The 120,378-nt window shown below is 44.2% G+C and overlaps 4 protein-coding genes across 7 annotated transcripts; 1 reads left to right on the forward strand and 3 right to left on the reverse strand.

Annotated features, from left to right (window-relative positions):
• Window positions 1-12,132: 12,132 nt before the first annotated feature.
• On the reverse strand, window positions 12,133-37,838 carry HPSE (heparanase). Its single transcript, XM_019483942.2, has 12 exons — window positions 37,552-37,838; window positions 34,146-34,291; window positions 29,805-29,930; window positions 29,199-29,372; window positions 27,896-28,067; window positions 26,877-26,924; window positions 20,349-20,442; window positions 19,642-19,748; window positions 18,331-18,445; window positions 15,658-15,776; window positions 14,616-14,762; window positions 12,133-14,489 (listed from the first exon to the last, which is right to left on the reverse strand). The coding sequence occupies exons 1-12, from the start codon at window positions 37,731-37,733 to the stop codon at window positions 14,330-14,332; spliced, it is 1,590 nt and encodes a 529-aa protein (XP_019339487.1). The 5' UTR covers window positions 37,734-37,838; the 3' UTR covers window positions 12,133-14,329.
• Window positions 37,839-45,493: 7,655 nt separating this feature from the next.
• On the reverse strand, window positions 45,494-80,970 carry HELQ (helicase, POLQ like). 2 transcript variants are annotated; one of them, XM_006273562.4, is made up of 18 exons: window positions 80,615-80,969; window positions 77,849-78,596; window positions 71,795-71,973; window positions 70,021-70,221; window positions 67,115-67,187; window positions 65,423-65,520; window positions 63,454-63,552; window positions 62,332-62,477; window positions 60,179-60,418; window positions 58,885-59,026; window positions 58,419-58,523; window positions 57,510-57,732; window positions 55,689-55,846; window positions 54,636-54,734; window positions 53,963-54,136; window positions 53,199-53,312; window positions 50,360-50,494; window positions 45,494-48,154 (listed from the first exon to the last, which is right to left on the reverse strand). In XM_006273562.4, exons 1-18 carry the CDS (start codon window positions 80,717-80,719, stop codon window positions 48,032-48,034), a joined length of 3,162 nt encoding a protein of 1,053 aa, XP_006273624.2. In that variant the 5' UTR covers window positions 80,720-80,969; the 3' UTR covers window positions 45,494-48,031. The 2 variants fall into 2 exon arrangements, with proteins under 2 accessions (XP_006273624.2, XP_014451839.1); XM_014596353.3 differs by lacking the exon at window positions 63,454-63,552 and having other exon boundaries at window positions 80,615-80,970.
• A 26-nt stretch (window positions 80,971-80,996) lies between these two features.
• MRPS18C (mitochondrial ribosomal protein S18C) lies at window positions 80,997-87,819 on the forward strand. The gene is made up of 6 exons (XM_006273560.4): window positions 80,997-81,161; window positions 81,369-81,430; window positions 84,818-84,901; window positions 87,175-87,232; window positions 87,547-87,606; window positions 87,695-87,819. The coding sequence occupies exons 1-6, from the start codon at window positions 81,092-81,094 to the stop codon at window positions 87,769-87,771; spliced, it is 411 nt and encodes a 136-aa protein (XP_006273622.1). The 5' UTR covers window positions 80,997-81,091; the 3' UTR covers window positions 87,772-87,819.
• Window positions 87,793-112,033, reverse strand: ABRAXAS1 (abraxas 1, BRCA1 A complex subunit). Of its 3 annotated transcripts, none has more exons than XM_006273561.4 (9): window positions 111,894-112,033; window positions 100,862-100,952; window positions 98,923-98,959; window positions 98,320-98,386; window positions 97,594-97,787; window positions 96,605-96,724; window positions 92,938-93,022; window positions 89,643-89,754; window positions 87,793-89,031 (listed from the first exon to the last, which is right to left on the reverse strand). In XM_006273561.4, exons 1-9 carry the CDS (start codon window positions 111,978-111,980, stop codon window positions 88,601-88,603), a joined length of 1,224 nt encoding a protein of 407 aa, XP_006273623.1. In that variant the 5' UTR covers window positions 111,981-112,033; the 3' UTR covers window positions 87,793-88,600. The 3 variants fall into 3 exon arrangements, with proteins under 3 accessions (XP_006273623.1, XP_019339489.1, XP_019339490.1); XM_019483944.2 differs by having other exon boundaries at window positions 100,862-100,948; window positions 111,894-112,029; XM_019483945.2 differs by lacking the exon at window positions 100,862-100,952 and having other exon boundaries at window positions 111,894-112,029.
• Between the last annotated feature and the right edge of the window lie 8,345 nt (window positions 112,034-120,378).

Below are 120,378 nucleotides of genomic sequence, written 5' to 3' on the forward strand. Positions count from 1 at the left end.
CTGGGGGAGGACAAGATATAATGAGCGCTGATTGAAGATTGCTTCAGGCTAGACATGAAGAAAAACTTCTTTGCAAGCTGAGTGTTGAGGGTTTGGCACAGGCTCCCCCCAGAGGTGGTACAGTCATCTACCTCGGCAATCTTCATAAAAGCGTTTCAAAACCATCTTGCTGGGGTCCTCTGATCCCAGCAGTCTTTCCTGCCCAAGTTCAGGGGGTTTGGACCCGATGATCTGTGAGTTTCTTCTAGCTCCTAACAACTATGAAACTATGAAAAACACCACATGGCCCCCCTGGCACCACTTCCTGTAACAACTGTGCTTCTACATTCATGTTCAAAAGATTCAGGGTCCATTTTGGTAGCTGAGGGTTGGACACCCCTCCTTCCTGTGCCCTTCTAGACAAAAGGTATTTTACAGGTGTATGGGTCATTCTAAGAACAGTAGGTACTAGCCTGGTTAGGTATTCCTGATGCTGCAATGCCCACACCAATGCCAGTACCTCCTTTTTGCAAGGGCTAAAGGTCTTTTCAATCTCATTTAGTTATCTGGAGGCATATGCTAGTGACTTACTCACTGTTCCTAAGTCTTGGCTCAGGACAGCACCAACTCCTTGCAGTCATGACCAGTTCCAGGACAAGCAGCTGGTCAGGTTGTGGATAAGCCAGAGCTGGGGCTTGAAGCAGTGCATCTTTTGGTTACTTGACTGCTTGATATAGTTCTGGTCCCCATTTCCAAGGGACTCCTTTCTTGAGGAATTTATAGAGTGGAGCTGCCCTCTCAGTATACCCCTCTATAAACTCTCTGGAAAATCTAATCAAACCGAGAGAAGATCTTAAGGCCGTAATATTACAAGGGACAGGGAGTTTACAAATAAACTCTACCCTTTGCCTAGCAGGTGTCCTTTCTGATTGGTCCAACTCTACCTCTAGGTATCTCTTTGAGCCTTGCACCAACTGAGCCATGTGAGGGTTTATTTTAAACCTAGTCTGTTCAATAATTTTTAATACTCTGTTCTGTCTAAACACATCTTTTCTGTGGGCCCCTGTCACCAGAATGTCATTCACATATGACATCACTGGTCATTGGTTTTTGGTCATTGGGATCCAAACAATCTGACATCTTTACAATGTGACTGTGACAAATTGTTGGGGCTCAAGGAAACCCTGTGACACCCTGGTGAAGACATACTGTCACTCATGAAAAGTAAAAGCAAACTTATACCAGGAATCAGGGTGTAGTTGTAGGGTTAAAACTTACTTTAGCAAAATGTTTAGTGTGAGTGATGACATTTTGTGCTTTAATATAATTATTGCACACTGAAAACTGATGTAACTGATTTTATTATTTATTTGTAAACCGTGTCAGTGAGCAGGTTGTAAAAGGATGTAGTTTGACATTTCAGACATGTCAGTGAGCAGGTAGTAAAAGGATGTGGTTTGGCACTTCAAACTTTAGTGAGCAGTCAAGGCAGCAGGATGCAGGTGAAACACAATGATTGGATGCTGGTATAGTATAGTTGGTGACTGCAAAGATTGTTTTCCCAGGCCAATAAACCACAAGTGAAATTTCCTGTGGTACCAAAGATAAGTTGTAAAATATGTTTGGTTCACTCTCAAAAGCACAGTAACACCTCTTTGATAAAACATAAAATGTCTAAGCAACTATAACAAATCAGAAGTGCTGAAATTTGCCGAACAGTGCTTAAAACACTTTTTTTTTACTGAACTTCTGATGTAATCTTTTTATGTAATCTTTTTTTTGGTATATCTAGCTTTTGCAAACTATATCTAACTGAACACTTAAGGCAACTTGCTGGTGCTGGGAGGGGTGTGGTATGTGTGTATTGAGAGATGCTTGCAGAGCACAGTGTGTGGGATGTGGAAGATTCCTAGAATGCCTCCCTGGTGTGTGGGCCGGGAGCGATCCGGGCCCTTTTTCGCGCCGCAGGCTGTGGCCAGCAGCCCGGGCACGCTGGGTCGGAGAAAGCAGGCGACACGCTAGAATTAGGCACGGACGCGTAATGGTTGATTCAAGATTGTTTACTTACACCGTAGATGGTTGCGGTGTAGGCTGGAAAGTTTCCCAGGTAAAGCTCCGCTTAAATCCCCAGTTTGAGGACTTAGACTGTACTCGGATCACTCCCACGGAGTTGTCGAGGCTCCGTGGATCCTTTTTTGTGCGCAGGGAAGAGGGATACGTCGAGGATTGTGCTCGGTGACGGGGAGAGGCTGGAGGCTGATCAGACCCCTGTTGCCTTCTTTGAATACGCTGGGTTCAATAGGCTCCGCAGCGCTTAGAGAACTTCATGAGACGTGAAGTCTCCTCCTCCTGATGTCCGTGGAGTCCTCCAACTTGGGCGGAAACCACTCAAGCCTCTTATATGGCTAGCAAGCCAATCGCTAGCCGCCACGTGGGAATATTTTAACACAAGCCAATAATGGGGCTCGAATTCTAATACAAATGGCGGGAGCTCTTTGCACCGTGCATCTCCGTGCTGCAAAGAAGAAATGCACCCTGCAAAGAAAGCTCCAAAATGGCGGGAAAATAATTCAGTGGTGCCGAAGCACACACAAAACAAAAATCACACCCTTGGGTTGTGACACCTGGCACCAGCAGGATAATGTCTCTCTGACACCTGCAAGATAGCAAGAAGTTCAGAAAAAGGTCTCATTGTAATGCTAAAAGTATACCCTCTGGGCAGAGCAAAGTATGTTAATGAAACATACATGTATGCAAATGAAATACATAGCTAAAACATAGGTATAGAGACATGCTCAGTAGAGAACATCTTATGTCAGTGGTTTGTAACCAATCACTGAACGATACACTTGCGAACATATGTATAAAAGGTACCCAAAGGTAGTAACCAGGGTGCTTGTTTTGCGAACGATCACCAAGCACCCCTCTCTGCGCAGACTTGAAACAATAAAGATTAAGTTGGATCCTCCACCCCTGTGTGTTTATTGGCAAAAGCGCACCAGGCATGAACTCATACTGTCCCTTGGAGACAACACTTCCAGCAGACTCTGAAAATATTGACACTGAAGTCCTCCACAACTTGCAATTACATCTCTGCAGTATGTTATTATACTGTAGGTGAAGCAAGCTTGTAGTTTGTTAATAAATCAAGCCAATTACCAAAATGGTTCCTTGGTCTTAATCACCACTTTACTTACCAATCCCAAAGTTATTCCCAGCATTCCTCATATAGTGGTATGACAAGGAATGGATTATACAGATCAAGGACTGAAAACCACTTTGCCCCTCCTGTAATAGCTGCCATGTGTTCTGGATATTTGGCCACTACAGAAGCAGTTATCAATGTAACTTTATTCAGAGCCTGATAATCAACAGTTAATCTCCAAGTTTTACCATGGGCCTCTCTCACAGGCCAGATTGGGCTGTTATTAGTACTAGACACTTCATCTTATACCCCTTGTTCTTTCAAAGCATGGATAGTCTCTGCTATGCTTGCCCCTGCTTCCTGAGGAAATTTGTACTGTCACTGTGGAGGCAGGTTGGGCCCTTCAATTAAAATCTCAGCATTAGTTTTTTTCACATGCCAGCTTATTTTGTGCCCAAACTGCTGGGCTCTACTGAGCTATTTCTGCAGCTTGCAGGGGCCATGGAGGAAAGGTTAACTTTTCCTTTGCCTTTATGGCAGCATACCTGTGTCTTGCTGCTGTAATAACAGTCACTGCATTGGTACATGTTATTCCATCCATATAAGCCCATAACTGCATCAATAATTCTCTATTTGCTAGATCAACAACAGCATTCAGCTCTTTCAAAGCATCTATTCCCAAGATGCCTACACCTCATAATGGAGTAAGCACAAAAGACAAACAACAAACTGAGAGAGCTGTGAGTTCCTTCACCCAGAATCTCATCTGCTTGCTAAAAGTTACTTTGCTTTCTTTTCCATTAAACCCTTCCAAGATCTTGACCTTGTCTCCTGCAAGTTTTTGAAAATCCACCTTTTCACTTCTATTTAGACAGAATGAAGCACCAGTATCAATTAACATTTGTTGTTGCCTCTGTGTCCCCTCTTTTTCTGGTTCTCTCCATACTGGGAAGAGCCAGCTACCCCCCAGTCATAAATTATCAGTGCTATTCTAGTCAGGGAGTGGAGTAGGGACACTGTGCCCTCCTAGCACTGTTCCTGCACAGCTGGTACTTTGAGGGTGACAGGTTTACTCTGCTCATCTTCATCTACATGCCTTGCCAGCTGCTGCAACAAATCTGCTGTGGGGACACCATCTAGCTCCTTGCTTTGCTTATATTTAATTAGCTGCTTCCACGCTTATATCCTGACCGGGTCATGTGGACCCCTTTTCCTTTTTTCTTGATCTTTCCTTTCTATTTTCTGATTTGACTGGGCTCCTTAATTCACAAATGTCACTACAGACACTTTTCCTTTTTGCACCTCTCTCAATGCCTGCTGCTCAGTGTCAAAGCCTTCTCTAGCTCCCTGCATTACTTCAGCAAAGGTTTTTTTTGTGTGCTCCTGACTCCAAGGCTAGTTTGATTCCTGCAGAAAACCCTTGAATCAGTGATTGCAATAACCTCTCTCTCTCTTCCATTCAACATTTTCCTCCTCATTTGGATCATTCTTGTCACGCTCAACCTCTAACTCTGCCAACAAATACAAATCTTTCCATTCTGCATATGCCTCAGGTCTTTCCCCTGGCTGTTGCCTTTCCTGATGATATAACACAATCAGGGGTTTCCCTGGAACAAATAAATCTAATACTGCCTTCTGGGGTTTTTCAACACTATCCAGCCCCCCTTCACATTAGGGGGCAATCCCGAAAAATCCTTCAACCTGAAAAATCCTTCAGGTTCATATGTCCCTGACACCAATCCATTAAATCACCTACTGAAAACATGCTGCCATACTTATGAGCAGGGATACAGGTTTTCTATTTCCCATGGAAAAAATGGGGAAAACATGTATTTCCCCTTTTATCAGAGGAAAAACTCCCTCCACGAGTGTGTGCAGCAGCAGGGAGCCACCCCCCTGCCTGAGCCCACAGTGGGCAGCCCACCCCCACCCCCCCATGGGCTCCACTCCAGCCATGCCACCTGCGGGGGTGTGAGAGCCAGGCTCTGCACTCCACTTCACTGCAGCAGCTGCTGCCTCCCATGGGCAGCAGCCAGGGCTCGGGTGCTGCTGCAGAGGGGACAGGGCACCACAGATCCAGGTCCCTGGCCCTGTAGCTCTGCAGCTGGGGGCTCCCTCCGGCAGGGCTGGGGGTGGAATATGGGGGTGAGTGAGGGGCACTAGCAGGTGTCCCAGCTGCCTGTGGAGGGTTTGGGATTGATTGAGAGTGTGGTCGGGGGCGGGGGGGTAGAAAGGTAAGAAAGGTTTATTGACTTAACAAAAACATGACTACGCGTAGTATACTAAGAAAGACAATGACAGACAATAATAATTCACATCGGTAACTTATCGGCAGTCCCCTCTGATGCCTGATGTACAACAAGTTTGTCTTTCCACAAAGCTCAGTGAAGTCAGGCATCCCTAATCAGTGCTGTCCGAGCAGTACCAGGAAGGACTCTGGTATTTAGTCTTTGGGTTCCTCGAGATCCACAGGCCTACTGATCCAGATCAACAGCTAATTAATCCATTTCACAGAGCTGTATCTTCTTTCTGAATGATTTCTGTGTGTGCCAGCCAATTTATAATTTCTGAGCTGTGCTGATAAGTTGCAGCCTTTTAGATTCTTTTTACTTCAACAGCACATAGACTGACCAATAGCAGTACAAGCCTTGCATTCTTCCGATAAGGTTCATTTGAACTACGCTACAGGGCCTTACTACTTCAAGGCTTTGCTAAGTTTACTAGGCCTTATATAAAGTAAGGCCTTACTACATCTTAAACTTTAATTAGGCTCTTAGCAACAACATATAGCTTAAAATTTGAACAAATGACAGAAAAACACTTGGTCTAATCTTCATAGAGCCTTCAGTAAGCACCTTATCACACAAACATAATTTTCAGCTGTCACAGCAGGGCTGGGGGGCTGTAGCTTGGGAGTGAGGGGGCTGGACCTGCATTCTGTGAGCTAAGGGGGCAGGGGAAGCTCTGATTTTCCATGATAAAAAACCTTAAGTCAGATACCAAAACTTATAGGTATTTAGAATTATTTTATAATAGTGATTGAGGCACTGGTAGGCTTCCAATTTGCTTTAGAATTGTAAATATATCAATAAAACATTGTGCTCAGTTGATACCTATACATACACACACACACACCTATATCTATATAGTGCTGTTTCATTTTAATCATGGGTTTTTAATCAGAGAATTTGTGACTATCAGAGAAAACCAGGATTCCTGCTTACGAGGATTGATTGTTGTTAACCATGTTATGGCTGTGTCTCTTTTCAGGGGGTCCCTGAGCTTTTTCTGTGGCTCTAAGATACTCAGGGGTAAATGGAGCTAAGACCTCTGTAATGGTTGCTTTCTTTTCTTTACCCTCCCCCACCCGAAGAGCCATATGGGCCATGATAGATGTTACACTTTACAACCCAATAATATGTTACAACCTGTAACATGATACACATACATGGGGTTATAACTCATTTAGGGGCCTAATCATAGCATGATAGTTAAAGCTTAATGGATGTCATTTAGTTGAGCCAGATGTAGTTGAACCAGGTTCTGCTACTGGTTTTGTAATGTCTATCATGTTAGGGTCTATATGCACTGAGAGTTGCATAGTTTGTCTACCTGGTGTAGCTCCAGAGCCTGTAATTTCCTATCTTTCCACTGCAGCTGCCTTGCTGTGGATTGGGTGGGAGTGAGGTTATAGATAAGACAGATTCTGCTGGTTTTGCTAGAAATGCAAAGTAGTCAATTATCATCTGCGTATTTGCCAATTTGAAAATTCATGTAGCCATTTGAGCTAGTAGGTTTCAGAAGTGTGATCCTGGACAGTTCTAAAGCCTCTGTGCCCTGGTCTGGAGTGAACTATGCTATGTTGTGTGTAAACGCTTGCAGGACAGAGCAATGAGAGGACTGAGCCTTCAAATCTTGCTCACTTGTCACTCTTAAGATGTCCGTGTCTCAGGAAGTCAGAAGCACACATACAGACTCACTTTCCATTCACATGCTTCCAAATACACAGATGCACAATAAGTACATACATTTGCTCTTTTTAAATATTTAAGATGGAGGTTCATCACTTTCTGTGTTGAGTTCTCCTTCTTTGTCATGATCATTATTACTACCTTCCCCAGGGCCCCCTTGGATCACTGCCACAACTCCCTTGGAAGCTATTAACTTTTGTTTCAAAGTCTGCATTTACTTTTTACAAGCCAGATGATCTGCCAGCTTTCTAGCTTTTGACTCTTGAATTATTGCTTGGATAGTTGTTTCCGCCTCATGGGTTTATCACTTCCAACTTCTGATTCCTTTGCTTTCTCCTCAAGGATATTAAAAGTTTTTTTCAGCAGTAGTTTTTCAGAGGTCTCAGTAATTTGGTGTGCATCTTTCAGGGAGATGCCCTGGAGGGCAACCATTTAAGCCTTTAAGCTCAGTCTTTTTCCTTTAGCTGTTTCTCCTGATTGTCTCTCCCCGTTTCTTCCTGCGATTAAACCGTTTTGTTAACCTTTTCACTACCAGAAGTGATCCCTGTAAAGCAGATAGGCAGGGAGGTGTAGAAATCTTTCTTGTTGTCCAGCAATTAAGTTAAAAACAAAACAAAAACAAAAAACCCCACAACAACAACAAAAAAAAACAAATGCTAAAATTTGACATCTTCCATGTCTATACCTCCCTGCCTGTCTGCCATCTGACACCCCCAGGGAAGGAATCCTTTCTTATCTGCACATCAAAGAGCAACTCACAAAGATACTCTCATGGACCCAAAGGAGCAGACTTTCATCTTCAGCTTCCTCTGTGCAAAAATGAAGTTTATTTTTTTACCTATGGGGACTTTTTACCATCTTTAATTTTCCCTGAGCCTGTGGAAGGGTGTGTGTGCCTGAAAGCTTGAAAGAAAAACTCTCTGCGATTTCTTCATTGGTCTAATAAAAGGTATAATCTCTGAACCAAGAGTTCTGAGTTTTGCATTTCTTGTCTGGCTTAAACTTTTTATCAGCCGCAACCCAGGAAGACCACTGCTTAGGAAAGTCTTTGTGACAGGGGGCTGTCCTGAGGCAGACCTCTGTGTCAGCCTGCTCACCTGTCTTGGGTAGTCTGCCCACCTATCTCACCTGCCATGCCTTGTTAGTAAATAATTAAGTTGTTCATTAGACAGGAGGCTGCCCTTCATGCGCTCAGCTATACTGGGCACTGCATATACGCTCTGTCCTCTCCTATACGTGTCCCCTGACTTGCAGGTGTTACTACCATCGTCAACTCTGTGTCCCTGGCGTTGAGCCCTCTGGCTCCTGTCTCTCTGCAACACTAAGGCACTGTGTTCTCTAGTGACTGGCTTTCTGTGCCTCTCTCTTAGATGCCTGGCTCTGTGCTCCTCTCCTGGGTGCCTGGTTCTGCACCCCCTTAGCTGCACCCCTCTGGCACTCTGGGCTCCCTGTGCCCCTCTAGCACTCCAGGGTCTATGGAATCATATGCCCTCTCTCTCCAGGCACTAATGAGGCCTTCAAACCTCCCCTTCTAGCCCCATCATGATCCTCCAGGGTAAAAATGAACACAAACACAAGTCCCTAGGCAATAACTTAGATGCTAACAATAACAGGGCTATGCCCCTTTAAGGAAACAAACATCCACTCAGAGTAACATGCCCCTGGCTAGGTACCTGGGAGATCCTCTGTAGACATGTAGCACCTAGATAGCAGAGCAGGCAGTACTGGGAGAGCTAGGCAGGCAGCACTAGGTGTCAGGTAGCTTTAGCAGGCGGGACCTCCTCCCCCATCAGTTGTCAGAGACAGAGTCTGTTAGCTACAGCCTGGGCTTATATATCCCAGAACCCTGCCTCCTGCTGGTCAGGTGACATCAGCAGGTGTGGCCAATTACTTGCAGTTGGGGAGCTCTGTTTAACCTACCAAGCTCGCTGGCCAGGCATCTTCAGCCTTAAGGAGAAGACACATCTTAGTGCCCTGCTACAGTCTTCCAGAGCATTTCCGTCATTTTCAAATGTTCCCTTATCCCAGAAGCAGGGTCTGGAAATCTCCTGTACCCACAGCTCAAATTCTTCCATGTTGTAGGACCCACAGTTCCCAATCAAGGAATTGAGAACAGAAGCCTAGTTCCCTAGTCCCTAGAACTACCTCAAAATTCCCCAGACAAGTGGTGACCCTGACCTAAGGAAGCATCAAGTAATCAATATGTTCCACAACAAGGGTCATTTCACCACGCCCGGACCAGGGATGCTAAACTCTGTTAACAAACATTACAAGGGGTGGATGGATAAAAACTTAAACAGGCCCTTGAGTCATTCTAACCAATGTGAGAAGTTTGTTGATTAATTAACTAATCAAGACTAATAGCTGGGAAAAAGCAGAGTTTTGTGGGGTGGGTCTTGACTGCCATTAAGCAAAGCTGGCCAGGCTCGGGGTCCTCAGGGCAGGGGGTCCTCCAAACATTCCCACAGGCAAACAGTCCAGCAGGTATCATGCAGAAGTTCCCAAATTTCCCCCCAACCTATACCTACTATTTATAAATGGCTGATAAACACAGTCTTAGTATTCTAATAAAGTATCTCTGATTGGTTTTATTTAAATTTCTTTGTTTCAGAACTGGATTAAAGCAGAACTCTTGTGGACCAGAAAAGTGACAATTGGTTAAAAGTTTATATCCCTGAGAAAGCAAAAAAGGACCAAAAGGAAGACTTCCTTATTTCCTTTTTCTTTTCATTTACACACATTTATCTCTGTACTTTAGTCTATGGTCTTATAAGGTTGCTTTGTTCTTACAACTTATAGCTGATACAGGGAAGAAAGTTTTACTAAAAGTTTCAGAAAAGAATGGCTAACAGGATCTGGGCAGGAACATGGAGGGAAGTTTGAAGAATGTAGTTCTCCTGGCAGTCCAGTAACAACAGAAAATAACATAGAAGCTGAAATTAAAAAAAAAGGGAATGGGACCCTCTGGGCTGCATTTCGGTGCCTTTGGCAGGGGCTCACAGCCTGAGAGGTGTGCTCTAGCACCTCCCCACCTCCTCCTGCCCCCGCCCCCCCCCCCCCTCCCAGCTTTTGGTCTGGACCTCTGGAGGTATCTGGCTGCCTTTCTGGTTTCAAAAGTGCAGGGCAGTTCACTTCATTATCAGTTCAATCTACACAGTTTAGAGAAACCTGTGAAGATTGGATTGATTCAGCCTTGGACTTTTTGACTATCTGTACTTAGCCCTGGTAAGGTAGCCACTTGACAATCACTACTGCTTTTCCTCTGAAGAGATGGACATTATATTCTGAACAAGTATATTTGTTTTAGCTTGGACAAAGGCTCAGGTCAGCTTAAAATAAGAGGAAAAAATTACCTGTAAAAGTAGGTAGAGTATTAAAATAAGATACAAAACTAAAACTCATTAAACGTTCTCCCAACTTAACTTGGCTTTCTAAACATCTTGCCAAATAAGGTCTTATAGCACTTCCAGAAGATGTCTAGGCTTGGGGTCTGGTTTGCCTCACTGGGACTACCAAGAACAACTTCTACCAGTGCAGACTCTGGACCACTAGAGTTATGTGCTCTTGGTGCCCCACCTCTGTCAGAGGACAGACTAATATATTCTGGATGGTCAAGGGCAGCCCCACATAGAGAGCATGTTTCATAAACATTCTTCCCTTATTTCCATGCACAAATGGGCTGGGCCCAAGGACTGGCTGTGCAGGTGTTTCATGTGCTGACTTAGGTAATAAAAGGAAACATCTTACTTAACTTAAGGTCAGCACAGTAGAATGTCGGGTAGGAGAGGGCCAAGGCCTTATTGCATGTACTCCTGACACTAGTCATGGAGAATAAGGAGGGTCACTGTTATTTTATGACACAGCTTCCCTCCCTTTCCAGCATACCAGACTTCACAAAAATTGAATACCATTAACTTTAATCCATGAAAGCTAGCCTAATAGGAAAAACTAGACAAACAGAAAAATTTACCAAGAGAGGTGCAATCAAACAATTTGTGGAATCCACAGTTACTGAAATTTGATATAGTGCAACTCCAGGTTTAGCAAATTGGAATAAATTCTTCAATCACAAGCTTAATTACAACTTAATATTATGTAAAAGAGATGTTACAGCAGGAGTTTCAATATTTTATTGAGCTCCATCTGCATCAGCATCTATAGATCTAGAAATAGATCTATAGACACAGATATAACAGACTATTTTTCTTCAGATTGATCTGAGGATAAGTCCCATTACTGTATGATTCATCATGCAGAAGCATTAGTGTATCTAATAAAAAATGCACCTTATAGTTTTGACTATTCAAAAGTATTAAAAGCTTGTTGAAGGTTACAGTTAATAAGAGGAAGAGATTACTGCATATGTGACTAAAGCCTGCTTGGGTTGCAGTTTAAATTCATGGTAAAACTCTTATCAATTCTAGTGTAAATAGACCTTTCTGGTTTTATATACATAAACTAATGCTGTGCATAATAACTTCTTGCTCTGAGTTATGCAGCCTTCCAAAAGTAGACCTGAAAACATTTTTTTCATTGGTCTGTGAGATCAACATTTATAAATGTTTACCAATAAAAACTGAATCCCATCAAGCCTACTTATAACACATAGTAACACTTTCGTATTTTCAAGTTGAAAAGCATTATCCAGGTTCTACATATCACTAGTTGTTGGTCCATAATGGTAGTTACATGAGGAAATAAACCCAAACTGTCACAATGGCTCATTTTTTGAAGATATGGGAAATGTCTTTAAATTATTAATTCCTTTTAATGCCTTCCCACAATCTTTGCTTGTATACTATTATATCCATTGTGATTTAAATGGTAAGTTTAGTGTTGGTAAAGTAGTGTCTTGTCGTGTTCCACAAAAAAATTTAATCATAAAAGGTTGCATCATTCAAGGTTTTATCTACCAGGCACTCATAGGAAATCACAGAAAGACTGCTTGATATAGCCTAAATGGAAAGGAAGAAATGCAACTGTCAGGTTCCTCTCATGACTGACCATATGCTAAAAACAAGTCACTTAAAAATGGAATTACCAAACTGTAATATACTTTATTAAAAATGTGCAAATATAAAAAAGTCATGTACAAATATTAAAATCAGTGTTGACCGTCTTGGCTTTTTAAAAAACAGTTTAAAAAGACAATCAGGCTAAAACCAAATTGAATCACTTAGTTTCAACACTTTAGTTTTTTAAAATTAAGAAATTTACTGATCTAATTTAGTTGTCATCAGTCACTTTAGGCTGTCTACTTACTTTAGCAATTAAACTTGAATAATGAAAAGAGATTTGTCTTTTAATTTATAGCCCATTTTACTTCCTCATGTGTGTGTATTAGCACAATTCTGCAATTTTGTGGTTGAAAACATTGCTATGAAAAAAATTAAACACGAATCATCTGTTTTCCCTGAAAATTTTAAATGATACTTTATAAATAAATATCTTTAAATTGTATGTTTTAAAGTTCTAAAAAACAATACCCAGATTTGGTGCCTTATCTACTCAATAGTGTCCTTTCAAATTCTAAAAAACAAAATAGAGCTATGTGGTACTTTTCCCCAATGAACTTCAAAATAAGCACAAATAAGTGGTTGTCATATAGGTACAAATACATGTTTATCAGAGACAGCAGTTGTGCCTTCAAGTACTTCACAGATTTGAGATTATTTGCATTTATTTATGAAGGAATAAGTAGTTCTTGTGGATAGGAATTGTGCAGAGGTGAAAGTTGTGTGTATAAAGAAGTATGTAATAGATTGAAACAAGAAAAAAAATGGCTGTGAAAGTTTGCCAAGAAAAGAAGGGTTCAGCTGCAATTCACTTCTGCTGGCCCAAAGAATCTGTATTGATTTCCTGAATTTTGTAACTATGAAGCTGGCTCATGGGTCTGTTTGGGAGAAATCACCTTTCTTCTATGGCCATGGAATGTTAAGTAGTTATTCTGAGCCTGGTCCCTCACCAAAGTTTTTCCGCTGGTTTTGGGTTTTGGACCAGACTGTCTATTCCTCTTCAGGGACAAAATACAGTTACTCTGCCAAACCAATCACAACTCAGTGACATCAGGGACCTTCATATAGGAGGCCCTTTTTTCTGATGGAGTTACAGAAAAGATTATAGGGGGGGGGGGGGAGGGTTTAGCCTGAAAAATGAGTACAGGCTAAAATGGATACAGCTTTTCATTCTTGCTGTATCCATAACCTTAATGAACACTCAGTCAGGCACTAGCAGTCATTAGGATACTAGAAAAGACTGTACTATGTTGAGGGATTCTTTTCTCTCTCTATGAGATGAAGTGTCTTTAAAACTGATGCTGAGTATTGAGTATGTTGAAGAGATGACAAGTTTATCTATTCAAGAGCTTTGATTATGTTCTGAATATGCAGGACTAGAGCCCCAGCTGACGTAGTTTGCCATAACTCATTGGAAATCAGTGGGCAACAGTCATTTGTGCCCAATTTCAGATGATCTGAGTTATGCCAGGAATCAAATAAGGGGAAAGAAGTATGCCTCTTTCCCTGTCCCTTTAGCTATGCTTTTAGTGGACCTAATTTCCTTCTTTCTCATTTTCTGCATTCTCCCCAACTCTGTTTCCATCCCCCTCTTCATATAAAACTTTTCCTTATTTTGCCATGGAGCATGTTTTCTCCTCCCTTTGCTCCCTACATGACTATCAACTAATCAGAGATCACAATGATCAGAGCTCATAATTCACAGTCCCCACAATTACCTCCTGCTTTGTCACATTCCGTAGGCATCGAAGAAACCACGCAATAAAGACATTGGGGTATAATCAGAAACACACTAACCCCATCTTTTGTAAGGGAAAAAACGGTGCTGCTATAAAAATTGTGCTTACATATTTATAAGAACTAGAAGATGAGGGACCTTTTAAGTCTCTGGCTGGCAGATCTGCAGGTGCAAGGTAACTCTTGTGGCAAAGGCATACAGAATGAAGGAGTGGTTGTTGCTAAATGTACCTCTTGGAGACAAAGAGAAGGAAAAAAATCAACCTCTTCCCCCTGGAAAAAAAGTTCTTGAGGCACAACGTAAACATCTTCCATGCACACACCATACACAGTTTGAATTTATGCCTTCTCCTCCCTCAGGTTGTGCTGTTGCCACCAACGGATTTGCATTAAGATTGCTAGAATCTTGCCAGCCCCTTACTATCAAACCTTAATTCTAGCCACACTGCTTTGTAAACTCCCTGGGAGTGTGTGCGTAACATTTAAATGCAAGCGGTAGCTTTGGCATTCTTTATAACATAAAACCCATATGAAAAAGCTGGAAGGCCGAGCATGCTTCCTGGACTGAGGGGTTTCTCGTTAAGTGTTGGCAGCGTTTTATCGTCCACCATCCTTAAGACATGACCATTCAACTGAATAGATCTGTAAAGAGAGAGGTTGTTGGATTATTTATGCTTTGTATTTAGAGACTCATAGAGACCTGGTTACAGGCCACCTACTTGTGAGTTGGGGTACTTCTTACAACAACAGAAAATGTCGTCTTCTTACCTGGAAAATATGTTATCTTTCCCATGAGGTAGTAAAAGGTATTCATCTATGTGTTTATTAGATAAGTAATAAGGTAGCTGCAAGCGCTTTGTGACATTGTAGAGGTTTAAAACAAACAGTGTAACATCTCCTTCTTTGTACTTGGGGCTGAAAGGTAAGAGAAAGGGCATATTTATGACCAGCTCTTAAAGTGAAGTTACAGAATTGTGAAGAAAGTTCCTCCCTAACTGGGCAGATTCTGTCCCCTCAGCACCATAGCAGATGTGCTTCCACAGCCTGAAGTGGTGACAAATGATTCCTTGTGGCTATCTGAACTTTCCCCACAGCACACTGCTGAGCTGCACCCTGCTAGGACTCATAGTTTCTTGGAATAGAGGTCCTTGCAGGGAGGGAGCAACTGAATCAGCAGCTCTGTCTGCAGAGCCAGCTCCATTGCTAGACTGCTGAGGAAATGTGATGGATGGCAGGGAGATAAAAGGGACAACACTGTAGAAGGATCTGATGGTGGGTGGCATCATTACCATTTTTAACACCTAGAGGCTTCCCCTGCCACTAGAGCCCCACTGTGCAAGGCGCTGTACTAATGCATGTCTTCTTTCTCATACCGAGGAAGATTCTACAGACAAGACAGGCCAGGGCTGGAAGGAAAGATATGTTCCCATTCTAAAAATTGGGGACTGAGGAACAGAGAGATTTGGTAGTTTCCTAAGGCCATTCAGGTAGATTATTACAGGGCAAAAAACAAACCCAGGTCACCCATTGTTTTTCACCACAAGCCAATCCCTCCTTTCTCATGTAATTCTGGATAGCAATTCACATGACCTGCTCATTTTAACATTTCTTCAGAAAGTTTTGAATGTTTTAAAAATTTCCCTCCCAAATATCCATGTTACGTTGTGTGGATGCAGAACATTTGCAGCCTATTGCAAAGCCTATTGTGGGCTATCGCCATGTTTTCATGGTTTCCCATGGGCTTGTACTGCAGCGGGGCCTTTGCTTTCCAAGTAAGCCTTTGTCCTGGGTGTTGTGTTTAAATGCTTACTGGTGGTTGTTTGTGCAATGAAGGTACACCCGAAGCTTCTTCTGGTCTGCCCCCTTCAGGCCAACATGCAGGACCTTGGTGCCAACCAGCTTCTTGTATAGCAGGGAAAGCCAGTAATCCTATATTGCACAAAAAAAAAAAATCAATCTGGCAAATTAGCTCTCAAGATCAGAGTAAAATCATACCCTGAGGTGCTCTTGTGAAGTGATACCATTTTCTTTAACATTCAAAATCTGACCCTGACAATCAGCCAGGACCCTGAGGTCTGTGCCCAATTTGCATGAAAGAAGTACAAACAAGCATGGATGATCATATCCATTTCCCCCTTTATCACCTTATAATTTGTTATATTCAGGTAGACAGGATTCACTGTCAAATACTGAATGTTGAGCCTTGCTGGGTGTGAAGTCTCAGGTTGAAAATGCAGTTTAGTCCCAAAGCACACTGCAGAGTTGCTGTATGTTGGCTACAGTGACTGTACAGTGAGTGCGCCATCCCCATCAAATTACTGGAATGTGAACACTCTAAAATGCAAATACTGCCATGCCTTTAAAACAAGTGCAGCTGTAGATTCATAGATTCATAGATGTTAGGGTCGGACCCACTGATGCAATGGTAGATAAAGACGAACGTAATGATGGAGGCTGTGTTTGCTTAAAAGTGAATCCAAGTAAAAAAGCTAGAAGGCTGAGTGCACTCCCTGGCCTAAAGGGTTTCTCAGTAAGCACCAACAACTTTCACTGCCCCTAAAACATGAATTCCACTTTTGTGATACTCTCATGTTTGCCTTTCATCACCTGGTAAGAGATTAAAATTGGATCTTTCACGTACAATTTGTCCAGATTCACAAAAAAAAACAGGAAAGAGAAGCAAATTCTAACCCTGAACTGTAAAATGAATGCATTCATATAGTGTGTTTAGAGTCACTGTGCTTGTGAGAAGGGGATACAAAGCTGTTCAAGAGGGAGATAGAGGATTTGAATCTGAAAAATGCTGGGTACTTTCTACAAGGCACTAAGCACCTTGAGCTTCCACTGAAATCGATATGGGTTGAGCTGTCCTCAGCATTGGAAAGAAACAACGATGTTTGGCTCCACTTGTGCCTGGCAATACTTAAGCCTTTAAAACAGCTTTAACCATTTAAATTCTTCACTGCTAAGGTGGCCTTTCAATAAATATCGGAGATTCTATCCTGAAGGTGCACAGTTTTGCAAGCACAGAACAACCTTACAGAAGTCACGGCAATTACACTAAGGCAAAAAACAGGCAAGATCATAACTGAGTCTTTATATTGTTGAACTGTTCTTTTTTCACTCAGTTTTTTATTGATGAGTTCAACTTTCTGTCTGCCACAAGAGAGCACTGTAATGCTAGCAACAGGAAAAACCTGGTCTTTGGTTCAACTTACTAGATATGGCTTGGAAAACAATGCAGAGCTGCTAAGTTCCATTTTTTTGCAGTGTCATTTCTTTGATCATAACCACACACATGAGGACCACATCAAGGCTAAAAAGCTTCTAGCTGTCCTAGAAACTCTCTTTATTTTCATATTTCTGCTGGACCTTGGAAACTGTCTGATTTTCAGAGCAAAGGACATGGACAAGACTTCACCGCTGTGCTGGGCAACTCATCAGCAAGCCCAGAGAGATGGGTTTGCTTATGGTTGTATACATTTCCCACTGCTTCAATAGCCCACTTGCCAGTTCCAATTCTGCAGCTCTTGAAATTGTAAGAAGCACTCTGGCTACACTCCAAAATCCAATGGTTTGGTCTCACGTGGGGTTCAGCAGCCTTGAGAGCACTTGTGAAGACTTATTTTTTGTTAATGTTTTTGTACCCAGGAACAAGCAGTGGCTTTTAATTTTGATGACTTTTATTTCAGATTAAGGAAAGCATGATGGGCTGTAACTCTTCCTCCACCTGCAGCCTTGCCACTCTGATGAGAACACAGAGAACAGAACTGTAGCTAGAGACACTATTTGCTGTATCAGCCCTGTTTCCTGGAATCTGTAATAGCCACAACTTGGGTGAGGACCACATGTGGAGAAAAGGGAAGAAAAAGGCAGGGAAGGGAAGTGTTATTCCCTCATCTAAGTGTAGCTGCTTATTTAGACAAAGCCAACAGAAGCTATAATGGAGAAAACCTTTCATCAAAACAAAACACTGTTCCCAAATAACACTTGTTCTCTTTGTGATATAGGAAAGAAAAAAGTACATTGGTTTTAGCTGTGATAAAATTCTTACTTTGTACTTAAATAATATTATGTTGTTAACTCATAGTTAAAAGAGCTAAACAATGATGTCCATCACAACTTTTGAAAAAAAAATCACTCACTCAAAAAATACCCAAACTAAAAACACTAAACAAAATCCTCATGAGTCTGGAAAGTTTGGACCCTGATCAGATTTCTCTCAGGCTTATCTCTACTGCTTAGGCCCAAAGACTCTCTCAACATTTTTTGCTAGAGGTTGCTTTGTTATAGCGCATTCAACCCATACGCAGAACTTAATTGATTTTAGACAGAAGGATACATATCTGTGAGTACCTTTCGGAATTTGCAGCTCTTGCCAGGGTTGTTATAATAGCTGACCTCTGCCTGTACATCAGCTTTAGCCAGCATGTAAATATACATATATGAAATTGTTGTCAAACTAATGTTATTGTATACGCACAGGCAAGGGTTCAAAATTCTGATCCACCAGGTGATAGGTTCCTGCTCCAAAGAATACCTGTCTCATCACCACATCAATTCCCAATTTGGCTGACAGTCCTAATTTGTCCAACCACCTGCAGGAGAAGAGAAAGACAGATAAGATAAACATTAATGCAAACAGTCCTAAACTATGTAGAAAAATACGTGTTTTCAGACTAAATTATATAGATTACATTCTTTTTGACCTCTGCATACAGCAGAAATAAGAAAAATGAGATAATGCTGACTCCCACAGAACACTGTGCAACAAAATAAAAAATCAGGAACAGGAGAAGCATCCCTGGAGAAGCATTTTGAATTGGATTCTGACTAGCTACCTGGTTTAACTGTGCTGTTTCCTTGAACTCCCAAGCTATTTTCCTCTTCTTCATTAACAAAGGCAACTGGTGGAGCTAAGGAGTTACTATATGATCTTAAGTTCAGCACAGGCAGATTGAGGTGGACTACCAGATGCTCAGGTTATATTTCATTCTAGCATTTGACTTTCATTTGACAATTAAATTCCCTAGTTGTTTTGGTTGCCAAGATAACCTTCAACAATATGAACCAAACAATAGTGTGGTGTCTTTCTAAGTTTGCAGACAGATAAATTAAAGGTCTGAGTATTCCAGTCATTTCAGTGAAGTTTTAACTCTGAAATCTGTTAGGGACAATTTAAATACCAACATGGTTAGGTGTTTTGAGATTAGTCTGGGTCAAAGAAAGAAAAAAGAATCTTATCGTATGGGTCTTTTCAAACTTGTCAACTTCATCTTATGTTGGCATCATGAGTGGATGGAGCACAAGTTATGACTGAAGTTTGGGATTTTACCAGAATTACTTCTACAATTTAATTGGATACTGGCAGCCATAGTTTTTGTGGGTCATGCTTCCAGTCCTAAACCCAATCAGCTACTCTAAAGAAAGGTACAAAGGCTGTGCCATCCTCTATGGACTGCACTTACTTAGCCCTTCTTTTATACCTATTCAGAAGCCTGAGAAACCTATTTTCCTAGCCAGAAGTTACAGAATACTGCATATGTGGCTATCCTTTATGCTTAAATCTCACAGATGCATTTTGGAGTAACATCCTCAGGTCATGGGAAATAGATGGTTTGAGAGCAATGAACTTAGATCTGTAAATGCATAAATGTTACTGGGCTTCAGAGAAACCAACACCCACTCCTGCTTAGTCAGGAAGAATGTTGCTGATATGCCTTTAAAGGTAGAGCTGTAACCAGGTCTCCCAGAACTACCTTGGAAAAGAGTAAATGCACGCTGTTCTACTTACATAAAGCCAGCAACATATGTATTAGACAGTCTGGGTGCTCCACCTCCATAGGCTGAACTTGTTTCTCCTAACCAGACTTTTTTGCCAGGAACAGTTCCATCAACAATCTAGAGAATGTCATATTGTTAGAATAAAGAAAAGTAAATAAGTAAACCCATGGGTCTCCCTAAATCAATCAGATCAAATCAGGTCTCTGGGTAAGTTGTATGAATTTCAAAGGTTTTTCCTAGCAAGCTCAGGTTGAATGAAGCACAGCTCCAGGAAAGATCTGGTGACCAGATGCAGAAAATGGCACATAAAAATGAAAGCCAGATTCTGTCATGCTTACTCACGCTATGTGGTATCTTACTCTGCATGCCATCCTACTGAAGTCAGCAGGAATACATAGTAAATGAGATACTACTTCATGTAAAAATGACAGAATCCACCCAGAAATTCCATCTGTGAGGCTGTGACAACATGGGCAAATCCATCTGTTTTCATTTCTGTAGTGTATACTCTCTCCAGCCTTATGGTTAAATGACGATTCTCCTTCCATCAAAATATTTTCCACAGCATCAGATGTTGTTAGCATTGTTAATATTTGTTACATTATTTACAATGAGAACAATCTCTTAGATTGCTTTAATTAACTGCTAGTTTATCCTATTCTAATCTACACTCAGTATTGTATCTAAGTGTGAGGACACTGTAACAAAACACTGTACCTGAAAAACATTGTTTATTGCTGTAATAAAGGTATCCAGCACTTCAGGGCTCAAGAAATCCTTTCTGGTAGCAGTTCGGCCATTTACGTAGTAACTGAAAAGTTAAGACACCCCCAAGAGAGCAAAAGTAAATGAAGCAGCCAAGAAAATAAAATGTGATCTAAAAAGCTTTGTTACATAATGCATTTATTCACATGACTTCAGGCTTTTCTTGCAACCTCAAATTTAATATTCCCTGCCTCCTTTCCCTCATCTGCTTTTCAAGTAGTCATAAGCTCACATTGTGCAAACCACAACCTTTAATGGTTGCAGTTGGAATTTGCATCCATGAGAGCACATTGGTCACTGGCCACGAGTGACTGAAAAATACTACACTTGTAAACAATGAAGCTTTAAAAAAAAGAACCAGGATCCCAAATTATCAAGTTTACTAAAAAAAAAGGGTGTCTAAGTCTTTTATGATGATAAACAGAAAAAAACCCTCCAAATTGTTGGTGCTATTAGGCTTTGGCAGCAGAGGTTCTAACTTCCATCTTTTTGCTGGAGGACTTCTCTGATCTTGGGGTCACTGGGATGGTTACACACCCAAAAGAGGGATACCTGGGCAATGGCTTTCCCTGCCATCAGCTGAAGGGAGGTTCAAGTTAGATGTATCCAACCGTGGGTTGGGAGATCAAGATCTTAGGGAAGTGCTGCTCAACTGCTGGCCTACAAAGCCATGTCTTCTGGCCCCTAGGGCTTCCCATAAGTCTTGAAATGTGCTGGTGGGGGAGTACCTAATCACTAGTTGCTCTCAGAACCCTGGCAATTAATGCTGACACTGCTCCCCTGCTACCATATTTCCACACCTGGAGGGACCCTCAAGCTCCAGATGACATGACCTTGTGTACCAGGTTGCATTGTGGCCAGATCCAGCACGCAGGATCCAGCCTGCAGACTGACCCTGTGCCACTCGGACCTCAGGACTGGAGAAGTTGAGTACCACTGTCTTAGGGTGATGACGCATTATGAAGTTACTATTCCATTCCTCAAAACATTTCTGAAGTCCCTTAACCACAAGCAAAAGTCAAAGCCAGACATTCCCACTGTGAAAAAGCAGCAGATAAGAAAGTGTTTGCCTGCAAGTGGAGGAGATGAAATGGAAAGAGCTTTGAGGTCTTTGTATCTCAAAGGACACTTATGTTGCAAAGGACACAACTTATGCTGTCAAGTTCACCTTTGCAAATACATTTACAAATGTATACATCTGCTTCCCACTTCACTTAACTGCTGAATCCTGAGTTCACTGTGGCTGTGTTTGACCTAAAAGAGCTGATGAGATCAGAAGTGAGCGCAGACCATCACAGGCACTTGGACCTTTCCCGTAAAATAGAAACAGAAACTCAAATACAGGACTCAGCAGTTAAGTGAAAAAAATGATGATTAATTTTAAATTACAAAACCAACACCACCTTTCCTAAAAATGGTTTCTGCCACTCACACTGGACCTGATTGCTCTAAAATATTCCAGCAATGCTCTCAGCTGCAGGGGTGTTTTGTATCAAAATCCCTTTTTGATGATGCAGTTGCTGAATTTGACATCATGACAGATTTACTGTATGTCGTGAGGTATTATTTATTGTAGAGTTTTTATTAGTCTCGATTTGCATTATTTCTCTGGATTTTATAAATCCTAACAACATAGTTATTTCTTTTAAATTAAATTAAAATTAGTAATATGGCATATTAAATAATATTAGTACAAGATTATATCATGTTATGTATAACATGATCCTGGTAATGACCTCAACAATAGACATTGACCCAGAAGAGCACCTCTGTAGATTCCACTGAAGTCAAGCGGGTTCAAGTATATACTGAAAGTTAAACATGTTTAAGAGCTTTCCTGAATTAGGCATTATATATCCAAACATCAACATTTCAAAACAATGTCACTACTCTTTAAATCAGGGGCAGGCAAAATATGGTTCGCAGACCAGATTCAGCCCTCCAGGCACTTTCACCCAGCCCGCATCACCCACCAATGAATTGTACCCCACCCAGCTCTTCCACCCATGAGGGTGGGAGCAAGAAGCCCACGTATACACATACCCTGTTACACCCCAATCCCACCACTGCAGGCAGAAGGGCCTGGCCTGGCCAGCAGGCAGCTTCCAGGCAGGGCTGCTGCTGTTGCTGCAGAGGACCTGGTTGGCTTCCCTAGCATCCCACTTGCTCCAGGCAGCAGGTAAGGAAGCGGTGGGGGTGGGGGTGGAGGTGGAGCTGCAGTTGGGCAGGAGTGTGGAGCATGGGGCTGGCTGCAGTGTAGAGTCTGCATCTAGAGGGTAGTGGCAGCCTGGAGTTGGGTGGAGAGTGTGTGGTTGTGAGGGAAGGAGGGAGGCAGGGAAGGTGGGGGGGTGTGGGGTTCCCCCTAAATTCCCCATGCTGTGCAGCCCCCACAGGCAGCAGCAGCAACAGCAGCAGGCAGGGGCATGTGGGGCACTGATGCGCGGCTCCAGCCAGCACTGCACATTGAGGTGAGAAACGCAGCCCCCGCTGGGCCATCTCTATCGCCAGTGCTCCCTGCCACGCGCACACAGTCCCTGCACTGACATGGGGCATGGAGGCAGGGAAGGCAGCTGGCTCCAGTGCATGGGGCTTCCCTCCCATGCTGCACAAGTGCGGGGGCTGTGCATGTGCAGTGGGGAGTGACGGCTTTAGAGATGGCCTGGCGGGGGCTGCACTTCTTGCCATGATGCAGCATGTGCAGTGCTGGCCAGCATGTGCAGTGCTGGCCAGAGCTGTGCGCTGCTGGGCACCAGCACCCTGAGTGCCAACACCTTCTGCTGTGTCATAGGGAGAGTGTGGGGAGGGGGACCTCACCCCCACCATACCCCACAAGTGCTACACACCCAAATCTTGTCTCCATACCCCACCATGTATACACCCCCCTGAACATACCCTATGCTCCCCCACACACAAAGCCTCACTTATTCACAACCCTCCCCACCATACACACACACAGAGCCACACCACCCACAATATACAAGACTAAGATTTTATTTTTGAGTTATTATGTAATCACCTCTATATACACTATGCAAACACAAATGACAATAGTATTTTTTGTAAAAAAATTAAAATATGTTATAGTCGGTGTTTGACTTCTAGTGTATGATTTGCTTTTTTCCCCTTGGTTCTAAGATGGCAATCCCCCCCGTCCCAAAAGGGAGCATGGGGGGTGGGCAAGGGGAGGGTAAAGGTCAGGGGAGGTTAAAGGTCCAGTGGTAAAGGTCAGGGGGTAGAGATGGGACTTCCAGTCCCAAGATGGCAATCAAGGGGCAGGGCAACTGTCAAGGGGTGGGGCTACCCATGCAGCCCTTGAAAGCTCACCAAACCTTGTTAAGTGGCCCACCACCCCAAATAATTGCCCACCTCTGGTCTACAGTCTCATTAATGATTGCAAGATTCTCTCTCAGGGTATGGTAGACAAATAAATTAAACTGATTAAGAAGATCCAGGGTTGGGAGGGGGGTGGGAATTACCATGCATTCGCTGCTCCATGTTAACTGTTTCCTGTGTCTGCTCTAGCTCATGCTAAGTGGAAACTGATTTGTGGTAACTAAGGAGTTGTTTCATTCAGGGGTTCACTACCTCAATTTAGCTTTCACTTACTGCAAGATAGAGCAGGCATGCTAGATGTTGACTGTGGGGCTTGCGGAATGACACTGAAACAGACCAGAGCAAGCATCATTGAGGCTCGCAGTGATGCTCAGGGCTGGCTTTTTTAAACCAAGACTAAACCCCTTCCAAGTCATGCTATCTATGTCCTATGTTCAGAGACAAGAGAGTGTGGGGAGGGGGTAGACTTGCAAAATTACATTGTTGCAACAAGAAGTATTGCTTGAACCATTTTGAAACAGAGCCTCTAGACCAAGGGTGGGCTAAATATGACCCCTGGACCAGATCTAGCCCTCCTACTGAATGGATTTGGCCTGGCTGGCCCCATGCACCCTCCATGGGGTTGAGCCCTGCCCACTCCTGCCTGGGGCAGCCTGTGCTGAGCTCCAGCCTGCTGGCCAGGGCAAAGCGCAGTTTCCTGGCAGGGCTGCTGTCAGTGCAGCTGTAGCCACACTGGTACTGCTCGGCTTTCCCCTCCTCCAGTGGCTTCTCCTCCTGACCCTGCTGAACTGCTCCAGGCAGCAGGTAGCGTGGGGAAGGGTGGTGTCCATGAGGATGTGTGCTGGGCACCACATGCCTAGCTGGGCAGGGGGGAAGCTGCAGTCAGGTAACTCCTGTCCCAGCATGCAGGGCTCCAGCTTCTGGCCACCTTCCACCCACTCTTCCCACCTGGTGCAATGAGCAGCCACCTATGGATGGCTGAGTGGGTGGAAGGTGCCAGGGAGCTGGAGCCCCATGCACTGGGGCAAGAGCTGCCCGGCTGCAGCTTCCCCCTTGTCTGGCTGGGTGTGAGGTACCTGGCATGTGTCCCAACAGCTGCCACCCTTCCCCATGCTACCTACTGCCTGGGACAGAAGGGGCAGCAGGAAGAGAAGCCACTGGAGGCAGAGGAAGCCAAGCAGTGTCTGGGCAGCTGCAGACACACCAGAAGCAGCCTCACTAGGAAGCTGTGTGCGCTGGCTGGGGCCAGGGCCAGGGCCATGGGAAGAAGCAGGCAAGAGTGCAGTGCAGGCTGCCCTGGGTGGGAGTGGGCGGAGCTCAACCCCAAGCAGAGCACTGTGGGGTCAGTCACGGGCTGGATGGAGGGTGGGTGTGGACTGTACCTGCACCATATCACCCAGGTGAGCTGTGCTGCATGTACCTTCTGCCCTGCTCCCTTCCTCCCCCCGTCCCTGGCCATCTCCCAGGACCTAGCACTCGGGTAGACCCCTCACATGTATAGCGCTCAGGTAGACACCACACACTGCCCCCATGCCCCTCAACCTCCACTCACACACCATATACCCCACCACCCCGCCCCCAACACAATATACTAAAGTAAGACTTTATTTTGAGCTATTGTGCAATCACCTCTATACACAATAGTCTAAAAAACATAAATCAGGACAAAAATAATTTTTAAAATCAAATTAAAATGTTATAGTAGATGTTCGATTTTTAGTATATGATTTGTTTTTAGCTATAACTAGTCAATTGCCTGTCAAGAATGATGTGGGCCGGGGGGAGGGGGGGGGGCTGGGTTGGAGTGCCACCACCTAATGTCCCATGCTGCTGCTGTTCTGCCTCTTGCAGGGACTGGGGTGGGGGAGCTGAGGCCAGCAGGACCCTCTGTCTGGTTCTCAGCGTGGCTTTGGAATCATGGCGGTGCTCCCTCATGCTTGGAGCACTCTGACTGGCTGTTTCCATCAGAGTGCGACCAAAGCATTACAGACAGACAGACAGATTTAGGCGTTTATAATATTAGAATTTGTTAAAATGATATTTTCTGAAAGATTTTGTGTATGCAGCCCTTGACAGCTCACCAAAACTCGTTAAGTGGACCTCCAGTCAAAATAATTGTCCACCCCTGCTCTACACTTATTAAGTTATTAAGGTCTGACCCTGCAAAATGTGTTTGCTGCCCTGATAATTCCCAAGCTCAGTGGTGCTGCAGGACTGGGCCTTGTGCATTTTGTTTTGTTGTTCCTTTTATTAAAATTAAAATACTGTTAACTCATTGTGAGTGCATCAGCTGAAGGGAAGATGTCAGAAGTGGGGCTCTGACATAGGAATTCTGGTTCTAAAAGCACTATTTGCTACTGCTTGAGCTGGGAGACCTACTTTATAAGCAGGCTTGTTAGCCTCTGCATGTGACCTCCCCACCAGAGGGAGACAATATGCCACATTGACTGCATGCACTTTGAACAACATCTGTCTACATGTAGAGGTGGTTGGAAAATTTTCAGACACTATCTTCAGAAAATGACAGCTTACTGAGCCCATAACATTTCATTCAAAACCTGCTGGGTTCAATAAAATCTTGCCAAATGTAAGGCAGAGTTCTGAGTGAACTTGTTTGGAGTCCTGCTTCAGTGTCTAGATCCCAGGAGTTCAGCACAGCTCGTCTAACCGGCAAAGTCAATCATCAACCCACAAGAACAATTGCATTGAGCAGCACAGGATCTATGGAACATCTTTTTCAGCTGAAAGATGGAATGACCCATTCCACACTGAAGGTGGACTGGAAGGGGGATGCTATGACCCTGCCACTGCTGCTACGTGTTTCCTCAGTGGCATGGGGAGAGCACCTGCAGCCAAAGCCGCCATACTGAATGCTGCCAAAGGTCCATGTCCATGGGCCAGATCTAAAGATTCCAGCAGCCAAATCTGGTCCATGGGCTGTAGATTGCGCATCCGTGATCTAGTTCATAGGAAATGTTGCAAAAACTAAATGTCTTGTGAACTGCAAACCCTGTCTTTGGGACAACTCTACATAGACTGATTTTGTTTTACTCTGCCTTTGCCCCTATTATATTTTAAAATTACCGTTAAAAAAAAAAAAAAGCTATGTCAATTATAAAAGCAACTGGACACATATTTTGTACTTACTGATGCCAAGTGACAGAATCAATTACTTTCCCTCCTGATTTCAGAAAGCTGAAAGTAAAGAACAGAGTTTCATTTCTTTGTTAAACATACTGAATATTGATAGAGAAAAGCAGATAATACTGTGAATGAAGGGCTGACAGTGACAACAGACATGCCTTTAATGCAGTCAAACAGTAGCATCTAGACTCTAGGGCTTAAAGCCAGGAACATCTAGATTCTAATTCTAGTTCTGATAACGACTTGCTAAGTGATCTTGGACAAGTCACTTACCCTTCCTGGGCCTTAGCTTAGCTCATCTATAAAATGGTATTCATATCACTTACCTACCTCAGTGAATTGTTGAAAGGTTTACCTAATGTTTGTGTGGTTCTTTGATATCCTGAGGTACACGCCACAAGTTAAAACTTTTATTTAAGCTGACTCTGTTAGAAGTAGATTTGACCTTTTTTGAGTGAGAAAGATATTAAAACCCCCTACAGAACTCACTGTCTGGTACACTGGAATGCTACTAACCTACGCTAAATAATTTTTTTTCTGGATGATTTAGACTCTCTCATTTCAATTCAATAAACATTCTTTGTGCCTTATCCCCTAATCTTCTTCCTTACTTCAAGTCGATGCCTATATCTTAATGTATGTAGTATACTCCTACTTATGCCACTGTTACTTTTGGTACTATATCACCAACTGCAAGGTGTGCAGGTTAGTGAAACTCCACTACATTGTAGGAATGGATCCTCAGCTGGTTTAGATATTACTTGCAGCAGTGGGACTGGGCTAAATGACATCAGGTTAAGAGCTGGCTCTTCGTCTCTTGCATGCAGTTTGGGTTTCACTTACACACTGTGAGGGCAGAACTGATTCTTTTCCAAAACTAAGAACAAATTAATTCTCAACGGCATCTCATTCTTTCAGTGTCATCTTTAACACCTTCAGCATTCTCAGACCCAACTCCTACAGCCTTTGTTCAGTTTTCTGCCCTATCTTATCAAGCTTATGCCTGTTTTCTGCTTTCTTACCTCCTCAACAACTTCTGAGTTTTCTTCCATGGCTGACCAACATCAGGGCCATACAGTTTTGAATTCCTGTAGAAACTATAATTACTCAGAAGGTGGCGTAGATGAACAAAGTCTTGTCCTAGTTGGAAGCCATCAATATATATGCCAGACTTTTTCCTGAAGCTGTTTGGCTCTGGAAGAAATGCATACACACAGACTCTTCTTAGTAGGCTTCCAAAACAAACGTGTAATGATTCTGTCAAAATTTGCACAGCAGTAATAACCGACCAATTTACAGGGTGTTAAATGCAAAAAGCAGATACTAGATAAGCTACAAAGCAACATGAAATCACAGGATAAAAAGGACTGTTGCAACTTCAGAAGGCCACACCCCACCATCAAAGGCTTATCTCAGCTAATACCTTCTCCAGTGCTCTGCCCAAATTATTTTAAATTTATAAGAAAAATCTTCTGCACTTCTCTAGCACACTTCATCCCAAAGTGCTGTACAAAAAATGAACTGATGTTGTACAAATTAAGCAGTGAGTCTCCCACCACTTCTTTTCACCAATAAAACACCACCTTATTTTTACTTATGCTGTACAGAACCAGTTCTTGAATAGGTTATGGTGCCCTGAAAATTAATGTCAACTGCCACATGACAGTGGTTATCCCAGCCCAATCTAGCTAGCACCCTCCTTGTTCTCTTTCACTTCCTGGCTTGCTATCTCCCTCCATCTTCTTGGCTCCAGAGAACCTTCACCATCCTCTCCCATTAATTCTTTCCTCAGAGACCACTGCTATCCTCCACTACTTCCCACTGTCTTGCCACCTGAACTAAGCCTCTCCTTCTACTCTTTCCTAACATAGTCTACCTCTAGCTCCCCCGTTCCCAAACCTGTGTTCTTTCTTATTACCCACTATCAGGGATGCTCCCCCTCCCTCTCTGACAATGACCATCCTTCTGACCTCAGCAATATTTGCTTCCCTTCTTTCTCCTCCCTAACAGAGAGCAGTTATCAGCATCCAACAATCTCTAGGCCCTAAATGCCATTACATGATATCTGGAAAGCCCCAAATTGTGATCCATCCTGTCTCTACTTGTAAAACAATCTGAAACACATTGGAATTATGGTTTTACAGCTCAGTTGGCAAAGTAAGTAAGTTGGCAAAGAGTAAGACACAGGCATAATAAATCTGTCACTCTTGGACAGGGTTTGCACATCAAAGAGTTTTCTGAAATGTTGTGCCACTCAAGTAGAAGATATACTTATGGCTCTGATTTCCTTAACACATGTACACATACCTCAGACCTGTCACTTACCATTCCCAAGTTCCCAGGACATATTGTACTTCTGGGAAGCACAGTAATCCAAGAGTAACTGAGCATTCGAACTATCCCATTGAGAGTTGCTTTTCCGCAGCAAGACATTAAGTCCAAAGACCAGCTGAAATTCTGAACAATTGGCAAAGTTGTAGAGAATGTCCAGTGTACTTCCTGTAAGAAAGGAAGGGAATAAATAAAACCATTTTTTTCGACCGCCTGAAGTACTAATTAACCTAGAACAGAGTGCAGCCTAATGCCTGCAATTATTATTTTCTTTATTGCTGTAGATGCACATGGCGCATGAATCACATAGTCCTGCCCTGTGAACACAGAAGGCCTTTTCCTGGAAAATGCCAAACACCCTCTCAAATTCTGTTGTAATTGGCAATCATGTTAAATATGAAATAGAAAAACATGGACTAAGAGTAACATGTTCAGAAATGCTTGAGAGGCATGGGTGTTCCAATGATTTTCAGTGACAGTAAGGATCTTAAATGCTTTTTGAAAATGAGACTTAAGTACTTCTGAAAATTTTGCTGGGAAACGCAAAATCAGTTTCCAATCTTCTAGTGCAAATTGCAGCTCAAGAGACAAACATCTTACTTGTAATGGTGGTGGTGTTGTGTTTTTTCCAATACTGTTCCTCAAGGATTAACTTCTCCTGGATGGGCCACTGAATTAGCAGTTGTTCTTCCAAAACAAAAGGAGTGGATCTTACTTCACAAATATCTGCAGTACAAAAAAAACAACCATGAGTGAGCCAAGTAATAAACTTTTCATAGTGTTTTTTTAGGCTATAGTAAATGGAAGATCAGAGTCCACATAAAGACAGACATCTAGTTTGTACAGAGATGCTCATACAGGCATTTATGTAGACTGATTGCTCCTACCATATTAACCATTTGAGAAATGGATGGGAAGCATCAACCCAATCCTGCTTAAATGAAGCAAGGCCAGATGAGATGTCTGCTTCATAATCCAACAATAGTCAGTCTTTAGTGGTGGATGTAGCCCTAGAGTGGTAGCTCTTTCAGTAGGCATAGCTGAGCAGCTCTGCACCTGGGGCAGCCGTGTGACACTCAGGGCAGCACCGGCTGCCATAGTACTGATTGCAAAAGTGTGATCAGTAGGGCTTTGCGAGACTTCAGACAGAGTTTTGGATCCAGAGAAGCTTCGGATGCTTCGGGGTCTGAAGCAGCACATCCGGGTCGAAGCACTGGCCTCGTTCAGCTTCCCGAAGCGGTTCGGAGCTGCCTTGGAGATCCGGCCATAGGGTATAATGGGGAAACAATAAAATATCTATGACGTTGGGTTTTTTTGTTGGATTTGGATGAAATTTTCAGGAGTGGTAGACTCTGCAGAGAGCATGAAGTCTGCTAAGTTTCAAGAAGATCGGTGCAGGGGTTTGGAGGGGAACTGCACCCCAAATTTGTGAAAGCAAAACTCATGTCATGTCTAGGTGTTACAACACAGTGGGGTGAAAACTGCAGGAATGGTGGCTCTTACTGAGGCCACAAAGTCTACCAAGTTTCGAGAAGATCGGTGCAGGGTTTTTTTTGGTGGCAACTGTACCCCAAATGATTGAAAGCAAAACTCCAGTCACATCTATGTGTTACAACACAGGGGGGTCAAAACTGCAGGGGTGGTAGCTCTTACTGAGGTCACAAAGCCTGCCAAGTTTCAAGAAGATCAGTGCAGGGGTTTGGGGGGAACTGCCCGTCAAGCTGCGGACAAGCAAAACTGGTGCTATGGGACTGACTGTGTCTGCCTTGGGGTGGGGAGGGGAAACACTGCTGCAGGCCTGGCTGCTAAGCTGCTGTGTTACCAGTTACCAATCAGTCAATCATGATTTACTCAGGGACTGGGGACTCAAAACACAGGACCTAGCTACTACATAACGACTTAAAGAACATCAATTAGCACCTACAAAACCAGGCTAAGAAGGGGAAAGAATCAAGACAGACAATCAACTGCCCCAAGACAGACAGTCTTGGCACAGTTTTGTCCATCAGCAGCTAGGGCTGCAGGGCCCCAGAACCCCCCTGCACTGATCTCCTCCACAGCTGGCAGGCATCGTGGCCTCAGCAGGGGCCACCACCCCTGCAGCTGTCACCCTGCTGCGCCTTAACACATGCAGTGTCACCCATGGCACAAGTTTTGCTTGCCCGCAGCTTGGGGTCTAGTTCCTCCCAAACCCCTCCACCGACCTCCTTGAAACTTGGCAGGTTTTGTGGTCTCAGTAAGAGCTACCAGCCCTGCAGTTTTGACCCCTCTGTGTTGTAATACACAGCCGTGACATGTTTGGCTTTCAAGAATTTGAGGTACAGTTTCCCCCAAACTCCTGCACAGATCTCCTTGAAACTTGGCAGATTTTATGCTCTCAGCAGAGGTTATCATCCCAGCAAGTTTCATGCAAATCGGACAAAAAACAACAAAGTTATAGATATTTTATGATTCCCCATTATCCCTATGGCCGGATCTCCGAGGCAGCTCCAAAGCTTCGGAGCTACTTTGGCTGGATCGAGGCGGAAACCTGGTCTGGAGCTCCAGATCGGAACGTGGCCATCCGAGGCAGCCGGATTGGATCACTGCCGACTTGCACAGGCCTAGTGATCAGCCACCTCTGTGACTGTAGCTATTCCCCTCCTGCAAGGCAGCACCTAGGGCTGCTGCTCTGGTCACCCCACTTAGGTACACTACAGGCTTTTTTTGTGTTTTTATTGATTGCAAGCATTTTACTAGATCGAGCAATATTCCCTGCTACAGACTAAATTAAAAAAAGTACTTAAGCATGTGCAAAGTCTGTCTGTGGCAAGACCAAAATGCCTGCCTTGGGATACAGTGGGTTCAGAGGCTGTGATGTGGATGACTACACAGTCCGGTGGGTGGTGAATTGGCTAGAGGGCCGCACCCAGAGAGTCGTGGTGGATGGGTCGGTCTCGACCTGGATGTGGGCAGTGGGGTTCCGCAGGGCTCAGTCCTTGGACCGATACTCTCTAATGTCTTCATCAGTGACTTGGATGAGGGATTGAAATGTACTCTGTCCAAGTTTGCAGATGACACAAAACTATGGGGAGATGTGGACATGCCAGAGGGCAGGGAACAGCTGCAGGCAGACCTGGATAGGTTGGACAAGTGGGCAGAAAACAACAGAATGCAGTTCAACAAGGAGAAATGCAAAGTGCTGCACCTAGGGAGGAAAAATGTCCAGCATACCTACAGCCTAGGGAATGACCTGCTGGGTGGCACAGGGGTGGAAAGGGATCTTGGAGTCCTAGTGGGCTCCAGGATGAACATGAGTTGGCAGTGTGACAAAGCCATCAAAAAAGCCAATGGCACTTTATCGTGCATCAGCAGATGCATGACGAATAGGTCCAAGGAGGTGATACTTCCCTTCTATCGGGCGCTGGTCAGACCGCAGTTGGAGTACTGCGTGCAATTCTGGGCGCCACACTTCAAGAAGGCTGCGGATAACCTGGAGAGGGTCCAGAGAAGGGCCACTCGTATGGTTAAGGGCCTGCAGACCAAGCCCTACGAGGAGAGACTAGAGAAACTGGAACTTTTCAGCCTCCGCAAGAGAAGGTTGAGAGGCGACCTTGTAGCTGCCTATAAGTTCATCACGGGGGCACAGAAGGGAATTGGTGAGTATTTATTCACCAAGGCGCCCCCACAGGTTACAAGAAACAACGGCTACAAGCTAGCAGACAGCAGATTTAGATTGGACATTAGGAAGAACTTCTTCACAGTTCGAGTGGCCAAGGTCTGGAACAGGCTCCCAAGGGAGGTGGTGCTCTCCCCTACCCTGGGGGTTTTCAAGAGGAGGTTAGATGAGTATCTAGCTGGGTTCATCTAGACCCAGCACTCTTTCCTGCTTATGCAGGGGGTCGGACTCGATGATCTATTGAGGTCCCTTCCGACCCTAACATCTATGAATCTATGAATAACAGGCAGCATAATTTGGTAAACTTTTGTTAATGTTTAAGTTTTAGGAGGCCTTGTTCTAAAGACCTTATAAACCGTAGCCCCTAGATGTATTGCACCACACAAATAAATAGAAAAATCCTCAATACAGAAGACCTGTCATTATCTGTTGTCATTGCATGGCATAGATAAAAGCAACATTTCCTGCTCCATGCAACAGGAACTGCTGACTGTCTAACATGATCCCACATGAAAAGGCCCTGGCAACAGTTCGGGAAATCCTCACTATTGCCTTCACATAGCATTAAATTTTTACTTATTTATTTATTTATTTTTACACATCTAAGATCATAAACCACACACCAATGCTGCCATACTAAAAACAAGAGAGGAAGGATGTTCGCTCCAAGAAAACATATGGGATTGAAAGGAACATTTGACTTCACATTTAACACTTACCAGTACCCTTGGGCATTACCATTTGTCAAGGCTCTCCATTGTAAAACCCACCTTAAAGAGATATGCATCTTCTCAAAGAAATATATTAGAGGCCAAAGCTTGGCACAGAAACAAGCCACCAATATCTTAGCTCTCAGACCTGCCATATTTAAATGTAAAGAATGGGACCCCAAATTGTGCAGCATTAGCCTCCTAACCTAGTCAGTGTTCAGGCAGAATAATCTCTTTTCTCTCATCTGACTGTTTCTTTTTAATTCTGTGCACCACTGTCCCAGTTATAGGAATTGGTTCCTTCAGCCTTCTGGTGTAATTATGGCAGGCCCCACTTGCATGTGCTTTTCTCTCCAGCAAAAGGAATTGAGTCCTGGAGGACTTGAGGCAGATTCACCAACATCAGTCCAGCTACTGATATTTAAGCCTGGACTGGAATCATGAATCGCTGGTGAATTCTGAATGCTGCTGCCATGTTTTTGCTGTATTTGCAGTGTGCTTCAGAACGCAGCCTTTAACTAAGCCAAAGATTGGTTGTTGGTTAAACATGCCTCTCCACACCTTCCATTTTACCTTGATTTCCCTGCAGTTCCCAAAGCTCTCTCTCTTCTAAAGTGGAATCCTTTGTTGGGTCAAAGATCAGGAAGTCTGTGTTGGTGCCACCAAATCTCAAGAAGCCTGGAGACAATCCTTTGGCTAAGGTGCGCAGCTTGTGATTGCTGTGGGAGGGAACATGGAGAAACTGAACAAACATCCTCATCGCAATCCAGCAAACCAGGCTTATTTGTAGAGATGGAGTCTGAACCAAATCCTTGGATTTAAATACCAGAGACATTCAGATCCAGACCCACACTTCGCAGCACATGGCCTCAAGGGCACAACATGTTCCCATTCCCTTTTATATCCTAAGTCATGTTACTACAGAGGTGGGAAAAATACAGCCTGCAGACCAGATTTGGCTTTTTAAGGGATTTTGTCCAGCCCGCAACAGGTCCCTCTGCCCCACCTGACCCAGGTCCAGGGAGCAGCCTGGGTCATGGTGTGTGCAGCCAGTACCACTGTCCCCAGGGATGCAGCAGGGCTGGGGTGGCATGGCAGCTGGACTTGCTTCCTTGCAGCCTCTGAAGCAGCAGCTCCTTCCAGCTGCTGCTGCCAGTTCCTGCTGCTCAGCTGCCCAGGCACCCCATCCCATTTGCCCCACACCTACTGTTGGAGGTGCTGGATGGAGCGGGTGGGTGGGGTCTCCATGGAGACCGACCCAGGACATATGTGGGCAGGGCATGTGGCTGGGTGGATGGAATGGGGCCAGGGATGGGCAAGGAGCAGTATCCAGGAGCAGGATGGGTGGGTGCGGCTGGGGCCAGGATCAGGGAATCGTGACAGCATGGGGTAGGGGCCTAGAGCAGAGCCGCCATGTGCTGCCCGCATGTCCCTGCGATGGGTGTTAGTTCCATGGACGGGGGCATGCTGGGAGCAGATTGCAGCTCTGTCCCAGGCCCTGGCCCCACACTGTCACCACAGTGATCCTGATCCCAGCCCCAGCCCTGCCTGCCAGTCCCACTCCCTGACACTGCTCTCCACCCACCCATGGTCCCATCCCATCTGTGTGCTCTGTCCGTGTGGTCCCAGACCAATCTCCATGGAGACCCTGGGATCGCCAGGTGGTGACAGTGTGGGGCTGGGCCCTGGGGTAGAGCCACTTAGGGAGTTTTGGTGAGCTGTTGTGGTGGGAGCAGGTGCTGACTCAACCCACAACAGCTCACCTCAAACTCCCTAAGTGGCCCTCTGGCCCAAATAATTGCCCACCCGGTGTTCCTCTTTGTCTTCTTCTACGCCCATCCATTCGCACACTGCCTGGGTTGGCTACAGCATCCCCATATCCATACTCTATTACCATGTCATGTAACAAGCTGCCCCTACATCACTGGACTGGCATATGCAGGAAGTCGGTAATTTTGCAGGTGAGGCAGTGTCCCAAGGAAAACCCTCACTATCAAGGAAAAGTAGCCATAGATGTGGGGGATTGGACTAGATGACCCTCAGTGTCCCTTCTACCCCAAAAATTCTGTGGATACAATTTGGACAGTTCTTTGCAAATGTAAGGTATTTATTGTATATTGTGCTCTGGTTTTCCCCTCCCTTCTTCACCCAAAATGCTAACAATCGGAGGCAATGACAGACCCCATATTTCAGGCTTGAATGCTGGTACCAGCATATAATGTGTTTTCTCTTTGTATTTTCTTAGACCAAACAAAGGCCTTAGTTCTACAAGAAAGTTGCACTGCTTTAATTTAAAACTGATATTAAAAATGGATCCTGCATTGACTTCTGCTAAACCCACATCAGCCCCTTTTAAACGGTTGAAGACAGTCCACACAGGGGTTCACACCTGTTTAACTCTGCAGCTTTCAAAGAGCATTAAACTAAGCTATGGAATCTTCTGCGTTCAGACAGGCCTTCCCCTGGAGTAACAAGCAGGACTTGTGTTCCCAGAGCGCAGCCGGCACTACACAGGAGGAACAGAGATACTTCCCTAGCATCTAGCCACCAACTGCACTGGTACTATTTATCTCCATTATGAGACAACACATAGGAGATTACCAGCCACTAACAACTTCCTTCTGGTGGCAGAAAAAACTGACAGAGCTGGAATCAGGAGCTCTTTGATTGGCAGCTAGCTACTCTGCTTTCACTCTGCTGCTGAATATCAGAGAGGCCTGAAACACAGAGCCACTGCACCTTCTCTCAAACAGGTTGGAAGACACTTCCTTCCCCTCCTCTTGTTACATCACCAGAGGAAGAGCAAGTGCATGAGTAAGTACCAGGCTTTTGGGAAATAGCTCAGCTCCAGGATCTCATTCCCAGGGAGTGGAAAAAAAAGAGACAGGCAACCAGGAAGAACCCTACACCACGGCAGTTTTCTCTGGTGGCCAACATGCAGGAAAGACAGAAAAAGCAGGGAGAGGGGAATGTGCTGTCTTCCTGGGTAGAGTAACACTCCATGAGACAGTTACTGCGCATTAGCCTAATAACACTGACCAGTAGCATGTCATGGCAAAAACCATGATAATAGCCTGCTGTGCAGCATTATTAGGCTAATGCACAGTAAGCATCACTAAATAACCATGTGCTGGCGCTACTGCACAGTAACTCTAGGTACTGCTCATTTAGTTAGTATTTTAGTATTAAGGAAGTACAAAACTAAATGTGCAGTATCTAAGGCTCATCAATGGATATGGAGATGTACCCAGTGATTCTCAACTCGGGTAGGTGGTGTATATACTTTTCAGGGTGCCACACAATAGCAGCACTATTTGGTGTGCAAACACCTGCACGTGATTCACAAGGTAAATGCAGAGATTTCAACTAGGAACCCAGGGTGTGAGAAACACTCTGACCTGCCCTGGTCTTTCTGAGGCCTTTGACACAGAAGCATGGCTCTGTGATTTTTCCAGTCACAAAATGAGCAACAAGCAAGAACTGGCATTTTCCGAGGGGGGCTTTGAGAGGGGTCCCTCCAGTCTTGAAAGGCCCATGAGGGAAAGAAAAGTGGGACATGGCACAGGAAAAAAAGGCTGGGGAGATGAGGACAGAGGGCATTGAGTGAGGGGGCACAAAGGAACAGGGCACACTAAGAATGAGAGGGGTCTGCTGCCAGCAAAGGGATGAAAAGGAGGGGAAGGAGATGGGAAGGCTGGGAGCCACAAGGAGAGGAAAGCAGGCAGAAGAGCTGAAGAAAAGGCTTCTGGTCAGAGAAGGAGGGTGAGAGCTGAGGAAGGAGCTGCAGGAAGCCAGGCTGAGTCCGGGGCTGAGGGCGGTTTCCTCGGGGGCTGGGGAGGCTGCAGGGGTGTCATAGCAGGGCTCATCCTGCCTCAATCAAAGAGCAGAGGGAAGGAGTGGGGCTCGGCTCCTTCCTCCCTGCACAGCCGCGGGGCCGGCACTGGCGGGACATTTCGGGTCCCTCGGGAGCCGCACTCACCCGAGCAGCGCGATATACTGCGGCGCGGAGGCCAGGCTGGCGTCCAACGTGAGGGACAGAAAGGCGGCGCTCACCTCGGCGGCCGGCGGCCCGCGCAGCGCCGCGCTTAGCTCCGGGCCCGGATCCGCGCCGCCCTGCCCCAGCCCCAGCCCCAGCCCCAGCGCCAGCAGCAGCAGCAGCATCCCGCCCGCCAGCTCCTCAGCCGCTCCGGCTGGGCAGGTGCTGCCTCCCGGGCGGCACTACCCCGGCCCCGGCCCCGGCCCCGGGGGAGGAGCCGCCCGCGGAGGGGCGTGGGAGACCCGCCTGGGACTCGGGACCGCCTCCCTTCGCGGCTCCACCACTTGTCTGGAAGGCACAGCCCTGCCCTGGGAGCCCCAAGACACCCCCTGTGGGTCCCCGGCCCCAGCACTTCTGCTCTGCCCCGCCTCGAAAAAGCCCAGCCTCTCGTGGGTATGACAGATCGGTCAGCCCTGAGGTAGCAGACTCCCACTACCTGAAGAAGGGTGTTTGTGCCGGAAAGCTTGCAAAGAATTTTTTTCCAACTATTCAGTTGGTTTAATAAAAGATTCATAGATGTTGGGGGCTGGAAGGGACCTTTCGAGATCATCAGGTCCAGCCCCCCTGCACATGGGTGGAAAAAGACTGCTGGGGTCAGATGACCCCAGCAAGGTGAGTGTCCACAGGTTTTTTGAAGATATTCAGAGCAGGTGATTGTACCCCCTTGGGTGGGGAGTCTGTTCCAGACCCTGGACACTCGAGTTGTAATATCACATCTACACAAAGAACCTTGCCTGTGTCCTTAGACTGACAGCTACAAGCAACAAGCCTGCAGTCTGGACTTCTTCCCTTCTCCTGAATCTGAACCCCACCCAAACCCCACTCTGATCACCAGCCAAACCCCATCACTTTCCAGCAGCAAGCAGGCTCGTTTCCTCAGGCAAGAGAGAAAGGGCCCAGAGCACCCTGGACACTGTTGCAGGGCAGCAGAAATAAGAAGCTGAAGCTAGCTCAGGCAGAAATAGGAGGACAGTACAGGTTTCCCTCACTAACCATGGTCTTGAGTATCCACACTTAATATTCTATATACTATTTTGGCTACCAAGGCATACAGTTTTCAGTAACCATGGTTTTCCATGGCTGTGCACCAGCCCACCACCTGCCATTTTTCCCATAAGCCTTTTGTCTTGCCAACCATAGTTTTGCCAACCACGGGAACTTTCAGGAACCTAACCCCAGCTGTTGGTGAGGGAAACCTATATATGTTCATTTTCCTACAGTGCTGCTCTTCAGACCAGAGGCCCGGTCCACACATCAGAGCTGTTTGGAGGCTGTTGTTTTAAAGAGCATGAACATCAAGAACAAACCCATTTTGTGAACAGAGTGGGGCATGGATTAAGGGCAGAGGTTTCTTAATGACTCATTTTATGGTGGTCACCCTGAAAAACACCCAGCTCACTGAGGGCAGTACTGAGACCGCCAATGCAGACTGAACCATGTTGAACACTTTCCCAAATTGCACGACAACAATCTTGGCTGTAAAAGTCCAACATTAGCAGGATTCTGAGCCTCGGGCAGGTAGGATGGTACTGAGACTTTCACACTGCTGTGACCCAGCTGGCCCTCCCACCATCATGAATGCATATTTTTCAAGGGTTTTAACTAGTATAATGTTAAAAATGGGTGTTTTTCAGGGTGACCACCATAAAATGAGTCATTAAGAAACCTCTGCCCTTAATCCATGCCCCACCCTGTTCACAAAATGGGTTTGTTCTTGATGGTCATGCTCTTTAAAATAAATTGTATGGTTCGCAGGTGTTCATCTGCTGTACTGCATGAGTTCAATCCTTCCTGGATTAACACAAGGAAGTTCAGGAATGATTACTCTTACTCACCTGTTCCTGGCCTGCCACCGCCCTGTTGCTGGCTTTTGTACTGTTAGGCAATCCAGCAACACAAGACCAAGCTAACACACCCTGTTTGACATACTGTTGTCATATTTGCTATTTCCTTTGAGTAAAGACTTTAATGACTTCCGTTTTGCCTGGTGGCTCATATAATATTATGGTTGCCAATTTCAGACAGCCCATTAACTTTACACAGACACGCATCCTGCTTGTCCTGGAAGGACTCCGTCTATCAAATATCAGCCAAAGCAATTTACATTCCAGTGGCTGACAGGCATATCCCATGGATTACCCACCCACCCATATACATGAACTCAACTTTTATGGACTCACCAGAGTATGTGACAAAACTGTAGGAGCAAACATAATTAAAGTATTTGTAATTATGCTAGATATGCAAAACATCAATATTACTGTACCTTGTTTTTTACCAGAAACCACAGCATTGCTCTGAAAGGTCCCACAATAACTCTTTGTACCCCTGCTAACACTGCTCTCTGCAATTCTCTGCTGAGTCACACAATTTACATAGTGTAAATTGCACATTCAGGCCAAACACTGTCAACTCCAGAGAGCATTGTGCTTTCTTATTAACCAGCAAAATCTTGAAGGTGGAGGAAAGAGTAGTAAACAGGCTACCAGAACTTTTATGTTCCTTTTTGATGCACTGAAAGATAGGAGACAGTGTAAGCAGTGCCATAGCAAGGAAGTTTGGCGCCCAGGGCAAGACCTCAATGGCAGCCTGCCCTTGGCCCATGCACAGATCCAGGGGGAGCATGCTCCCCCATGCTTGCTTGGGGGTGCATATAGAGGTTGGGGCTGCCCCCCCCACATCCCTGCGCACCCCCCTGTGGATGAGGTGCTTGCAACTCTGTCCCATGCTCTGTCCTGGTTGACAGTGCCTGCCTCAGTCCCAGCCCCCTTCCTCCCTCACTGGAGGGTCTTGATCTGTCCGCCCCCCCAGACAGATTCACCAACTGGACGTTGGTCTCCAAGCTGTCGGGCTGGCCATGTGCATGCTGTGGCTGTGCACATGCACGTGGCATTTATCAGCAACATTATTGGCCATGTCAAACAAATTTTAAAAATATATATTTATAACAAAATATTGACTCACAACTCACCTATTACCACCCCTTTGCTTGGGTGCCCAGGGTGGTTGCCCTGCTTTCCCCTCCCTTGCTAGTGTACTGAGTGTAAGCCTCATAACAAATGAATACCTGGAAGTCATTTCAAATCACTTCAGCAAACTTTTAGTCCTCACAATACCCCTGTAAGATCAGTTGGGGTGGTTCTTATCCTCTTTCTACACATGGGAAAATTAAAGCAGTTTAAAGATTTGGCCAAAGCAATAAAAAACTGTCAGAACTAGGATTAAACCTTAGGAGTGTTTTGCTTCTATCCTTCTTTCAAGATTCTTTTAAACTTCCTTATTTCCCAGAGGAACCCAAGACCATACTCAGTATTTTATTTCATAACTGACATCACAGGTTTTAAATATTTTGTGGCAGCAGCACTGCCATTACACATACTGTGTACATGTCATTTCTTGGAACTAGTTTGAAATAATGAGAAAACATTAGAAAATCCCGCAGTGCCTTGAGGAAGTGTAGACTTAACCAAGGAAATGGGACCAACACTCTGGGTTTCAGCAACTTCTGTTCAAAAAGCAGAGCTGAAAGCAGTACACAAAGCTAGAAAAGCTCCTATATATTAAAGAACTTTAGGAAAGGAAAGTTCAGTGAACAAGAGTCAGAAAATTCTCAAGTTACCTTTCTTACAAGCATGAGAACTCCTTGGATACATGTTCTTTTGTAGTTACAAAGTTGTAGCTTTAAAAAATAGAGCACTGTGGGGGTGTAGAGCACCCTGGTTGAAGTGCTACAAAGTAACCCAAAGGAGTACTCTCCAGACAAGGGCAATAGGGGACCTCTGATTCAGCTATTGCTCCCAGGGCACCCGTCCCTGAGTCCAATTAGCTGTTGCCACTGCAGCAGCCCCCCCATTCCCCAGGGTACGTCAAGCTATGTTCGTTTATCAGCAGCATCATGCAGAAGGATCAGACCCGGGTTGGTCACAATTGTGCAAAGTTGTTTTTGCAAGTGCTCTTTGAACCTCTTTCTGATGTGACGGGCTAGCTGGCAGTGACTTAGCCCAGGGGTTTTGAAAGGGCAAAAGATGATTGGAGGACTTGGGATTCCCTTTCCTCACCAATCAGGCCTCAGAGACTCACCCTCCATGTCCCCTGATTGGCCCCTTGTGTCACCTGGAGGGGGATAAAAGGGGCAGCATGGATGACTCAGGGGAGACCAGCATGGGACCACAAGGAAGGAGCTTCAAAGAGCTGGGCCAGCAGGGCAGGGAGCAGTTGCCCCAGAAAAGCCTGAAGGAGTGGGACCTACAGGCAGCACTTGGACCCTCAGCAGCGTGGCCTGCAGCTGGCAAGAGAGGCTCCCTGCTGGGCTCCAGAATCACCTATGAGAGGCTGTGGCCAGCAGGAGAGGCTCCCCAGCTCCAGCAAGGAACTGAGCAGCGACCTGAGAGGTTCCCAGCTCTTCCAATAAGAAGCCAGGCAGCTCAACATGAGGCCCTGGGAAGGTCAAGACCCCTTGCAGCTTAGAGCAGTACCAGCACTGGTGGCTGTATGGTAGAGTTTTTTTGCCTACCACATAGGAGATCTGAGTTCAAGTCCAGGTGGGTTGACTTGGGGTGAGAGAGCTAATAGGGAGAAATTCTTCTTGCAGTGGAAAGGGGCCATTGTGTTTTCCTCCTTTCTCCCCCTCCAGGTACCTAGGCCCTATATTCCTTGTCATTTGACACTTTGTATTTTGTGCCTTTTATATTTCACCAACCAGTATTGTTTGTTCTGCTGTTTGTTTTACATTTTGGTTAACCCTGTCTTTTGTCAACTGGATGAATATGTCTATGATTGTATGCGATTCAACCTTTGTTGAATCCTGCCCCCTCAGGGCATTGTAATGTCCCCTATACCCCCTGGTTTATACTGGTTATATTCCCAGTATTGTTCCCTCATTAAAAGGTATGTGGTTAAGTCCCCAGTGGTGGTCTGGCTCTGCTGTATAGGAGGAGGAGAGTCCCTATACCTCCCACAGCACTTGTGCACTTGCCTTGAGCCCTTCAATTGAAGAGGGGTTACCTCATGGAGTACTGCCTGGGTTACACTTACCAACCTCCATACATGCAGGAGCTAAGTGAAAAAGTAAAGTGGGCCATTTTTGAGAGTTAGCCTGCAAGTTGAATTACTAGAGATGTCACTAGTGTCACATTCTCCCTCCCATCACTGCCTGCTGAAATTTTACAGCTTGGCACTTTCTGAGGGATGCGGTGGGCTCTCTTTCACTTGCGGTCTAAGTAAAGACAAGATATACTAAAAGTGATGATAAAGCCCAAATGGAATCATTGACTTGATTAAGCTTCTGGACTTGCATTACATATAAGGTCACTATAGAATTGATTGTCACAACTGGCCCTTCTGCCTTTACATTTTTTTTTTTAAATGACTGACAGGGGCACCCTGAAGTGAAATAACTGGTGTTGTTTAGAACGTAGCCTTGATACTCCTTATTTGTTCTAGAAGGAACTGCCCTTCCCTCCCATTGCTCCAAGAAGTCAAGAAAGGGCCTTCACTACAGCTCATATTTAAAACATGCTGTTCCTCACCAACCAGAAAAAACAAAACAAAACACCCTATTCCCCAGTCTCCAGCATCTTTCTTGTTCATGAACTTGTTGGGAAACCTCACAGTATCTAATTACAGTTTAGCTGAGCCACTCGCTATTTAAATTTTGCATTTAAGAGTTCAAGCTTTTGCATTAAACTGGCACATGCTAGTGATCAGATTTTTCCCCTTCTACCCAAGAAATCATGAACATTCCATTGGCAAGTTAAATGTGTACGAAGGCAACATTAAAAATCTAATTAAAATATTGCTCAAATGCTGTATCCACAGCAAATATGTTAGCATTCCAAAATATTGAATGATAAGTTGTTGCATGGTTTCTAAATCTTGATTTCCACAATCATGTTTTGATTAAACAGTATCAGAATTGTTTGGATACTTTCCTTCCTTAAAGGAAAAGATTAAATCAATACACTAAACGTCTGGAAACAACTGAAAAATCGTAACAGGAAAGTAAATTTTTTCCAAATCTGTAAACCAGAAAACTGATCTGAATTTACATAAACAGTCAAATCGTGCCCTCACTTACCACATAATCCATTACACTCAAGTGGTTTTACTTATGAAACAGTGTTTCATCAGAAACTTTCAACTGGTCCATGCACCTTCTTGCGTAGGCCCAATTTTTCTTTTTTCTTCGATTTTAAACTTTCTTCAATGTTTATTTCACACATGATTATGAATTAGAAGAAAAGCTAGACATTTATAAGTCAGTGGGACTGGATGGACTCCATCAGCGAGTGCTGAAGGAGCTGGCTGAGGTCATTGCGGAACCCCTGGCAAAACTCTTTCAGAATTCATGGTGCACAGGGGAGATCCCTGAGGATTGGAAGAGGGCCAACATTGTGCCCATCTTTAAGAAGGGAAAGAGGGAGGACCTGGGCAACTATAGGCCAATCAGCTTAACCTCTATCCCAGGGAAAATCCTGGAAAAGCTCATTAAAGAATCTATGTGCGATACACTCATTGAGGATAAGATTCTGAGCGACAGCTAGCATGGCTTTGTCACGGGTAGGTCTTGTCTTACCAATCTCATCTCCTTCTATGACCAGGTCTTTCGCCACCTGAACATGGAAGACAAGGTAGATGTTATATACCTAGACTTCCAAAAGGCTTTTGATCTAGTATCCCATGATATCCTTGTGGGAAAACTGGAAGATTGTGGGCTCAGCTGCTCGACGGTCTAGTGGGTGGGAAACTGGCTACAGGTAGGACCCAGAGAGTTCTCATGAATGGATCTGTGTCGTCTTGGCATGCGAAGTGGCCAGTGGTGTCCTTCAGGGGTCCGTGCTTGGCCTGGTGCTTTTCAACATCTTTATCAATGATTTGGATGGGAAAGTGAAAAGCTTGATTGGCCAAGCTCGCTGATGACACCAAGTTATGGGGCAGTCTGGTCACACCAGAAAATAAGTTGCTGATACAGGCAGACCTGGATAGGCTTGAGAGTTGGGCAGACCAGAACCAGATGAAGTTTAATGCTTCCAAGTGTAAGGTGCTCCATCTAGGGGCAAATAACCCTCAACATGCATACAGGTTTGGAGGTGACAGCATGACCTGCACCACAGCTGAAAGGGACCTAGGGGGTAATGATTGATCACCGCATGAACATGGGGCATCAGTGCAATGTGGTGCCCAGCAGGGCAAACAACACGCTGGCATGCATCAACTGGTGCATCTCATGTAAAACTAAGGGAGTGATACTCCTGCTGTACTCAGCACTCATGAGACCACAGTTGGAGTACTGCATCTAGTTCTGGGTACCGCACTTGAATAAGGACGTGGAAAAACTTGAGAGGGTCCAGAGAAGAGCCATCCATATGATCTGGGACTTGCAACGCAAGCCATACGAGGAATAGCTGAGGGATCTGGGCCTCTTTAGTCTAAAGAAGAGAAGGTTGAGAGGGGATTTGATAGCGGCTTACTACTCTATCAGAGGAGTAAATGAGGAGCTCAGTGAACAACTGTTCACTAGGGCACCCTTGGGGAAGACCAGGACCAGTGGATATCAACTCCTGGAAGGCCGCTTCAGGCTTAATACCAGGACAAACTCCTTCACAGTCAGGGTGTCCAGACTGTGGGATAAACTCCCTCCAGAGGTGGTACAGTCACCTACCCTGGAGGTTTTCAAGTGGAGACTGGACAGTTACCTTGCTTGGGGCACTTGTCCCCAGTTGTCTTCCTGCCTAGAGCAGGGGGGGCTGGACCTAATGATCTGCAAGGTCCCTTCCAGCCCTTAACACTCTATGAATATTTCCTGAAGCTATTCTGTATTCCCCAAGTGTTTCATATGGCTTTATAAGGGAAAGCTGGAATATAAGCAGAAGTCGTAAGATGGAAGTACAGTTACTTTTACGAGATTTTAATTTAAACAATGTAGTTTGCCATTTTAAAGTTTTGTTCACTGTGACAAATGGAATTCTTAATTCAGGAAACTGTAAAAATAGCATACAATGTAATCAGACCAAAGAGGAAACATTCCATTGCTATGTAGAAAAATTAGGTTTGACATGGTGACAAAACGGTATCATTTTGCTGCAGTTCTGTGGAATATAAATATACATCATAGAATACACAACTCTGGATAATTTTGGAACACTCCAATGCTCTGGATCACTCCAACACTCAAAACCCCTAAAACATTCAACACAGGACAAAACATTGAAAACCTTCTTAAAAAGCAAGTCACAAAAGCCACTTATCTCAAAACAGTTGGTTTATGTTACAAGCAATATCTAAAGCTAGCACCACAATGAGCAAGGTAAAATGAAGCTTTACAAATGGGAGAGAACTAGCAGAGCTCAGCAAGCCAATTTCCATGCGACTGACCTAGGCCATCTAGAATCAAGTAAGTTTCACTTATGATAGTGATTGTGTAAATAGGAATTTTGACCCAGACAGTCCTTTTTTTTAAGGTAGGTTTAGTATTAGATCAGTTTTACAGGCATAGAATTAAAATGATTTTCTGAAAATCTTAGTGCCAGTTCACACAGACTCTGGTCCCCTGCTGTGATCTTAGGAACATGATGAATCCATTTTATAATGTTCATGTGGAAGCAAGAGCAAATCTGCACAGAGCAGTTTGTACAGAATAAGATAGGGTGTGAATTAAAAAAGCACAAGTTATTCTGTACCAGATCTCCATGTGGATGCTGTTATTTTGAAATAATAGTACCTTTGGGTGAATAATCCACTTTTGATCATCCATACAGGAGGTAAAAAATTTTACTGCACGCTATTCCTTTTGAGCTTTTTCCTTCAAATAGTCACAAGCCCTAAGAATTGTCAGATCTTTTTAATAAACAGGGGAAAAAATCATTTCCTACTAAAAATTTGCAGAAGCCAACATGGGATAGAGCCTTGCAATAGCAAGTTCACACCTAGTTCTGTACATTATGCAGATCCCTTACTATGCTCAAGAAGCAGCATACTGAGCACCTTCCAATAGCACCTTAAACATGATTAACATTTGTCATGTTTGTTCTTTTTCCCCTCCCTGGGGGAGAAGTTTGTGCAATGGAGTATTTTGTTCTAGTAGGTTTTTTTTAACCCTATATTGCTACACGTTCATGTTAGAACAGGGGTCCCCAACCTTTTTAGATCACAGACTGGCAAACCACGACCTGAAGTGACTGTGGACCAGCAAACTGCAGTCTGCAGTGACCGGCATACTGCGGACCGGCAGCCAACCCAGTATAAAAAAGGGCTGGCTGCCAATCCGCAGCATGCCGATCATTTCTGGACTTCCAGTCTAGCAGTCAACTCTCCTGCACACTGGCAGCCAACTCTTTGCAGATCGGTACCAGGCCTTTTGATGACCTTTCTTTTTTGTCATCAAAAAACCCCTGTGGCCTGAAGGTTGGGAACCTCTGAGTTAGAGAATGGAAGGTAAAAATTGATGCTCAGCTTGACTCAATAGATTAATGTGATGAAAGCAAATGAGATGTTATTTGACTATAGCAGGGGTTTGATTCAAACTGCTGAAGGGACTATTATTTCAAATTTAAAGGTAACAAAAGGTCACATTAGAGAAAGCCTGTGGGAGATGTGAGCATCCACCTGGCACTATACAGCCCATAGAAACTTAGTGGTAGAGATGACAAATGCTAACCTCATTTTTCCTCAGACTGGAGTTTTGAAGAATTAAATCCATCTGCTTGTTTCTACTACGTATAACCTTTTTACTGCATCTCCTAAGGAAACGGATTTTGTGGGGTTCACTGCTTCATTCCTACTCCTGCATCTCGACTAAAGCCATTTTACCTGGCGATGGCACTATTGCCTCCCTTTTGTGCCAACACAAATCCAACAATCCAATGTGCACACAGGGGAACTACTGATACAAATAATGACAGATGACAAAGACACATTTTCTGCTATTTATTTACACATCCATTCTGCTGCTCAGTAGATGATGGGCGGTTATAAAGATGACCGTGATAGGCTATTCTCTGCATCTGCATGGGACAGGACGAGTAATGGTACCAAAGTACTACAAGGGAAACATAAGTTGGCTATTAGAAAGAACTTTCTCACTACATAGGAGGTTAAGGACTGGAATAGATTATCTAGACAGACTGCAGAATCTTCTATCATTGGAAGTTTTTAAGAACATGTTTGACAAGCACCTCATGAGACAAGTTTAAACAGGGATGTTCCTGCCTTTAGCAGGAGGTTGGAATAGGTGACTACCTGAGGTCCCGTCCAGTCCTATTTTTCTGTGATTTGTAACCATCAGACCATTCATACAATACCTGTGCTTCAAGAATATCCTAATTTCAAAATGTACACAAATATAAGGTGTACAGAATTATTTATTATAAAGCTTTACACATATACAACAAAATGAAATATAAAATATATTGAGAACTGTGACAACTCATGCTGTTGCTTCATGGTTTTCTGTGGCAGCAGTCAGCAGCCCCTCTGGGGTATCTGTAGGCATCTGCAACAGTTCTTCAACTTCTTCTTGTAGAGCCTCAGCTTTTTCACTCAGCAACATCTATGCCCCCCCCCAAAAAAATCACACTATTAGAAGATAAATCAACACAAGTGGCCAGAGCATTTCTTACATTAACAGAAAAGTTGAAAGCCTGGCATTCCCTCCAGGGATTTATTTAATCCTCCAGAAACAAACTAAGAAATTAAGAGTACCAGGAACCAAACCTCTGGAGTTTTGACTCAACAATAATAAACTACTATGCTAATTTTCACAGTTGTAATACCAAAATAAATATAGTTCTCCTGCTTAGGAATTCTTTTCACGGGAGCCTATCCTGCTTATATTGTCAAATTTAGCAGGCTAAACCTGGGGTGCCTAATGCCTGGCCATGGGCAAGATCCAGCCCAGGGAGCCATGCCTTTTGGCTCTCAGAGGTCCCCACAGGTCCAAAAATTGGGGGGGGGGGGAGGGGGGAGAAGGGGTGGGAGAGCAGTGACAGCAATTGCTCCTCCCCTGCTGTGAAATCTCAACTTGTGGGGAGCCCCATAGGCCAGACAGTGCATTAGACTGGCACAGGAAGATGGCCCAGGGCCAATCTGGGCTGGCTGGAGGCAATACAGGATCTGATCCCAGAGCATCAGGCCCAGTACAGGCAGTGTTGATCCTGAACCAGCAGTGCAGAGCTGTGGGTGCAACCCAGCACCCAATCTGATGGTATGGGGCTGCGGGAGGCAGAATGGGGCCCCAATCTGGCGTTGCAGGGGTGAGGTTGGCAGCCTGACGCCCCAATCTGGGGGCACGGTGCCCAATCCAATCCACGGACTGGTTCATAGCACCAAATGGTAAGCATCCTTGGATTGAAACAAGTGCAAACAACATGCCATGATCAGTTTAAAAAATGTGCAGAATTTAAAATCTGGTCCCTTTAGCAAGGTCCTGTTTAAAAATTACAGTCCAGCAAGACTTTTTTCAAAATAACATTTTTATTCCAGAGTGCTTGCAACAAAAGGCACTTCTATTTTAAATGTTAAAATAAATGTTCAAATTAACACTAACATGCCAATCACACAAGTATACAGAAGTAGGGTGTAGACTCCTTGTGTTATGCAATAAATACACACCTGATATGAAGATTTTAATCATATTATGGAAGACTGCAGTAATTGGCAACTGTCTGTCTAGCAGTTTAGCTATTTTGTTCATCATATTTGAAGTGTCTCTAAGCAACAGGTGATAGTAACACAACAACAAGCATCCTAATGCAGGGGTCAGCAATGTTTTTGGCTGCAGTGCCAAAAACACCTCAACCCTGACCCAGACCTCAACTTTGAATGCCAGAGGCAGACTGTGGGGGAGCTATGAGGGTCCAATCCTTGTTGCTGGTGGTGGCTGCATGTGTGCCTCTGGGTGGATGGTGGGGAAGGGACCAGGGTTGCACTACCTAGGCTCCTTCCCTGCCCCGAGGCATGCATGCAGCCACCGCTGGCTTGGAGCTGGTGCTGGGGCTCTGGAGCCCGGTACAGCTGTTTCCAGCCTGCCCATTGCCAGCTGTAGCTGCCCAGATGTCAACCCTGTCCTAACATATTGTTTTTGTTTTCACACGTACTGTACTCTAAGCCTATGGCACAGATTCAGCGTGGAGACTAGAGTATTTAACTGATTCCTTTTACAGTAATTTAAAGTAAACACAGGGCAGCATCTACACATTCACTGATGCACTTTACCTAATGCACATTAAAATCTAGGACCTCTATTGTGAGGCATTAGAAAAATGTGCGTTAGGCTATTTTAACGCGCATTAACTAAAGAGCACTTTTTGTGATGCTTTAATACACATTAAAATAGGCTAATGTGCATTGAAGTGCACATGTAGACATGCCCACTAAGTATATAACAAGGAGTCATTTACAGAAATGTTCCTACAGGGAATAGAAATCACAGGCAAACAATAGGTAAATAATTTTTTTGTAAAAACAGTTGGAGCTAGATCTATAATAATACTCTTACCTTTGAAGAACAAATAGCAGTAAAGAAATATCATTTTCCCAAGTTCTACAAAAGACAGTAAGAAACCATGGAGAAATTATCTTTTTAAAAATAAGGTGGTAGCCGAGTTCTGTTGTCATTCTTCTGGTGAGCTTCTATCAGGAAATCTCATATTATTCCTGCTAGTCAGGAAAGTCTTAAATTATTAGAGAAAGATTACTAAATGGAAACTAGTTTTCATTCATCTCTGGCAGTTCAAATTACAAAGCTTCTGCTCACCTTTGCTGATGAAATGATTTGTCTGGCCTGATGTCGTGACACATGCTCAATCATCTTCACGAGTATCTCAGGATTTGCATTAGCTAAGTGTGCTAGAGTTTTGTATCCTGCATTATAAAGTTGTTTTGCTCGAGCCTGCAAGACAAAAATGAAACTGTTCAAAAAAAGTATTAGGTTAGTTAGTAAGAACTGCAAGGAACCTTTCTTTTTTGTCATCAAGGCCAAAACTCTGTGATGACTGCACAAAATTCACCCCTCTGTTATTTAATCTGGATTGATACTGATTAGCACCCTAATGCCAGACTGATACTGCATGGAGATGAAGCTGATTTATTGTTAGGAACTTTTACCTAAATAAATAGATCTACCCTTTCTTCTTCTCATGTCCTGTCACTATATTCACATTTGGGTCCAGAAATGGGCACATATTACTGCCTGATCTGTGGCTTTAGCGAGGTCCTCACTGGTGCTTGGTTCCCCAACACATGGGCAGGCCAGAAGGTGTTCTATAATCTCAAAGTTTCCTACACATTCACACCTAGTGTTTCTATCACTGGAGTTTCCCCAGTTGCATGTTAACTTCAGTCTCATTGTTCTGTGGCAAGTTATCTTTCTGCTTCTCTTATTTCTTGTCAGTAACTGGATTTGTAAATATCTGCATCTTTTTAACTGCCATCTCTGAACAGTATGTGTCCATTTCTGCACCCACATTTGAACATGGTCACAGGACACAAAAAGATGACAGCCTGTTCAGTTTTAGATTATGGACAAAGCCATGATTGTTGAGTTGCATGTACTCAACAGAGATGGTCTGTGGTATTTAAATAACAGGATCAAGAGATTTTGTTTTCTTTCCTTTCTCAGATACTTTAGCCAAGATAGAACTACTGTGATGAAAAGTGGCAAGGAGGCTATAGGGTACTAGTTAGTCAACATTTGTGCAAAACTAGCAATTCTAGGTCTTTCCACAGGTAAATGGAGACTATTTCCATCTTACCACAGATATTATTTTTACTTTTACTTAGTGGCGTGTTTTTCTCTTCTATTTACCTGAACCCATCCCCTTAATTGTCTTCTTGAAAACAAAACCAGTTTTGAGAGGCACAGAAACTTTTCATTGTTCCTTAGGGTAGTCATAGCTTGTGAACATTTAGACAGTTGATAAACTGACTTCTCAGAAGAAAGAAGATGTGGTTTTTGGTAGCTAAAATGCCACAGAGAAGATGCTGCAATGTCCAGTTAACTTTGTGTATTCAACTACCTTATATCTGGATGGTCCAGACTACTGGAAGTCTAGAGATGTTCATTCTTGAGCTGCTTTATCTCACACATTTCAAAAGTATTTTAGAAAATATCCAACTCCAATACTAGCTTTAACAACATTTCCTCCACAAAGTTTCATGCAAGTCTACATATACTGCATTGTTGACTATTACATTCAATATCTAAGCTAAATGTTGAATATAATAACCATATTTAACCTCAGTTTTGCCCCCTGGGTAGCAATAGTTTAGAGTTTAGAGCACAGCACCTCCTGGGATAGCGACATGCTATGGTGTTCTCCGCTAGCCTGGGAGCAAGCCCAGATAGAAGGAACCTGTCCACCACCACTACTGTTGTCCCTAGTTGAGCCCAGCTCCCCATATAGACTGCTGGGGCAGGGCATGGGGGGCCCTGGAGCTTCCCCCACCTCCAGGGCAGCCAGGGGCAGTAGTGGGGAAGGTGACAAATAGAAGAGTAGGAGATGGGCGGTAACATTGAGCAAGGAGGGGAGAGGAGGAGATGCTGAGTTCTTAACTCTTTTGGGGACTTAAAAAAGTTACTGACTGCTATTCTCAGGGTGTGATCCACTCATCCTGGTGTTGGGGGAGGTGGAATTCAGAGCAAGGATGCAGCCACCCCTGCAGCACTATTTGTTGCTCTTGCACCCTCCTTTACAAAATTCTGCATCCATCAATTCCCTTTTCCCATTGCTAAAGTAGACAGATTTGGATTCTATTTTGGCTTGAGCATCAGATTAAGAAATATACAATATTTTTGTTGTGTTTGTCACAGCAGCCAGGAGCATAAATCTGAAAATACTACATAAATCAACCTCAAATTTACCGAGATAAACATTTTTTTCACATAAAACTTAACAGACTAGCTATGACAGTCACTAAAACACAAATATGACGCTGTGTGTTTAATATATTCACTTCCCTTCCACAAGAAAATCAGCAACCCAAACAGTGGCAGGAAAAAAATAGGTTCTTAACAAAGTGCTCTGTAGCAGGGGCAGGCAACCCCTGGCACACATGTCAGTGTGGCACATGAAGGCATTTTGCTCGGCGTGTGCACCTTGGGGTGGATGGTGGGGGAACTTGTTGTGGCACTGCAGCCCTGCCCCCACTGCAGCTGCTTGCAGCCTCCCCGCTGCCTGCTTGTGAGTAGCCTGGGCTCCATGGTGGGCAGCAGAGGTTTGCCCAGAGCCCAGGCTGGCTGTGGCAGGCAATTGGAAGGCTGCAAGCAGCTACATGGGGATCTGTAGAGTTCCAGCCCAGTTCATTGCTGGTGCCAGGTGCATTCCTGTCTTGGGGCAGATGCTGGAGAAAGGGCCAGGGCTGCGCTGCCACAAGGAGGATCAGGCCCTTTGTGGCTCCCCCTGCTGTCTGCCCCTGGCATGCCAACATCTTACAAGTTGAGGTTGCGGGTGTTTTGGGCACTTTGCCCAAAAACATTGCTTACTCCTGCTCTAGTTTCTTTCACAGATGTGCAGATACCTACACATACCTACTGGTTGAGGCTAGTATACAAAACTGACATAGGATAACTTGGGCCAGAATATGCATGTACTAACCTCTAGAACACCTGCCACCTCCATGAGAGGGATGAGTTCTGCCTTAACACAATAGGTCAGTCGTTTGGTAAGTTCTGTAAGCAGGGCTTTATAAACCCAAAATTCCTCCAATTCCTGCAGAAACAAAGGATATTACAATCTGAAAGGAACTCCACAATTCCAGTTTAAGCCTTTTATTAGGCGTAACACTAGTTGGAGCTTTGTCAGGCTGGCGAGCATATGCTCCCTTTGGAAGAGAAAGTATGTCATGTCATCACCTGAAATACTCCTCCTGGACAGTGCCAGGAGTTGTATCGAGCCTTTTTCTGCCAGTCATCCCAATGCAGGAACCTTTCTGATGGATGAGGAGATACTTCAGGAATATAGTCTTTTGGGAACAATTTTGGACTTGCTGATGTTGAAAGGCTAAAGCAGCAGTAGAACAGCTAGTTTTAACCCTGTTCTCAGATGACACCATTTCAAGGTGGAAGAAGAGGGAAACCTTTGGCAATCATTTGGATACTGGCATTTTGTAGCAAAGCTCCAAGTGTACACTTTAAACATTCATGACTTGAGAATATCAATCTAGATTTTAATATGAAAACTTCATTCTGATACACAAAGGCTTTTCTAAACAGTAAGATGACCCATACCAATGTTCAGATTTGAGTACTAAAAGTCTATAGCAGAGATCCTAGTAAATACTTCCTTTATGCTTTGTAGCAATTACAAATAAAACTATTCACTGATGTCATGCTAGACACCACCCACCGAACATGTATTACCTCACAAAAGTGCAGCACACAGGAACAGAATGTGGCAGCCGAGTTAAGGAGATTTTGCACATAACCACGGGACAAGTTAAATTTTTCTGAAACCATCCATACATTGGTATCTTTTAGCAAGGCATAAAGAACGAAGGATAGGTACAGCCTATTTATAACACCAATGTCCACATCCTAGGAAGACAGAAAACTGGTGTTCAGCTAGAATTTAGAATTACAATCCAACAGATGAGATTTTTATACGGCACATTTCCCCACTTCTCAAATTCTATGAAACAATAGTAATTTTGCATTTAAGGATTTTTGAAGCAGAGAAAGCAGCAGAAGGAACTATTTTGGTGAAACAAAGATCGCAGAAGCAGGGCAGACCAAACTGCCTTTAACGGTCTGATTTGTGTTTATGAAATTGCAGACAAAATAACAAAATATAAACATTTTCCAGGGCCAACAGGAGAATCTTGGATTCCTCAATGTTCATGGCTATATGATATGAAATAAATACAGCTTTATAATAGCAAAACACTAGTAACAAGCAGCTTTTAACATTACCATAACTGAAAGATTAACAAATGCTAATTATCAGTTGTACATGTTTTTTCTACACAAAATAATTTGATTGATGAAATTACCATTCTACTAGTTTTTCCTTTAAAAACAATAATCTTTTACTTACCCTTCTGATGACTTGACCAGATGCCTTTTTTGTAATAAAGCTTTCAGGAACTCCCACAATATCTGCTACTTTCTGTTCTGCTGCACTTAGCTGAGTGTACTAAAAGGCAGAATTAATTAAAAAAAAAAAGAAAGAAAAAACCATGGAATATTAAACATGAATTTATCTCTCTGTATGAGTTGCAAAAATATGTTAAAGGGATAGAATAATGTTGCTTAGCTGTTCTACTGTTACATCAGTAAATAAATAACCTTTTAAAATGTTAACCTCAGTTAATATATATAATGCTTATGGAATTTGCATTTCTCCACCCCCGCCCAGAAGAACATTGATGTATTTTTCCAATGATACATCTACCTTATTTTCCCTCTCACAAAAATACAAAAATTGCACTCAGCTTACATGCAGGGTTGACCTATATAAATCAGCCCTCTCTACAGTTTAACTTTTTCCTTATTATGTGGAAATATTTTGTGGAAGATTGTATTCTTCAGTTTTACTACAGTAACTTTTTAGATAGTTTTGATCACATGGTTAACACTGCTAAACAGTACATTAAACTATAAAGGCAAGCTGGACTAACCTTAATTACTCAGCTAATGGCAGGATCTGTAATTACACTAAATCAATGACTGTTTATCTTTTCTGCCAGCACAGGAGTTGCTATGTAGAAGTCTTTAAAGTCCCCCCACTTTTTTTTTTTTTTGCAATGTTCAATACTTTTTATGAAGTATACTATTTAGTATACTACAAAAATAATTTAATGAAGTATACCATAAAAATAATCCTACAAAGACCATGAATATAATCTTCTCTTAGTCATTAGTTACTTTGCCATTAAACTGACTTGTTTGTAGTCAGAATTAGTTTCCTTCTGTTTCTGACTTCAAACTCTCCAAACTCTCATGACTCGCTCATTCAAACTAGATTTATGCCTAACAAGACAATCACAGACCAAAGTTATTATACCAGGAAGAAAACAGATATGTAATATAAGTTTTACTTCTCTATACAGGGTAGCATTTGTTAATAGGCTTGGAAGTTATGCCATACCTGCTTAAAATAGATCATCCAGTCTGGGTTACAGTGGTAAATCATATCATATGGAGTTGCTAGATAGAGTAGATGAAGGCAGCTCTCAAGTACTAGCCCCTCTAAACCTTTCTTCAAGTCTCTGTAGAGAGCATTACAATATGCCAAGTCTATAGATCCTAAAAGAAATTAGGATAGTTACCTATATCTATAATTCTCAAATGGCTCACACACATTAGTTAGATACTGCTGTCTCCAATAGTTAGAGACTGGTTGAAATCCAGAAGTATGAGACTTAATAACTTTCCAAAAATCACTGCTCAGTAAGTTGGGATACTCTTAATACAAACATCCCACCATTTGTTAACCTTGCTCAGTTCTTGCCCTCAACATGTACTGGCAATGACTTCTACAGTCAAATGATATATTATGTGAAAAAAATATTAATTTTATGATTTTGGATTTTCTACTTTTTAATTACACTGAATATTCCATGTTCTTCCTTTATGAAACAGGGTCTGCATATGCCCTCTCTTATTCCTCTCTGTTCCAAAATAAAACAGTCCCAATATTTATAGTTGGGATTTATGGTTACCATGCCTCTTCATGAGTATTTCTGTGCTTTATTTCTGTTGCCTTTCTCTGAAATCTCTCTCGTTCTCTAGCATCTGTTTCAAGATGACTACTACTGCATTCTACTCCAGATACAGACATATCATTGAGTATATAAAGGTACTATACTACTGTTTTTATTATATATCATCCTGTTCCTCACATACGTCTTGCTTTTTCTGAGTGCAACTGCACAATCAGAAATTTTCAGTTAGCTCTCTACAATGATGCAAAACTGATATCGTGAGTTAATTTAGACGCCAAAAGATGCGCAGGTACTTCATGTTTTCTCTTCTAACGTGCCTTACTTTGGATTTAGGCACACTGAGTTTCATTTACCATACTGTTCTTTCATTTTGTCAACTTAGATTTTTGATTGGTCTCTCAAGGTCTGGAATAATTAAAATAACCATCATCGGTAAATCTTGATAAATTACTAGAAAACACCCCTTTCAAGATAATTCATATATTTAATAAAAGATTTAGAATGGAAAGCCAAGGAGACACTCTGCTTTTCACTTCAACTACAATGAAAAACAGACAAATTATTTTTTGCTTAGTTTTTGAACCATTACAATACTCTACATCTGGTGACTTGGATACTTCTCATCAATTTAGTAGTTTCTTGTGCAGGATCTTGTTGAAGGCCTTTAGGAAGCCTGAACAGTCTTACTCAAGGCACCTCTCATAAGACTCAGACACCATTCAGAAAATGCCAGCTCATGGCATGAGCTCTCATTCATTTGTTGACTATGGAAAAATAATAAAACAATTCTTCTGCCACAAAGAACACAGAAAACCTCAAAAGGTCAGAATGGTTTTGACCTTATGGATTCCCATTTGAAATATCTGGGTTTATCTTGTGAATCACATGTAGGCATTTGCACACCTAACAGTGTTAATATTGTATGGCACCCCATGACACCCTTAAAAGGATCTCAGAGCACCCTACAGTGCTACAGAACCCTGGTTGATAATCACTGGATTAGGTTAACTAGTTATTTATTCACTACTTAAATGACATGTTCACAAGATTCCAAGACATGATGCTTCTTTATTGAAATGGAGCTGCACAGACTCCAGTATAGTCTGACAGGTGTTTTATTTTAATCATCATATTCAGACAGGTGGGAAGAGGCTGGATAAAAGTTTTAGTTATGTTGAAAATAAAAAAACAAATTTAAAAAAGACATGGGGAAAGAAGTGCAATGGAAAGGAACAAATTCTTACCTTTGTAAGCAGCTTGACCCAACTGTGTGATCGCTAGATTACTTGAGGATTTTTGTTCCTTTTCAGACATGATTTTTCTTTTCAGGAGTCCTTTTTCTATTAAGCTTTCCAGTGATTCTTTAATTATATCTGAGAGGCTCTTTTCTTTTGACAGTGTCTTTCGCTGAACACCAAACAGTGTACCACACATGAAGTTGCAGATTTCTTCAAAGTTTCTCGCAATCTACAATAGTTTGGATGTTTTAATCACATGACACAAAAGAAGTGTCATAGCTCAATAAAAGTGTTAACTCTAGCTTCTGCCCTCTTTCTAGCTGAAAACAGTATGCCTACTGAAGACTCCGAACTAGACTGTTAATCCTGCATGTCTATACGACTTTAAGATAACTGCAACTAATTTGATGAACATGCTGCCTGATGAAGGGCTCAACATAATATCATATGCCGCCCTGCTACATTATTCCAGCTGTTAGCATTTGAAATTTGTTTTTATCTTTAAGACGTTATCTTAAAAGCTTTAGAACCAAAGCTTTGAAGTACCTAGTAGGCAGAAAACAGTTTGGCCTTGCCTACATCAGAAACTTTTATCGGGATTCAGTAGTTCGGTTGGATAACATGACCACAAGTTTTCCTTCTTTATACGGATTATAATTGCATTTAATGAACTACTCAGGGTTAAAAACAAGACCTTGGTGAACACTAACATTATTACTCTCAACCCTAATGAAGCAAAATGAGCCCCAAATGGATTCCATGAAATGGAGTATGATAACTACAGATTTAATAACATGGAAACTACCGTGAGAGAAAAATAGTTCTACCTGTAAATATCTTCAATACAGTTACCTACATTCGCATTAGTAGTATCATAATGAATCTCTTTACTTAGCCACAGAAAACAATTGATACCTGTAACCCAACCAAGGACAGAAGGAGGTTTTGTATTCCCTTGGTAAACTCAAGTAAAAGGCTGCTGCAACAGTTTTCCAAAGGACTGCTTATTAAATCTTGAACCTAAAATAAAAAGCAAAAGATGAAATCTCTTAACAGGAGAAAATATTTCAACTTCAAAAATATTCTGATATGTACTGACTTGATTAAAAACTATTCCTGCAAATTTCCAAGTTTTCTGACTGACCTCTAGAGATCAGTTTATGAGCCAAGAGAAGTGATATATGGTCAGAAAATACATACGTCTTCTAGCAAGGAATCTGAATGCCTTTCACAATTGCAGGAAAGTTTCTGGTAACAGTTACTGGCAGGCAAGAAGGACTACACATAAGAATGCAAAGTTGAGCAAAAGACATTCAGGTCCCAGTTTATCACAGAAACTTAGTCTGATGACTCAAAAAACTGATATTTTTGTGCAAGTTACCAGATGTTTGTCTTTTTCTTGCACTATAAGAATACTTTCACCAGCACTGTCAATACCAGCTCGACCAGCTCTGCCAATCATCTGCTTGTACTGATTCTTTTTCAGGAATTCTGTTGCAACATAGGGCGCTCTTAAAATAACCCTAAGGAATTAAAAAAAAAGAAAAGAAAAGAAAAGAGGGGAAAGACCCAGATAAGTTACGTTCTGCGTTTCAAGTATTTAAAAGCATCAGTAAAATTATACTGAGGAAAAAGTTCTCCCTAAGGAAAAAAAAATTTACCTTGGGATGACAAGAAGTAAGTGAAGAATAAATCCCATTCTTTATACACATGCAGCTCACAAACCTGAATAATTTTGAGTACAGGCAGTCCTCGACTTGCAACATGTCAAATTACATTTCGCACTTACACCATTTATAAATTGACACCCTGTTTCAACTTTGATGTCAGTTTCGACTTTACAACGCTTGATCCAACACCATGCCAGCGAACAAGTTCTCTGTGTCGCCCATCTCCCTGGACACTTTCTTTAAGAAAGCAGACAAGACTCCAGAAAAACCTGCAGACAAGACTCCAGAGAAGACTCCAGGCAAGAACCCTTCAAAAAGTCTAGCAAAGTCACCTCAAAGAAGTCCTTCCAAATCAGTATGATTGCTATTTACAATATAAATACATTAATGTAGCTATATTACTCATCTATAATTGATTGAGTACAATATTCTGGGTTATTTTTGGTAAAAATAGGGTATCAGGCCTTGGTTCAGGAACCAACCCCCCCATTTATAACATTGTTTCCTATGGGAAAATGGATTCCGAGCTACAAAGTTTTGACTTAAGACCTGCTAAGTCCAAGGACTGCCTTGTTGGGGAAGGTGGGAGGGAGCTCTGTCTGTGACCTGAGCATTCTTTGTCATGCAAGTTACGAAGGGTGAAGTGGCCACTAAGGAAAAAGACTGATCAGTAAAGATGGGTTATAGGTCCTGTGTAGACAGCAAAGACACTGTTGTACACCCAAGGGACTATGGGAACTGAATGACAGGGTTCGGTAATGATGCCCTTACCCAGATCTCAGACATTAGTCTCTCTGTGCCAAATGAACTGAGATGTGAAAGCAGGCTTGAAGGTCAAGTGCTGTGAATAAGTCGCTATGAGTCAAGGTACACATTCACCCTTCTGTAAGTGTTGTGACATGCTTAGCCAATGATCGGAGCAAAACTCAAACTTAAGTCTGTTAAAGGGTTTTAACCATGTAGGCTTTAATGAAACCATACAGTAAATATTTTTGTAGGGCTAACCTTCGAGCTGGTAGATTGACTCCAGCAGCTAAAGTAGATGTGCAAGTAAGAAGGCATAGAACACCTGCAGAATAGGCTTCCTCTATACTTTTCCTTTCATCACTTGTAAGCCCACTGTGATGGTAAGCAACGCCAAATGAAACTGTTCGTTTTAGTACAGGACAGACTGTTCCATTACCAATATTCTTCAAGTTCATAAGAAGGTCTTGTTTCTCTTTTTTTCTGTGATTTTCGTATTCTCTTAGGGAAGAAAAAAAAGAATGATCAAAGTCTAAATTGTTTAACTACAAAAAATTAAACACAAAAGATGCACTTAAGCTCCTCCTGCTTGTTATCCATTACTACAGTAAGATATTTGCAATTTAGAAATCAATTACTCTATTACCAAAGAAATAACACAGAATTAGATACAAGCAGAATTCAACCTGCACATCAAGTCAACAAAACAGAACTAGGATATAATAAACATTCTCTGTTTTCAAACACACTGGGTGTCTGTACACATGCCTGGAGGCTGCTCTGATGCGCTGTAATTATAGCACATTGGAGCACACTTGATTAATCGAATCTGCTGGGGTGTGCTTATTAGTGTGCTCAGCAAGCCTCTCAGAGCCGCTCTAATTAAAGTGCCCCCCCCTCCCCCGAGCCCACGTAATAATGCCAACTAAGTTTAGTAAAAAATACCACATGAATTGATAGTGAGTCTTGCAACAGCACAGATTTGTTTCCTCAGGAGCAGCAGTCAGAACGAAGGGAATATATAGTACATAAAGATTCCAATTTTCAAGGGGTTTCTTTTCCTTAACCATATTTACCTGAATCTAAGACAACCCAGAATTTAAGACAACTCCCCTAATAATTAGATTCTATATATGGAAAATTTATAAATTTCTTAAAAATGTCCATGTATAGAATCTCATTATTGGAGGATTGTTTCTAATTCATCCCCCCCCACTGCTGCAGGGCGGTAGGGGAGAACGTGATGTGGGGAGGACAGGCAGCTTGTTCCCTGCCTCTTGCCACCACTGCCCCCTGCTAGCTCCACCCCCCACGTTTATCCTTGTTTCATGCCGACAGGCTCCATCCCTGTTCTAGTCCAGGGCACTGAGCACAGCTCCAGTCCCAGCCCCCATAGTAGCCATGTGGGCTGAGCAATACAGCTATGTGGCTGGGATAATGCTCACTGTCCCAAGGCTACAGCATGGATGGACCCTGTTGATGCAGAGCAAAGGTAAGAGGCAGGGAGAGGGGTAGGCAGGGGAGGAGAGGCTGCATGGAGTGGGGGTGGGGGAAGAGGCTGCAGAGGGGGGGATAGTGGGGTACAGAGGTAGTGGTGGGGATGAACAGTCAGCAGCTATAGCCCCAACCCTGGGTAGGGGTTTGAGCCTGAGCTACAGGAGTCACCTGCACCCAGCCTTCATACCCAATTCTAAGATGAGGGGGATCTCCCCACATTAATTGGGAGAAAACAATCTTGTCCTAGAATTGAGTAAATATCATTGTAATATGTATTTTAGCTATTTGAAGTGCCACATATCTTCCTAGAAAAACAAGTGAATTAAACCTAGAAAAAGACCAACTACGTGAATCTGAGATTTTGTTGCATTATTAATGAAAAACAAAGTTAAAATATATTCAATGTATCCTTTAATTTGTAATATACAATATTCAATGTAACCTTTAATTTGCATTTATTGTTTGCATCTTATGTTCCCAGTGTATGTAACCAAACATAAGCAACTTCACAACACACTACCACTATGCGTGACAGGAAGTAAAGCAAGAAGAACATAGAAAGGGAGTGTTAATTTACAAAGAATGACAAGAATAAGATGTGAATTACATAGCTTGCCTCTTTGAATGAACCTTAAATTTTCTTTTTCTGTTTATTTTCTTAATTAAACTCCTGAAAAGTTGTGTTTTAATGGTTGTTTTTTATTTAAACCAAAAAGGAACCCTAAAACTGGAGTTCTACAGAAGTTGTACAGTCTTGCATAATTTTATTTTCAGAGGACAACTGCTTCTTCTTAGTCAGGGATCTTTACTACTGTCACTGCAGATGAAAAGTGAGTAGTTTTTGTGTTATTAGAGGTAAATGTTCAATTCTGATTTAACACTTTAAGGGTGGTCTAAAACAGTAATAAAAGACATACTTGTTCAGATACTTGCATATCATTTCAGCTACATTTTCACAGTTCTTTTTAGTGGGACAAAAGACTAGGCAGGAGTAATTTGGAATAACTTCAGTCACCAATGCAATAAGATGGTCAGGATCCATTCTTTCGAGATTACTAGAATACTAAAATAAAAATTAAATGGGTTATTAGACATTACAACTTATTTATCTGTATTAAGCCTAAGACTCCAAGCCTGCAAATATGTACATCTGTTCTTAACTTTACCCACTTGAATAATCCCCTCTGCTTTATCGTAAATGTTACAGAAGTTTAAATGTTAGCAGAATCAGCTTATCCACTATGGCTCTTTCAATTAAGGGACACCTGCACTTTGAACTGAAGGGGAACAGAGGGTGAGAACAGAAGATTTTGCCTCATTCCTGTTGTCCTTAGTCTACAAGCACCAATATGATGTCCACTGTGCTATTAGCAGCACTCTTATGAAAGGAAAACAGCACCTAAACCAGCAATTCAAGGAGACCTTCATTTATTACTTGACTGGTTCAGAGATCAAGAGAAACTCTGGGGACATATACAGCTATGCATAGCAATAGGAAGAGACAAGTCTCACCAAGTACTACATTACAGTTGTGTGGAATGGGGAACCGTGGGATTGCAGGCATAAAAAATAAGAATCAAGAAAAGTATGACCACCTTTCTTATCCTACCATTTCCACCTTTGTGACTCAAGTACATTGGGCCCCACATATGAACTATGGACACAGCTATTAAAATGGTAGGGGAAAAAAATCTCCAGAAACCTAAGAGCCAGTGTGGGAGACAAGGGTCTTTCTTACAACTTCCTGAGAGCAAATGGAAGAAGAACTTGCCTTCTTTTCCTCTCACACAGTCAAAGAAAATATAAAACCACTAACAGTCACCCTTTCCCCCAAAAATAACAACTCACGTTGTTATTTGTAAAGCTTATTTTTATGATTACTATTTCCCTTTTATATTAAACATTTTGGAACCACTAAATTATAATGTCCTATTCTGTAAAAATACTATAAATAAACTCTGATTTTAAAAAACATATATCTTTAAAACACTATTCAGTACTTAAGGAACTAAAAAACTTCACAAAATTAGCACTATTACCCTGAAATTAAGACGACGTGAAAAAGTAAAACAATTCTCTGCTTTGCTGTCAACTTCATAGATACTTTCTCGTATTTTAACATACTCCTTTAATTCCACCTATGTTGCAAAAAGAGAGATTGCATATTAACATATTAACCAAATTACTGTCTTCTTCACTAAGAGTTCTGTGCCAAAGCCATCCAACTTTTAAGTTGCTGGGGTCTACACCAGCAGAAGCCACATGCTGTGCAAGCTGCATGGGGTGAGCCATGGCCCCCCTGGGCCACGCACTGTGCAGATGGACCCCCAACTGCCCTATTACACTGATAGTGACTGACCCTGTGGGTTCTGGAATTCATAGAGCTGACTAATTTCAGTTTTGCATACTACATCATCTATCAAGTATTACCCTGAAGTGGACTGAAACAGCAAAGCCTCTTGATTTATAATAACTACTGTTGAAATCAAGTACCTCTGACTTTTGAATTTCCATTGCCACTACTGACCTTTCAAAAAGTAAACATCATGGAAATACAACCAATCCAAAAGGTGAAAAAGATGCATTTCTTTCTCAAACATTTTTTTCAGACTATACAAACCTATATTTTCTCTGGGCTGAAAAGAAAAAAGGTCAACCCATTAATTAAGCCAAGGCTGTGTAACTTCCATGTGGCCAAGGGCCACACACCACATGAACCACACACTGCAGGGTGGCCTCCCCTCCCTAGAATCCTCTCTACAGTGCAGGCTGCACCACATGCTAACTGCTTGTGGCCTGTATGCAGCCTGCAGACCATCTGTCACCTACAAACTGGACAACCCCAAGTTAAGCAATGCATGTAGTCATGCAGAATAAAAAGTGCCTTCTCAATCACAATAAACAGTTGGTCTATATACATTTTCTTTTTATGACTAACAATAATTTAGAAACAAGTTTAATCAAAAGGGTACAATCCTACACCATAGACAGTGGCGATGTGTAGGGGGTGCACGTGCACCCCAAGAGCCCGTGCTCCCTGCTTAGGCAGCGGGTGTGGAGGCAGGCAGGAGCACCAGATGAAGAGCTGTGGTCACTTTCGGAAGTGCTGCATCCAGTTCCTAGTGATGTGATTGGCCGTGGGGGACCCCGCCCCGGTTGGTGAGATTGGCCACAGGGGGACCCCTCCCTTGGTTGCTGACTGGTCAATGGCGCGGGTGGGGGGAAACGGGAACACGGGATGGGGATGGACGGGACACACACGACACGGACATGTGCCGCCCCCCGCCACTAAAGTTGGCACCAGTCGCCAATGGCCATGGATGCAGGTATACCAATATAAAATTCTTAAGTGTATGAAAAAGGTTGTGTTAAGATATAAATTAAAACTATGGTAATAAACTGTGTCTTTATATCATTATAACTGCATCCACAATAAGGTGTCATGTTACATTGACTAAAGTTGGTTTCTAAGCCAAAATAGTTAGAAAGGTCACAGAAGTCTGTGCACTGAAAACCCAACTGCTGGCCTAAGTAAAGCAGATCACAGAATGGGATGTTAATAAATGAGTGATGCTAATTCACCAGAGTGAAACCAGATAAAGGAAATGGAAAAGATCTTGAATATGCCAGACATGATAGGGGACAAGAGCAAAACTTCCACAATGTTTGCTGTTTACTCCCTTGGACAAACTATATTTGCAAACAATGACTGGCATCAGGAAAATGCTTTGTAAGATGAAAACAACTAGTGTATAGGAGGCCAAGGCAAGACCACTTATCTTTAGAGTTGAGTGCCTGTTTCTCTTTCCCTAGGCATGCTGCAAACTAATCACGTGTGGTAGCCCAATAAAAGAGATGTATTTGCTTTCAAACTAAGCCAGTCACGTGGTCATTGTAGCAAGGACAGAGCATAGGACTGAGATTGGAGGTCCAACACTAACTGAGAGGCTGACTACTTTTAACCTTAAAAATGCTAAGTTCAAGATTCTGCTAATCTTGAATACGTACCGGTCTAAAACTATCAGTGTAATACTCTGCTTGCAAGAACTGCTGCAAGTCTCCAACATTGTTTAGAGTTGCACTCATTCCAATTATTTGAGTAGTTTCTGTAAAACAGAAGAGACAGATGTTGTCACAAGACACATTTATTACTATGCTAGCGAACTACCCATCAAGAATGACCAGGGAGGGACAGGAATGGGGACCAGGGATGGAGCGCGGCCTCCCACTACCCCACGCTCCTGCCTCTTCCCAAGAGCAGGGGGAGGGGGGAAGCTTGCCCCACCATCCCCTCTGTCATCACCCTGCACCGCCACCACCTCCAAGGAGCGGGGCCCGGGGGGGGGGGGGGGGTGTAGGGCGAGGTCAGTGGTGCTGGATCTACTCCCCTGCTCCATCCCGCCATCCTGGCGGTACTCCGCCATCCCACTGTCCCCGCAACTGGCCTTACCCCCCTGCTCCGTCCCTGCTATTATGGCGGTGCTCCGCATTCCCACTCCGCCCCCCTCCGCCATATTCAAGCTTGAGAGTTGCAAGCGTTCCGTTCCCTCCCCCACACCCTGCCGTCTGTGAGGAGCATTCTGATTGGGTTTCAGTAAACACTGTGATTGGCTGCTGAGACAACCGATCAGAGTGCTGCAAAAGCGTGACAGACAGACAGACAGACAGACAGACAGACAGACTAAGCCCTTTATATATACAGAATACAGTATCTATGACAAAAATGCTTAATGCCTTATTCAGGGTCTATTTTATCATTGCATTATTTTGCTATTTGCATTATTCTATTTTATCATTGCAACACTAAGCCATTAAGGAAAGGAACTAGTATCTAAAAATTATGGCAAGAGAAAATGTTTGAAATCAAATTTTAAAAAGCAATGTACACAGCAGCTTTATTTATCCATTTCAATAAAAATTAATTAGAGCTTTTTATGTGCTGTAATAAGATAGATCTCTTTCAATATAATAGTTGCTCTACCGAAGCCTAATCTTGTAAATCTAATAGACGAGCTACAAAAATATATGAATGAAAGAAAGCCTCCCAATGCATGGAGGCATTAACAGTTTCACTGCATTCTGTGCAACTCCAGTGCTGTTCATAAAAATCTTGTTCTCAGCTTCCGAAGAAGCCCAAATTTGGTTTGGCAGTTCTCAAAGTTCTCAAATTTAACAGCTGACCCGCTTATTAATGTAATCACCCAGTGGTACTAAAATATTAAAGCTTCAGGAGACTAAAATGTATTTAAATAAACAAAGAAGAATGGAACTTATATTTCTTGTGGTAAAAAAGTGGCCTTGGCAAAAGTTTTAACATATATAGGGCTCAATCTAACTTAAATTGTCCTTGCTTTCATGTAACCTCTTCTATCATTTGTACTGACAAATGCTTCAGTGGTCCCTGAAGCCTTTATAACCATTTAACAGGAAGAAGAAGATAACCCTCTGGAAGAAAGATTTCATATCACACTCTGGAATTTCTGAGAGGAAAGAGAATTATCAGAAGACTACCCCATGAAAACAAGCAACATACCATGCATGTAGAAAATAACTCTAGTAATCCAAGGTGAAGTACACTGTTAAAGAGCCAAGTTCTGAAAAATTTTAGATACGCTCAAACCAAAATAAACTCATCTAAATTATGCAGCCTCACAAGATTTTTATAAAATTTATGATGGTTCTGATGCAGAGGTTACTTACTGCTGGTGTACAGAATTTTTGCAAGAGTCATTTCCAGGATAGCACCACGACTCCCTTCACCAATCATGTGCAACTTTGAATAAAAAGTTGAGAATGGGAACTGTTAAAATAATTACAGATTTTTCCATCCCTGTACATACAGTCACACCACACAACTTCTTAACATTTTAATTCAGAAAACACATTGTCAGGTAGGTCTTTGATATAATTTTATTGAATTTTGACTGTAAGCCTTCCTCAATAAATATCACCTACTAAACATATATTTCACTAAGGAGAGTGAGGAAAAAGTTAATACTACTGGTATTTGTTTACCACTAAGTCTGCCTTCCATTTAATTAAAACAAAATGGTCATAGGAATGGCATTTCCTGACCTGACCACTACTAATTGTAGTGATATTTATTATTAGTTAATTTTAAAGTATTTTATGCATCTCTATCCAGAAGAATGTGAACTGCAAAAGGTAGTGCTGGCTTTTCTTTTATTAACAGCCCACTACAAGTACGAAATTAAAGAGAATCCTAAAAGTTTTTTTTCTGTTTATATTACTACATATAATTGAAAGAAACAGGTTAATGCGAGTCATACTGTATAAACATATTTTCTGTACATTGTTTATTATGAACTGAAGTGACACCTTTTAGTTTATCTTAGAGGTGGTACAATTGTTTGTTACTCCCAGGAACAGGACAGAAACTGAATTGTGACCATGTGATCTTGCCCTGCTAATATTTTAGTTAATACCAAAAATGGGCCCAAATTGTGAGTTAACTAAAGCATAATCAAGATGATCTATTAAAGTGTCACTTAAAGTTTGTTTTATTCTACTATGGGTTGTATGCTTGTCACCTAACCACTCAATGGCTATTTGCTGAATAAGTTTGATGACTATCTTTAAGTAACTGTCGCATGGAGAGACAAACAGGGGGACCCAAAAGGTCAAGGGGGGAACCCTGGGAGCAGAGGTCAGGGGACGAACTGAGGTAAAAAAGTAAAATTAAGAAAGAGTACTCACCTGCAGTGAAACCCGCAGCGAAGCTGGAGCACCGGGAGGAGCCCACGTGAGCCATCAGCTGCGCTTTCATACAGCTGCGGCCGGCCGGTGACATCAGCGGCAATTACCGGTTGGTGGGGATAAAGAGGACAGTCCCCAAAGAGGCATAGGAACAGACGCCGGAAGAAACCCCAGCCAAAGGGGTCTGCCAGAGGCTCAGAGTGGCACAAGAAACGGTGATCCCCAACAGAAGAGGATCCAATGCCTCACGCGGCGAGGGCGGAGCCACTGACAGCAGCGAAGGTAAACCTGCACTCGGGGCAGAAGCTCCGGTGCAGAGAAAGGAGGGGAAGGAAGACAGAGGCTGGAGAGACCCCGAGCCCGGCAGCCTCCGCAGAGAAGGGGGAGGCACTGATCCTCCCTCCAGCTTCCAAACAGGTGGGACAGTGGAGGGACCTGGGGGACCCGAGGGTACGCTCCAGGGACAGCGACGATACTGAGAGGGCCCAAAGAGAGGGCAGCATCGTTGAGAAGGCCCAGAAAGAGGGCAACATTAATGAGGAGGCTCAGAGAGAGAGAGGGCAACGTTACGTGGGGCCAAGACGAGAGAGACCGGGGATAACCCTGAGGTCTCGCGACCACGGGTGGTGGGGAAAGATTTAGATAGCCCCTAAGCAGAAAGGGGGTGCTGGGAGGACAGGAGTGAGCCCTGGAGGCCGGATATGAGTACTGAGGTATACCTTGGGTGAGGTAGGAACATGCAGTGCTGGTGGAGGTTTTTTTTGTAAAGTATTTTGTGCGTCCCCAAGTCAGGAGGGGTTGAGTGTAGAGGGAAGAGAGGTGAACCGAGGGGAGAGCTGCGCCTAAAGATTAGGAGACATCCATTGTGCAGGAGAGCGGCCACAGGACCAACAGTGGCCTGCCAGGCTGGGTATAGGGCGAGGTAGAGGGGAGGTGGAGCCTCGCAGAAGACCGCCGGAGGAATGAGTGGCCAGCGAGGGTGCCTGAGCAGTACCGAGCCCCCCACTGAAGAAGATTCAAAGTCATGGCAGACGAGAAAGGGGTGGACTGTGTCATGAGTAAACACCTCCTCAAAGGACCAGCTGCGACGGCGGGGCAGATATTGGTGTGCACCCGGATCACAGCCACATGGGACAAGATGTTCAAGGCCAGGTGGGCACAGTAACCTTCTCAAATACAGGATGTGCCAAGATTCAATAGAAACCCAGATCTCATACGTAGTTGTGCGATTCACGACCTACTTCATACATAGAAGTCTGCCAAGTACAGATGATACACTCAGCTGCTTGCTACAGCTATATATGGCCCCCATCTACTTGGCAAAACCTCATTTTTGTGGAGCAGGAGGGAGGGAACCTACACCTACGAGGTATCCAGGCTGTACTGTTATCAAAAGAGTCCAGCCACCAAGAGAGCAATACTGTACAGCAGGGGTTGTCAACTGGGGGTATGCATACCCCTGGGGGTACTTGGGAATGCCCCAGTGGTATGCAGCATGGAGAAGCGGGGGTACTTGGGAAGCGTGCTGCTGTACGCCACTGCGTGGTGGTGCACTTCCCAAGTACTCCTACTTCTTTTGCCGCCATCGCTTGCTGCCACCCACGTTCCACCCCCCGTTCATCAACTGGCCACTGGGGGGGACTCCCCTCCCTCCTGCTCGTCCAGGGGGTACGGTCCAGGAGGGATACCCACCAGAAGGGGTGGTACACTCCTTAAAAAAGGCTGAAAACTCCTGCTCTACAGGACAAATGTTAGCCAGTTACCAACTTGTTAAGCAGTGTTTTTCACTACAGTATGTGCATGATAATCTGCTAGAAAATATATATTTCTGTAAATAATTAAAAAGGTACAGCATGTTAATAAACCTATTGCAAACTATTTTAACAAACCTCATCTACTACAACTAGGCCCAAATCACCAATTCTTCTGGTTTCAATCAGAGCATTCACCAAGCCATGTCCTTTTTCTATAGTAGCGATGTACAGAGATTTCTTTGTTCTCCGCTTGATTGGAGGAAATCTTCCTTTACTGCCTGCATATTCTTCCACCAGGAAACCTAGCTCTACTCCAAAACTTGACAAAGCCCAAACCTGCAGTATAATAAAGCGCAAAAGTACAGATTAGATAAAGAGGAAATGAATATCAACATTTAATGATATTGATCTGCAACTGACCGACTTCAAGGAGGCATAAATTCAGGATTAAGGCCATTCAAAAAAAAAAAAAACACCACCTCAGTGAAAACACAGTTCTCCACCTGTATGTCAGGATTTATGCATGTGTATGGAAAGGTGCCCACAAAGTAAGGCAGGGTGAAAATTTGCAGTACACTAATTGAATGCTCTGGGGCACAGTGTTCACGCTCAAATATCAATAGCTAAATTCACAACCTAAATTACTCGGCAATAACTTCAGTAGGTAGACAAGCCCTTGGGATAAAGGTCTCAACCAAAGCCAATGAATACTTCATTACAGAGAACAGTGTGACAGCCTCTAAACTAGACTAAAAAACAGAAGCACCTTCTTCATTTCCTGGATATTTGTTTAAGATATGCAAACTAGGCCTGTGCAAAGCAGCTGGTATTTGCTTCGGATTCGGCTGATTCAGGGGACAGAAATTAGATTTGGTGATTTGAATCACTGTCCTAAATCAATCTGGCCGAATCTCCAAATCAAACAGGCCCCATCCCCAGCCCACTCTCCCAGCCCCATCAATGGCTGCCCTGCCCAGCCCCAGTGTCCCAGCTCTTTAAAAAAAAAAAAAAAAGCACCCTGCACTCACTGGCTGCTGCCAGGCGGGGGAGGGGGGTGAGCCACACGACACACACAAGATCTCTGCTGCCCCCCACTGCCCCACGTTGCATGGGGGGGCGGCTCTGCCATGAGCCCCCAGAAACCCCGATGGCTGCTACAGCAGCCAGTGAGTGCAGGGCTTTTAAAAAATTTTTTTTAAGTACCGGGATGCTGGGGCCAAGCGGGGCAGCCATTGACAGGGCTCGGGAAATGGGTGGGGGATGGAGGCTCATGGCAGCATCCCCCATGCCGTATGGGGCAGTGGGGGACAGCGGGGATCGTCCCCCTGCCTGGCAGGAGCCATTGAGTGCAGAGTTTTTTGTTTTTGTTTTTTTTCTTTGAAGAGCCAAGACACTGGAGTCAGACAGGGGAGCCATTGATGGGGCTGGAAGAGTGGGCAGGTGGGGGTTAGTGGGGCTGGGGGAGCAGACAAGGGATGGGGCCTGGCGTGGGTCCCCCCCATGGTCTCCTTCCCCTTCCTCCAGGCCCCCCCCCCGCCCCCTACTTACTGGCATGGAGCCTAGGCCCCCGCCGCCTACTTACCAGCACAGAGCCCAGGTCCAGTTTCCTGTGGTGGTGAGTGGGGACTGCCCGAATCGCTGAATCTTTTCCGAATCGATTCGAACCTTTTTAATTGGTTTCCTGATTCGATTCAGATTTGGAGATTCAGCTGCCGAATTGGGCTGAATCTCTTCCAAATCGAATCAGCACCCAAAGCTTTGCATAGCCCTAATGCAAACATGTTTGTGTTAGAACTTTTGCATGGCTTAATTTGAGGCTTGAAATAGTTTTCTAACATTACTGGTAAAACAAATGTACAAAGTTGCAGTGCAAAGTACAAATAAACAAAATCAAAAACAGTTTCCACACCTTTTCCTGAACAATAGCCACGTAAGGCAGAATCATTAAAACATCTTTCTGCCCGCAGAGTAATTCTTGAAGAATTAAAATTTCAGCTACAAGTGTTTTTCCACCACTGGTTGGCAATGAATATATTAAATTCTTTCTTTGTTGCAGAGATTCTAATGTTAAACAAGTGTGCTGCCACTCTGTAAAATGAAAATAAATGAGTTATTTTGTGTTCTCTTTTCCTCTGCTTTAATATATATGTTTATGAAGAATTAAGATGTTTTCTGTATTGCTGAAGGATATGAATAGAACTTGTCAGAGGATTTTCATTAATAGAGCTCCAAAAACAACTGAGTATTCAGCCTACCAAATCTTTTTCCTTGTCAAAATCACTAAACAAAATATTCAATATGGCCCTGGCTAATCACACAGAAAGCTCCAATCTTCAGGTAAAGTCTATACAACAGTGGTTCTCAACCATTTCAGACTTAAGGCACCCCTTGGAAAATGCCAGCTCTTAGCTTTCACTCATTTCTTGACTACAGAAAAATAATAGTGCAATTTTGCTGCAAAGAATTCAGAATGACCACAAGAGGATAGAATGTTTTTGACACTCTGGAATCCTATTTGACATCTCTGGGTTTATCTTGTGAATCATGTGTAGCTGTTTGTACACCTAATAGTGCTAATATTGTGTGGCACCCCATAGAACACTAAAAGAATTTCACAGCACCCTGGTTGAGAGTCACTGCTGTACAGTAACATCCTACTACCCAGAAGGTCCAAACAACTGAACACTTTCAGAAGCTATTAAAAACAGTTTCATGCAAGATGACAGAATCCATCATTTTAAACAAATGAAAGAAGCTTCAGAACAGGAAGTGTACTACTGACAACAACATATGAAGAGTGATATTTGCATTCCTTTACCTCACACAGAAACCAGTCATGTGTCAAATAAAGGCCCTTACACATCTAACCAAATTATCTTCACATAATATTAGTTTTAAAGAGAAACTGGAACACTCAGACATTGCCTAAACCTGAAATATATAGCAAAGTGGCCAAACAAGCAACCGTTGTAAGTTTCTGTTCTAAGATCACACCCAGTGGTTGTAACTAAAGCCCTTACACCTCTAGTATATGGCTTGTGCTTGTTAAAAGAACACTTCAATAAAGTATTGTCTATGCTTAAGATTTAATCTATTGATAACTTAATGTCTCTGCTTCACTGAGGCATACGCTATTATACATCATCAAGCTATTTTAGCAGCTTTTTGTAGTTTAGAGAATACTAAATTTGTCTGCCATATACAAAGCCAAACATGATAGACTTTGGTGAAATGTTTGAGATAACTGGAAATGAGAGCAGGATAATCTTGCAGTAACAATGATGCATACACTATATGAAGTAGCTCCCTCATGTTTTGGCTCCTAACATCTGGAAAAGTACTTGAACTGAAAACTCCAAGTACGTTTTAAATTTTGTGTTCAATACTTGAACACAATAATTTAGTTCAATACTTGAACTAAAAACTCCAATATTTTTAATTTTTGTCCTTGGTGAGGTCTACAGCCTTCAGCTCTTTGGGCAGTAGAATGTTAGATATTGGAATTCTTGGATGCAATGAATGCAACTTTCAAGAAGTCTCCATTATCTCATACACACAATACCTGGAAGACCTTGTGACCCCAGATAAACTAGGCATGGAGTGGGAGTACAAAGCTATGATTAGAGTTGTCATACTGTACAGGCCTTGGAATGGCTGCAGCTGCAGACAACAGCATTATAAACTTTTGCATTAATCCAGTACTGCTATATTCTGGTAATTAACTCAAAGTTAATGATGCACACATGCCAAGCACACAAGACTTTTTGAGATCTAGAATGTCACTGTCGCGGGGCACCTCGCTACCCCGCTCCTACAGAGTGGAAACTGCCAGGGAGAGAGAGCCCTGGCAGAACATAATGAGCACAGCTGTGGGTTGCCCTGGCAACTAATGAGTCAGCTGGCCAGAAGTGACAGGGCTTGGCCCTCATAAAGCCCAGGGCTGAGGCCAAGCTAGCAGTTCCCTGCCAGCAACCAGAGGGGCAGGAGCTCCTGCAGTTAGGATGCAGAAAGAAGCCTAACAGCAAGTACTGCTGTGACATGGAGCAATGTGGTTATAGCCATAGGGCGTGTGTTGAGTTATAGCCAGGAGGCTTGAGTTTATGTTTGGTTGTGAGACTATACCGGTGGTTTGGGTGAGGCTATAGGGGTTGGAGGAGGCCTCATAGGGACCCCAGAGGGGTGAGGCCCTAGCACCAGTGAGGGCACAGTATTCTCAGGGGGAACCCCAGTGGTATGGGAACCCCGGTGCCAGTGAAGGCATAGCGCCAGTGAGGGCGCAGCTTGCGGGGTGTAGACCCCAGCCCCGGAGAGGGACGGCTTTGAGAAGCCCCAGTAGAGGCACAGCAAGCACGACGAGCCCCACAGAGGGGGCAGTGTTATGAGGAAGCCCAGTAGGGGCACAGCAAGCCCTAGAGAGGGGGCAATATTATTAGGAAGCCCAGTGCGGGCGCGGTGAGCCACTGAAGAAGGGCTAGTGCTGCGACAAACCCCGGAGCAGGGTAGAGTGCTGCGGTTGCCTTGGTGAGAGGGGGTAGTGGCGTGGTGGCCCTGGGAGAAGGGAGTAGCAGCGTGGTGGGCCCGAGAATCAGGCAGCGTTGCCGAGAAGTCCCCAGAGTGGGCGCAGAGAGCCCCAGACAGGGGGCTGTATTTTAGAAGCCCGAGTTCGGGCGACATTGCAGGGGGAGCCCCAGGAGGGGGCACTAGTGTAAAGGCCCCAGACAGGGGGCGACACTATAGAGAAGGCCCCAGAAAGGGGCAACAGTACAGGGAGGCGCTCGGAGAGCCTAAGAGAGGGCGAGAGAGAGTACGCAGAGGAGGCCTGAGAGACGGGCAGTATGGAGAGAGAGAGAGAGAGAGAGAGAGACATACCAGCGTCTATCCCATCAGCGAGGCTTGGGGCGTGGTATTAGGGGTTGGTAGGAGCCACGCATAGCCCATAAGGCTAGGGTGCCTGAGAAGCACCCAGAGTACAGGGAGACCCCCGGTGGGTCCGGGAGAACACGGGGACAGAGATCCCAGTTAACCGTGCCGAGGAGACGTAAGGCAGCCTCCCAACTTAACTTAAGATCGAAGACGTGGTGGGCGAGAACAGAGGGTGCCCTTGGGCTGACTTGGCATGGTGAGGGGGCCATAAGGAGATCACGGCCCTCCTATAGGACTCTGCCGTGACAGTCACAAATAGTCTTTACAAAACCTCTCTGAAAACAAAGGAAGCTTTAAATTCAGTTTAAGCAGTAGGCTTTGTTTGAAGTTCAAATTTCAATCAGTAATTCAAGCAAAAGATATTTGAGATCATTGTGGTCTATCAACACTGGATTAAAAGTGTAGGTTCTACTTACAATGCATTCAGAAGTAAGATAATGCTTCCCTAACAGCTTTCCAAACTTTCCAGTTTTCTATCAATGTATCATTATTTGCACACCATTAAAAAAAAAACCTAGGAGACAACCTTATACTGAACCACATATATATCTCAAAAATAAAACAGCCAAACTAACAGACTGTCTTGAAGAATATACTGAATGCAACTGTGTGTAAATACTACTACTACAAAAAGAGGTGGCACAACCAAACCTGGTGCAACACATAGAGAACGTAACAATATTTTCACACCAGAGCAAGTACATCTGGCACATCTCTGAATAAGGATAGCTTAACTATCTCTATACTGGTTATCAGCTGATTAAATTAAAATTGTACTTACCTAAATAGAAATAACATTGCTTTAAAAAACTACAACGATATTCAGCCATTCTACTACCCATATGCAAACATCAGAAAAAAACATTCAGAAAACCATAAAGTGAGAATAGCAATCCAATACTGACCCCCTAAAGTTTTAAACTGAAATCATGTTTTTAAGTTGTCACAACTTTAAGGAACATGAAATGCTTGGGGTGGATGAAGTCCAAGTTAAAATTACTTGTATGAGGTTTCCTTCAAATTTCTTGTGGTGATTTACTGTATCCATTATCACCAGGGATCCTGGTTTTTTGATTAAAAATTGCAAATTCTCTGATTAAAAACCCCAAATCCGTGATAAAAATTAAAGGCCCTCCACAGGCCCCCCGGTGCTGCTGGTGCCCCGCACTCCCCCCCACAGCCTCCTCAGCCCTCCTGATGGCCCTCACTCCCTCCCAACAGCCCCCCACATCCACAGATGCACACACAGACACTGACACCCACCCCAGCAGGTAAATGTGTGTGGGGGGAAGAGGTGTGGCAGGGCGAAGGAAAGGGAACGTGCTGGGAGGGGGTAGATCAAGAAGGCGGGGAGCATATCCCTGTGCCCACTCCCAGGAGAAGGGCCGGGGGAAAGGACAGGGGTGCCACTCTGTGGGCCTCACATGCCGGCTGACCTGACGGGAGGGACTTGCACACGGAGGCTGCCACCGCAACTCTGCCACTGCACCCTGCGCTACCATCTCACGGCCACCCGCACAGCTTTGCAGGTTAAGTGGTGCAGGGCATGGCAGTGCAGTGGCAGCCACCATGTGCGGGCCACATATATGCCACCAGGCTGGAGGGTCGGGGGGTTGGGGAGGGAGGAAAGGGGGGCTTGCATGTAGCAGCTGCCACTTATGCCCTGCAATGTGGGGCGTGGTGGTGCCCGCCACGTGCAGGACGCACACATGCCACCCAGGCAGCTGGTAAGGAGGGGGGGGGGGGACTTGCATGCGGCTGGCTGCACAGCTCTGCAGCAGCGGCGAGAGATGGTGGCTGTGGGGCTCGTACGTGGTGGCTGCTGCCGCTTACCTTTGGAGCTGTGGTAGTGGTGACAGCCGCTGCGTGCAAAACCTCCCTGCACCACTGCTGCCACCACAGAGCCATGCCCACAGAGCTGTGCAGCTGGCTGCAGGCTGGCAGTGTGATGATGGCCAGGTGGCACGTGGCCACCCCCACCACCATCCCGCGCCACACAGTGGCCACAGCTGCCACCCTGCAGCCAGCCACACAGCTCCGTGGGCATGGCTCGGTGGTGGCAGCAGTGGCGTGGGGAGGTTTTGCACGCAGTGGCTGTCACCACTGGCATAGCTCCACAGGTAAGCAGCAGCGTCTGCTGTATATGAGGCCGCTCCACCCCTCACAGCCACCATCCCTTGCCCGCCACTGCAGAGCTGTGGCCACGGAGCTGTGTAGCCAGCCACATGTGAGCCCCCCCTCCCCCCTCCGGCCAGCCAGCCAGGTGGTATGTGTGTGGCCTGCACATGGCAGGCACCACCACACCTCACTGCTTGCCCAAAGTCCCCTGCAGAGGGACACCCCTGCCCTCACCCCCCAGCCCTGCTCCTGGCTCCGGTGTGCCGCCTGGGGCTAGCAGCAGCCTCCGCTCCCTCAGCCCCCAGCCACCTTCCCCAGCCCTGCACCACAGCCCCCAAGCCCCACTTATCTCTAGCATCCAGGGGCGAAGGGCCAAGGGCGAGTCTGAGCCTGAGCCCAACCTTGGCTGACTCAGGGGCTCAGGCCTCACCCTTCCCTCTCCCCCTCCAGGTAGGGCTGGAGCTTTCCTGCCCTTTCTGCAATCAGCTCTTGCAAGCTGGAGCTGTGCCAGCCTGCAACAGCTCTCTGCAAAAGCGGAGAATCTGCAGATTTCTCTGCTAAAAGGGGAAATCCACGTTTTCTCCAATAAAAACAGGGAATCTGTGGTTTTCTCCGTTTTTCCGTGGGAAATGGAAAACCCAGATCCCTGATTATCACACAGTATAACTTCCATTTTCTTTTAAATTTTTAAGTGAAAGCTTAAGTGTCTTACCCTTCCACTTTTTAAAGCTACATCATTATTAACTTCCTTTAGAAGTTTAACTAATTCCTTTTTATTTAGGAGCCTTTTCTAGAGCACAGAAATATCTGGTTTCCACAAACACAATTAAAAGGTTAAATTGAAAACTGGAAACATTATATCCACCCTTATCCAATAACGAGCAGCTCATTTAAAAAAAATAAACAAAACCAGTAATTTTACCATAGAGCTTTTCAATCCCATGGAACTGTACAAAAAGATCTTTAACTTTACTGGGTAAACCATAAAAAGGACCAAGATCAACAGAGGAAGCTTCAATTGTTTCCTTGGCAACACACAGCTCTTTAGACAGAATAGCTTCTTTGAGCTGCTTAGTTTTAGAAATCTGTAGAGACTGAGCCTTAGCGTTTCCAGCCATAGAACTTTTGAGGTGATCTTTGAGACTCTTTCTTTTATTCAGATCAGCTATGATGTTTTGGGATGGTTCATTATTTGTTTTGGTATGCTCTACATCATTGTGACAAAATGACTGATTCAAGATTCTGCCAAGACCAGAATTCATGTGATTGTCACCAGCATTTGCATTTGCTTGTTGTGTAGAAGCATCCACTTCCTCGAAATATAGCTGCTGTGAGCATGGCAAATCATCTAAACTAAAATCCCCCAGTTCTTGAGTCCTTTCTTCTTGTTCATCTGGACTTTTCCAGACATTATCTTCTTCTTTCACTCTGAAACCATTAACATTTTCTGTGGCAGAAAACAGGAGTTCCTTGCTTTTGGAATGTTGTATGTGAAGCTTCCCTGATGCAGGTTCTACAACAGCTTTGTCTTCCAGATTTTCTGGGTGCAAAGCAAAATCAACAGATTGCATGTATTTTTGCTCCAGGTCATCAACCTGAGCTAGCAAAGAATCATTTCCAGAAAAGCTGTCATAGTCCCCAAACATGTCCTCTTCACTGTCGTCGTTATACTGCAAAAAAGTAGTAAATTTGTGATTATGCCATGGCAGATGCAAGGTTGATTCACAATTTGAAGCATGTGTATGTACATGCAACCCAAGATGCAACACGCTACAGTTTTGTTAGTAATTTAACTCTGTGCTTTATTGTGCTTGGAAAAATGAAGGGTGGATTTGCAAAAGCACTGTGATTTTCAAAGGGATCAGTCAGTGAGTCCTGGCCTAGACACCAATTCTTGTACTAGTGCTATATAGTTATCCGAGTTAATATTGTAGGATGTGTGTGTAGACGTTAGAATAAAGATAATTTTTTATGTATGCACATATACATATGTCCATATATGTTTCAATTTGCTGTACTAGTAAAATGCAATTTGTATTCTATGGGAGTTAAAGCTTCAGCCTCTGAAACCATCTAGACCTTAAATCGGGGCGGGCAATTATTTTGGGCGGAGGGCTGCTTATCGAGTTTTGGCAAGCCATCAAGGGCCACATGACAGGCAGCCAGGGGAAGATAAACATTAATTTTCTCAATTTTGGGAGGGATCTGTGGGCTGGATAGAATGTCCTGAAAGGCTGCATCTGGCCACATTTTGCCCATCCCTGCCTTAAATGCTTCAGGCTACAAGAGAAAAAGTAACAGTGGGGTCACCCCACCCCTACCCAGTTCACTCCCCCTTTCAACATCCACTTTACCACTGTGACACAGGCCTATTTGACACATGTTGGGGACATGGGCCTTAGGCCCACAAAGCAAGTTAGCCCTGACTGTTAATAGAGAGGGGCTATTAGATATGTGTCAACTGATTACTTAGAACAATAAAGGAACAAAGCAAGCACAGAAGTGAAGGTTACAGGTTCACAATGAGTGCGCCAAGGGGGGGAGGGGGGGTGGGGGAAAACACACAAGGCAGAGCATGTTGGACAGTGCCCGCTGGCCCTCAAATGAGTCCAAGGAGCCAGTGGACACCTTGTGACACAGGCCTATTTGTTATGTCACTGGGGAAGCATAGGCCTAGGTCCACCAAGTAAAATTAGAAGCCTTTCTTAAGGAGACCACTGCAGATGTAACAATCGAGTCCTTGGGACAAATAAAAGTAAAACAGGGAAAGGAGCGAGGGTCATAGGTTTATAAGGAGCGCACCAAGGGGGGACACTAAGCACAGCCTGCTCAACAGTGCCCACTGGACCTTGAAGGAGTACAAGGAGCCAATAGATACTGCCCTGCAAAGCATTTGCTCCTGTAGCCCAGCAGATAGGGACAGGAAAGCAGCCCTGTAGTCCCCTAGGGGTCCTCATGGCCATAACCTCCTTCCTGAGCTTAGCCACGGGCAGGAGGAAGCCGACCAGGAGGCCCTGGGAATGCATAAATGAACAGGTGTGAGGAGCCATGCAGCCAGGGCCTCAGCAGGAGGTGTTGGGATTGGCACTGGGGGTGGGCTGCCGTCTGGCACTCTCCAGCTGAGCGGGCACCAGGGCCTCCTTTGCTGGCAGAAGGGGCAGGCCAGTGTTGCCAGATGTACGATAACCATCATATTTGTACAATAATTTCCACCCTTGTACAACGTACAATCAATAACAGTAAAAGTATTCAAAATATATGATAATTTTTTAAACAGCTAACAGATACAGCAGATGCAACACTCAAGTCTCTCCCAACTTAAGGGAGTCTTAACCAACATTTAGCTTTGCTGTCAGCATTTTCTTACAACCGCTTGTCTAGAAATAAAGAAACGCTTCTGCTTTGTTGACCCAGGTGTCACTCACTCACGATTTCCAGTGACCCACAGAAAGTAAATAAGACTTAGTTGCGTACTTATTTGCATATTTGTTTTTCAGTGTACCATAGTTTTTCAGCAAACACGATGATTTGGAGCTACAAAGTCGGTAATTTGGGGCCGGGGCCTCCCCCCCCCCCAGCATTCCAGAACCAGCGCCCCCCGCGCCCTCAACGAGCCTCGCGCAGCTCCAACGGTCTCAACGGCCTCCCCTCCCCCCGCGGACCGCTGGTGAGGGAGAGGAGCCGGTACCTCGGGGCTGGCGCAGCTGCCGCCGGGACTCGGCTTCTTGGGGGCAGGTGGGGAGCTGGAGCCGCCTCCGCACCGCGGGGTCCGCGCCCTCCATGCCCGCTGCATCGCCCGGCCTGGCGGTGAGAGGAGCTAGGTCAGCCAGGAGACCGCGGCAGCGGCGGCCTCATGATGCGGGTGGAGGTCGCAGGAAGAGATGAGAAGGGTCTGTTTCCGGCCGAGCTCAGCCCGGCAACGTTACTTCCGCCTCGGACTTGAAAGATAACGCGAGCGGGAAAGGAGGAAGGACGCGCTGCTCGCGTTGCTGTTGGCTGCCGAGCTCCGTGGCGATTAGATGGCGGGGCGGGAAACCAGACAGCAGCGTAGTTCACGTTCTTCAGTACGTGAAGCCGGAAAGAGGGGGAAAAGCTCTATTTGCGCATGTGCCTGCGAAGTCCCCGGAAGCGGAAGTGGTAAAGGGAGCCGGGCGGAAGGAAGAAGATGGCAGGTCTTGTGGCTGCGGTGCCGCGGAGGTTGGGGTGGCTCTGTTGGGGCCTGGCGCCCAGCGCAGGTGAGAGTAGAAGCGGCGGGTGTGGGCCCTGGGCGGCCTTGCGTCCCCACATGTCTCTTGAGGTTGCTCCTAGCGTCCTGCCTGCGGGTGGGAGCTGGCCCCTCGGTCACGGGCCGCCTGGGGCCAGGCCCGGCCCGGTAGCCGCCACCGCGCTAGCTGAAGGCTGTGATCGCGGAACTGGGCTTGCTCTGTTCTCTCTGACTCCAGGAGCCTTGTGGCAGAGGCGGCGCTGCTCGCGACGGGAGCCCGTGACTCGCACAGAGGATCTGGTAAGAGGCATCAGCTTCGCGCGCGTCTGGAGGCGGCTGTGGATTATCTGCTATGGACTGTCACAGAGCTGCAAAAGCGCCTGCTGCTTGTGCCTGGGCTCTGAGGCGGCTGTACGCTGCAGGTTGTTGTGTCTCACCTCGCTGTGTGCTAGTCACGTGGTAGCGCAAGATAATGCCCCAAGAGATCCTTGCTGTTCTGCATTTAGATTATTCTAGGGTGGGCAGGGCATCTTTCTTGAATGCTTCCTTATGCAAAACTCTGGTGGTTTTACTAAATTAGCTTCCCGATGCTTTTTGAGGTAGGTATTGTGGGTGCTATAGAGCAGAGAGCTGAGGCCCTGGGCATGCCCCAGAGTTCTTGATTCCTCTTGGAGGGTGCACGGTCTGGCTTTGTTGGAGAACAGACATGGTTGTTGTTGCTGACGTTGCTAATGAATGGCTCGGAGGTTTTGAAGAACTAAGATTAATTATTTGCTGATTCTTTTTTAGCATAGACAGATATAGGTATTTCTCGATATATATCTACTAACACATTTGTATGTAGAAGTTTCCCCTTACTCTTAGGTGTGTTGGCAACATTTTGCCCGTGGGCTTCTTGGGACTTATATGAGCAGTGAGGCTGCTCAGATACACAACATGCTGGAGTTCAGCAATTACCATGCCCCAGCAGACTTGATTAATCAAATCTGCTCTGATGCGCTGTAATTACAGTGTATCTGTCCCTGTGCGCTGAGAAATGGCAGTGGAGGGCTTTAGTTGAAGATCATTTGACAAGCTTTAGTTAAAACGCCCCACTACCATTTTTATGCATGGGGACGCTGATACACAAGACAGTCCAGGCACTTTTAATTAGACCAGTTCTAGGAGCCACTCTAATTAAAGTGCCTGCCTCCCTCCTGCCCACACACTCCTGGAGCATGTGTATAAACAGCCTTTGAGATTTTATTTATTTATTTATTTATTTTACACACACATGCACTCTTTTTTTCCCTTTCTTAGCTTCTCTGTCTGTCTAAATCAGGATATCTTGATATATCTATTTTTGTCTTGATCTAGAGATATATGCAAGCTAAGAAAGGAAAAAAGCATGTGTGTATACGACGATATTAACAAAAAAACCCACTCAAGAAGCCCTTGGGGTGATAAGTTGGCAACGTATGTAAGAGTAAGGGGAAGCTATATCTATATCTGTCTATTTAAGCTACGAAAGAATCAGCAGGTAACTAACCTCTCCTAGTGCTTTAAAGCACTTGTTATATATTAGTTCCATACATATGCGTATTCTAGATATATTCTACATACCACGTATGTTGTAAGTAGATGTGGGCAGCATGGTGTCATAGTGCTTTCTGATACTGTAGGTCCACAGAGTAACAATATGGGTTAAAATAATTCTAAAACTATATTTTATCTTGCTGGATTCACTTCTTTAATTTGTGGCATTTTGCCAGTGATTGGTATTTCTGGAATCCAGAGCAAATAAGTGGGGAGATGTTCAAAGGCTCAAGGGTCTGGTTCACTCACTGTGCTGCTTCCCTCCCCCCCCCAGGAAAAAAAAAAGGCTAGAGAAACTTTACCTGGACTTCCTAGAACACCCATTAATTGCTTTAAACGGCTCTAATGACAAGACTTTTGATAGTATAGCGGATTCTAAAAGTAAGTTGAGGGTGTTCCCCCTTTTTAATGAGAGGGTACACAGAAGGGCTGTGTGAAGCTTTGGTAGCTGATTCAATTGAGGATGGTAAGTCTTCAGCTGGTAAGTCTGTGGTGGGTGGAAGAGGGGGGCGCAGATCAATGCCCCCACAGTGAGGTGGGATTGGGGCTGGGACAAGCTGCCCAGCTGGGACTTGGGGAGGGGGGCTCCTGCTGCTGTGTGCCGCCAGTTGGGGAGGGCATGGGAGAAGGCGTGTGCCCCTGGATCTGCGCAGGGTAGGCTGGGCCTGGCTGTGCTCCAGGAGGCTAGCCTCTGCTGCCAGGCAGCGTTCTGCAGGGCGGGTGGAGCCAGGGCTGTGCTACCAGTGGCTACCCACCCCGCAGAGCCCAGTGGGGGGGGGCTGCAGCCACCCTAAAATTCGCCATAGCCACTGCCCCCTCACTGATGTGGGTGCATGCACCCACTGCCACGCCCTCCTGCTGCTCGGCTAGCCAGGGCGCAGCGAGGTGAAGCTGCAGCTTGTCTGGAAGACGCAAGGAGGCTGTAGCAGCTTCTGCCACTGCGCACTGCTTGTTTGAGGCAGCGCAGCGGCAGCATCCTGCACCTCCCTGCCTTGTCTTGTTGAGCGGTAGGAGGGCATAGCCCCCACTCCCAGCTCCTTCTGCCCAGATTAAGCTGCACCTACATCGCCCCGGCTGGGCAAGCAGCAGCAGGGCATAGCCCCCATTCTCAGTGCTGCCATACTCGCATCCTGTGCGCATCCTACCCCAGCTGGACAAGCAGCGGCAGGGCAGAGTCCCCACTCCCAGTGTCTTCCACCACCCATCTGGAGCGCAGCCTGGCCCAGCCCACCCCACATTGCGCAGATCTGGGGGCACACACCCACTCCTATGTTCTCCTGGACTGGTGGCACGCAGTGGCAGGAGCCCCTTTCCCCGAGTCCCGTTTCCCCGCCGAGCTGGGCAGCTTACCCCGGTCCCAGCCCCAATCCCTCCCTCTCTCACTGTGGGGGCATTGATCTGTCCCCCTTCCCCCACACCTCTTCCTTCTGCCTATCACAACAGATTTACCAGCTGGAGGCAGCTGTGTCCACAGTGTCCTCGAGGACTGCTGCCTGTTTAGTTTATGGACAAATCTTCGGATCTAGATTGGACGAATTGAATCAGGACGGTTATTCGAATCACTGTCCCTCTGAATCAGTTGAATCCGAATCGAATATTTGCTGCTTCACACAGGCCTAGTACATAGATATGTGGTCTTTTCTTTTTATGACTAGAATAAAGAACAAGAATATGGCTTGTGTGGTAAGAACTCATCTTTTACGTAGATGACACCCAATGTTATATAAGTCGAGAAAATTGTCCTTCAGTGCTCAGGATGGACCAAGGAACACACTTCCTTACTAGCCGTTGTTATAGTAGTAATAAACTTATTATATTAGAAGTTATTCCTCCAATAGTTTGGGAAGGAAGAGAGATGGTATTTTGTTAAATGCATTGTTCAGTAATGTGGTGGCTTCTCAGATTCTAGGACAAGAAAGAAAAGGTCTGAGTTCACAAAGGAAAACTGTCTAATGGCATGTGCTTTTGCTAAGTCTTCGTTTCAGCTTTACAAAATGTTTATGCTCTGGAGAAGTGAAGTGAAAAGCTAGAGAATGCTACCTTTAGAATGTGGCCATGTAATTGAGAGAGATTTTTCACTGTGAAAGAATGGTAATCTATTTCTTATTTTAGCTGATACAAATGGAAAATCCATATAAAGAACCTCCTAAGAAATGTGTCTTGTGTGGCATACATGTAAACTACAAAAATGTACAGGTGAGTTTCTTTACAGTGGATTTGTGCTGCAATTATTTGGTCTCTATTTTGGAGTGAACATGCTATTTAGGAGGTATGCTGAAGAAAGAGGGGGGGGGAAATTTAAGACTAGGGAGAGTAGCCTAGGAATAAAAGGTATAAAATTGGACAGTATGTGGTGGCTGATACTTATATTGTCTATTCCATTTGCACTACCTCCAGGAATTGCTGCAGATGCTGTTAAAAACGAGGAAGAGAAATGGACCTTGTGTTTATTTTCCTCTGCATTGTTGACAAGCACAGTCATCATTATAGGATGACATTAAAAATATAAATCCAGATAAACTCTTCTAGAATACTCTTTATGGTGGCAAGAGTTCTGGGTCAATTCAGGCACAAGATCACCCTCTCTGTTAATGGGCAGTTAAAGAAAGAAATATCCTAGAATGCTTGTAGATGTTAACTAGAAAATCTGACCCTGACTAGTTTTGTGGGTCAGTCCTGACATTCAGAACATGTAAAGAGCTTAATATGGTAGCCTGTTACAGGAAGTTAGTCTGGTTACTAATAAAGTAAGTAAAACCAAGTAAATGGATGGAAATGGAAAGGGCATAGTGTTTTATGAAAAAAAACTCATAAATGCAAGCTGATAATTACAACGCATGAAAGGTTTCAGTATTTATAAAACCTATGGCTAAGTGTGTTGTTAGCTGGACTGCCAACCCCTTTACACCTCTGACTTGTCTGCAGAGTTAACATGTTGAAAGTGTAACAAAATAGTGAGTTTAGAAACAGTCATATTCCACAGCTAAGCTTGCGTGATGTTTTCCATAACTGTATTTGTAATTCTTAAAATTTTGCCAAATAAGCCTTTTTGGTTGAACTGATTACAGTCTATCCTATAATCTATGTTTCTTCTGCTGATACCTGGAGAATACAGAGGGGAAAGGGGAAGCAGCCTAAAAGATGCAAAAGGAGGGAATAGAAGCCTTGAAGTGGAGAGGGAGCAGGGAAATAAGGGCCGAAAGTGGACATAAGATGGGGGTATAACCAGTAGATCATACTATCTTACAGTGTCTGGGAGGGAAACTCGCAAGCTTGACTCAGCTGTTCTTTTTGTTTTGCAAAGAGTTAATCATTGCATACTAGTCTTGCATGGAGCCCTAGGGTCATCTTTTTTTTCCCCTGATGCTGTTGCCTGTAATAACGTGCCTCATTTGTATCAGAAGCTGAAAGGTGCAAGTGAGGCAGAAGTGATGCTTTCACAGGCAAGGCAGTTGAATGCTGCTGTGCAGGCTACAACTCTTTCCTTTTTCTGCCAAAGTAACCTTGTGCATCTCTGGGCAAGGATGGACACTTTTTCCAACTTGAGATGTTCAATATCTCAAGTGCTGAGAATTTGCCATTCTGTGTTCTGAACAAAACTGTAAGTGAAATAAAAATTCTCAAATTTTGTCCAAAATTACTAGACTAGGGGCGGGCAATTATTTTGGGCGGAGGGCTGCTTACTGAGTTTTGGCAAGCCATTGAGGGCCGCGTGACAGGCAGTAAGGGGCAGATAAATATTAATTTTCTAGTTTTCTTAGAGGCCCCGTGGGCCAGATAGAACGGCCTGGTGGGCTGCATTTTTCCCACCCCTGTACTAGATGCTTATTTTAGCCTATGTTTCAGTTCCTGTGTACAGAAGTAGGGGACTTAATGCCACCGAGCTTCAAGAGGTGTTGAAGATTTTAATTTTTGAAATTATTTTAGTAAAGCCCAATGGAATTTGAAGAAACAAATAATTCTCTATTTGGAGTTGGATTTGGGATACAATAAATACACAAGACCACACTGAATAAGGAAGAGCAAAAATAGTGAAAACTTAAGCTACCATTTAGTGAGCTTCAATCCATGCTTTGCACTGAATAGAGCAGGAGCAGGGAAAAAACGTATGTTCACATAATTAAAAATAGCCAAATGCCTATGCACAGGGAGAACTACTAAGGTTGCAAGGACAGACTTAATTCTGGCACTTCCTAACTTGAGTGCTGGACTAATGTATTGACTATTTAGGTTTTATATTGGTATAAACTTTAATATGAACATCAAATTAGTGTATGTGGTTTTTAAATTCTGGTTGAAAAGCAGTAGGTTATTCTTGTGACATTTTCTGAGGTAAGTTATGATGTCTTGAAATAGGAAGGATATGATGGTGTTAGAATACAACTTTTACAATAAAACTTTTTATATTTAAAGTTACCTGTTTGGTTTTCAGGAACATTTTCACTAATGTTTTCTGTCTTTTTCAATAGCTTCTGTCCCAGTTTGTTTCTCCATATACTGGTTGCATACATGGAAGACACATAACTGGTAAGTCTAATGTAGTCTTGCATCAATTTAGCACCAAATAATATTTGTTATAGTCATTTATCCAAAGGGTTCTTAAAGCTAAAATCTTAATATAAAAATTCATATGAATCTGCTTAGTAAATAACATTCAACTGGAGAAACTTCATGATTTGGGAGGAGAAACTCCATATAATAATTTTGTGTAAGTAGACTGACACACAGAGTTTTTATAAAAGCCTGCAGGAGTCCTCACTAGTTAGACTTTAGACACTGGTTAGCAAATTAGCCTGAGCTGCTGAGATAAGCTGTTAAAAATCAGTTCTTTGCCTTTACAGGGTTATGTGACAAGAAACAGAAAGAGATTTCAAAAGGTATTAAAAGAGCACAAGCACTTGGTAAGCATAGCTGTGAACTTAATTTTTGGAGATAACTGGGTTTTTTTTTTCCTTATGTAGAAACTAATCTGATTTTTTTTTTTTCCAGGGTTTATGCCGGTTGTATACAAGGACCCATCATTTCGCAATGACCCAAAGCTTTGCAATATCAAGTATCCAGAATAAGTTAGCTAAAGTCTCCATAAATCAACAATAAAATTATTTTATAATTCATGTTTATGCACTCATTAATACCATAAACTTGTTGGATTTAAGACACTAACATTGTTTTTATAACAGATGCCCCCATCTCTTTTTTGTATGGAGGGATGCCAAGTGTATTGCATTACTGTTACTATCTGAGCAAACAGACTAAAACTGAACACACTGAGTTCTCTATGTCTACAATAATGAGAACTTAAAAGTTGCCATAAACTTTTCAAAAACTTGTGTGTCACTTCCTATACTAAAATTAATCCTGTAAAGCAGGAGGAGTCTCACTTGAAGCGTGAGGAAAACAAGCTGTTGCATTTCCTCTCATCTGCTGTTTCTAGTATACTGACACTAGATAATAGCAGTGCAGGTGAATAACGCAATCCAGTTAGTAGCTTTGGTTCTCTAGGCTTTGCACAGTGGCAGATATCATATAATTTACAATCTGGCACTGGCTTTCTTCAGCACCAGTTACCTGAAGAGGCAAGTGTGATGTCTGCTTGTGTGTTATGTCCCAATTTCAGTGTTGTGTATACTTTCAGTCTTTGCTTCATTACTTTTTCGTTCCAGTGTAAACCTTGAGGAAGAGAATATAATCTGGACTCCACTCCACATGTCAAAAGTAGAATACGTGCATTTTAAACAAAATAAAATCTTAAATTTTAAAAACGTTACAAAATGTAACTACATTTAGTTTTTGTCCCATAATGTTCCTGGTTGATAAAGCACTGTAAATATATTGGCAGTGGCTTTTGGTGCAGCAAATCATCATTTGGAATATCTCACATTTGGTGTCAAATGGTTAGAAAGTTGGTGAATGTGGATATTCATCAGTGTCCTTCAGTTTCTCCAATGCCTCCTCATCTGTTTCAGTCCCACTTAGTGTAATCTTCCTTTCCTGGTCACTGTCTTCTTGGTCTCCTTGAAGTAGTTTTTGATGGAGTTTCAATGGCCGTGATTTCTTTAATGATTTTGGTCCGGCTGTGGTCCCTCTAGCTTTACGCTTAGTCAACTGCTTCGTTCCTGCTTCAGGGAAGTCACTGTCTTCTAGCATGAGTGTCAGTTTGTTTGTTATGTTAATGTTGTGGTCAGTGTTACAGCAGTGTTCAAGTATTGGTCTGCCTTGTAAAGAAACAATACAGGTCTGCAGTCCAGAATATGGGAAAAATGTCTGTAAAGCCTGACAAAGGAAAATATTCTCTGGTGGTTCATTGGAACCACTTTTGTTCTCACCTGAATAATTTAAAAATAAAACAGAGAAACAATGGTTTAATTACTTTAAACCAGCAATGTCTCATGTGCTTATCTCCTGTAATTTTTAGGTGACTTTTTAAAAACTATTTCTAGATCTTATCGTATAGGTCACTGAATTTGATGAGAAGTTAAAAGGAAGTAAAAGGTATGCAACTACAAGGAATTATTCAACTTTTCCCTTTTGGTAGGTGTCAAAAAGCAGTGACTTCCATGCTGATGGATAAACTTGAGTATCCATGGTATTTTCCATGAATTCAATGGTTAGCAAATATATCATTGGAATACTGTACATAGTCAGATTGCTAATGACTTCTATAAGTACAGTTTTCATTTCTACAGGTTGAAGCTTAATATATAGTGGCAAACTACAGCTGTAGGTAACTTGTTAATATAGTCCCTTCAACTTTCCATTGTGGGGAAATATTTCCCAGTAGGATAAATGTAGCCTGAAAGATTGATTTATATTTTTTGCTATTTTCACCTAAAGGTGAAAATAACTATTTTGAATAGTGCTATTAACTATTAAGATGACAAGTTTTACCACACAAATGTAAAACCTCTTAATGAAATTAAAAATCTTTTCATGTTACCTGAAGTTTGTATCTGTTCCTTTTTCCTTTTTATTTCTTGTTTCAGCTGGCCTACTTCTGCTAAGAGTTTCTCTACTGTTCGTTCACTAACTTCTACTTTAGTGCATGTTTTCTGCAAGAGAGAGTTATTTGTAATGATGAATTGTAATAATTTATTAAACTTTAAGTGCATAGTTTTAAAAAAGCTTTTTTTCCAGTTTAACAAAACATTATACAAAATTGTTAAAAAAACAGTCCACTATTATAAAACTGAGGATAGTAATACAAAACGCTGAAAATGTACTGAACAGTACATTATTGAAATGGCAAACAATAACTGAAAAATACTTTATCTTTAATTTCTAGTCACAGATAGTTTGTTATAGTAGATTTTTAAGTTGTAAAGAGGAAGAGTATCTGTACTTGAGGATAGGCTGCTGATCCAGGCTGACCTCAATAAGCTGGGCAGATGAAAACCTGATGGCATTCAATATGGAGAAATGCAAGGTATTCCACCTCTGAGAGGAAGTGGGGGGGGGAACCTGCTTCACACTTATAGGCCCGGCAGTGCTACACTTGCTATTACCACAGCCAGAAGCATCCTTGGGGGTCATGATTGACCACAAAATGAATATGAGCCACCAATGCGTTACCACAGTTGGCAAAGCGAACAAAACTCTGGCTTGCATCTACCGATTCATCTTGAGCAAGACCCAGGATGTCATCCTCCCACTGTACTCAGCCTTGGCTAGGCTGCAGATGTAGTACTGCATCCAATTCTGGGCTCCACAATTCTGGAAGAATGTGGAGAAGCTGGAAAGAGTCCAGAGGAGAGCCCACGTTCATGATCAGAGGGCAGGAGAACAGGCTTTTTGAAGAGAGGCTGAGAGCCATGGGACTCTTCAGCCTGGAGAAGCGCAGGCTCAGGGGTGACTTGGTGGCAGCCTATAAGTACATAAAGGGCATGCATCAGGATCTGTGGGAACACCTGGCTCACCAGAGCACCCCATGGGATGACAAGGTCCAATGGTCACAAACTCTTGCAAGACTCTTTTAGGCTGGACGTAAGGAAAAACTTCTTCAGTGCCTGAGCCCCCAAGGTCTGGAATAGACTCCCCCAAGAAGCACCTACTCTGGACACTTTTAAGAAACATTTGGATGTTTATCTTGTTGGGATCCTTTGACCCTAGCTGACTTCCTGCCCCTTGGGCAGGGGGCTGGACCCAATTATCTTATGAGGTCCCTTCCAGCCCTGATTTCTATGAAATTTATGAAATCTCTGAAATTCCAAGAAACAGGACATATACTTCCTTGGAAGACTAGTCTCTGGACTGTATGTTGTGTGTATATATAGTGTAGGAATATATACTATATCATGTTACTACTCCTTGTTCTACTATTTTTAACAATTTTAACAACTACTTTTTGTTGTGCTTATCCAGACAAATTTGAATGACTATTTCCAGAGATTTAGGTGCTATTATATACTTTAATAGACTAGGAATAATGGATTTTCCTATAGTAGTTTATAAAGAACTTTAAATAAAGAATCTATTATCTATATATTACTTTTCTAAGGATTGAAAGTATTTTAGAGGGTACAGATTTGAGTTGCTTTTTTTTTTTTTTTTTTAAGACTGTTCTTTAACAATCTTTAATTCTGGCATCTAGTTATGATAAAAAAACAAACATTTATAAACCACTAACTTATTTTTTCCAAGGTCAGTTTTTATAAAGGTAATGTAGTCACTTGATAATTTTAGAAAGTGGGAATGAATTTGTTACCAGTTTTGCTTTTGCAAAATTTCCACATGTCGCTATCTTCAAATTCTAAACCTTCATGATTTTACACTGAATCATTACTCAAGTATATGGAAGCATTACTATGATTTTACTTGATACTAAAGTTTGTGCAATTCAGTTTTAGGTGATACCCAAACTGAGAGGAAACCCATTTAGAAGGCTTATCTACTACCTCAATCACAGAAGTCACATCTACTACAAAAACTTTCATAGTTCCTGTAATGACAGCCAAACAACCCAGTCTTCCATGTGAATACATTATTGTTCACTCACTCCAAAGTACAATTAATGTGTAGAAAGACAAATCTTAATCTGTAGAAAGGCTGGAGTGTCACTGTAGCTGTGATGGTCCAGGAAATAGGTGATAAGTGAGGGGACTTGTCTTTTTTTTGGTGATGCCTTTTATTGAACTGACTGTATAGTTGAAGGAAGAGATGTTTTGATAAGCTTTGAAACAGTGACCTGAAATAAGGTATTCTGTGCTTGAAAGCTTGTTTGGTTCAAAAAAAGATGTCACCAAAACCATCCTTGCTTCTCATTAAGATTAGTTTGGATATGCTTGGTATCATATTTTTCTGCAGATAAGTAGGATAAAGAAAAGGAAAACTGCTGTGTTTTATCATAGGAGTTTGAAATAACAATAATAGATACCCTTCATACTTGAGAATGCTTTCAGATTCCCCCCTTTTTGTAAGAATGGGATTTATCTCTAAACCACCCTACACTGTGGGAGAAGTTGTAGGCTTGTATTGAGCAACAAGTTGAATTCAGACTCAGCTGCTGCTATTTGAGAAAGGTATGAGCTGAAAAGAAACTGTGGCTGTTGTTTAGCTAGATTATTTTCATATCTGGAAAAAAATGAAAAGAACTCATTCTCTTAATTCTAATCACTAGAAACCTTTTTAAAATGGACAGTCAAGTTTTACAGAGAATTCCTAGCTTAATCTCCTTCTTCTTTCCATTGCCAGTTTCCTACATATGAATGTCAAAATTTAAAACAAAACTATATGTGGATTTGTAAGCTTTTCAGTGCCCTTTCACTTCTGTACTCCCTTCACATGCGGGTCTCTTGTGTTCTGTTAAACCTATGACAACTTAACAGCTGTTAGTTTCTGTTTCGAGTCATTTCAGTACTGTGATTGAAAATCATGTCAGTAACAAACTAAAATAGATCACATTAATTCATTTTGTTTGTTTGTTTTGGGAGATCGCATGTGGAAGCAGGCGTTTTTTTTTGTGTGACTTCCAATTCCTTTATATTTGCATAACTTGGCACATATTACACTAGGCTTATTACTCATAAGTAAGACTGTTTTACATTTAGTAGCAATACAACAGGGTGCAATTTTATGTTTAAATCTATTTAATAGCTTTGGGCTGCCAGGCTACTGTAAAGGTATTTCTGTAAAAATGAAAATCCAGTCCCATTTGAGCACTTCTTTTTCCAGTACCACATAACGTAAACCAGACAACAAATTTTTATTTTTATTTTTTTTTTAGTTTAATGACTCACCTTCAATTCTTCCTGAAGAGTAGCATACATTTCGTTAATCTTCTGAACCTCTTTTAGGGACCCATCTTCATAAAAAAAATCTGACCTTTAGACATGGAGAAGCCTGAGGTGTATTATTTGCAACTATAATGTATACAAGCTTCCCTCACTTCATGCAGTACATGTGTTCCTGGAAAACGGCCCATAACTCAAATTTGCATAAAAGGGAACCCACTTTACAATGTAACAAATAGGGACATGTTCCAAGACCTCCATTGTACTGACCCCCTGACCCATTTCTATCACTTTTACAAGACGTTTTGGTACTCGCCAACAGCAGACAGTATACACAAGCACAGGGCACTATTATAATGCTACCAACTACAGAAACGTGTCGCAGACAACAAGTGCAAAACACAGATCCATGCAGAATATATTTTGGTGTGGGTCACTCCCACTATGCACCGCAGAGCAGCTGACTGCAGGCTTCTACCACACCAACTGCCTAAGAGTGAATTTACCTCGCATATAACGAATTTTTGGTATAAAAAGGGTCATCATATAAGAGTGAATTCACACATGCAGAACCTGCATAAAGCGAGGGAAACCTGTAATTGAATGGTAAGCTTAACTATGTATGTGAACCAGAAAATTCTCAGTGTGAATTCTTATGTAAGATACAGCACATTGCTCTAATTTTCTGGTTAGAAAATTACTATTAAATCTGTAATCATCAAAACACTTTAGATCAAGGCAGTGGTAGGTCAGGGGTTTTATTTTGCTGCTGGATAAACTATATTTGGACTCAATGACTATGTTTTTGGGTAGAAAGTGAGTAGGATAATGCACATGTTCTCCTGCATTAGCTTTCCAATAAATGGAATAGTTTTCACTCCCATGTAAAGTCCAAGCTTTTTAGTCTCTTGTGCACATGGTCTTATTCACTGAGTTAACTGCATGAGGCACACTTGTTCTGGAATGATCCTGTTCACAAATGGAATAATTCAGAAGTGGTTATTCCAGAAAAAGTCCACATGCGGATAAGCTCTTAAAAATGATGTGAAAATAAAACGTTCTATGGGTTTCTGCATACACTGCAGATCTATAGAGTTTTGTTTTGTTTTTTAACTTGCTCTACTAACAACTAATGCTTTTTAATACATCTTTCACAGTAGGATTATATTTAATTCCTTTAAAGTGTTTTAAAAGAATCTTGTGCTTTCATTTTTCCCTCCGAACTTCATATCCAGAAGGAGGTAACAAACTATCACAAGTATTTGTTGTCAAATTGCAAATTAATAACTCTGCATTTGCAGTAATTTAAAATGTAGCCAGGTAGCCTTAAATTGATTCCATTGGCTATACCAATAGACATGAGGAAGGGGGGGAGGGGAAGAGAGAGACTGTCATTTAACTAGATACTTGGAATTTAAGTATGTTTTAAGAAATAATGTGTTATTAGCTAGACAGGTGGTTCTCAACCTTTTTCATACTGGGACCCATTTGCAAAGATTGGCCAAAAAAGCAGGATAGATTTAAACCTTATAAATAGGGGTGTACCAATACTGACTTGTTGGGCCGATACCAATGACTGATTTATTGACCAGCCATATTGGCTGATGTCGATCTGATTGCTGATATGAAGCCTGGTAGATTAGAGAGCAGTGTCTGGCTGGTAAGTCTGGTGGGGGAGAGGCATGGGTGGGGTGCAGATCGAGGTCCCCATGATGAGGGAGGGAGTGGGGCTGGGGTAGACGCTGCACAGCTGGGGCCATAGCCGGCAGCTCACGGGGGGGGGGGGGAAAGGAGGGGGTTTCCCACTGCTGCACGTACCCCAGGGGGAGGCATGGGGGTATCTGATCCGTGCGTGGGGCAAAGGTGGGCTGTGTGCTCAGAGCCGGGGCTGCTCCCACCTCTTCTTGGCCGCTGTGCTTGGGCCAGATGGGGCAGGTGATGCTGGGAAGGGGGGCTATGGTAAATTTAGCCCCCCACCATAGCTTCCCATCCCAGCACCAGTGCTGCTCACCCTGTCCACAGCTGCTGAGAAGAGGCTGGAACAGCCTAGGCCTCAAGCATGCAGCAGGCAGCTCATCCTACGCACAGACTGGGGGGGGCAATGCCCCCCATGCCTCCCCGGGGATGCGTGCAGTGGTGGGAGCTACCCACCTGCACTGTCCTGTGCCCTGTCCCACTCCCTCCCTCACCATGGGGGTCTCAATCTACCCTCTTCCCAATAGACTAACTGGCTGGAGGCTGCTCTCCTGGCCACATGCATGCTGTGGCTGCGCGCGTGCACACAGCACTTATTGGTGACATTATTGGCCACATCAGCAAAAACAGCCAATTGCCAATAATGTCAATTTTCCTTTTATTGGTGCCGATAGGATATGAACCGATGTATTGGTGCACCTCTATGTATAAACCAGGCACAGTGTGTATATGAGGTGTAAATCCATGCTGCCTTCTGCTTGACTTCAGACTAACACCTTTCTGGACTCAAGGCTATGCAGCCTCATACCTATAGATGCCAGTGTCTAGCTGCTTGCAAAGAGGCACAGCCCTGGAAGAAGCCATAGCCTGCGGTTTTTTTTGCTTAGTTAATCTGCTCATCTCCTCGCACCTCATTTATCCCCTGGCTGGGACTCACTACTCTAGGCTGCTGGAGACACCCTCAGGGCTATAGCTAGTGACACAAAGCAGCCGGTGATTGGGGGAGGGGGGCCTCTGCTGGCACAGAACCAGAGCTGCAGCCGTCAGGGGAAGGCAATGAGTGGAGCATGCCCTGGGCTGGACACTACTGAGTGTGAACTGGAGCTACTGAGTGCTAATTGGAGCCTAGCTGATGGGTGGGAGGCAGGGCCCTACAATGAGCTGCCCACCCGAGCCTGCCTTGGCACAGCTAACAGGAGTAGTGTGGTGCCTGGGCAGCCAAGTCCCCATCACTAGAAAGCACGGAGGCCACGCAGCTCAGCACTATTCACAGCTGCTGGGAGGACAGGCCCCTGCTGCAGCCCCACAGCCAAGCTGCTGCAGTGGGGGGGTAGTGGCTTGGGGTCAGGCCAAAGGCAGGTGGTGCTGCAGCCTATCCGGCTTGGTGGAGCCCTGCACGTGCCTGGCCCCTGCTGCCAGGCTGGGGCAGAGAGTGGTGGTGTGTGGAGCATGTGCTTCCCCCCCACCCCCAGACAGCCCCCAAACCCTAGCCCTCTAACCCCTGCTCCCCACACGTTTATCTTCATCCGGTTCCTAAGGCTACTCCCATGACTGCCTGGCTGCATGCTGGCCACACTCCAAGCAGCCCCTTGCAGGCTGGAATGCTGCCAGCCTGCAAGGGGAAACCCATGCTGTTGTGCATTTTTCTGCCACTTGCTTGCAAATTTTTGAAATATTCTGGTGACTCACTTTTGGGTCACAACCCATGGGTTGAGAAACACTAAGCTAGACTATATAATGTCTTTGGTACACAATATTAAGTACTAAGCCTTTTAGTTATGATGGTTACTTGCTGGTATTTATCAAATGAAGTACTGTAGGTAAATGTAATATAGGTGATTTTTTCCTCCCTGCCCCCACTGTGGTTTTATTCTGAAACTAATAAAAGTGTTTCTTCCCTGCCAGAATTTTAGTGATTGAAATCTGCAGGGTATCATTAGAAAACACATACTCAGTATGAAGAAGTGTATATTCCTACCTGTGTTTTCTTACTGCTCTGCCAAAGCCAGCAGAAATACAGGAACCTGCCACTGTTCTGTAACCTTGCTGTTCTGCCATACCTAAGTTGGTTACCACTAGAGGAACTTTCTGAAACAAACTTTTTAATAAAAAGCAGAGATGTTAACATTATCATGATGAGTTCCAGAAGTCAGTAGTGATAAGTTAGATGCAGATGCAAGATTCTATTTTATTAACAATTCTCACAGACCTTACATCCACAAGTAGCATACTTAGCTTTGTTAGCAGGAAAGTGATACAAAAATAGGAAATGAATCTTTTTTTTTAGTATCCTCTTGCATAGATTTTTTCCCCTCCCTTTGTAAGCACACAACAACAGTTCTTAATAAGAGGACCTCAGAGGGGAGCCAGGCAGTAAAGAAGGCACCTGCATGCCACCCACTCCTGCCATATGCTGCAGGAATGAGCTCTGGGGCTCCCCACCATACCCATCAGCTAGGTGTTGTACTACTCTAACCAGGAGTGTCTGAACAGGAAGCAGATGCTGGAAAAAAGAACTTGCATGCAGCAGCTGCTCTACAACTCTAGGATGTGTACTGGTGTGGCTGTCACATGCAGGGCAGTCCTAGAACAGCAGAGCTGCAGGGCTTTGCTGCTCCAGGACATGAGCTGGAATGGATGCTGTGTGGGGGGCCATCTGGCACACCCTGCATGTTGCCTGTGGGTCACCGAAATCCATGGGCAGCATTGGGAGCTGCATCTAATACCCCTTGTATAAAAGATTATTTCTAGATTTGTTTTCCTAGCTGTATCTAGCTTACTTGAAGATTATATTTTTGTGAAAGAAAATCAACAGGTATCTTATATAAACTAGTCAGTTTTGACACTGAGAATAGTAGTTCTGACCAGAATTACTAGAATGAAAAATAGCATCTAACAAATCATAGCACGTCACATGTCACTGTGCTCTACAAAACCATAGAGACGAAGCAGCTCAGAGATACTTACCCCTCTTGCGGTCTATGCAAAGCATGTTCTAATCTGTAAGTGGAACAGCTTTCTGTAGTGACACTGGAAGTTAGTAAAAGAAACACAAGACCCTGATTTGACAACTTTGACTGTAAATTCCTGTGAAGAATTCTCTCTCGGAATGTCATTGTCTGGTCTGTATTACGTCTGAATTTGTACCAGCCGATCACATTCTGGGTAGTGGGGAAAAAGAAAGATTTATCTTCAGTTATACCATTTTCTAGAATTACCTCACTATATAGAAAGGTAGGGAAGATTTAGAAGAGGCTGAGCACACAAAGACAACATTAGAACCCATTAGTAATGTACATATGTGCAGTGTGCATCTCTCCAGTAGTCCCATTCCTGTTCTACAAAGCACATAAACATGAAAACCAACTGCTTGCATCTCAAGTGAACTATTTACACTGACGCACACTGCAGATTTTATAGAGATGAAACCAGGTGGTTTTACGGGATCACTTACACAGCATATTTGGGAGATGAGAAAAAATTACAAAAATAGTAGAAAGGAAAGAAGTGAGTATGGCCTATCCCTTCATTTTGCAAGGAAAAATGACAAAATATGTATAACAACAGAATAAGTAGCTTCTGTGAAGCTAAAGAATGACAGGTAACTAAATGTGATTCAGCATCATAGCTTCCTAGTGTAAGCACAATATCCTAAATCAGCCCCTGGGGATGGATACCTTTCAGAAAGAATACCTTTTCGCAGCCTGATAATATTTTCTTTAGTGCAGCCTCATTCAGATCACCTGCAGAGCTGTAAAAGCTAGAAGAGATAATTAGAAGACATTAGAAAGCAAAAGACTATTGCTCTAACACAAATACTTTCCAAAACAACTTAAGTTATCTTGATTTATCTGAACACTCAAGGTTAATAAAACTAAGATGTATTTATACTACATCGGCAGATGTGACTGCAGAGTGTGTAGAAATACCCAGTTTAGGATGGATATGAATCGCTGAGGTTATGGCAGCCCAGACTTCAGCACGCAATCTACCCAAGCAAAAGATCAGGACTGCTACAGCACAGTAAGCATCTCATGTAGATGCAGCCAGTGAGTTTCAGTTATGTAAAGAGTGCTGACCAGGGTTCTGCCATACACTAATACATGTGGTATACTGATTTACAAATGGATACAAATATACAGCTAACAAAAGTACATAAAATACAATATTATATGAGGGAGATATAATTTATTTGTATTGGTAATTCTGAGGTGCTGATACGACATCCAAAACTAGAGCTTAACTGCCAATGAAAACCATGATCTTAATTTTGCACATATTTTTAAAGATATTCACCTGAAAAGCTGATAGCATGGAATATGCTTTTGTATATCTGCAAAGAAAACAAAATGTTAATCTGGGGCCACATGTTCAGTACATACATTCTTTATAGACCATACTCATAGCCAAACTTTCCAAAGATATAACCAGTCAAAAATTCATCATTTTTTAACTGAATATTCACAGATTTATTTATACTGGCAAGAAGAAAGATCTCTAAGAATAATATTTGGTTTTTTTCCAAAACTAGAAATAGACAGCCTAAACATGCATAATTACAAACTGGTTATTTTTTTCTGTTGTGCTAAGCAAGACTCATAGTTGGTTCCTCCCCCAGCCCTTTTGGAGTACAAAAGTAAGGCTAAAAAGATGTAATCAAATTGCCCCTTATCTTTTTGTTAAATCTTAGAACTTGTGAACTACAGACGCAAATGTCTACCCTCATGCAACAATTTTCAGGAGAAGGGCAAAGGATTGGTAATGTTCAATGGAAAAGTTTTCTGTTTCTTTGCTCAGCGTCAAAATCTTACAATTTAAATTTATTTTTAAGAATATATTTGACACACAAAAGGAAAGCACTGATTATATTACTATAGTACCCACAACAATGTAGGCATGTTTCAAATATATATCTGGATCATGCCTCCTGATTTTTATAGTTTATAAAAGCGATCCTGTGCGAGACACCATGTTTCTCTTTCTGGGACTATAACCTTGCATAACATCAAGGTTCTTCTGAAGCACTGAAGCTGATGACCAATAGGGGTCGGTTATGGCTTTAAGAGACAGACCTTTCAAAGGAGGTTGCTGAAGAGTATGTCACTGCCAAAAGAAACCGATATGACAACACAGTTAATTCAGTAGTAAATGTAAAATGCTCGCCTTTGCCAGGGTAGAGGGACCCAGTTTGGTATGTGCAGGACTAAACTCAAGGCATAAGAGAGACCAGGGCAGGGGGGCATGGTTTGGCACGTGCAGGGCCAGGGCAGAGGGGCCCAATTTGGCACAAATGGGGCTAGGCTGGAGCCAGGGTTGTGCGCTTAATAGGGTGCACATGGGGTTGGGGTTGGGGAGGTGAGCCTAATCCAGCATGTGGCCATGGCTGGAATATGACTTGTGGGACTGGGGCCTAATCCAGTGAGTGTGGGATTGAGCCCTGGCCCCATGCATGCCAGATTGGGTCCATGGAGCGGATCCAAACCATGAACCCACCCTACACCACTCATCCAGCCTGCAGGGCCAAATGTTTGGGCACCACTACTGTAGGGTAAACTCTCTTCCACCTACATGTGTTTGAGTGTGGGCCCATGCACTGTCTCACAATAGCAATTTTGCTTTTTGTAAGGCATCTTAAAGAATCAATGCCTCTGAAAGGCCTCACATATGTACCTCTCAAAGGTTGGTCTGAAATATAACACGCTCCCCCCATTTTAGTGCCCAAAATGAAAACATCTGAAAGTTTGTCAACAACAACATAAATAGCTTTTGATTCTCGCACATAATACTTTCCAGCTTTAAGACACTTAAATTAATCCTCACACTACTCTTGTATAAGGCAATGCCATCCAAATTTTACTTATGGAGAAAAAAGACTTGAACCTCAGTGAATTTAGAGTTATGCTAATCTTCTCCAAGGTGAATTTGGACCAAGAATAGCTAAGTAATACACCTAAGAAAGAAAAGGTACAAGGTCCAACATTTGCTTTTAGTTATCTGGTGTAGAAAAGAGATTCAAAGAATTTTACACATGTACTTTTGTTTCCAAATCCAAGCTATTGGAGAAAATATTTTGTTTTCAAAATGTTTGTAAATTTCCGACAGTTAAAAAAGAAACCCCACCAGCACACCAGATTATAAATGCCACATTTAGATATCATGCTGTGATAAATTCTATAAAATTGCCATCCTGAAGCTCCAATTTAGGAACTTAATTACTGGAAATAAAAAGACTAACCAATTGTATAAACAACTTCAACATCATCCATCTGAGAATCAGTAATGCTGTTCTTAGCTTCACCTTTCACATCCCCAAGAAGGAAACCTTCCTTTGAAAGGAGAGAGAGAACAAAGGAAAACTGCATTAGAAAACAGTGCCTTCATTGTTTTGCTATGTCCTCTGGAAAATTAAATTATGGGAGCAAGGTATTTTAACATTTAAACAAGTATTTTACATTTCTGTTCTTCTGCACTTGTCCCTTGCTTTAACGGGACACATAATTTATCCATCATTTAATGCCAGAATTGTGGAGTTAAAGTATGTGAGGAAATGTTGCAGAGTGGAAAAATGGCCCTCAAAATGTTTCTGCTACTTCCCCTTCAGTTCAGCAGAGTATATATAAAAATGAGGGATGGGGAGAACAAAAGATGGAACAGATGCAAATGGAACATTTTACCAGGAAAAAATGAAAGAAATAGGTTTTTAATTGTGCTTAGCATTTTGTTTTTAAACATACAATTATGTAAAAAAGTGATTTGAGATCTCTTCTCAGAATCTCTTCACTTGTCAGAAGAGGGGGGGGTGCCCTCAATGGGACATGGACTTAGTTCGATGACTGCCTGTCAGCCTTGGACCAAAAGGTTTAGCCATCTCTTTTAATAATAATTCCTCAATATCTTATGCAGAACAGAGATGTGGGGCGGAAAATTTTCCAGTGCTTTATTTTTCTGTGGGACATTTTCCATTTCTAAAAATTAATTGTTTCATAAAATTCATTAGTAACAATGAATGGATGCCGATACAATATTAGGCAAGCTTGGCAGTTTCAAAGTTGTAATTAATGTTTTTCAGGTGATTATCCCTAGGAAGTGTGTGAGAGAGTACATATATGTTTAATTGATTTGTAAACAGGAGGTTAAATACACGCACATAATAATCCAAACCAAAAATCAAGATATGAATTCATTTAATTGGCTGTGCAGGTCAAATCAAAACCAAATGAATGTACCATTAAGTTTGTTTCTATTTCTCAAAATCTCTTGCTTCTGGAGAATCAGTCAGAAGCACAGCTAGTAAAGAAGATGCAGTGTGATGATAAGTTGCCTTTGCCCCTAGACTCATTGGTAAAACCATCCTTTAGCAAAAGAGAATATGGTTCAAGTAGTTCTGAATCAGATTTGCCTCAATCTGATTCTGAAATGGAACTAATAAGTAGTGAAAATGATTCTACAGATAGTGACAGTGAAACTGGAGGTGCCGCAATGACCACAGTGGAAGAGTGTTAAACTCTGTTGAAGTAGATGAATGGACAACCACGGTATATCATACACAGTTCTTTGGGTGTGCTAAAATTAGTGTCAACATCTTTCAGTGCCTTTGTTTTTTTCCTTAAATTAAAACAAACAATGTAAAGGAAGTACATGCTATTGTGTATTGTCTTTATATTTTTACAAGTATTCCAATAAAAATAATTTCTTTCCATGTAATGCTTTGAATTTGTTTGAATATAACATTTCATAGATTTCATAGACATTAGGGCTGGAAGGGACCTCGGAAGATCATCGAGTCCAGCCCCCTGCCCAAAGGGCAGGAACTCTGCTGGGGTCATAGGATCCCAGCAAGATAAGCATCCAGTTTGCTCTTGAAGGTGTTCAATGTAGGCGCTTGAACCACCTCCGGTGGCAGGCTGTTCCAGACCTTGGGGGCTCAGACAGTAAAGAAATTCTTCCTTACGTCCAGCCTGAAACGGTCTTGTAGTAGTTCATGACCATTCGACCCAGTCGTCATCCCTTGGGGCGCTCTGGTGAACAAACGTTCCCCCAGATACTGGTGGTCACCCCTGATAAACTTATAGGTGGCCAGCAGATCACCCCTGAGCCTGCGCTTTTCCAGGCCAAAGAGCCCCAGGGCTCTCAGCCTGTCATCGTAGGGTCTGTTTCCCTGACCTCTGATCATGCGCGTGGCTCTTCTCTGGACTCTCTCAAGCTTTTCCACATCCTTTTTGAATTGTGGAGCCCAAAACTGGACGCAGTACTCCAGCTGCGGCCTCACTAAGGCTGAGTACAAGGGGAGAATGATGTCCCGGGATTTGCTTGAGAAGCATCTATGGATGCAAGCCAGCGTTTTGGTCGCTTTACTAGCCACAGCATCGCACTGCAGGCTCATATTCATCTTGTGGTCAATGATGACCCCCAAGTCTCTTTCTTCCTTAGTGCTAGCCAACATAGCACTGCCGAGCCTGTAAGGATGCTGCGGGTTTTTCTTCCCAAGGTGGAGAACCTTGCATTTATCGGCCTTGAACACCATCAGATTCTCTTCTGCCCACTTGCTGAGCCTGTCCAGGTCAGCCTGCATCACCCGCCTGTCTTCTGGTGTGGATGCTTTGCCCCAAAGTTTGGTGTCATCGGTGAACTTGGCCAGTCCGCTTCTGACTCCAGTGTCCACATCATTAATGAAGATGTTGAACAGTATGGGTCCAAGGACAGAGCCTTGGGGGACCCCACTGGTCACAGGACACCATGATGAGTGACTTCCATCAATTACTACCCTCTGGGTCCGACCACGGAGCCAATTTTCCAGCCAGTGGATTGTGGAGGACCCAAGGCGACAACTGGCCAGTTTCTCCAAGAGGTGATCATGGGACACCAGATCAAAGGCTTTTTTGAAGTCAAGATATATGACATCAATCTCTTCTCCCTTGTCCAGGTGATAGGTCACCTGGTCGTAGAAGGAAATGAGATTGGTCAAGCAAGACCTACCCGCAACAAACCCGTGCTGGCTATCCCTTAAGATGTTGGCGTCGGCCAGTCCATTAAGGATGGCCTCTTTAATAAACTTTTCTAAGATCTTCCCCGGGATAGAAGTCAGGCTAATGGGCCTATAGTTAGCCGGATCCACTTGCCTCCCTTTCTTGAAGATAGGCACCACATTGGCCTTCTTCCAGTCTTCGGGCACTATACCAGAGCGCCAAGAGCTTTCAAAGATCTGTGCTAGAGGCTGGGCTATGATGCTCGCCAGCTCCTTGAGTACCCTGGGGTGAAGATTGTCAGGGCCGGCTGACTTAAAGGTATCCAGCTTCTCAAGATGTTTCTTCACGAAGTCAGCATTAATGGAGGGCAGGGGATCACCCTCACCCGGACTTCCCTGTCCCGTAGCGGGCATGGGCGTCCCATGGGATGCATGAAAGACCGACGCAAAGTACCTATTTAATAGGTTGGCTTTTTCCTGGGCGTCAGTTGTCAGTTGCCCCATCTGGTTCAGCAGGGGTCCAATGTTGCCCCTGCTTTTCCTTTGGCTCCCCACATATCTGAAAAAGGACTTTTTATTGTCCTTGATGCTCAAAGTTAGTTGGAGTTCAGTTGCAGCCTTGGCTTTCCTGGTCTGCTCCCTACAGGACTGGACCAGTGCAGAATAATCCTCCTTGGAGGTGACTCCCATCCTCCATTCTTTGTAGGCCTTTCTTTTTAGCCTCAGGAGGTCTGCTAGGTCCCTGGAGAGCCAGGGGGGCTGCTGTGCCCTCTTGCTGCCTTTCCTCTGAGATGGAATAGCCTTAGTTTGTGCATTGAGCATCGCTCCCTTGAGGAGCAACCACTCTTCCTGGACTCCCCTCTCCCCGTGGTCACGGTGCCTTAGGGCCTCACTGACAAGCCTCCTGAGCTTGTCAAAGTTGGCTTTCCTGAAGTCAAGGACTTCCGTGTTGCTGACTGACTTGCCCGCTTTTTGGCGGATGGTGAAGGTGATCAGCTCGTGGTCGCTGTCACCCAGCTTCCCACTGATCACTAGGTCGCTGACTAGGTCATCCCCAGTAGCCAGTACCAGGTCGAGCAGCGCTTTGCCTCTCGTTGGCCCATAGACTTCTTGAGTCAGATAGAGGTCATCCACGCACGAGAGGAAGCTTTGCAATGCTCAGATTTTGCTGAGCGATCCTCCCATGAGATGTCCAGGTAATTGAAGTCACCCATGACAACCATGGTCCTGGAGCATGCCGCCTCAGCCAGTTCTCGGGCAAACTCCTGGTCAAGCTCAGGACTTTGGGTGGGAGGTCTGTAGAAGACTCCCACCATTGTGTCCCCTGTGCCGTGTTCCCCATGGATTTTAACCCAGAGGGTCTCCAGTCATCCACCCTGGTCGCCAATATCGGCTTGCAGGGATGCGTAGCTTTCCTTAACATAGAAAACATTTAAACCACATTAAGTGTGCTGTATTTAATTTTTTTCCCTAATCAAATAGTTCAGTTCACATACCTGTGGCTATTGGGACATAAAATTAAGATGGGGGTACATTTTTAGTTTTGTTTACTAAAAATAATTCAAACAAACATGCTAAATCAGATCATGCTCTATTTAGGGCATTGGAAAATTTTCCAATTCAAAATAATCCAGGAAACCCAGGTCTCTGATGCAGAAACAGAAAATAATTTACATCATGTATATCTACATTATGTATATGCATTGTGGCTTAGTGAGAAAATTAGTTCGAAGTTTATAGGTGTGCTTTGGGAGTGGGCGCGCTTTAATTAGAGTGGCTCCAAGAGCTGCTCTAATCAAAGTGCCCAGAGCATCATGTGCATCAGTGTTCCCATGCTGAAAAATGGTGGTGGGGGCACTTGAACTACAGCTTGTCAAATGAGCTTTAGTTAAAGCATCCCTGCTGCCATTTTTCAGTGCAGGGACGCTGATACACATGATGCTGGAGTATGCTGGAGCGCAGTAATTACCATGCCCCAGACGACTGATTAATCTGCTCTGATGCTCTGTAATTACGGCGTACTGGAGCAGCCTTGCTGCACATCTACAGGCACCCTTATGTCTTTCGCAACAACGTACTTAAATTCTACACCACTTTTAGCACAAAAGGTCTTGTATTCAGAAAAGTTTAAAACTAGACAATGCATAAAGGACAGCTAGCATTGCATCCAAGTCTTGATGTTTATAACCACAGTTTAAAAAGTAGATTTAAAGTGTAGTTTAAACTTTAAATCATATAGGCACCACAAATTGTTTTCCAATAGTGCCAACTCTGCTTCCAGATCAGTAATCAGAGCCTGAAAATACGTATGCATAGATAAACTCCTTCCTCTGGGCTGATCCTCATTTAAGTCAACCCAGCTCCATGTAAGGAGGGCAGTCTGCTTGTATGAAGCAGGTTGGAGGGGGTCTTTGATGTTGCAAACAAGACAAAAAGTACTGCAGTTAGAACCTAGTTCATAACCCCTTTGACAATTTTTAAATATGCAAAATACTGCAACATTGGAGGAGTTCAAGAAGAGGTCGGACAGCCACTGGTCAGTCCGATTTAGGCATATGTTCCTAACTATGGCACGGGCCAAGTCCCGGAGGACTGGAAAAGGGCCAATGTGGTTCCCATTTTCAAGAAGGGGAGGAAGGAGGACCCGGGCAACTATAGGCCAGTCAGTCTCACCTCCATTCTTGGCAAAGTCTTTGAAAAAATTATCAAGGCTCACATATGCGAGAGCCCGGCAGGACAAATTATGCTGAGGGGAAACCAGCACGGGTTCGTGGCAGGCAGATCGTGCCTGACTAATCTAGTCTCTTTTTATGACCAGGTTACGAAACGCCTGGACACAGGAGGGGTGGATGTCATATACTTAGACTTCAGGAAGGCCTTCGATACGGTATCCCACCCCATACTGGTGAACAAGTTAAGAGGCTGTGACTTGGATGACTACACAGTCCGGTGGGTGGCGAATTGGCTAGAGGGTCGCACCCCGAGAGTCGTGGTAGGCTTCGACCTGGAAGGGTGTGGGCAGTGGGGTCCCGCAGGGCTCGGTCCTTGGACCGATACTCTTTAATGTCTTCATCAGCGACTTGGATGAGGGAGTGAAATGTACTCTGTCCAAGTTTGCAGATGACACAAAGCTATGGGGAGAAGTGGACACGCCGGAGGGCAGGGAACAGCTGCAAGCAGACCTGGACAGGTTAGACAAGTGGGCAGAAAACAACAGGATGCAGTTCAACAAGGAGAAATGCAAAGTGCTGCACCTAGGGAGGAAAAATGTCCAGCACACATACAGCCTAGGAAATGACCTGCTGGGTGGCACGGAAGTGGAAAGGGATCTTGGAGTCCTAGCGGACTCCAAGATGAACATGAGTCGGCAGTGTGACGAAGCCATCAGAAAAGCCAATGGCACTTTATCGTGCATCAGCAGATGCATGACGAATAGGTCCAAGGAGGTGATACTTCCCCTCTATCGGGCGCTGGTCAGACCGCAGTTGGAGTACTGAGTGCAATTCTGGGCGCCACACTTCAAAAAGGATGCGGATAACCTGGAGAGGGTCCAGAGAAGGGCAACTCGTATGGTCAAGGGCCTGCAGACCAAGCCCTACGAGGAGAGACTAGAGAAACTGGACCTGTTCAGCCTCCGCAAGAGAAGGTTGAGAGGCGACCTTGTGGCTGCCTATAAGTTCATCATGGGGGCACAGAAGGGAATTGGTGAGTATTTATTCACCAAGGCGCCCCCAGGGGTTACAAGAAATAATGGCCACAAGCTAGCAGACAGCAGATTTAGACTGGATATTAGGAAGAACTTCTTCACAGTTCGAGTGGCCAAGGTCTGGAACGGGCTCCCAAGGGAGGTGGTGCTCTCCCCTACCCTGGGGGTCTTCAAGAGGAGGTTAGATAATCATCTAGCTGGGGTCATCTAGACCCAGCACTCTTTCCTGCCTATGCAGGGGGTCGGACTCGATGATCTATTGAGGTCCCTTCTGACCCTAACATCTATGAATCTATGGGTATTTCTTGGCTTCTGGACTTTGCTGGTTGCTCTGCCCTCCCTTTCTGCTACATCTGTCAGGGTGTTTTTAACTCTCCTCTAGAGGTCATCTAGTCCAGGGGTAGGCAACCCCCCCTGGCATGCATGCCAGAGTGTGGCATGTGAAGGAATTTTGTTTGGCATGTGTGCCTAGAGGTGGAGAACAAGGAAGGGACCGGGGCTGTGCTGCCACAAGGATCAGGACCCTTGTGGCTCCCCTGCCGTCCACCTTCAACACGCTTACAGCTTACAGGTCAAGACTGTAGGCATTTTTGGCACTCTGCCCAAAAACATTGCCGACCCCTTGTTGTCAGCTTTGGTCATTTTCAAGGGGCCTAAATTAAACTGCAGAAGTGCTGCTAAGCGGAAGGTCCAAAGCCCGTTTCTGAGTAACAGGAGTGTGAACCTTTGCAGCCATGACAACTAAGTTGGTCAGCACAGACAGGAAATTACCAAACACACTTAAACCACAAGGCCTGAAAGGAGGTAAGAGAATTAAATACATTAAATAATCCATATACGCTATATCATAGCTTTATCTTCAAGTAGTGGTAGTAGTGATTCATGTAACCAAAAGCATTAGATGTTATTTTGTTATAATAGATATGTTTTTGTTAAAATAGTTAGACAATAAGTAAAAACAAAAACAGCCTGTCAAAAAAGCTGTAAAGTAAGGTAAAGAAGAACCAGAAACAGCATTCCACAATGGGGAAGGAAAGGAGATAACCCACCACTCTTTCCCAAGGATATAAATCCCAAATAATTGATACCTTCCAAGTCCGCAAAAGATCTGGTTCATTCCAGTTCCAAAAGTTTCAGTGAAACAAAGAAATTTAAATAACACCAATCAGAGGTCATTTATTAGAATATTTAGAATGTCTGGTTTTAATATTGGGCATGGGCTGGAGGGAAATTTGGAGAACTCTAAAAATTCAAGACCTGCTGCCAATTTGCGTGCCACCCTCCTCTCACCTTGAGTCACCCCAGCCTGTATAGAGGAGATCTATATTGTGCTGTTGTGGGTAGCCAGATAGACTTTGGGATAAAAGTTTGTTTTCTTGTTTTAAGGTGCAAGCAAATAAAAGGTTGGATTGTAGACCTGTTCCTGTCTCTTTTATCAGTAGTCTACACAGAGGTTTACCTGTAATCTAGGTCAGAGGTTCCCAATCACTGCTGCGGCCCGGAAGGGTTGACAGCTGGGCTGCCGGCACTCATGTGCGGGGTTAAAGCTGGGTGGTGGGGCAGCCCCGGGAGAGAGGCAGCTGGCTTTGTATGCCCTGTCCCACTCCTGCCACGATGGCTACGACTGGTGAGGTGAGGTCCTGCCTGCAGAGCAGGTACAGGGCCCTGTGCTGGGTGGGGCAGGACCCCCCCAGCCCTGCCCACAGCTGGGAGCGGGGGCATGTGGACCAGGAAATGCCTGGGGAAGAGTGCGGGGAGGTGGCTCCGCTGCTTCATCCTAGGGAAGGCAGTGGAGCCCCTTCTTCCTGGGAGACCCCAGCTCGGTCCCCCCAGGCCTGCGCAGCCCCCTGCCCTGCAGGGTCTCCTTGTAGCAGAAAGCCCCCTTTTCCTCTAATGTAGCAGAAAGCCCCCTTTATCTCTTGCCTGCATTTGCTCTCCCCTCTTTGGATATGTTTCTCTTTTTCTACCTTTTCTTCCTTCCTCTCTCTTTCACTTTAAGATAAGGAATTGTATTTTAAAATTTGTATGTGTGCATTTTGTATCTCCCCTTGTAGTTTGGTATTTTTATCTATTTGTGTGCCATGGCATTTGTAGCTTATATTTTTTACTCCTCACCTTTCAACTTTCAACTAAATGTGTTTTAGTAAGTTATACATTGTAACATTGTTAACAAAGGCAGGAATCAAACTGCCCTTCCCTGTAACAGGCTGGCCTCTGAAAGAATGAGTGAATCAGTGATTGAATGTGTAACATGGAAGCAGGCAGCAATTATAACCTGGAAGCTGAACTCAATAGAAGACAGTGTAACAACCGGGAAATCTCTATACCTCACTGATCAAGGGCTAGAAGCCCTGGCCTGACTTAATCAACACCAGAGACCAACTTTTGGGCTGAATATCTCCAGATCGACCACTCCCAGAGCCCTATTCTAAATTCATCAACGGACTCCCAAACCTGCACGTACATGCGGACAACCCCTGGGGCTGACAGATGCTGTCCAGTAGCCACCGAGGGGGGGGGGAAGTCCCACGAGGGTCAATGACCCCTGGATTGGGCAAACCAGAAAACTGGGGAGTCACCAAAGTCTGCCAGGGACAGATAAAAGGCAGTGAAAAGTGACCCTCAGGGGCGCCCTCTTGATCTCCAACTCGACCAGACCTGTCCAGCCAGAAGGACCAGCTGGCGACCCCCTTCTGGAAGATAACACCACGCTGAAAGAAGCCTCAACGACAGACTCCAGCGCTTGTAGGATAGGTATACCTGACTCTGTAGCCTGCTACTGTGTGTGTGTGTATGTGTGTGCATGTGTGCATGTGGACCAGCCCCAAGGTTTATGATTACAGTGTTTCAATCCGCCTAATAAACTAGAATTTTAAGGATCCCGAGTTGGACATTTGTAGCCAACGTCCTGATGCCCATGGCTGCAATGCCCCAACACAATCCAATCCTCACGTAAAAATTAAATTTAAATATGTAAATTTAAATATGTTTGCCAGTCCACAGTATAAAAAAGGCTGGGAACCACTGTTCTTGGTAAGAGAATTTCTAGTCCAACCCTCTGCCTGAGGCAAGATTATTTCTTTCTAAACCAACCTATACAATCAATCCATAATCTGTATGAGGGGTGGGCAATTATTTGGGCCGGAGGGCCACTTAGGGAATTTTAGTGAACTGTCACACGCCAGGTCAGCTCAGCCCCTGCCCACAAAACAGCAACTCCTTAAGTGGTTCTGCCTGGGGCCTGGCCCCACTCTGTTGACACTTAGCAATTCCAGGGTCTCCATGGAGACTGGTCCAGGCAGGGCGGGGATCAGTATTGGGGGTGGTTACAGAGTGGGGCCGGGGCCTGGTGTAGAGCCACGATCTGTTCCTGGCATGCCTGTGCACATGGATCTAGTGTCCATTGAAGGAACGCATGGGCTGTGGATTGTAGCTTTGCCCTGGGCCCTGACCCCACACTGTCACTGCCCCCAATCCTGATCCCAACCCTGCCCTCTCCGCCCCTGCTCCCGCTCCGCTCCTGGATGCCACTCCCTGCCTGCTCACAGCCCCATCCCATCAGTGTATTCTGCCCACACAGGTCCTGGGCCAGTCTCCATGGAGTGGGTCCAATGTCCCTGGCACTGGGTGTGGGGTGGGCAGGCTGGGGTGCCTGGGCAGCAGGGCTGGGTCCAGTGGCAGAGGCTGGCAGGAGCTGCCACTGTGGGGGCTGCCAGGAAGTGAGTCTGGCCATGGTGCCTCAGCCCCACTGCACACCCGTGGCCGGTGGGACAAGCTGCACGTTCCACCACCCAGGCCAAGCAGGTCGAGGGACCCACTATGGGTCGGACAAATCCCCTTGGCAGATGGAATCTGGCCTTCAGCCTGTATTTTGTCTGTCTCTGATCTAAACTCTACAGAAGACTACTGTCAGCCCTGGCACAACACCCTCCCCTGCCATGGGTGAAGCAGGGGACCTATGGCTGCCAACGCCCTGCTTCTATGAAATGCTGTCAGTGTACACTCGAGGGACTCCTGGCAGAGGGCCGCATCTGTGCTACAGAGGAAGGCAAAAGCCCCGCAGCCTGTGCCAGTCTGAGCGTGGGGTGAAACTCCTTCCAGAGCCTAAATATGAGGATGGGTCTGACCCCCAGCAGAGGGGCAACACCCTCCATCCAGAAACCTCCGGCTTTGGTCCCAGCAGAAACACTGGCACTGCCCACGGAGCTTCCCCAGGCTTGGCTGCTGCAGCCAACACCCAGTACCTCTGCAGGAGGCTTAAACACCCCCTGCCACGTGCAGCAGCAAGAAGGGAAGGGAAGGGAAGGGAAGGGAGCGACCGGGCGCTGGCGCTGTGGGCACGACTGGCAGCCCAGGCCCCGCCCTGCAAGGGAGGCCGCGGCTGTTAAACTGCAACTGGGGGAGGGCGGGCTTCCAGGGCTGACACGAAACCAAAACCGCAGGGGCCGGGACCAGTCTCATCCCTCCCACGCACACCGCGCGCGCCCGGCACGCAGTGTGAGGGCAACCCCCGCCCGGCGCCTCGGGGACGCCCGGGCCCAGGGCCCAGGGCCCAGCCCCCGCGTGGAGACGCGCCGCAGCGAGGGCGGGTCTCACCGTGTCCGAGCCGGCGTTGAGGTGTTGGAAGGCGAGCGCGCCGAACACGAAGCCCGAGAGCAGCGCCGATGTGCTCTCCCCTTCCATCGCCGCCGCCCCGCATCCGCTATGGCCGCGCCGCGCCCGGCGTGTTTGCTGCGCAGCGCCTCTAGCGCCCGAACCGCGCCGCCGCCCCGCCCCGAGCCTGAGGCGGCCTGGGCACGCGCACACGCACACGAAAACTGCTTTCTTCTTACTTTTTTTTTTTTAAATCAAAAAGAAAGTGAAAACTAAGAAATGATACTTTCCAAGGGCCGCCTTGAGTTTAAAAAGGTTGAGAACCACTGCCCCAAAGCAAGGCATCACAATGTTGTGCGTCTGGAGGTTATCTATCGTCATCAACCAACAGTGATAAAAGATTTTGAATCCAAGATCACAGACAGGCAGTTAGCTGTGTTAGTCTGAAGTCAGGCAGAAAGAAGGCAGAGTAGATTTGCGTATTATAGACTAACTAAGAGATGCGTAAGCTTTTCTAAGCAGCAGCTCACTATCAGATGCTGATGGACTTATTCTGTAGTAAGTAAATGCTTCATCAGATGCTGTAGTAGGTAAGAAGTAAGAAAGAAGTTAGCATCTGATATAGTAAGCTGCTGCTTACAAAACTTTATGCTATGCACCTCTGATTTAGTTAGTCTATAAGGTACAAATTTACCCTGCCTGCTATCTATTGTTTTGTCATTATCTTATAGTTCTTATTCTGTGACAGAATGAAGAAACATACACAAACAGAGCTCTCTGCTGGAGAAAGGTACAGAAAAGCACTATTTTTGTTATGTCTTTCTTTTTTCTCACAGCTTTCTGCCTAAAATGTCTTTGTTGCTTTTTGATGCAAAATCTTTTATCACCATTGATTGATAATAATTTCAACAATGAAGTAAAAAAAAATTCCCAATTTCAACCTTTCCTGTCACATAAACTGCATTATTCTTCCTGAATTTGTGTTGTACTTATGTCTTTCAGTGTATGGCCACAGATTATGCATTTACAAAAATGACACACATCATTTCTCTGAGAAATGAAGAAACACACACAAACAGAGCTCTTTCTGTTGGAGAAAGGCACAACTTGACAAAAATGTCTATGGTCTTCTTCATCATAGTACCATCAGTTATAAAAGTGTTTATTTTTCTTAATTTCTCAGAGAAATGATAAGTGTGTCATTTTTTGTAAATGCATAATCTGTGGCCATACACTGAAAGACATAAACTGCATCATTCTTCCTGAATTTGTGTTGCACTTGTGTGACAGAAAAGGTTGAAATTGGGAATTTTAAAAAACTTTTTTATGGTGTTTATTGTAACTAGCCGATTGCCCATCAAGAATGATGGTGCTGCTGGCCCCTGCTCCACGCCCCCCTGTTCAGTCCTCAGTGTGGCTTCAGAATCATGGCGGCACTCCCCCATGCTTGAAACACTCTGATTCGCTGTTTCCGTCAGCCAATCACAGTGCGAAGAAAGCATTAAAGACAGACAGACAGACTTAGGCTTTTATAATATTAGAATTTCTATGTTAACGGCATTCATATTGTTATAGTGTTGTGTGCCTCAGTTTACCTCATTAGCCTGTGGATAGGGAATAAAGGGGCTGGTTATGTACAGGACAAGACAAGACAAGAGGGATTCCTAGCAGCAACAAGACTTGAATCCTGTTGATGTTTCAGGTGGGTTTTGTACACATTCTTTCTGAGAGAATACCCCAGAGGCATCAGCTGGAGGAGGACGAGCTAAGCATAAGAATGGGAAGAACAGGCTGGACAAAGAGTGCGTGCAGGGGGGTGGGGAGGGGGGTTGGTTATAGCCCTGTTGGTCTAAGGACATAGGCAGACAAGGTTCTTTGGGTAAATGTGACATCTTTTATTAGGCCAACTAAAAAAAAGAAAAATTGATCTTTGCAAGTTTTTGACCACCAAGTCTGTTCTTCCGGCATAGGGAGAGTCTGCTGGTGAATTGTGTGCTGTCTTAGGTGGAATAGAAACCAAAATGCAAAATGCAGGTCTGTGAAAATGTAAATGCATGGCAGTGAGTTTCAGAAAACATGAGAGACAATAGGTATGACACAGGTAGGTGGTGGGGGTGGGGAAAGGGGGGAATGTTGACTTGGTGATAGACTGTAGCTTGTAAAATGCAGACAGGTTACCTGGGGTTATTAGACGGCAGGCAGGTTATAATGTGCCATAAATCCAATGTCTATATTTAGTCCATGATATTTGTATCGAGTAGATTGATGAAGTGAAGTTCATAGGCTCATCTACAAAAGGTGTTTGCTTAATTTTCTTTGAGGATTAGAAATGAGAGATTGGAGAGAGTGTGGTTGTCTTGTGAGAAGTGTGCACCCACAGGTAACTGGGTATTTTTTTCTTTGATAGATTTTTGGTGTGTGTTCATTCTGGTATGCAGTTGTTTTTGGTTTCTTCCATGTATTTTCCATCAGGTCGTTTAGCACACTGGATGAGGTATATTACATTTCTGGAGGTGGAGGTGTAATATCCAGGGATGGTGGTAGGTCTGTTGTGGAAGTGACAGGTCTGTAGTTATTGTGGGAGTGGTGGAGATTTGTTGTCAGGTGTTACATTTCTTGTCCTGGCATGTCCAAATTTATGGCATGTTATAACCATCCAATAGCCCCAGGTAACCTGTCTGCATTTCATCAGCTACATTATGTCACCAGGTCAACATTCCCCCACTCCCTTCCTGTCTCATACCTATCGTCTCCCATGGTCTCTGATCCTCACTGCCAGGCATTTGCATTTTCACAGACCTGCATTTTGCATTTTGCCTTTTATTGCACCCAGGACAGCACACACACCAGCAGACTCTCCCTATGCTTAAAGAAGGGTGTTTGTGCCCAAAAGCTTGCAAAGAACAATTTTCCCAACTATTTAGTTGGTCTAATAAACGATATCACATCTACCCAAAGAACCTTGTCTGCCTGAGGAGCATGATGAGAGAGAGACCAGCAGAAAGGCTTTGGAGCTCAGGAGCTAGGGAAAACTGGAAAGGAAACAGCTGAGTATTTTAGGGGGTTGCTCTGTGCTGTGTGGGCTCAATTGGAGATAGAGGAGCTATTTAACCTTCTTTGAGGGGAGGGAGAAAGGGGGGTAGAGAGAATCTCTGATTGGGTGGCCAATGTCCTGCTGCTGCGAAGGTTGTTAGAAAATACTTAAGAAAGCTGAGGAAGAGGGCTACACCGCCTACTACAAAGGAAGGTAAAAAACTGCCACAGTCCACCAGTCTGACCATGGGGTAAAATTCCTTTCTGATCCCAAATATGGCAATCAGTCTGACCCTGAGTAGGGGGGCTAGATTCCCTAACCAAGAAACTCCAGGTTTTAGTCCCAGCAGGAACACTGATGCACCCCAATCAAAATCTCCAGGTTTGGCTGTAGCCAACTCCCAATACTTCTAAGGAAGGTGACCCCCCCGTCCCAAACCCCCAAACCTGATGCTTGTAGCATCAGGAGGTGGAGAAAATTCCTTCCCAGCTACATATAGTAATCAGCAAAGCCCAGAAACATGGGAAATACCCACAGTAGAGCACAAGCGTAGCTATGTGTAGGTTAGCCCTGACCAATGCTTGTCCAACCTTATCTTGAGCACCTCCAATGATGGAGATCCCACAACTTATCTAGGCAGTCCATTCCATTGCCTCACTGTTCTAATTGTGAAATAGTTTGTTTTTTTTTCTGATATCCAGTCTCAGAAGATATCCAATCTTTGCAAATTTGCTGCAATTTTAAGCCATTGGTCTGCATCCTGCTCCTGCAGCAAAAGGGAAAAGGTGTTTTTCCTTTTCTTTATGACAGTACTCTTCAAATATCTAAAGAGCTATCATATCCCCTTTTAAGTGCCTTTTCTGCAAGATGAATATGCATATTTCTTTCAGTCTTTCCTTGTCTGACTTGCCTTCTAAGCTGCTGATTATTTTTGCTGCCCACCTCTGGACCCTCTTTAACTTTGTGTCCTAAAATAAGGAGCCCAAAACACAGTACTCTAAATGAAGCCTAACTAGTGCCAAGTAAAGAGGCACTATCACCTCCCATGTCTTGTACTTAATGTTGCTATGGATGCAAAACTCTATTTGCTTCTTGTGCAGCTACGTCACACTGCAGACTCATTGAATCGGTGATCTACCAAGACTCCCAAATCCTTCTCTGTAGTGCTGCCATCCCAAATGCAACCCCTTTTCTATTTGTGTTTTTGACTCTTCTTCCCAAGGTGTAGCATCTTGCATTTGTCTTCATTGAATTTCATCCCATTAGCTCCAGCCCAGCTTTCCAGTTTGTCAAGATCTTTCTAAATTGCATTCCCATCCTCCAACATGTTTGAAGTCCTTCTCAGTGTTGTTTCATCTGTAAATTTGCCCAAGAAGCTCTCAATTCCAGCAACCAAGTCATTAATAGACATGTTGAACAGCACTGGACCCAGGACAGATGCCTGTGGGACTCTACTCAGAACCTCCTGCCATTCTGACATGGTTCCATTTATAATCCCTTTGCTTCTGGCTATTGAGTCAGTTATCTAACCAGCTTATAGTACTTTTGTCCAGTCCACATTTCTCCAATTTGTTTATGAGGAGATCATGTGGGACTTTGTCAAAAACCTTGCTGATATCCAGATACACTATATCCACAGCATTCCCTTCATTTTCCTAAATCGTTTCTTTGTCAAAGAGTGAGCAGGAAGCATCACAAGTTTGTTTGGCTTGATTTCTTCTTAGCAAATGGCCTTCCTTATGACTTGTGGCACTTAATGACCTACTTTCAACAGAAGAGGTGGAAGGTACATAGCCTGTTTTGTAGGCAGGGGGTTAGGGCACTGTCCAGAGAGGTGGGAGATGCACATTTGAATCTCCTTTAGCTGAGAAGTGCCTACAAACCCAGTCTTGCATTTACTTGGCAAATGCTCTTATCATTGGTCTGTTGGGCAAGAGTTACATTCCATTCCATATTAATTGCCTTTTAAATTACAAGGCAATCAAGTGTATGTGCCTCGGTTTCATATCCAGGGTATTTTCTGATTTGATAATTTACTTGTTACCAAAGCTTACTTCATAAACATGACACATGATTACGTAGTCTATCATATGAATAGCATCACTATGTGTTTGGTGATAGCACCTTATGTGATTATGTTTACAGCAGCGTAACAAGCTATAAACTATCATAACAGCAACATTAAAGTTCATGCAAATTACCTTTTAAATCTTAACAGTGACACTACAAACACACACCATCAGCATTTCCTTTTCTAGCCAGGTTTTTGCTTGAAAAAGTCCAGTGGCTTCAATGTGGCTGCTGTGCTTTGTGCTGAATTCAGCTCTGTTGGTGTGTGTTATGCAAGTTAGCAGCACACCTGCTGGACTGGGTTCCTTTGAGGACTTAGCTTAGCTGATACTTAGCTGCTCAGACTGGGACACTTCTGTATGTACATAGAAGTCAGGGCTTAAGGGTGTTTATAGACATGCTCTGTGGGGTGTGTGGGCAGGGGGGGACTTTAATAAGAGCGCTTTTGAGAGCCGCTCTAATTAAAGTGCCCGGAGCATCTTGTGTATCAGCATCCCCACACTAAAAATGGTGGCAGGGCGGCATTGGCGATACGTAGGGGGTGCACGCAGGTGCACATGCTCTCCCTGAGCATGGTGGTGCACCCCCTATGAAAAGGCAGGAGGTTGCAGCTCACCACCCCCCCCCAGTACTGCCGGTGGAGTCTGTGGGTGGTCGCTGACCCCTGGTTGGCACTCATCACACTGCCCACCACTGCTGACAGTGCCAGCGGCATCTGTGGGAACTCCCCGCTTTCTGCCACCATGCTCCTGCCCCTGTGCCACGCTTCTGCTGCCACCAGCACTATTGTGCCCCCCCAGCTGCCAGGGGCACGCGTTGTTCATGCAGTCCAGTTTAACTAAAGCTAGTTGAATGAACTTTAGTTAAAGTGCCCCCGCCGCTATTGTTTAGCATGGGGATACTGATACATGTAACACTGGAGTCTGCTGGAGTGCGGTAATTACCACAGTCCAGCAGTCTTGATTAATCAAGTCTGCTCCCACACACTAATTACAGCATATTGGAGCAGCCTCGCTGCATGTCTAGGCACCCTAAGGGACTGGGAATTTTTGCAGTCCCAAATATAGTCACTGAATGAATGTTGTTGCTATTAATCTTGGGTGTTTTTGAATTTCTGAATATTTATCATTTAGGAGCCTAAATTTAGGCTTAAGGGGTTCATCTACACATGAAATTAAGATGAGCAAATAGACTCCGGTGCATATTGCATGGGACTTTATTGCTCCCAGATGCCATATCTTCATACGAACCTGGGACCGCAGCACATTGAGCTGGGTCAGAGCAGCTTGGCTGGCAGGGGCCTCTGGGGGTCAGCCTGCCAGCCTCAGGCTGATCCAAACTGGCTCAATGTGCTGCAGGGGGCAGGCTCGGGCATGAGTGTGCTCCAGTGTGGGGCTAACTGGCAGGTAGCCCCTGCATTGAAACAACCTTGTGCCCCAGCCAGCCCCATCAACTTCTACATGTGCTTTGCTTCACAGAGGAGAACTCCATCACAGGAGTGATAGTATTTATTTACAAGTACTAACCTTAGGCTGAGTTAATTAGTTTCCTGCAGGCTAATAGAGCTGCACATCTAGACATTGAGTCTTTACTGCAGAGCTAATCTCCTGTTTTATCTGTGCCATGCCAAGCTCCGAGTGGTGAGCTGGGACCCAAAAGGCTGGCAGTTCTAGCCTGAGTGTAGGCAAGTGATCTTAAGTCTCAATTTATGGCTGTGGCTGGGTTAAATTTTTTTTTTCTGCCCTGAGAGATGCCGAGCTGAGATGTGCTGCAGAGCCCAGCCTGCAAAATGCAGGGCTTGTCATGGCATGCCAAAACCCCAAGGGGTTTTGGCATGCCATGTCAATCCCCAGTTTTCTAGGCTGGGCTTCCATGGGAGACCTGGGAATGTGTCTGAGGATGGGTGAGTTGGTGCGGCCAAAATGCATTTATTTAATGTTTTAGTTTTGGGGCAGCTGAGACCATTCAGGCCCCAGTAGGTAAGAGGACAGTAGGCCTGTGGGCTTGTGAAGCATCTCTGAGGCTGAGCAACAGGCTGGCAGATAAAAGAGGAGAATTTGGGGCTGCTCATGGCCCCTTCTTGCTGGGCAGACTGCTCTTTCACGCTGCCCATTAATTAAAAAAAATTTTTTTTTGCGCTGCTGAGGGTGGTGGGGTATGCACACCTGTTTCTGACAGATGGCAGGTTGAGCCCTGGGGCTGCCCCAAGACATGCCAAGTTGAGATGTGCTGCAGAGCCTATCTGAGCAGTGCCAGGGCTCTGGCCTGAAAAGATGCAGTGCTTGTTGTGGTAATGTGCTTCCCCAAGGGGTTTCAGCATGCCACTACAAGCCCTGCATCTTTGCAGGAGTCCTGGCACTGGTCAGATGGGCTCTGCAGCGCATCTCAACTTGGCATGTCTTGGGGCGGGAACAACATTTTTTTACCCAGCCAAGGCTGCCTGCGCTGCTCCCTAGAGACCCAAGGCTCACACTACCACCGGCCAGAAAGAGGCGCACGCCCCCCACTGTGCTTGGCAGCCTCCCAAAAAATAAAAATTGGCAGGCCATGTGAAAGGGCCATCTGCCCAGCAAAAAGGGTCCACGAATAGCCCCAAACTCTCCCCTTTTATCTGCCAGCCTGATGCTCAGTCTCAGAGATGCTTCGCAAGCCCACAGGCCTGCTGTCTTCTTACTGGCTGAGGCCTGAACTCTCTTGGCTGCCCAAAAACTAAAAAATTAAAAAAAACCATTTTGGCCACGCTGACTCACCCGTCTTCATACACATTCCCAGGACTCCCACGGAAACCCTACCTTTTTGCAGGCCGGAGCCCTGGCACTGGTGAGATTGGGCTCTGTTGCATGTCTCAGTATGGCATGTCTCGAGGTGGGAAAAAAATAATTTCATCCAGCTACCAGCATAAACTGAGACTTAAGATCCAATGCCCACTCCCAGACTTGAACTGTCACCCTTTTTATTTCCAGCTCACAACCTGGACCCTTTAGCCACAAAAGAGGCCTTTCTATACTGCTCTGTAGAGACCCAGGGATCAAACTGGAAAAAAATCATTTGGCTGCACCGACTCACCCATCTTCTCACACATTTTTAGGGCTCCCATGGCAGCCTGGCCTAGAATCTTGGGGTTCAGCATGGTATGGTGAAACCCCAAGTTCCATCTTTGCAGGCCAGAGTCCTGTCACTGGTCAGATGGGATCTGGATCGCATCTCAGCTTGGCATGTCTCAGAGCAGAAAAAAAAATGAATCCAGCAACTATCACATATTCAGCTTTAAGATCACTTGCCCACATGCAGACTTGAACTCCCAGCCTGTTTTTTACCTCATGAATGAGTATTCTCTGCAGTGTTCTGCCTTCCCACTTGTACTCCCAGTATTTTGGTCTGTCT

Source organism: Alligator mississippiensis, chromosome 2 (genome assembly GCF_030867095.1).
Source record: "Alligator mississippiensis isolate rAllMis1 chromosome 2, rAllMis1, whole genome shotgun sequence".
Classification (NCBI taxonomy): domain Eukaryota; kingdom Metazoa; phylum Chordata; order Crocodylia; family Alligatoridae; genus Alligator; species Alligator mississippiensis.

Coding starts and splice junctions, on each gene's coding strand:
- ABRAXAS1 (XM_019483944.2), bottom strand. CDS start 111,996: ATGCGGGGCGGCGGCGATGGAAGGGGAGAGCACATCGGCGCTGCTCTC. Junction 98,387..98,922: donor CCATGCTATCAGCTTTTCAG/GTGAATATCTTT, acceptor TATCTCTTCTAG/CTTTTACAGCTCTGCAGGTG. Junction 89,755..92,937: donor CTCTTCAGGAAGAATTGAAG/GTGAGTCATTAA, acceptor TCTCTCTTGCAG/AAAACATGCACTAAAGTAGA.
- MRPS18C (XM_006273560.4), top strand. CDS start 81,092: ATGGCAGGTCTTGTGGCTGCGGTGCCGCGGAGGTTGGGGTGGCTCTGT. Junction 81,162..81,368: donor GGGCCTGGCGCCCAGCGCAG/GTGAGAGTAGAA, acceptor CTCTGACTCCAG/GAGCCTTGTGGCAGAGGCGG. Junction 81,431..84,817: donor TGACTCGCACAGAGGATCTG/GTAAGAGGCATC, acceptor TTCTTATTTTAG/CTGATACAAATGGAAAATCC.
- HELQ (XM_006273562.4), bottom strand. CDS start 80,719: ATGCAGCGGGCATGGAGGGCGCGGACCCCGCGGTGCGGAGGCGGCTCC. Junction 67,188..70,020: donor GCCTAGTTGTAGTAGATGAG/GTTTGTTAAAAT, acceptor TTTTATTCAAAG/TTGCACATGATTGGTGAAGG. Junction 63,553..65,422: donor ACACTGATAGTTTTAGACCG/GTACGTATTCAA, acceptor TTTGCAACATAG/GTGGAATTAAAGGAGTATGT.
- HPSE (XM_019483942.2), bottom strand. CDS start 37,733: ATGCTGCTGCTGCTGCTGGCGCTGGGGCTGGGGCTGGGGCTGGGGCAG. Junction 34,292..37,551: donor CAGTATATCGCGCTGCTCGG/GTGAGTGCGGCT, acceptor TCCCTCCCACAG/CAATCACAAGCTGCGCACCT. Junction 28,068..29,198: donor GTCCTGGGAACTTGGGAATG/GTAAGTGACAGG, acceptor CATTTCTTCCAG/AGCCAAACAGCTTCAGGAAA.